The 144,179-nt window shown below is 38.1% G+C and overlaps 1 protein-coding gene across 2 annotated transcripts; it reads left to right on the top strand.

Annotated features, from left to right (window-relative positions):
- The first annotated feature begins 44,358 nt into the window (after positions 1–44,358).
- On the top strand, positions 44,359–142,678 carry LOC120515563 (solute carrier family 45 member 4). 2 transcript variants are annotated; one of them, XM_039736651.1, is made up of 8 exons: positions 44,359–44,609; positions 92,958–93,662; positions 125,570–125,758; positions 135,909–136,088; positions 136,317–137,428; positions 137,633–137,732; positions 140,685–140,896; positions 141,592–142,678. In XM_039736651.1, exons 2-8 carry the CDS (start codon positions 93,410–93,412, stop codon positions 141,958–141,960), a joined length of 2,415 nt encoding a protein of 804 aa, XP_039592585.1. In that variant the 5' UTR covers positions 44,359–44,609; positions 92,958–93,409; the 3' UTR covers positions 141,961–142,678. The 2 variants fall into 2 exon arrangements, with proteins under 2 accessions (XP_039592585.1, XP_039592586.1); XM_039736652.1 differs by lacking the exon at positions 44,359–44,609 and adding an exon at positions 45,518–45,600.
- Positions 142,679–144,179: the final 1,501 nt, after the last annotated feature.

Genomic DNA, 144,179 nt, shown 5'->3' with positions numbered 1-144,179 from the left:
CTATAAATTTGCTTGTTTTACACCCCTCTCTCTCTTACCAAATGATGAAGGAGCATCTCACACACCATGAACTGAAAAGAACAACACCATGAAGAGCACAGCTCAGCAGACATATTGAGACAGGCATGCGGCCTGTTCTGAAGAAAGCTGACCAAAAATGAGGAATTAACTAGCAAACCAGAGAACATCCATAAGCAAACTCAACACTGTGTTCAGGCCAGCAACTGAGTTGTGAGGCAGTGGTGTTAACCACTGCTTCACCTTGGTGCCAATTTTATCTAACTGACCTGCTAAATCTGTCCATCTATGTTTTGGCTATTTGTCTAATTCAGGATGGTGGTAGAGCCAGAGCCTGTGCTGGAAGAAGTTGAAAAAACACAGAATCCAACTCTGAATGGGCCATAATGTATGGCTTATTGGCCATAGTTGGTATTTCATTTTTAAATCTGTATGACATCAGCAATCATTACTTAAAGATTTGATGGAGCAGAGACAAGATCGATGACGCCAACATGAAAAGTGTCAGAAGAAACAGTGGAGTAGTAGCAAGGAGTTCATCAGAGATGTCAGCGACAGAAGGCTGTACTCAGTCAAGCACACCTGCAATGAAGGCTAATGAGGGTTCTGTTTGACACTTATCGAATTCATTACATGCTTAACGTATATAAAGCAAAATTTGTAACTCTAGTTTACACATTAATGTTAGTTCATTCCAATTTTGGAACATATAGAGAAGATAGAAGTATCACTGGCTGAACATACCAAGAAACACAAAAATTATGCATCAGAAAAAAGTCAAAATAAATAAATTTTCAAACTTATGGTGCATGCCAAATATCTTGTAGCAAAAGAAGACATCAAATAATGTAATAGAGGGAGAAAACTAGTCTCCATCACTTCTCTATGTTGAAGTTTTTACTGGACATTCTTGAGTGCAGCAGCATTTAAAGAACCTGGGGCCTCATGTATAAACGGTGCGTACGCACAGAAATATTGCGTAAGAACTTTTCCACGTTCAAATCGCGATGTATAAAACCTACACTTGGCGTAAAGCCACACAATTTCCAACGGTACCTCATACCTTGTCGTAAGCAAGTTCTCCGCTCGGTTTTGCAGACTGGCGGCACCCAGCATCAAAGCAGTGCTACTGTTCCTGTGTGGTCACTCCTTATTTTCCTGACGCGGCTTTATAAATACACTGAAACTAACTGCATATTGTTTATTAGTGTAACGCATCTGATTGTAATCAACTCGTAACAATATAATGGTCCAGGGAATAGCCATAGTATACCAAATACCATAACTGCTTTAGAGTTGTTACTTTCACTGCACCTTCTTCTTCTTTCAGCTGCTCCCGTTAGGAGTTGCCACAGCGGATCATCTTTTTCCATATTACTCTCACTGCAGCACTCGGAGTATTTATATCACTGTATCTGAGTGTGAATCACAGCAGCAGCTGATCGGAAAGAAAATTATCGGTATACAGCTTCAAGAACATGCTACTTCAGCCACGGCAAAACGTTTCAAAGCCTTTCCTGTACGGACCTCGCGGTTCAGAAACAATTTCATCCCAAGAAATATAAACGCACTCAATCATTGCTCCTTGTAGAACTGTTTGTACTTATAAGTACAATTACCTCACTGTAAACTTATACTACAGTTATAATATCACACAACCTGAGCCGCTTTATAAAGCATGTATTTACATATGATGATGATATCATTTTTAAGATGAAATGCAGCAAAATATGTTTATTATATTATACAGGTAAAACTTTAACTTCATTTAAATAATCTATATTCTTCACTGGGACTGGCGTGAAGTATAGAATAATTAAACATGTAATACGAAGATAGTTCAATGTTCCTTAAACTTTTTGAAGAATTGGCACTCTAAGCTTACAGATGGCTTAACATCTATTACAGAGCTGATTGTGTGGCAATCGGTTACTTGGAGAAAGAAAAGCAAGAACTGCAGGGGCAGCCACGTCAATATATATTGAATATAAAACAGAAAGAGAAAATAACGACACAGCTAAAAACACAGCGACAAATTTCGGCAAAAGTTAAATGCTTGTGTCATGAGCACAAGGCGGCTATGCAGTGTCCTCAACGGACGTGGCCATCCACCGTGCATAAGCTTCCTTATTGACATTGGCGGGCGAAGGAGCCACCGATTCTTCCTCTGCCCAGTGCCATCACAAGCCTAGAACCGCCCCTGAGTACTGCTGCAATAAATTATTTCATCGAAGGTCGCACACAATCACTGTGCCATGAAACCCATGTTTAATAACGTGCTTTAACTCCTATCATCATTAAAATGATATCACGTATACATCTCAGTATTTTAGTTATTCAGAGAGCTGTAATATCACAAATGTAATGGACTCTGTGTCCAGTTGGAGGAAGAGAGCCGGTTTAAGAAGCAAGTAGTGATTCACACACATAGAGCACATAGAAGATCATATACAAAACAAAGCATTTAACGTGCTACTTTAATTACGATGTGATTTGAGAAATTGGTTAATTAAATGATTTTAAGATGAAGTTTATGATGTTCTACTTTAATGACAAAATAAACTACGTGATTAAAGTGGAAATTTTGAGATTGAAGTTGACATTTCGTGCTTTTTCCCCACTGTGTGCCTGTTTTTTCTCTGTACCCTAATAAGCTTTCATATGACACTCAGACAGTGGGCTACAACTCGCCTTTTCACGGCAACTTTGATATGTGACTTTTTTTTTATTTCCGGCACTGTGCGATTTTGTGAACGTGAGCTTTCAAGTTTCTCCAACACGCTCTGTCACTCGATCAACTTCCTTTTGTTGATTATACCACGGTTTAATTAAACAAATAGTATGTTTTTCCTTTGCCTCCACATATTTTCCCCCCGTGCTTTTCTCATTGTCTTATTACAGAAGGCTGTGCTTAAGGGCGATTTATATTGATTTGCATATTCAAAGAGGCATAATTCTGGGAGGAGTTGGGGCGTTACATAAAGCGTGCACGAGCGTTAGTTTTCACGCTGATCGGGATTTATGTAGCGAAAGAACGTGGAAGTTGGAGTACACACAGATTTCTGCATCTGAATTTTTCTGTGCATAAGCACATTTCGGCTTTTGTGCTTTACGCCATGTTATAGTGCGAGTTCTACGCACGACGTTATACATGAGGCCCCTGATCTGTGCTTGAACTAAATAGTACATTTTTAGCAGACTGATTCTTTATTTTATATAGCACTTTTAATAGTGAGTATTATTATAAACAAGTCATTATATTTCCAAGCTTGCCTAGATTAAATTCAGGGTCATAAGGAGCAATGGGCAAATTCAACGTTATCAATCAACTCCACATACCTTATTACACCTAGTCTACCTGGAAAATGTTCTCAGGATCCCATATTCCCCTGTGCCACATATGTGAAGGACTAATCCAATGCAAATGCTGATGCAGATGCAATTTCCCTTCAATAGTGCCTTCACCCTGTGACCGTAAATTGAATTTACGAGTTTTGAAATGGATAACTGGGTATTTCCATGACATCAATTTAAAAGTGTTTTTAAATGTGGCTTTCATATTTGGTTCGACTTGTGGATTTTAATGTACTCTGTCTAATGACTTAAAAGGGAGCACATGAGCTGTTAAAAGGATGCTGTCTGTTGAGCATTTATTTGACAAATAGGATACCATCAGTGAGGGATTTTTGTTTTCTTCATCTCAGTCCAGTCTGAATTCTTGGATTCAGCTCATCATTGTGCAGATTTCAGTTGATCTTTAACTAGTGTTTCCACCAAATGGCACAAACCTTTCCTATTTCCATCACTTTGACTAACCAGAAAATAACTATTATATATTTCAAATGTCACTATAAATGGGACTGCAGTGGGCTGGCGCCCTGCCCGGGATTTGTTCCTGCTTTGCGCCATGTGCTGGCTGGGATTAGCTCCAGCAGACCCCCGTGACCCTGTGTTAGGATATAGCAGGTTGGAAAATGACTGACTGAATGATTATAAATGGGAACAAATATATAACTACTTATATTTGTGCACATTGCTCTATTCTTGTTATGCAAGGATAATTGGTCCAATAAAGCTTTTACATTTCAGCTTATCTGTTTTTCTATTTAACCAGCAGTTTTGTGGATCATTCTTCTTGTTTTGAGGACCTCATTTGTTTGGATTTTGTGTTGTAAACTTGTATCTTTCTGCGGTGGGGTGGCACCCTGCCCAGGGTTTGTTACCTGCCTTGCGCCCTGTGTTGGCTGGGATTGGCTCCAGCAGACCCCCGTGACTCTGTAGTTAGGATATTGCGGGTTGGATAAAGGATGGATGGATGGAACTTGTATCTTCTGTAACCACCAGGGGGAGCCACTGAGCCTCAAACTGCAGACACTATAAAGCCCCACCACATTTTATTCTGAAATAAAGGGTGTTTATGGAGCCCCAAAACCTTCTCCACAAGAAAAACAATCAAAATTACACAGTAAGCACAGTTCTCCTTCCTTCTCCAAGAGTGTAGTTCACTGCCTCCCGACTCTGATTCGCCTAAAATGAAGCAGCAGGTTTTCTTTTAATCTCAACTCAGGAATTGCTTTTCATCTCTAGTCCTCTCCTGGCAGCAAACTCTGGTGGTCCCCAAAGACCCTGACAGGGTTGCATTTCTAGACTCCATTTCTCATGTAACCCTGCGTGTCCTAATTGGGTTTAGCCCTGAGGCACAAAGCCACCTGCTGTGTGGGTGAATAACCTGCTCCTGGTAAGGCCATTCTTCTGGCCCTTCCATTATGGCCTCCTGGCAGAGTATGAAACCTGTTAACCTGGAAAGGTTGCATTTCCTTGCTTTTGGGCACCCAAACTTCTAATTAAGACTCAATGTGTTCTGAATATGTAAGTTATGAGCACTGCAAAGTCTAAAACTTCTTTAACTTACACCTGTTGAAGGTCATATGTCACCAGGCTGGCAGAAGGACTCCAGATACTTCAACAAGTAGCTAACATGTAGTTAAACACTGCTGGAACAATAAGTGGTGACACTCTGGAAAGGAATAGTAGCTTGAGTATGACAAGGAGGTTGCAGATATGAGATGGTTCTATCATACAGAGACAAAAGGTAAAGAAAAGAGGAGTACCAGTGTGTGAAAAGGTTGAAAAAAGCTGGCTATCTCTGGCCAACCATACATCTGAAACAAGTGTACTGTATTTGCAACCATACTCAGAGTGACTTCTGTGAAACTATCATCAGGGGATTGCAACCTCTGTGCATGGGATGTAAAGAAGATTTTCATTTTTTCAGTTACCCTTCATTTTCCCTTTGATGGATTGGTGTTCCTTCAAATGTAAACTCCAACCATACACTCAGTTGTATGTAATGCTCAATGCTATTGGGGTAGACTATCACTCTCTGAGGTTAATTTGTGGTGTATTTGAATTTTTCTACCAAACAGAGATGATTTCATAAATATTGAATGCTAATCTATTTAAAAAAATAAACAGATGAACTCTTTTTATTATCCTTAATGAACAGATTTACCAAAATATTGCATTTAATGGTCCAGCAAAGAACAGCTCATAAAGACCCTCATGACAGTACAGAAGGCAGTGTGGTGCAGTGGCTGAGGCTGTGGACTTTAGACTCTAAGGTTAAGAGGTTAAATCCCACTACTGACACTGTGTGACCATGAGCAAGTCACTTCACCTGCCTGTACTCCAGTTGGATAAACAAAAGAAATCTAATTAACTGTACCAGTCACCATGGATAAACCAGTTTATATAATTATAAAAACAAATTAAAAAACAATGTACCAAAATCATAGGGTTACTAGGACCCACCCCTGGAGCTAGACCTGGGGATGCTGTTTGCCAGAAAGCACCTGGTAAGTCGGGCAACCCACATAACCCAGCAGGGTACGGCTGGAAAAAGCTATGTGGAGATGTCTTGTGAGCTCACCATTTGTAAGACGAAGGATGAGGGTTAGGTGTGATGACAGTTTATTGGCAGGCAAAAGCAGGAAAGACATAGACAGATTAGACCTTGGCAATAGAATCTGGCTTTGGGAACTTACAAAATTATCTCTGAAAGTGAAGGTGCCTAAGCTGGTGCAGGAGGTACAATTGGTATCACCTCCACTGATAAAATGGGTGCTAGAACAAAACTCTCCTACTCTGGAGTTGCAATATGGGAAAGGCAGTGATGTGTGGGGATACTCATAAACCACTGACTGAGGGCTGTACAACTGGAGTTTTCGCCGGTGGATAAGAGGATTGCCTCAATATGGCTACAAGTTGCAGTGAGGAAAATTCTGACTGTCGTTTGTGTATCTGCAGCAAGTAGTTGTTTGGGGTATTCAGCCTTCTTAAGGTGCTTGAAAGGGTACTGGCCATCAACTCTTTAGTCTTACTGGGCAACATCAATGCTGACATTGGGAATAATGGAGATACCTGAAGGACTGTGACTGGGAATAACAGCATCCTGAATCTGAACCAGGACACCATGTTTGATCACAAGGAAGTTCATAAGTGTACCTGGTACCACAGCACCTTAGGTGGAAGGTTGATGATTGATGATGTAGTTGTGTCATCTGACCTGAAAACATATGTTTTGGACACCTGGGTAAAGGGAGAGAGCAAGAGATGTCAACTGCTTACCACTTGGTATTGAGTTTGATTTGAAGTGAGGAGCATAGGCCACATAGACCGAGAAAGCCTACATGAGCAATAAGGGTGTCTTGGGAACATCTGCCTAAGGCTTCCATTCATTATGAGTTTAACGGCTAGCTCTAAGAAATCTTTTTCATGTGCAGAATGATGTCAGGGATATTGAGTCTGAATGGACTCTTTTTAAGACCTCAATTGTGGAAGTGGCAGCTAAATGCTTAAGTCTTAAGTCTTAGGACCTGATGGTGAACCCCAGAGGTGAGGGAAGCAGCCAGACTGAATAAGGAGGTATTTGGGGAAAAACTCACTGTAAGATGTCTTGACTTGATTGAGGATAGGAGGAGTTTGAAGAGGCCATCAAGAAAGACAATCAGAGGGCCTTGAGGATGTTCTGGAAAACTGTTTGATATCTCACAAGGGGAATGTGTGACTTTGCCCAGACTTTGTAGGGAAATTTTTGAGTAGTAGAAGCAGCATTTAGAAGAACTCCTCAACCTGGTGAACATGCTATTCTATAAGAAGGTATTATTGGACACTTCCAGTGGGTTGATCCTATCGTTGTTCACTTTGGTGGTCTGAGTACTATAAGGTGGTAAGGCTGCAGGGATGCATGAGATCCAACCAGAAATATTGAAAGCATTAGACATCATTGGGATAGTTTAGTTAAAACATCTAAATGTCACATGAAAGGCAGGTAAAGTAACCTTGAGCTGGCAGAGTCAAGAAAGGTGACTAGAGTGTGTGTTCTACCTATAGAGGGATCATGCTCCTTAGCCTGCTGGAAGGGAGCCTCCATCTGAGGGTTGAGCAGAAAATTCAGGAGGAACAATGTGGGACCCATTCTAGTCATGGAACAGATGACCAGCTCTTCTCCCTGGTGCATTTGCAGGAGGGTATGTGGGAGAATGATTACCCTGTCTACATGTGTTTTGTGTACCTGTAAAAGGCATATAACCATGTCCCTGTGGAAAGTACTGCAGGACTATGGGGTGACAGGGCTGCTCTTGTATGCTATTCATTACATATAGGAACACAGTTGGTATTCGGGCTCCATCAAGGCTGTGTTTTGTCACTGCTCCTGTTTATGCATTTTATGGACAGGATATCAAGGTGTAGCCGAGAATGTGAAGATGTCCCGTTGGGAAGTCTAAGGGTAGCATCATTGCTTTATGAAGATGATGTTGAACGTTTTGCCTCATCTGACTGGGATGTCTGACATGCATTTTGTTGCCAAGTGTGAAGAGCCAGGAATGAGAACCAGGTTGTGACATTGTCCTATCAACATTTCAACCCAAACACCTTATGAAAATTCAGTATAGGAATGAAAGACAAGTTTCATGGAAGCAAAATACTCTTTATTTTATAAATTAGATTTTTTAAATCATTCTAAAACTACTTTCATTTACCTTTAGCTATTCACCAAAATGCACTTTAGCATGTACACTGTGTAAAATCTGAACTTTTGATATTAATAAGTGTTAGAGTTGTTATCACATGTTAAATTACTTATAATAAACCTCCTAAGCTTTCCATAATGCTCAGTAGATACCTGCTAGCCCACATATATCACATGTATATAAGAGAATGATAAAACATAGACTAGGTAAAAGAAGGCAAGAATAATCCCACTATCAAAACAAAAAATTAGCAGGTCGTAAAAACTAGGCTGCCCTGTCCAAGTTTAACAACTGCAGGTGCCTGGCCTAAATATTCTCTTATGCAGAGAAGTGTCAGAAAACAGCCGAATAAGTTCAGGGCTGAGCAGTAGGCCCCTGTTTGGACCATGAAAGTATTGAAACAGACTCTTCCATCTTGAAATAGATACTCATTATTCATGAAGGGGTTATGACATACATTGAAATAGAATAGAGGAGTCCTCCCTCAAAATATAATTTATAAATTATTTTTAATCTTGCTCTAGTGTCTTGGATTTCTTTTACAGAATAAAGAATTTAATTTGGTAGACATATTTGTCTTTTTGATTTTTTTTTAAAGAGCCATGAGTTTAATTTAAAGCCCTGCAAAAAAGCTAAATGCTTGCATCATGGCGCGCGCGGCTTGAAACAACTACAAAACACCTTTCATCATATCTTTGGCAGCCAATCAAAAATGTCTCTCAAAAATGCTTAGCCAACCACGTGGTGAGCCAGAAGAATGGAGAAGGAAACAAAAAATGCAATTTAAGAAAGCAAGATTAAAGTATTAACAATAAGATTTGTTTGGTGCAATGTGTCCTTGGTAACTTGAAGCTCAGTGTCAAATACTTGGTGCAAAGCTTCCAAATTCCTAATCGCATCGTTCATCCTTCTTTCTTTATAAGGAAATGAGCCTGCCCTGGGAAAAGTACAAAGTTATGTAATGTCAAACTAGCAATCATAAAAATACACATATAAGAGTGAAATGAGAGTAAATTTAAGAATATTTGCCACATTAAATGGTGCCATGTCTCTCTCTCTCATCCAATGAATCAGAGTTAGAAATTACATTAAACACTAAACAGTATCAAAATATGAAAGAAAAAACAATCAAAGCAGAGGTTTATGGACAACACTTTTATCTCCTTCTCTATCAGTTGAGACAGTGACATGGTATCAGAATAACTGTTGGATCATCCAAGCACATCTTTCAAATATGTTGTCACTTCTTTTCCCTAATGACTTTTGTCGGCCAAAATAAAGTCCCCTGAATCACCTAACATTTATCCGGTTTGAAAAAAACGGAGTTCAATGGACTGCATGATATTTAGAACATAAGATGTTTAAATAATTTGCAATTTTATCATAAAATCAATGGCCACATTTAAATTGGATTAAGTGGAGGTAATAGTGAATGGAAATAAATGGTAATAATAACCAATAATAATAAGTGATTGTCCTGAGTAAGCATCTTTCAGAATCTTTACACAGTCAGTTGACATTCCATGTAAAACTTCACAAATTAGGTTACAAAGTGTACTCTTTATATTCTCGATGACTTTGATCTTCATAATTGTTTAGACCTCTAAAGCTTTTTGAAGAATCCACCCATCTGTCCATTTGAACCTGCCTCTCCCAGTAAAGGATCTCAGGAAGCTGGAGCATGATTAATACAATTTCCAAGGAAATAATTCAGCATGCAATAACATGTACATAATCTTGAACATGAACATAGATGCTATCCAATTCATAAATGTTATCCAATCTATGAAAATATCTATGAGAGGAAATTCTCCAGAGCATTTGGAGTAAATGTAAACTCCACAGACACATCACCTCAACCAACAATTTAAAAGTTGTGCAATGGCAACACCTTGTGAAAAACAAATGTTTTTTTAAAATATTATTTGGCCAGTTTGAATTATGCCTAAAATCAATATCCATCAGCTGATTCTTGTCACCTTAATGCATACTACATAAATCCACAAAAACAATCTCTGAGGCTAACACACTTGGTCCTGATAGTAAGATTTCAATATTATCAAAATTAATTTACGTATATGAAAGAACACTGCGGTGGGCTGGCACCCTGCCCAGGGTTTGTTTCCTGCCTTGCGCCCTGTGTTGGCTGGGATTGGCTCCAGCAGACCCCCATGACCCTGTAGTTAGGATATAGCGGGTTGGATAATGGATGGATGGATGGATATCATAATCATCTAAATCAGGGGTCCCCAACTTCTGTCCTGGAGGGCCCCTTCCTAATCTGTTCAATTTTGCCTCTTTTATGAAAGTCCTAGGCTCAATCAACATATTATACAGTAATGCCAAACTGCACGTAACACCTGGCTCTGGCAGATAGATGGTCATTTCCAGAGGATGGGACTGGACGGTGTGTCTGCCTGGGGGATTGCTAACCAGGATCCTGAGCTATTTTGTCGTGTGGTGTGTGCGAGATGTGCTGTATCAGTGCATGCTCCCCAACCTGACCTGACAGAGGTGTGCAAAATACAACAAAGTACAGTAGTGGGTTGTTTTTTTCCACTCTTTATCATTTTTACTTACTCTAAATTAAAGAGTAAGGATGAAAATGCTTGCTCTGCATCAAACTACCAGTCATATGAAATATTCTTGCACCTTCTCATTACACAAAGCCTTATTATGTGCAGTGAATAGTCTTTTAGGTTTGTGGTTGCCTTTTGAGGAACAATTTCTGAATGAATGTGAGGCTGCATTATAATTAACATTTAATCTTACTTAGAACTCAACTTTTCTTTCTTGTATTTTGTGTGGAAAATCAAGCACAGTAAAGGACACTAGGGAATCTAATATACAGCTCGTCTGCTGAATATAAAGCTGGAAATGTCTCTGTGCAGTTTCCTGGATATTTAAAAATAAATTGGGTTTCAGGAATGTAAGGATACCTGAGGCCACCAGGAGGAGTGCTAGGAAGACAACCCTAAGAGGGCTACATGGCTTTCCAAACCCTGGAAGTTGTCCAGTGGTTTAACAAGCAGTGGTTGCTAGAGGAGGCTTAAAGATATCTCTTTTTCGATCCTAGTTCTGGTGAGCTTGTGGTCGAAAGTGGTAGGTCTTAACAAAGAATTTAACTGGAGAGAAGAAGAGAACCCAGAGGTGGTGAGAAAAGTATTGGAGGATGTTAGAAGAATTGTCATAGGAAGTGGGAGGAAGTGCATTAGTGGTTGGGGAAATCCTTTATGGTAGGCCCATTATGGCTGGCAGCATGATTTTCTTTACCTCATTGTGTTCCCTCATTGGTTCCTTATTGTAAATCTTTCCTTATGTGTTTTGTTTTGCAAAGAAACTACCTAATTTTATACTTTTCTACTTTATACTGGTCTCTTTGTTCCTAATTTGGTTTCAGAGAATGGTCAACAGCATCCCCTATAGGTAGGCCACAACATGACTATTTTATTTTCTAACGCACCTTTCTGTATCTGTTGACATGAGGATGACTCTGTTGTACAGTTTATCCTCTCTTACTAGAAGTCTGTTCTAATGTACTTCTGTTAATTTTTACTTTCATAGACTCTTCATAGTGCTTATACTCCTGTGATGTATCATATATTTGAATTACAGTATGTTCTATGGGCTTTATCAAGTGCCTTGTGATGATGTGCTCTGTAAAAGGTACTTTATCAAATCAAGAGGGACTGAAAAACTGATTAAGAAAAATGTTACTACAAATAAACTTGTGAACATCCAATCAGCTTTTAAAGTTTAGAATAAATTTGAATACCTTTTCTCGCACATCATTTCCTTGAGACCAATAATTTTTAAATCATGGTGGAAATTGCTCAGAAAACTTTGAACTGACATTCTTTATAGAGTATAATAACTGGTGGTAAAGCATGATATGTGCTCATGCTAAAAAAAATGCAGTATAGCTGAATTGTCCTAAAATAATGAATTTGAAAAGATTTGGCGTTACAACAGAATACTTCTACCTTTAAAGCCCTTGTGTTTGATGATACATTAGAGTGAAGGTATTAAAGAAAGTGAGTGAGCAGGGATTAGAGCAGGATTCTGTCAGATCACACTTGGATAGCACTGCCAATCCACACAAACAATGTCTTGTCTTTTCTACGCAGAAAATCATTTTCTGTAAGTGCTAAGGATAGCCAAGAAAGCAAGACGCTGTTGCATTTTTGACATTTTGTAACTTACATAAAACATAATAATAATCAAAAACAAGCAAGAACAAAGAGCAACACAGAGCATCATCTTAATATTTACAATTTTTTTTAGCGATTATTAATCCTACATTTGCTGTATACAATTTCTTGTATTAAGAATATGGCATTTTTCGCATACCCCAACTTATTCTCCAGAGACACACACAAGTGTTTGGGGTCAGAGCACAGGGTCAGCTATTTGTACAGCACCCCTGGAGCAATTGCAGGTGAAGGGCCTTGCTCAACGGCCCAACCGAGTAGCATTCCTTCTCTCACTGCCAGGATTCAAACTGGCAACCTTCAAGTTGCCAGCCCAGATCCTTTATCCCATACCTTTATCTAGCAATTCCTTAATTCATACAATTAGAGGAAAGATGTACTCATCTACTGGCTATTAATGTTTGAAATAAAATATTTTTTCTTAACCTGTACCTATTGCCTGTATTTAGAGACACATCACTGGTGAAAAGGCAGGCTTCATTTAGCACACTTCTTCCATAAGACGTCCAAACAAGCCTGAAGGCTACCTGATGCCTGGGAATCAGAAAGAGAGAAAGGGGAAAAATATTTCTTTTGTTTAATTTTGAAGGTAATACTGTTTTAATAGCCATATGGTGACTCTATGAAGTTTAATTTTGAAATAGGGAACTCAACAGCCCAAATGTCTTTTTACTTTTGTGCCAAGTGTTTAGCATAACAGAATCCAGTAATACTATTTTATCAAGCAGTTAAATTATTGCAGTGTTAAGATATGCCCAATAAACCCATACAATCAAATACAATATTTACAAATACAACTGAATGTTGGCAAAATTATTAACTACAATAAACATTATGTCCCAAGATATCTTAAATGCTAATATCCATATAGCATTCAAGCAGAACAACATTTAAGCTTACAGATTTACATTTATACCTTTAAACAGTCTATCACTTATCATCTACTAGAAGTTTATGTTTGACAATTTTGTAGTATATTAAACCTTCAAGGACACAGAGTGCCACCTTAAACATTTGCTTACTCATGTACACAATGCAAGGAGTGGCATACTTTGATTTATGTGACATTGATGCTGTTAATTAAAAGTCAAAGGTACATTTCTTGAGAAGTTTTCCTTAGCTGGTCTGGAGCCATTACTCTGTTACACAAGAGTGATTCCATGAACTCCACACCTAAGCAAAAAATAGGAGATGAATATGATCTGGCCAGTAATTCTTTTGATAGATATGTACTGTCTGTGACTGGTTTCAAACAACATTCGCATATAGACATTTTTTGGCACATTTGTTTTTGTTTCAGGTCTCATATACTGCTCCTACATGCTAGATAAGTGATACACAAGAAGAGTTTTTGTTATTATCTGCACCAAGACAGGAATTCAGTCTGTTCAAAGTTGAATTGGAAGTTGCATAATGAGAATTTCAAAATGCAATCCTGCTCCAGGCATAAGTGACAATCAGGCTGTTCATTAACCAAAGAAAATCACTGTACTGTATAAATGCATCTTGTTACACTGCTTCTTCATGGCATCATTTATTTAAGCCTGAAAACAAGAATGCAGGTATATTAGCATGAAAATTAATTGAAAAATAAAACACATAAACAAATAAGCTAAGAAAATGCTGTGTCTGTTTCACTCATAATTCAGTCTGTTCATTCATCTGCTGACTTGTTTGTTTGTTTGTACTTTCTGGATTCTTAATGTTCCTTATGGCTCATCTATAAACACAAAGCTTAGGCCTTCAGTAGAGTATAGCTTTTGAGATTTGATTTGATTCCTGCTAGTATTTGCTGGTATTATTTAGTACTTAGTAACTGACAGTCTAGATAATAGCCACTTACATGCTGTATCACCATCAACATTGCACTAACTGTATATGTATGCCCGTCAGTTTAATTTAGCTTTTTGCAACAGCCACAAAAAGGTCACTATAATGACTACAGTTAAGGTCTTGTACAAGAAAGGTTGCATATAACCTTGAAGTTTACCAATGTTCAGGTCAATAGCTTAGAAAGACCATTTTGCACTTTATTCTGTGGCAGAGTAGTAGCTGGGTTAAAGTGCAATTTTTATTTACATCATCCAGTGCTTTAAAAAGTTGTGACTGATGCATTTGATTTTTTTCAAGTTATGTACTTTGAACTTATAATCATGAATTATAATTTTCATAACCAAGTGTTTACTATTGTAAAATATCCACTGGGATATTGAGAATAATAACATATGCATCACCCTTGTTTATTTACCTCCACATATTATGCCTTTCTCACAGATGTTAGGTTGACTGCTGAATATAATTTGGCCAGGAATGCCTGAGTGAACCATGTGAAATGCTGTCCCAGTGATGTACCTGATGCTTCCAGGACTGGCTACTTGTGACTCCTTTACTGGATTAAATGGATTTCAAAATGGATCTGTAAATCTTTAATAGTATAAAAACTTTCTCATAATTATGGATATTTGGTTTTGATTTCAAAGTATGTGTGTGCACTTTGTATATTCACCTCATGATTTCAGTTTCATTCCACATGTGCAAGTTAAATTAAAGCACAACACATTTACAGATGATTAGAGGCCATTAAATCTACAGTATTTAGCTTACTTAGTTAATTGGACATTCTAAAATGACCTGTTAATAAAGTATCTATCTATCTATCTATCTATCTATCTATCTATCTATCTATCTATCTATCTATCTATCTATCTATCTATCGGTAAGCTTAGAACACTGTGTGGATATGCTATGTAAGGGGTTGGCATCTTGCCAGTGCCAATGCTGCCTGAATAAGCTCTGGCGTTTCACAACCCTATAATGTAAAAGAAGGTTTATAAAATGAATGGTCATTGTGATAGAACTGGGTGTTACAATTGTACAGTAGATGTTATTGCTTCCTCCAAGAGAACAGATCATTTCCTTTATGTGGCTCTTTATTATTTTATTAATTTTTATTTTATCCAAATCTAATCCTTACAGAAGATGTTTAATAATATGATAAGCAATCATAAGTTTCAGTATAACATTATTTCAAGATTTAAAGTCTGTTCCACCAGAAATACACCTAGCCTCATGTATCATAGAAACAACTGTAATGGGTAGCCGGGATGCTTACCCGGCCGGGAACGACGGAGGACAACCCTCTTGGTTTGCTACACTGCAACAGAGCAGGGAAGCTCAACCCTGCTGTGGCTCAAGGACACCGCCAGGGGGCGTGTGGAGAATGGCTGAGCCCTTCTGTGCAGGGCTGCCGTCTCACCAAGAAGTGCAGCCGGAAGCTGATCATGGAACAGCTGCAGCACTTCCGGGTCCTGTATAAAAGGAGACAGCTGCCACAACTCACCAAGCCAAAGTCGGGTGGCAGAGGACAAAGCTTGGAGGAGAGCAGAGGAGTGGAAACTGTTAGAAAAGAGGAAGAAAGGACTCTGTACTGTGGGGATTGGTGCACTGTGTGTGCTGTGCAGAACTACAAATAAAGGTGTGTTGTGTGAATAAAGCATGGTGTCTGTCTGTGGTCTGGTGAGAGAAAGAGAGAGCAATAGATGTAGTCTGCATGGGACAATGTAATCTTCTCCTGAACACGAGAGGTAATGCAGCACAGTAGGAGCCAGATAAGACTGACCTTTTGGTCTCAGAGAGAGAACACCAAACAGGGCTGGGATGTTGGAACACCGCTTGGCTGATAGAAGGAACCACATGGTCTCAAATAAACAGAAGTAGGGCATGTTACTCTTTAAACTGAGGACAGGCAAGAAGAACCAAAGGAGGAACTGGGCATGTTTTGTCTTTTTAAGGAAAAAAGCATTAAGGCTGCCTGAGGAAACTGAATATTCAACAGTGTATAAATGCAGGGACACCAGGAGCCGCTAGCTGGAATTTTATATGTCACACCACTGATGGCACAATCTCAAAAAAGGAGAGTAAGAAAAGCATGTGCCATTGAGGTCTTAGTTGCTGTGATGGCATGATTACAAAAAGCAACAAGGCACGGTGCCTAAAAGAACCTACCATAGTACTACCTAGGAGCTGAATGACAGCCTGTAAGCACTTAATTCCCTTACCAAGCTCTTTGCAGCCAGGCAAGCTACTGCCTCGTTAACTTGCTACTAGTGAACATAGTGAGTATTAGTAAATAATCAGTATGTCACTGTGATTTATGTCTTAAAAGGCTGTTCATAGATATCCATATTTACAAATAGATTTAATTTGCACTTATATACACACACATAGATCTATTACTTTTTGTACTAAAATGTTTTAAGCATAATACAGATACAATATGAGAACTTGTTAAAACATGATCTTCAAACGAATAAACACCAATTCCAAGTTTACAAATCAAACAAGATAACTATGAAGGTCAAGCACAAGATTGTTCTTAAATACTACGTACTTACTAATATGTTGTACTTACAAAGAGAAGCAGGCCCAAGAGTTAATAACAAATACAGTACATGATGATGAAGATGATGATGATGATGATAGATACTTTATTAATCCCAAGGGGAAATTCTCAAAAAAAATGGCATCTCATTTTTTTAAACAACATTTGAAGACAATGACAAAACTCTGAAGCTAGCACTGCCTACTGTAGTTTGATTGTGTAATAGAATGGTTTAAACTCGGAGAGATCTCTTCTTGGAATTTGAGTCATCCGGCTTTTAAATCTTTTTTCTTAATCAAGTTTGGTTTGGTTTAGGTTTATTTGTCATATATAGGTTAACACAGGGTCAACATACAATGAAATGTGTATGACGAGAAAAACAAGTCACTCAGCCTAGATCCAATAAAGCTAAAAAATAATTAAAAATAATTAAAAAAAAAAATTCCAAGTTAAAAATAGACTAGCTATATAAAATAAAATGTGTACATTTTTAAAAGAAGTTATAGAGCAATATGAATTGAATGAGCAGCAAGTACAAATGACAGTTATTGCACAGATAATGTTTTATAAGTACAAATGCATATTCCATAAAGTGCAGATGCATGTTCCAGTCAGTATTCAGAGTGTACTACAGGTACAGTTTGTGTGTGAGTAGTGCAATGTAGATGTAATGCGATGTACTGTAGGTGTAATGTAAGTGTATGTAAGTGTTCAGGTGTTGCTGTTGAGGAGTCGAATGGCCTGGTGGTAATAACTGTTCTTAAGTCTTGTGGCCCAAGCAGCCAGACTCCTGTATCGTCTGACAGACGGTAACAAGGAGAACAGCTGGCGTGCTGGATGGCTGTGGTCCTTTATAATGCTGCTTGTCTTACGCACGCACCGATGGATGTAAATATCTTCAATGGTAGGGAGACTCTTGCCTGTGATGTGCTCTGCTGTCTTCATCACTCTCTGTAGTGATTTCCGGCTGCTGGCGGAGCAGCTCCCATACCAGGCGGTAATGCAGCCCGTCAGCAGACTCTCAACCACACTCCTGTAAAAGTTTGAGGTGATGTTGGCATTCATGCCAAACTTCCTCAGCCTCCTCAGGAAGTAGAGCCGCTGGCGAGCTTTCTTAACCACAGTGTCTATGTGAAGGGTCCACGAGAGATCCTCGGTGATGTTTACTCCGAGGAACTTGAAGCTGTTAACCCTTTCAACTTCTACACCGCTGATGTAGATGGCCTGGTGTTCTCCGCCTTGCTGTTTCCGATAGTCCACAATCATCTCCTTGGTTTTGCTGATGTTAAGAGAAAAGTTGTTATCCAGGCACCAATTACTCAGTTCCAGCACCTCCTCTCTGTAGGCCGTCTCATCCTTGTCAGTGATAAGGCCTATGATGGTTGTGTCGTCTGGAAACTTGATGATGATGTTTGTGCCGTGTTTTGTAACACAGTCGTGGGTGAACAAGGAATACAAGAGGGGGCTAAGCACACAGCCCTGCGGCGCTCCTGTGTTTAAAATGAGTGATGAGGACGTGTGTTTGCCAACTCTCACCACCTGGGGCCTGTTTGTGAGGAAAGAGAATATCCATCTGCAGATGGTTGTCCCCAACCCAAGGCCGTCAGGCTTCAAGACGAGTCTTGAGGGGATGATGGTGTTGAATGCCGAGCTGTAATCTATGAACAGCATTCTTACATATGTATTTCTTCTTTCCAGGTGGGTGAGGGCAGTGTTTATTGTTAGCGCAATGGCATCCTCTGTAGATCTGTTTGCTCTGTAAGCAAATTGGAGAGGATCCAGCGTGTCGGGGAGGGAGGAGCAGATGTAACCTTTGACCAGTTGCTCGAAGCACTTCATAATGACCGATGTCAGTGCAACCGGGCGATAGTCATTCAGACAGGAGACCACCGGTTTCTTTGGGACAGGAATGATGGTGGATGCCTTGAAGGAAGTGGGGACCACCGACTGCCTCAGAGAAAGATTGAAGATGTTGGTGAACACACCTGCTAGCTGGTCAGCACACACCCTGAGGGCACGGTTTGGGATGCCATTTGGTCCTGGAGCTTTGCGAGGATTGACCTTTTTGAAGGACCTTCTCACGTCAGACGTTTCAAGGATCAGAGTGACAGACTCACTGCCCCCTTGAGGATATAGCACCTGTTCTTTGTTGGCTGCATCAAAACGAGCATAGAAGGTGTTGAGCTCGTCTGCAAGAGATGCAGTAGGTTAAACACTGACTGTGTTCTTCTTTTTATAGTCAGTGATGCAGCACAGTCCATTCCACAGGCGCTTGGTGTCAGAGCTGTGGTAGCTTAACTCCACTTTGTCCCTATAGTCCCATTTGGCCTACTTGATGGACCTCCATAGGTCGTATCTGGCTGCTTTGTATGCATCAGAGTCCCCTGAGCCAAAGGCAGAGGTCCGTGCCTTGAGCTTAGCCCGAATCTCCCCATTTACCCAGGGTTTCTGGTTAGGATATATGCAAATGGAGGTTTTAGTGACAACATCGTCAATGCACTTGCTGATATATCCTGTGACAGAGTCTGTGAATTCATTGATGTTGCTATCAGCTGCATCCTCAAACATCTGCCAATCAGTTGTTTCAAAGCAGTCCTGTAAGACCCCCTCACTGTCCCATTTGTAGATGTCCCTGTAAATGGGTTTTTCCTGTTTGTCTTTGTTTATATGCGGGCAGCAGCAATATAGAGCAGTGGTCTGCTTTTCCACAAAGCTGGTCGAGGGAGGGGTTTGTAGGAGTCCTTGAATAAGGTGTAACAATGATCCAGTGTTTGATCACCTCTTGTGGGTGGAGAGATGTGCTGATAGTATTTAGGGAGAACTTTCTTCATGTTTGCTCTGTTAAAGTCTCCCAACACAATAAATGTTGCTTCTGAGTTAGCGTTCTCTAGTTCACTGATAACATCATACAGGTCATCCATAGCCGAAGCTTTATCAGCTTGTGGGGGGATGTAAACAACTGAAAAGAGAACTGAACTCCCTCGGGAGGTAAAAAGGTCTAACTTTAATGGACAGCAGCTCGAGAACCGGTGAGCAGTGCTATTTTAAGACACACACATCCGTAGCCCACAAAGAGTTAACCATAAAGCACAAACTCCCTCCCCTCGACTTGCCTGAGTCCTTCGTTCTGTCTCCCCGATAAACTGTGAACCCGTCTGGTGTGACTGCGCAGTCGGCTACGCTGGGTTCCAACCACGTCTCTGTGAATGCCAAAACGCAGCAGTTCATGATGTCTTTTTGGTGCTTTATCCGTGAGCGCAGCTCATCTAATTTGTTGTCCAGAGACTGAACGTTAGCGAGCAGGATGCTGGGCAGAGGAGGCTTGTTGTTTCTCTGTCGGGTTCGGCATCTAGGCACAGCTCAAAACCCAAGAAGTAAAACTCACACATTTTTCAACTATGGATCAGAGACTCCTGATCTGATGACATGCTGTATTCATGAGTCTTAACAGCTATTTGTTCAAAGTTAAACTTTCAAACAAAGAGCTATTCATTCTAATTTTGATTTTTTATCTTTCAGGTGTCTGTTCTGAGGTGTGTATGCGTGTGTGGAGGGGTTAGGCAATAAGGCAGAGCTGCAAGGTTAAAAAACATTTCTCTATATACATAAAAAATTCCAGTTTCTAAGGAAGCCAACTAAATAATACCAATCTGGAGCAAACAGTAACAAAAATACATGAGCATAAAATGAAGAATAAAATACATAAACCTGAAAAGTCTTAGCAAATCGATGAGAGAAAAAAAAAAAAAAAACAGCAGTTAGCTATGCAATAAAGATCAGAAAACCGGATGACATGCCTGGAGCCATCCTCCTCTTTTCCTGTGAAAATAACCACATGCCAACACATGCATGCTGAAAACAACTAAGTACATGTGTATTCAAGCCTCACAGCGTGCAAGGGCATGACAAACATTACAGTGGCATGTCAGTACTGTAGCAATCAAGAGAATACATAAAGTAGTGCTAGTCTGCAAAACAGAGTAATAATCACTGACTCTGATACTACAACTAATACTTATAAATAAAGATAACCTGATAATCATCTCATTCAGCCAAATGTGAAATCTCATACTAGTCTGATGTCCCAACAGTACCTTAAGGTAGACCCTGACCTCTGAAGGAGTTGTGGGTATCAATCTGAAATTATCCCTTGCCTCACACACAAAATGAGTCAGGAGCTGAGCTGAGTCAATGGGATCAATGCAGGGAAAAAGTCAGTTGAAGACTGAAAGAGAGAATGGGTCTGAGACAGTGTAAGAGTGACAGCGACACAGAGGGACAGAGGGAGAGAGGCAAGTGTTTTGTGGTACTTTGTGGTGAGAAGGTGGGCAGCCACCTTGGATAAACACCTGTTAAAGGTACTCCTGAGAAGGTAGGAATGTTTTGTTTTTCTGACAGTTGTACTTTGTGAGTATCTCTCTCTTATGGATTTATTGGAAAACACACAATATTTGTAGATATTTAGCCTTATTGGTTTTATATAAAGAAGTCAGCAGAGACCTCCATTAAAGTATGTTTCTGATTATTTTTTTTCGAGCAATACCCATTTGTTTATGGGCTGGTGCTAAACGTGTTTGTATATAATCAATGATAGACAGGCTTTTAATTTTTTTCATGCTTCTTTTTCTTTTTTTGCATCCCTGCTCAGTCAGGCTATTTCCATATGATGCAGATCAAGGTGAGCTGTCTTAGAAAAGAAAACAGATTCATAGTTTGGCATGTGCCACATTATGTATTGAAATTGACAACAAATCATTAAAATGAGTGTTATTCAAAAAGCAAACACCTGTTTCTATGTAAATAATGCACTTAATCATCTAATTTTAAATGTGAATGCTTCCTTTTAATTAGTGCAAGTGCAAGCATAAGAAATATGCAACTCTAAAAAACAGACCTTAAATTAATCCTGTATTGGACATGTACTGGAATGGATCAAGGATTAGGGGGAAGTGTAAGTAGAACAAATCTACTTTTATATGAGACTTAACCAAAGCAAAGCAAAGCAAACAGTTCCTGAGAGTCAGAGAAACGAGGCTCAGATTTCAGACTTTTGTTATTGTTCTGGAGGAACAAGTAGGCCAATCTCAGGGGACCTCAGCAGGCCTGGCTGCACACAGTGGGTCAGATGCAGAGATTACTCGTCCAGCTAATAAACACTGGATGAGAATTGTTTCAGTGAGAAATTAAAAATCAAACAAGCCAAAACAGGAACTTAAAGAGGATTAGAAATGTTAAGAAAAATAAAATGATTTAAACTGCAAACAGCAGTGCTCTCTATTATTATGTGCAACATTTGCATGTATTCGGAGGTTCATATTTTAAAATTTAACCTTACACATGCAATCAAAAGTTTTGCCGTGAGTACATAAGTATATCTGAAAATCAAAATATTGCCCCTGATGCATAATTTTCACTGGCTATACAAACAAATTTAGTTATTGACAAATATTTTTCAGTTTTTCCTTGGTTGGTCAGTATTAAAATAAAATACAGTGTGATAGCCAACACAATTAACTGAATAATTCACAATATTAAAATTATATTAATGTAGACTCATGCACTGAAAGGAATTACTTACAAACTTAATGTACAAAAAGAGTCACATCAGAACTCAGTGGTCCAGTTTGCATCATGACTTGGATAAAAAAAATATACTTGGTATTTTAGTAAAAATAATATCAAAGTAAAGCAAAGAAATATCTTTTTACTCCATATATGGATTGTTAGTAATAGGTAAAGACCCCATAGTTAATGATACAAGGGCTATGAATCATGTCATGGCATCATACAGTTGTTAGACTCTACAAAATATTACACAGCTGCAAAAATGGTCAGCAGAGGGTTTTGTTATTTAATGTAACTTATTTTCCAGAATGCTCCATATATGAGACAGGTTGGGGGTTACTGATTGCCATTGAAGGATTCTGACATCAAAGAGATGCTAAAAGGAGATGGAAACTGTTTGGAGGTGTACATTGTTATGAAGAATGCCATTTAGGTCTGGCATGAAAGATCACACAATAGGTGACAGGTTATTTCATCCTATCATCGCACAGTGAAAATGCCCCTAACAGGCAGTAAGGGCAACCAACTTTCTGATGCCTACTGCTCTAAATGTAATCAATTGGGAATATTGTATTAATTATAGTATAATCCCATTTATCTCAAAATTAGAATCTAGTGGTCATTAGCCATTGAGAGAGTAGTAAATTTTGCCTCTGCAGATTACCTTGATGCTAGTCCAGGGCAGTTAAGTTTAGCTTAATAACAGACAACTGTCTCTGTTAACTTAGCACTACAGATGACCTAATTTTGCTCAGTAACCAAACCTCACATTGTGCGAGATATTCTTTTTGACAGGTATAATCGATACAGTTGTTCAAAGAGTAATTCAGTGGTACTGAGTGAACCTGCCACCTTGTGAACTGCATGTCAGCTTCTTAGTGACACAGGCATTTGCGTGCCAGTAAGGATGCATTACTAGTTTGGTCTTGTGATCCACCTGTCACTTACCTACTGTGGTCTTTCTTTTGTTCTTCCCAACATTACTCTTAACTAGGGCTGCAACTAATGATTATTTTGGTAGTTGACTAATTGTTCATTTTTTTCCCCGATTAGTCACGATTATTACATGCCTGACTATTTTGATGCCTGCGACCTGTGGTTGCACATCCTGTTCTGGGCTCCAGTACATGTCTTACCTCATCTGCTCATGTCTGTCCAGCTGTGAATGTCAACATGATGTCTCTGCATTAACACGATTAAAATTAATAATAATCAAATTAAAATAACAGCCAGTGAAACATATGAATGTAAAAATAATCAGGTGTTTTATATTAGCATGACCATCACAATAAAAACGAAATACATTAAACAATACAAACTAAAGTGCACATAATCTTTAAACAAAAAAATGCATTTAACTTAACCAAAACATACATCGTTAAACCAGAATTGTTTTTCATATTTTAGTAATAAATGACAAAATGTAGACATAAACTATATAATGTGTAAAGCCTGAAGTGCAAAGATCAAATAGACACTTTCACAAAAAGTTCAAGGATGGCACAATAGCTTCCGTGGTGCAGCGGTAGGAATTGCTGACTTATAATCAAGAGTCCCCTGGTTCAATCCTGAATGCTTTGTATATTTATCGTTTTGAGTAGTGAGTTGCTCTTATTGTTAATATTATACAATAAACACATACATTTGATTTGCGTCTATAACAGCCGGTGTAAATGTATAGTACTTGTAAAAGTTACTGGATTTTTTTTTTACTTTTATTCTCCCAGTCATGATCACAATACATACTACCGCCAACCCCCCCCAGGGATCTGATGCTGTTACTTTTTATCTGAAACTGGGAATAACTGTATATGTGAGTGGTGTTTTGAGACAATCGAACTGGAAATTCTCTGATCTGGATGGATAAAAGCTGACACACAAACGCTGGCGAATCTGCCTTATTCGTATCTCATTGTCACTTGATTTTTTTTTATTCAATTTTATTGAGTGTTCCTGCTTACGCTGAATTAGTATGCACCTTATGGTCCGTGATGTCAAAGCCGCACTGAAAAAAAACAGAGACATAGGTATATATGATATTTAGAATTATTCATTTTATGACCTTATAGTACATTTCAGAAAACAAAGTGGCACGGATGCAACATTATTCATATTATTTATATTCATTCACGTACCTTCTTGCGGTTGTAATCAGCGACTGCGTTTTTTTTCTTCCCGATCTTGCCCAGTCTGCACAGGACTCCAGGACATGCAGAGGAAAGAATGTTCCTCTGCAAGGTGTGCCATGAATGCTCTTCTTTTCTCAGTGGACCCCGTACAGTACATGTGCTTTGATCGCTGCCAGGTCAAGCTTGTTATAGTACAACCAACCGCCAACCTGCGTGCTCCAGCTAGCACTGAATAAGCTCACGCCTTCTGGTCTCAGCGTGTAGCACCAGGGAAAAAAAAAAAAGAAACAGACAAATATATGTGACATTTTGAAGAAATCATTGTATGACCTGAATAGTACCAATCAGAAAACATCATTGCACTAATGCAATATTATTTGAAAACAAACAGATCGGGTGTAAATTTGTTACTTGTAAAAGTTAGCATTTTTTACTTTTATTTTCTCAGTCTCGTTCACTCTTTCCCTCCCCTCCTGATCTGACCCTAACTAACTAACTAACAGCGCCAGCATAAATTCTCAAGAGACGGTGGCATTACAGCTTCAGGATGCTTGCGTTTCAGATGCTCATGCATCGCGGTGGTGCTGCCGTGAAAAGAAAGCTCCGCTTTGCATAGTCTGCATTCAACTTTTTTTTTCTTTTCGGTGAAGTGCTCCCTCACTTCAGAAGGTTTCTGTCTCAATTTTTTCCATCTCCTTCCCCTTCCTCTATCCAACTCACCATTGCAACCACGTTTATTTTCCTTTACATTCTTCTTCTCCTCAGATGTTCTTCTTCGTTGGTAGGACTGTGTGCAGTCTTGACAAACAATAACAAACAATACTGCCCCCAGATGGTCATGTAGTGCATTGCAGTTACAAAAACCAATGTCGTTCTTTGTGACTTGAGCCTCTATTGAAGGTTCTGTTTATGACGCGTCGACAATTTTTTGTAGTCGACTTCGTCGATTACGTCGACTAATCATTGCAGCCCTACTCTTAACCTTACCATGAAGGTAGAATACTCACACTCTTGTGCTTCCTCAACTTACATAAAGCAGAAAAGTGGCTTAAACAAGAATACAGAACATACTGTACAGACAGGTTTTTGGGCTGTGAAATATATACAGTGGAATACAGGTATATTTTTGGAAATGTGAATAGATGTACTGTATAATGTTATTGACACTAAGACAAAGATCAAAAGTGACACATCAAGACATTCTTCATTTATCTTGGAATTGAATACATTGTGTAGTTATATGCTTTCTTCAAGCTTATGTTATACTAGTTGTGGTTTAGATGCAATAACATTTGAAAAGAAAATAAATGCAGTAACTCTATAAAGTTGTCTAATTATGGCACAATTTATCAAATTTCCCCTCTCCACAACAGAAGACCTTTGTAAACTGTCTCTAGGCAGCACTGTTTCAGAGTTTTTCTTAGCATGAAGCCAATGTAGAAGCACTAGTGAAAGCTGTTTGTCGAAGACCATACAGAGATGTTTCCTATCAAGCACAAGTGGTACTATCAGCCTTTAAACTACAGATATGCATACTCATTTAAGGTATTGTTTAAAAGGTGTGTCCTAAACCAAATCACAATCATCCTTTTACTTTCTTTTTACAGGCACAAATTGAATGTCTTCAGAATAAGTATTATCATATAAGTATAACAATGTGGAGCCTGTATAAGTGAAAGATTAAGATATCTGTTAAAGAAAGTGAAAACATTTATAGGCGCTAAACAAATAAACAGTTGAAAAACTGATAAAGAGGCTTGATTGAATTCTTACATTCAACATTATACACAATGAAGAATAATAAAATTATGTTATAGTGTACATATGTGCTTTCAGGTGAAGTTAAGGAAAGTAATTCTTGTTAAATCTAAAAATGAAATTTGTATAGTTTACACAGGAAGATATGTCTTGGCGGTGTCTTAAAGAAGATGCATTATATGCATTACTGAAACAAAACTGTTTAATTCTTCTGATAATCATGCAGAGTTCTGTAAAGAGTACACTCAGCACTGGTCAAAATCTCAGTCACGAATATTGGTATGACTAGTAGAAATTTCAGTTTCATTTCCTTGATTTACAATCCTTTAACACGTTCACTTATTTTACGTATTTCTTTCAGCCCTTTTACATTTACATAAAATATCTTTACTTGTTATCAGTCAATCCATCCATTATTAGCACTACTTAACGCAGTTCAGTATTGCTAGATTTAGAAGATCTCCCAGCAGCATCAGGCATACAATAGGAGCCAGCCCTGAACAAAGTGCTTGTGCAGCTTAGCATGTGCAAAAAATCCACTGTACTTAGTACAAACACATTTAAGGTCAAATGGTTTGTTTCAGTGGGCCCTAAGCAGTGCTTTAAAGGATGTTGAATTGTTATTTTTACATATAGGATTATGATTCAAACTTAGTATTATATGGTTTACACTACTGAATCAGTCTGAAAGAGTCTCACAGAGAGGGAAGTTCATGGTTATTGAATATAGGAAGGTATTCCAGATACTTATGAAGAAGAGCATCCCTAAAATTCAAGACTACTTCTACCTTGCTTGAAAGTTTGTGTGAGGTTCTTACTGAAGAATGCAGTGTTAGCATTCATTTATAGCACTGTACAGACAACTTGTAAAACTACCTAAATGTGTACTTTGTGGTCATCAGACATCTGCCAGATTCAGCACAAAAATCACTATGTGAATATGAAATGAATAGGCTTTACTGGACCAAAAATTCTTTATTTAAGATTTTCTAACATAAAATGCAATATGTGAAAACCAGACATTCATTTTATAGTTATTGTTCATATTTACCCAGCTATTCATTTCCAAATTCAATTCACTTTTCAGGTATTCGTTGTGATGTACGGTGCACTTGGGTGAGCATCCTGGCCAGGATGAAGCATGGTTCCTTAACTGGATGGGAGGCCAGACCTATGATGCCACAAGAAACAGGGAGAAAACTGTCCTGTCTCACCCCAAAGAAAGGCTAAAGATTCCAATGTGAGACTGGGTACACTGGCATCCCGGCTGAGCTGGAACCAGGAACAATACCCGGCCAGGAGGTCAGCATAATAGAAGGACGGGGGAGACAACCTGACCGGACTTACGGGCTCCCCTGAGACAATATGAGGCAGCTTCCTTGGCTGATGTTAATTGGGGGCATACCCACATGACACTCTGGATATTGTAGTCCTGTAGAACAGCCTTGTTGGGTTCCATGAGGGCTGCTTATTCTGTTTGGCCTGTAAGTACTTCCATCAGGCTATGCCTTAGCACCGGACGTACTCCCAGGTTCTAGATAAAAGAAGCCACTCAACCTCATCTAGGCAAGTTAAAGTTGGGTGAAAGTGGACACAGCTCACCTGGGAGCTGTACAGGAGGAGAATAGAAAGAAGGTAGGTGTAGAGAATTGTGTTTATTGCACTACTGGAAGCTTTATGGAACATTGCTGTATAAATAAATTGTCTTTTTAATCGGAATTTGTGTGTGTTTAGTTGTGCCTGGGGCTCTCTGACGCCCTCTAGTAGCCACAGCAGTAAGCCATTACTGTACCTATCCTAGCATGTTAAAAAAAATGCTACCTACAGGGATAAGGGAATAAGGCTCAGTACTGGGACCTTTACTGTTTTCACTTTACATGCTTCCACTGGGATCTATCATTATAAAACAAAACATTAATTTTAACTCATACACAGATGACACCCAGTGCTACCTTTCTTTTAGACCAAATGAAGTCCTTAATTATATGTGCTAGTGTCCTTAATTATATGTGCTAGTGAATTAAATGAGTGAATGGATGAGAACTACTTGTCTTTAAAGACAGATAAAACAGAGATATTAATTATAAGAGGGAACATTGCTGATCGCAACAATATTTTATCATTTAACTCAGTTGGAATCACCATTAGTTTTATTGAATCAGCCCACAATCTAGGCATTATCTTTGACTCTAACATGTCATTTAAAGAGCACATCACAAAATAAACTTAAAACTGCTGGGAAAGTAAGGTGTTTAGATTCTAAAAATGTGGGAAACTGAGAAATTAATTCATGCATTTATTTCTAGTAGGATTGACTAGTGCAATGCTGTGTTCAATGGCTGGTGAAATTGTTCTTTATGCAGCTTTCAGTTAATCTAAAATGCTGCTGCAAGAATTATTACAACAACATAAAGCCTTAAATGGCCAAGGTCCGGCTCACTTATCTGAACTTATCATTACTTACAAACCTGAGCGGACTTTAAGATCTCAAGATGCTGGTCTGCTTATGATTTCAACATTAATAAAATAACAGTGAGAGGTTGAGCTTTTAGTTACAGGCCCCAAAGCTGTGGAATGGTCTGCCCTGCTACTGTAAGAGATGTCCCTTCAGTCTCAGCTTTTAAATCCAGACTGAAAATTTAATACTTCAGTTTCGTATGCCTTGACGAGAGCTGCTGTGTTGTGCTGTGTTATTTTTTTTTTACTTTTTAAAAATATTTTGGTTTTCATTCTGCTTTTTTAGGTGTTCTGGTTATTCAGTCCATTATTTACTAAATAATAGCATTGATGCTGAAGCAGTCTTTCATCTTTATTCAGTGCTGTTTGCCTGGGTGTCTGATCTGCTTGGTTTTAATTGTCATTATTAGGATACAATGAAGGGAGCAAATTACACAAAAAAGGCAAAATAATAGGAAAAAAAAACTAAATCGAGTTAAGCATTCAAAGCTATAGCAAAACCAGAAATTTCTAAATGTCTTATAAATGTAGAAATCATACTGCTGTGCTTTCCTGAATGCAGAAAAAGAGCAGAGAGAAAAAAAGACCAGATAAATAAAATACAGTAGATCAATTATCATGACTGATTGTGAATCTGGTTGGAACAAAACCCACAGCTATAGTGGGTCCCCAGGACTGAGTCTGGGAGTTACTGCCCTATTAAGCAAACTGCTATTTCCCAATGTTATGTTTTGGCATCAAAGCAGTAACTTCAAAATTGCCATTTAAATTTTATTTGAATGTAAAAAAACATTTAGGTATGTTACATGGAGACAATAGCCTATTTTATATAGATTTTTAAGATTTTCTTAAAATCATCATAAAGCTTTTTATTCCATTTTTTAGCAGTTAATTAATAATTGGCACTCTAGTGGTTATAACATTGAATACTGAAATCTTGCAGCTACTTCAATGTTGTTGGGTCTGGAGTTTGGCCTTGTCATCATTAACTGCCATTATAGGGTACACTAGTGTAAAAGGCAGACCTATGGTATATGGTTTAGTCCTAAACTAAAATGTATTACTACCTAATTTTTTTAATATCCAGAATATGTCAGGCCATAAACATTCAATTAAGACCATAATCAAGGTGCTAGTCGCATTAGCTTTGGAGTCATTGCATGACAGACAGACAATAGCATTTTATATATATATATATATATATATATATATATATATATATATATATATATATATATATATTCTGAAGGACAGCCGGGTCCCATGCCCGGCAGGGACGCCCCTGCTGCTTATGTTCCGGGGGAGCCGCCATGGACAGTCCAGTACCTCCCCCGGGACGCTTGGTGGCAGCCTCCCTGGCCGACTGTGATTCCCCAATCACCCGCAGGGCTCCATGGGAGATGGAGTCCTCCACAGCTTGGTTGGGGCCCAGGGTGGCTGCTAGGGGGGGCTGTCTGCTTCCCACAGCCCAGCTGGACGAGTCTTCAGCGCCACCCGGAAGTGCAATTAGGACCAGATGGTTAATCACCTAGAACGGTTCCGGGTGGGCTATAAAAGGGCCCAGCCACCACCACTCGGGGAGCCTGAGGAAGGAGACGAAGCTTGAGGAGGAGTGGTGGTAAAGGAAGGAAGAGAACTGTTTTGTGCTTGTGTTTTGGGGACTGTGTTTGGGCTGTGTGGCACGGGGAAGACATGTCCCACAGCCGAAGAAAAAATAAAGTCTTTGTGTTTTTTATACATGCCTCTGTGTCCATCTGTGTCGGGTCAGGCGCCTATATAGCACCTTTGTTACTACAGTATATATATATATATATATATATATATATATATATATATATATATATATATATATATATATATATATATATATATCTATATATATATATATCAGGGCTCTAGACTAACTTTTTGCACTGGTTGCACTGGTGCACCTAACTTTTTCTTAGGTGCACCAGCACAAAAGTTAGGTGCACTCAAATTTTCATCCGCATCACATTTAACAACACAGTTTTACACGTTCACTTTATTTATTTATTTGTTTTTTTTAAATCGCTGTCCATATAGGCAATATTGACTTGTAAATGATTAACTAACAATCTGGTCAATATAAAGTTCTTTATTTGAAGGCAAGCACAATTCTACAAGAAAGGTAACTTACTGAAAAAGTGTTGGTGCTTAAAGTGCTTTACTGAGCTGAAATTTAAACTTAAAAATCTCAAGATAAATTAACTAAAAAGAAAATCTAAATTAAGTGTTTTAAGGGCTTCAAACTGAACATCTCATGGCTCAATGTCTTATGGACTATCCTCCATTGCAGTCACATGCCCTCGGATGGCCAACTCCTGTAGTTTGGCCTTCTTGATCTTTGGCCTTGACTAAACCAGCTGGCCACACTCTCTCTAGCATCAAAATCTTCCAGACTTGGGCATGAGCATGCTCGACCTCAATGTGTCCAATAAGTATATTCACCGGTCTTCCTCTCTGCAAGATACGACCATTACACAATGACGCATTCCTTTGTGGCGATATCTGTGTCTCCGTCGATCAGGAATGCCATGTACGCACTGTTCGCAATTTGCACAGACGTCTTTTTTTTCAATGTATCTGCGATGACTCCTATAAATTGGGCGCACGACATCATTGCTGTATCGTCGGGTTTACGTTCAAGCCATTTTTCTTCATAAGAATTATTTCGGACTTGAATTTAGTGAAGGGAAGTTCTTCTTTGCAATATTGTAGGCAAGCGTTAAACTTAATTATCATCTCGGCCTCGTCTGATGATCTGTTTGCTGCTGCCTGCGCTGAAAGGCAGCGGGAGAGGGACACTTGAGCAGTGCATTTATCGCGGCATGTAATATGTTTTATAGATGCATTGTGCTTTTCAGCGTTTCAATTCTAAATGTATTAGAACCAGTCACAAATGCACTACTGCCGGCCATGGTCTTCCCACACTCTTTACAGTAAATACAGTGCATTATATTATCGGCTTTACTGTATCTTAGCCAGGAAACTGGTCAAGCCACTCTTTTCAAATGTATACACTTTACCCTTTTAATTTCAGTGGGCTCGGACTCGATCGTATGTGGCTCATTATCTAATGCCGTCTCGGACCAGGGCTTGCTATAACTTGGGAGGTTGATGGCTCCGTGTCAGAGCATTGGTTATGATTTTGGACGGATCAGGCCCTAACTTAACATTCTTAACGAAAAAGCTGTCAATCGTTCTTTTCATCTTCTCTCATAATCCGGCTACATCCACTGTTTACCTGATGGGCTACTCACCTCTCTCTGTCTGACTGCATCACATGCATTTTCAAATGTACACACACGTACAGGAATATCTGGACCACGGCCAATCAGAGGGGGGGCGGGATCCGCCCTTCACTATCTCTGATTGGTTTAGACCACGATATGGGCCTAATGTGTGTCTGTTGTTGAACAACAGGGAGACTTTAAGAGTCACGGAGTTTCATTTTTTTTTCCCCTCGAACGGCTGGTCGCACCGGTGCAACCATTGATTTTTTAGTCGCACCATTGAGAAATTAGGTCGCACTCTAGAGCCCTGTATATATATATATATATATATAGTCATAAAACGACTCCAAGACATTATAAAGGTTTGGGGCAGCCACCAGTATATTGTTTTTCCCAGCTGCAAATGAGTTTTCTTATTAAAGAAACGATGTGCATCTTACAGAGTCCAAAACAGAACTGACTATAGCAGGCCAAGATGGAGGCTTTAAAGGTCTTGAGAGGAAGTGACATCAAAGGGACCGGAACCAGAAGTGACGTCATCAAAGGGGCGGCTTCAGAAGTGACGTCTTCAGAGGTGCGGAATCTTGCAGGATTTCCGGAAAGGTCTGTAGGGAACTGAGAAAGGCAGTCAGTGCCCTCCGCGCCCTTGTCGGATGTTTTATTACCATTACTCGAGCCCTTTAACTGCCTCCTACTCGCGTGTGTGACATATATATATATATATATATATATATATATATATATATATATATATATATATAAATATATGCCACGGCATGTGCTTCGCTTATTTGACAGTATGTAGATCGGGTAATTAGATTCAAGGCATTCGTAGTCTGCATCACAATCTGATTGTATGGGTGGTTACCTAGGATATATGTGTATATATACTGTATATGTGTTGTGGTAGATAGGGCTTCTCGGCCTCCCTTAAACCCCTGTCCACTACTCTACACATCAGTCCAAAATATGACTTTATTTAATCTCCACAGTGCACAAAGCACACTCTTCACCACTAAACTCATATAATAACAATAACTAATCACAATAATACAATAAACCAATCCTACAGCTCCCAGATGCGTTGCCACCCCTTCCACCCAGCTCAGCTCGCCATCTGGGAGCTCCCACAGTCCTTTTATATCTCCTGACAATGAAGTGTTGCTAATCCCCAGTCCATGTGACTCTCAATCACTTCGGTCAGGTACAAGTTCTTTCTTCACCCGGAAGCACGCCATTCCTCTTGTCCATGTGTGCTTCGGGGCATTGGGAAAATATCCATTGCGCCCCTGCAGCGTCCCCTAGTGGCCCCCATGGCATCCAGCAGGGCTGTGCATAAAAACTCCATTGTCCATGATGCCCTGCTGGTCTTCTGGGGACCTCCATACTGCAAGGAGGGCTCCACCTGGCGGCTTGGGGGTATTGGCCGGGATAAACGGCCGGCCATCCCCACAGTGTGTATTTACTGTATATACTGTATATAGAGGTGCCGGTCATAAAATTAGAATATCATGACAAAGTTGATTTATTTCATTAATTCCATTCAAAAAGTGAAACTTGTATATTAGATTCATTCATTACACATTCAGACTTTGATGTATTTTAAATGTTTATTTCTTTTAATTTTGATGATAATAACTGACAACTAATGAAAGTCCCAAATTCAGTATCTTGGAAAATTACAATATTGTGAAAAGGTTCAATATTGAAGACACCTGGTGCCACACTCTAATCAGCTAATTAACTCAAAACACCTGCAAAAGCCTTTAAATGGTCCTCAGTTTAGTTCTGTAGGCTACACAATCATGGCGAAGACTGCTGACTTGACAGTTGTCCAAAAGACGACCATTGACACCTTGCACAAGGAGGGCAAGACTCAAAAGGTCATTGCTAGAGAGGCAAAGGAAGGACAAGATGTCATAGAAAAAATTTTACAAGCAATAGGGATAACTGCACCCTGGAGAGGATTGTGAAACAAAACCCATTCAAAACTGTGGGGGAGATTCACAAAAAGTGGACTGCAGCTGGAGTCAGTGCTTCAAGAAACACCAGGCACAGACGTACGCAAGACATGGGTTTCAGCTGTCGCATTCCTTGTGTCAAGCCACTCTTGAACAAGAGACAGCGTCAGAAGCGTCTCGCCTGGGCTAAAGACAAAACTGCTGCTGAGTGGTCCAAAGTTATGTTCTCTGATGAAAGTAAATTTTGCATTTCCTTTGGAAATAAAGGTCCGAGACTCTGGAGGAAGAGAGGAGAGGCACAGAATCCACGTTGCTTGAGGTCCAGTGTAAAGTTTCCACAGTCAGTGATGGTTTGGGGTGCCATGTCATCTGCTGGTGTTGGTTCATTGTGTTTTCTGAGGTCTAAGGTCAATGCAGCCATGTACCAGGAAGTTTTAGAGCACTTCATGCTTCCTGCTGCTGATGACCTTTATGGAGATGCAGATTTAATTTTCCAACAGGACCTAGCACCTGCACAAAGTGCCAAAGCTACCAGTACCTGGTTTATGGACCATGGTATCCCTGTTCTTGATTGGCCAGCAAACTCGCCTGACCTTAACCCCATAGAAAATCTATGGGGTATTGTGAAGAGGAAGATACAATATGCCAGACCCAACAATTCAGAAGAGCTGAAGGCCACTATCAGAGCAACATGGGCTCTCATAACACCTGAGCAGTGCCACAGACTGATCGACTCCATGCCACGCCGCATTGCTGCAGTAATCCAGGCCAAAGGAGCCCCAACTAAATATCGAGTGCTGTACATGCTCATACTTTTCATGTTCATACCTTTCAGTTGGCCAACATTTCTAAAAATCCTTTTTTTGCATTGGTCTTAATTGATATTCTAATTTTCCGAAATACTGAATTTGGGACTATCATTAGTTGTCAGTTATAATCATCAAAATTAAAAGAAATAAACATTTAAAATACATCAGTCTGTGTGTAATGAATGAATGTAATATACAATTTTTATTTTTTTAATGGAATTACTGAAATAAATCAACTTAGTCATGATATTCTAATTTTATGACCGGCATCTGTATATTATATTATATTATATTATATTATATATATATTATATATATATATATATATATATATATATATATATATATATATATATATATATATAAATATATAAATATATATATATATATAAATATATATATAAATATATATATATATATATAAATATATATATATATATATAAATATATATATATATATAAATATATATATATATATATATATATATATATATATATATATATAAATATATATATACAGTGGTGTGAAAACTATTTGCCCCTTCCTGATTTCTTATTCTTTTGCATGTTTGTCACACAAAATGTTTCTGATCATCAAACACATTTAACCATTAGTCAAATATAACACAAGTAAACACAAAATGCAGTTTTTAAATGATGGTTTTATTATTTAGGGAGAAAAAATCCAAACCTACATGGCCCTGTGTGAAAAGTAATTGCCCCCTTGTTAAAAAATAACCTAACTGTGGTGTATCACACCTGAGTTCAATTTCCATAGCCACCCCCAGGCCTGATTACTGCCACACCTGTTTCAATCAAGAAATCACTTAAATAGGAGCTGCCTGACACAGAGAAGTAGACCAAAAGCACCTCAAAAGCTAGACATCATGCCAAGATCCAAAGAAATTCAGGAACAAATGAGAACAGAAGTAATTGAGATCTATCAGTCTGGTAAAGGTTATAAAGCCATTTCTAAAGCTTTGGGACTCCAGCGAACCACAGTGAGAGCCATTATCCACAAATGGCAAAAACATGGAACAGTGGTGAACCTTCCCAGGAGTGGCCGGCCGACCAAAATTACCCCAAGAGCGCAGAGACGACTCATCCGAGAGGTCACAAAGACCCCAGGACAACGTCTAAAGAACTGCAGGCCTCACTTGCCTCAATTAAGGTCAGTGTTCACGACTCCACCATAAGAAAGAGACTGGGCAAAACGGCCTGCATGGCAGATTTCCAAGACGCAAACCACTGTTAAGCAAAAGAACATTAGGGCTCGTCTCAATTTTGCTAAGAAACATCTCAATGATTGCCAAGACTTTTGGGAAAATACCTTGTGGACTGATGAGACAAAAGTTGAACTTTTGGAAGGCAAATGTCCCGCTACATCTGGCGAAAAGGAACACAGCATTTCAGAAAAGAACATCATACCAACAGTAAAATATGGTGGTGGTAGTGTGATGGTCTGGGGTTGTTTTGCTGCTTCAGGACCTGAAGGCTTGCTGTGATAGATGGAACCATGAATTCTACTGTCTACCAAAAATCCTGAAGGAGAATGTCCGCCATCTGTTCGTCAACTCAAGCTGAAGCGATCTTGGGTGCTGCAACAGGACAATGACCCAAAACACACCAGCAAATCCACCTCTGAATGGCTGAAGAAAAACAAAATGAAGACTTTGGAGTGGCCTAGTCAAAGTCCTGACCTGAATCCAATTGAGATGCTATGGCATGACCTTAAAAAGGCGGTTCATGCTAGAAAACCCTCAAATAAAGCTGAATTACAACAATTCTGCAAAGATGAGTGGGCCAAAATTCCTCCAGAGCGCTGTAAAAGACTCATTGCAAGTTATCGCAAACGCTTGATTGCAGTTATTGCTGCTAAGGGTGGCCCAACCAGTTATTAGGTTCAGGGGCAATTACTTTTTCACACAGGGCCATGTAGGTTTGGATTTTTTTCTCCCTAAATAATAAAACCATCATTTAAAAACTGCATTTTGTGTTTACTTGTGTTATATTTGACTAATGGTTAAATGTGTTTGATGATCAGAAACATTTTGTGTGACAAACATGCAAAAGAATAAGAAATCAGGAAGGGGGCAAATAGTTTTTCACACCACTGTATATATAAATATATATATATATATATATATTAATAAACAACAACAACAACAACATTTATTTATATAGCACATTTTCATACAAACAGTAGCTCAAAGTGCTTTACATATTAAAGAATAGAAAAATGAAAGACATAATTATAAAAAATAAATCAACATTAACATCGAATAAGAGTAAGGTTCAATGGCCAGGGGACAGAAAACAAAAACTCCAGGACGGCTGGAGAAAAATAAAATCTGTAGGATTCCAGACCATGATACCGCCCAGTCCCTCTGGGCATTCTACCCAACATAAATGAAACAGTCCTCTTTGGATTTAGGGTTCTCAATGGAAGGGCTTGATGATGATGATGGTCACGTAGACTTCTTCCTTTTAATCCGTCCATCATTGTTGGAGCATCATGAAGCTTTTGAGTAGGTGGAGGTATGCAGGCCACCACCACAAAGAAACCGGAAAAAGAAACAGAAAAGAGAGTAGGTGTCAGTACCGATTTTAGAGCCACCATGAATAGTTGTTATGATGAATTGAACATACAGAGTATCAGGATTAAGTTAAATTATGATTAAAATGAAGTTATAAAAAGGCCATGTTAAAGTAATGTGTTTTCAGCAGTGTTTTAAAGTGCTCTACTGTATCAGCCTGGCGAATTCCTATTGGCAGGCTATTCCAGATTTTAGGTGCATAACAGCAGAAGGTCAGCCTCACCACTTCTTTTAAGTTTTGTTCTTGGAATTCTAAGGAGACACTCATTTGAGGATCTGAGGTTACGATTTGGAATATAAGGTGTCAGACATTCCGATATATAAGATGGGGGAGATTATTTAAGGCTTTATAAACCATAAGCAGAATTTTAAAGTCAATTCTGAATGACACAGGTAACCAGTGTAGTGACGCTAAGACTGGTGTGATGTGTTCTGATTTTTTCCTAGTTAGGATTCTAGCAGCTGCATTCTGCACTAGTTGCAAACGATTTATATCTTTTTGGGTAGTCCTGAGAGGAGTCACGCACAGTAATCTAGTCGACTGAAAACAAACGCGTGAACTAATTTCTCAGCATCTTTCAGTGATAAAAGAGGTCTAACTTTACTTATGTTTTAAGTGAAAAAATGCTGTCCTAATGATCTGATTAATATGTGATTTAAAATTCAGATTACAGTCAACAATCACCCCTAAGCTTTTTACCTCCTCTTGACTTTTTAATCCTAATGTATCCAGTTTATTTCTAATAGCCTCATTGTATCCATTATTGCTGATCACTAAAATTTCAGTTTTCTTTATTTAACTTGAGAAAATTACTATTCATCCATTCTGAGATACTAGTCAGACATTGTGTTAGTGAATCAATAGAATCGGGTCATCAGGTGCTATTGATAAGTACAGCTGTGTGTCATCAGCATAGCTGTGGTAGCTCACGTTGTGTATATATATATATATATATATATATATATATATATATATATATATATATATATATATATATTGTGAACGGTACCCGGGCACAGACAGGCGGACATGTTGTTTTGACACCACCACACGTTTATTTACACACTATTTACAATTATGTCGGTCACCAAGACCCCAGTTCAATGGTCACAAAGACCTGATCACGTGCACAAAAACCCCCAAATACCCAATGTCCTGGCCACAATGCCTTCTTCGGGCCGCTCCACTCTCCACTGCTTCGCCCTCCTTCCACCCGACTCCAGCCCTGAATGACGGGAGACGGCCCCTTTTATGAAGGACCCGGATGAGCCCCAGGTGTTCCCGGCCATCTTCTGGCCACGCCCAGCGTGGCGGAAGTGTCGGCTGTCCTCCCGCTGCCCCGGCACCGCCTCAGCCTTCCCCCAGCACTTCCTGGTGTGGCAGGAGTGCTGGGGAAACAAATCCCAAGGCATTGGGCGCCTCCTGGCGGTGGCCACGGGCCCCTACAGGGAAGAGCTTCCAAGCCCTTGACCCGTGGCTCCCAAAACAACCCGGAAGGCTTAACCCCACGTGATCCAGGCCGGGCTCTGACCTCTTCCGGTCCCTCCTGGCGTCCCGGCCGGGTCATAGCCCCTGGCATCCCTGACAGTGCCCCACAGCCAGCGAAGACCACTCGTGGGTAAGAGCGACCCGTCCCGCGAGGGCAGCAGAGCTCCGAAACGGGCCCCACTCGAGGACAGCCGGGGTCCGGCCCCGCACTCCTAGCAGGGACAGGGCGGAGACACAATCCAGACACCAACCCATGGTGCATCCCTGTGCCTCGCACAGGTTGTGCTCCCCTTTACCGCACCCTGGGGCCTCCTCGGTAGGCACCGGGACCTCCACGCCTTTGTTCTGAGCCACTCGCTCCCCGCTGGCTCCTCCAGCTGCGAGCGCACCTGCGCACCGACAGAGAGATCCTTCTGCAGACGGCCCGACATCAGAGGGCTGTTCCGCCACGAAGGGGTTCCTTCAACTCGCCCGGGGTCCGTCCCTACAAAAGAGAACACAGGGGCAGAACCGCTGCCAAAGCACCCAGCTCGTGCCACGCACGGGCAGCGCTCCTCCAACCGCACCCCGCACTTGCCTGATCGGCACCCTCTCCGCGCTTCCGTGTCCCTCTCGACGATGGAGTCGCCGGCACCGCCCGCTCTCTCTCCGCCGCCTCAGGGATTCCCTCTGCTCTCCCAGAGGGCAGCCAGCCACACGCTGCACCCAGCAACGCTGCTTCACCTTATCGGAGGAATCGCACCCAGCCTCTTAATCCTCCCTTTACTTTCGGACGCTTGACGATATGCGGCCGTATTACTCAACACGAGCCCCTTTCCCGCTCTGCGCCCAGAATATATCGGAGGAATCGCACCCAGCCTCTTATTCCTCCCTTCACTCTGGGACGCCATGACGGTTTGAGACTCCTTATGGAATAAAAGGCGCTCTGTCCCGCTGCGCCCCTATAGTGCGGAGCAAGACCGCAGCCGACTCGGGCGGAGGGCGCTAGGACCCGGGCACTTAGCAGCCCGTGTCCTTCAGCGCCCTCTCGACTCCCCTCGCCCAAGCATGCAGTCCGCTGGCGCCGCACTCCTGTCGGAGGGCTGCTTACTCGGAACTGCTCATTGTCTTCACAGCCTTTTTCAGCAGACCCTCCCATATGCTTTACGGAGTCGGCTGTACTCACCGTCTCCGCTGTACCTCTCCGGCTGGAGATTCCAGCGCGCGCCGCCCCGCCGTCGATAGAACGTTTCAGCGCCGCAGCGCCTTCCTCTCCAGTACCAGCACCTCAGCCCGGAGGGCACATAGCACCTGTAACACACGCTGCCCGGCGGGCTGAAGGGACGCCCAGCTCCGCCAAAGCAGCCGGCAAAGACAGGAAGTTAACCGACGCTGAGCCTACCTGACTGTCGGCCTCCGACGCCGCCACTTCCTGTGGGCCTTCTCCTCCGCCCAATCGGGTCTCCCCTGCCCGTGATGGACATTCCCTGGTCCCGCCTCTCTACAGTCATCGGCGGGCACGCAAGACACACCGGCCCAATCGCGTGCCTGTCAGGGGGAGGGACTTCCGGTCCGCGGCCATCTTGGCTCCCTTTCTGCGGCGGCGACGCGTTTGCCGGCAGCCTTGCTGTTGCCAGCGCTCTCGAGCTGCAGCGCCTCCTCCTCGCAGCCCTCGCGGCTGCCGCTGTGCTGCCGGAGCCCGCGAAACCAGCATGCGCCCGCCACTGACGCTGGATCCTGGAGGTCCCTGCCTGGAAAACAAATACACGCCCGCCCCTAAGGCCGGGCTGCCGATAGGCAGGGAACTCACCTCCCAGGTCCCGCCAAACCGAGGAAACGCCCTCGGCGTGGCCTCTCCGGACGCCATGCCGCCCCGGCGCCTCCAGCAACGCGCGCCATTGGAGACCGCTGCACTCTTCCAATGCACGCCGCCCGCTTCAGGGAATAACGGCCCTCCTGCGGACTTCTGGCGGTCCGTGGGTTCCTTTACCGCTGGGCTGTGTGCACGCAGCACCCGCGTATGCGTGGGGGTCCCCTGCTGCACCGGGCCGTCCACAACAAAATTTTTATGAACAGGTCTCCGCCTTGAAACAGGCGGAGCATCCTGCCGACTACGCCAGATGTGAACGGTACCCGGGCACAGACAGGCGGACATGTTGTTTTGACACCAACACACGTTTATTTACACACTATTTACAATTATGTCGGTCACCAAGACCCCAGTTCAATGGTCACAAAGACCTGATCACGTGCACAAAAACCCCCAAATACCCAATGTCCTGGCCACAATGCCTTTCTTCGGGCCGCCTCCACTCTCCACAGCTTCGTCCCTCCTTCCACCCACTCCAGCCCTGAATGACGGAGACGGCCCCTTTATGAAGGACCCGGATGAGCCCCAGGTGTTCCCGGCATCTTCTGGCCACGCCCAGCGGCGGAAGTGTCGGCTGTCCTCCGGCTGCTCCCGGCACCGCCTCAGTCTTCCCCCAGCACTTCCTGGTGTGGCAGGAGTGCTGGGGAAACAAATCCCAAGGCATTGGGGCCTCCTGGCGGTGGCCACGGGCCCTACAGGGAAGAGCTTCCAAGCCCTTGACCCGTGGCTCCCAAAACAACCCGAAGGCGCACCCCACGTGATCCAGGCCGGGCTCTGACCCTCTTCCGTCCCTCCTGGCGCCCCGGCCGGGTCATAGCCCCTGGCATCCCTGACAATATATATATATATATATATGTGTGTGTATATATGTCTTAGTTGAATGTTTATGACCTGACATGTTCTGAATATTAAAAAAATTAGGCAGTAATACATTGTAGTTTAGGACCATAGGTCAGCCTTTTACACAAGAGATGTGAAGTGGCTGACGCATAGCACTAGCTGTTGGTGAGCGAAACGAGCAGGGGGTGATACCCCAAGTATATATATATAAATTTGTAGTAGTATATATATATTACTACTATTGTTTTCATATGAAGAACTGATGAAAAAAAAATACCAAGTAGTTAAATGACAAGATCAGTTAAAGATAAAAAAATGACACACTGATTGTGAAACTGTTTGGAACAAACACGGCAGACCATGTGATTAAACCTGGGAAGCATAGGTTAATTCAATAATTCAGTCCCTTCCTATTACTTTGGGTTTTTCCCTAGCCATTTTGTTCTTTTACTTTGACTTGTATGTTGATTAACCAAGCATTTACTTAGTTTAGTTTTTTGGTATCAATCCAGAAATTGTGCTATTTTTTGTAAATGACATAGGAATGCAGACACATGATAATTGTTTTTGCTGTTCAGTATTTTGTTATTTTCATGTTCTTATCATTTATTTTTCATATACTAATAATCACAAAAGTGGGTAAACTTAAATAGCTGCCCTTTAGCAATGTGTGTCACTTGCTCTGGTATATGCTATGCTTGTCATTAACTATCAGAATTCAGATATAACTGAGAAAATACTCCAAAGAAAAAGTGAATTAACAATAAAATGATGAGAATTAATCATCAAAAGATATGTAATATATTATATATATATATATATATATATATATATATATATATATATATATATATATCTGTTAAGTTATTATATATTTATATATTATATTATATACTTATTAAAATATAAGCCTTACACCAAGGAAGAATTCTGAATGCAAAATAAAAGAAGAAATAAAAAGGACAGCTAATTGAACTATTAGATCAATTACAGGTAAAATGACTGGAGCCCTTCCCAAGAATTGTTCCTGCCTGGCACATCATGCTTGCTGGATAAGCTCCAGCTTTTCTGTTGCCCTACTTTGTACAAAGCAGGTTTAGAGGATAGATGGATGGATTGGATGGATGGATGGATGAATGACTCACGACTCACTGATTACAAGACTGCTTGGGACAAAACCTGAAGTCACAGGTTTGCATATAGTGTTTATTGATTTGAAGAAGCCCTATCTATGATACAGTGACACATCAAAAGGTCTGGAAATGCACAAAAAGGAATAAAAGTACCAGTGATGTATGTGAGGATTATCCAGAATATGTATGAGGAATTGAGGACCCAGGTTAAAAGCAATGTTGGGGTAAAAGGCAAGATCCCAGTTAGAGTAGGTCTGCATCAGGGATCTTGAAATTCTTACCTTTTTGATCTGGTTATGGATGTGTTGAGTCATGGGATAAAAGACCAATTTCCCTGGTGCATGCTTTTTGTTGATGACATTGTGTTTTGTAGCAAAAATGAGGAAGTGGAGAGGAAGTTTGGGCTTTGGAAGACATAGGATTTAAGATAAATAGGAAGAACAGAATATACAGTATGAGGTTTAATAATGATCAAAACTTAGACGTTAGCCTGCAAGAAGTGCTTTTGAAAAGAGTGAATACATTTAAATATCTAGGATCAGTGGTAGCCCAAGATGGAAAATCAGATGCAGAGATAACCCACAGAGTGCACTATGGATGAAACAATTGGAAGAATGTATCAGGAGTATTGTGTGATCAAAGAATTAAGGTGAGGTAAGGTTTTTAAGGCAGTGGTAAGAACAGCAATGATTTTTGGAGCTGAGACATGGGCAGTAAAGGGAGCGCAGGAGAAGTTAGATGAGGTGGGAATGAGAATGCTGACGTGGATGTATGGAGTTACAAAAAAGGACAGATTAAGAAATGAGACAATCAGAAGTACAACAAAAGTGGGAGAGATATCTAAGAAAGTATAGGAAAGTAGGTTTATGTGGTACGGACGATGAGGACAGACTATGAATATGTGGACAAAAGAGTGATGGAAATGGAAGTACTGGGGATAAGAAAACAATGAAGGCCAAAGTGGAGGTGGATGGATAAAGTAAAGGAGGATCTGAAGAAAAAAGGTTTTGACTGAGGAAAAGGTGAAGGACCAAGCTGTATGGAGAAGGATGATCATGCACCTCAATCCCATATAAAAGTGGGAAAAGATAAAACAGAAAGGTGATTGAGATGTAACCTCAATCTACATCATAGGATTGTCAAGATACAATTGATAACATACTCCACATAAAAAGTGAACTAAAAGGAAAATGAACATTAAAAATCTAAACATATAGCAAAAAATACAAATATTTTAACTTCTCATAATTGTAGCACCAAGGCAGATTTAAAGTAAGAGACGAAATGAAAAGGACAGCTAATTAAACTATGAAATCATTTAGAGGTAACTGGTTGGAACTAAAACCGGCAGCAACAGGGGGGACCCAGGACTTAACCTGAGATCTACAGGTTAATGGCTCTGCAACTCACCTGCTCAGATCATCCATTGTTTACTATGCCATAGCCTCATTACATCCACCCTTTATGCAGATTAAAAAATTGAAAAGAGACCACTGGAAATGAAAATAACGTTCCTCTAGCTTTAGGAAGCAACGGTGCGCTTGTTCTTTAGCCTGCAGGTTGTCACCTATACTTTGTCCAATGCTGTATTCATTAACTGCAGGCTAAACACGTGTATACTTTTCGAGCCAATGATATTCTCCCTGATTTGAATTTGAAAACTTTGGTTTAGAATGCTGTATTACGAAGGCCTATCAGGCGTTACTCCACCGCGGAAAGGCGCGCCCCCCACGCGCGAGCCCTGCGCCACGCCACCTTCAGCTAGCCCGCGCGCGCTCGCTCGCCCACATCGGAACGCGCTTCACGCCTCAACCTCTTACTCACGTCTCTCGCGGCAATAAGGCCGCCCCTTTAAAAAAAAAGAACCAAACACCGCCTCTCGTCTCCGCTGGAATAATTAACCAGCCCTTTGACGGAAGCGGTACGTTTTTATTTCCGACAGAAATTTCTTTTTAAAGGAGCTTTAAAAACGGCGAAGTGACAGCGGACGGGCTGCTCCTTTAATGTGAAAGGAGGCATCAGTTCGAAGGGCACTAAGGAAAACAAAAACGCCCGCTAGCCTAAACACCGAAGTGGAGAGAAAAAAAGAAGCGCTGTCATCATTCCACTGAAGATTAGAAACCAGGTAAGACATAAACATTCCGTTTCATTCGATCTCCCAGCTTTGATACAGTAATGCTCCAGTATTGGAATAGATCGCTTTGTGCAAGTGGTTTACTGACCGTATAATAAAGGGCTGAATGGCATTGTGTGGGTATGTGACAAGGAAGGCTGTCTTTTAGGGAAAAAAGCTGTAGAGCGTCACCTGTATTTTAATCGGTATATTACTACCATAAGCCTAGGCAAATTGGTTTCAAACGGGGGCGCCCCAGCTTGTTTTCTGCATGAGACTGTCCGTCGATGACTGTGAGACTCAACTACGGTGACAGGTGCATCTGCAGCGTAAGAAACGGTGAACGTGACTGAGATACTGCACTGCTTCTTAAAAATGCTGGGAAAAGGGTGCGTTGGGCAAAAAAAAAAGCCTGTGTAACTGGGAACCGCTATTAGTCACACTTCAGACTGGCGACAAGGGCACAAGGGGAGGGGATTCCCCTAAAGGGATAAAGATAAGTTACAATTCTTATCTCCCGCAGTAGGGCTACATTGAAAGGACAGCCCCAAGACCTTTCTGTCAGTACCCATTATGTCTGGAAGCACATTCGTTTTTATACAGCACTATGTCTTGCGTGTAATGTATATTTTTATAAACAGTTCTTTTCGCCTTGACCTACAAATGACTTAAATTGAGAGGCCAAATGAGCGTGCCTTCAAAAGAGTTTTTGCCGTTTCTGCATTAAATGGGCATCGCTTCAAAATGCAAACGCTTACAGCATTGCATCTAATCGAGAAACAGCATCGGCAAACCTTGCAAAGTGGAATCGAAGCAATAAGCTAATGATGCATACTTTTTGGAGGAGCTCTGTTCGCCCTCTGTGTGTCCCCGCGTGAGTCTGTTATGTAATGTGAAGCCCTTTCAGCAGTGCGGTAGCCGCTGTTTCAGTATGATTTATGGGATTCAAGGCGATTTCCTACTTAACCGAAGAATCGGAGCAGTTGTTTTCAGCTGTGCAAAGGTAAGCTTGGAGTCTTTTGTAAAAGCTATCACACCCCACGGTATATGGAGTATTGTCAACGTTTGCTGTAAAATTATTATTTTGGTTTACATATCTCATTTTTTAATAGGATGATCATGGCGGCGGAAGAGGTGTTATGAGAATGTTGTTTATTATTATTTTATACATCTGGTGAAGAATGGAAATGCATTAATGCAAATGCGCTGCACTTGGGTTGCAGTCTTCATTATATACCTCTGCAAGATATTCCCTCACATTTCAGAAGCCACCATGTTCTGTAAGCATTTCCCATCAACATCAGACTCAAGGCTCAACAAATATAAGTATTACAGTATAAATCAGATTTTGAATAGACGTAGTCTGTAACAGAAATGGACATAGAACTGATGCAGGGGCAGCCGTCTTTTCAGGCAACTTGCATGTACAGTGCCTTCAGAAAATATTCAGACCTCTTCACTCGTTTTTTAGGTTGCAGCTTTATGATAAAATCGTTTAAATTAATTTTCCCCCCATCAAGTAACACTCAGTACGCCAGAATGACAAAGCAAAACCAAGTTTTTGTAAATTTATTAAAAGTATAAAGTGAAATCTTACATACTTCTTACATACATACAATCTTACACATTGACATTGGCAAATATTCAGACTGTTTACTCAGTACTTCTTTGAAGCACCTTTGGCACTGAGCACTCAGGACCACAGATTGGTTCAAAGGTCCACCTTCCAACAGAACTATAACCCTAAGCATAAAGCAAAAGCAACACAAGAGTGACATAAGGACAACCCCGAATGTCCTTGAGTGGCACAGCTGGAACCCAGACCTGGACCCAATCAAACATCTCTTCAGCAGCCTGAAAACCGCTATCCACTGACAATCTCCATCCATCCGGACAGAGTTTGAGCGGATCTGCAGAGAAGAATGGCAGACGGTCCCAAATCCAGGTGTGTGAAGCTTACTGTGTTGTAGCCAAGAAGACTCCAGGCTGTAATCATGACTACAAACAAGATGTAGAAGCATCTCAATGATGATCAATAGAATGGGATGAACTTGAGCCAGATTTCAAGTGTCTGACTACTTGTATCAATTTAAGATTTTAAGTATTTATATTTTTATTACATTTTCCAAGAGTTCCTAAAATCCTGCTTTCACTTTGTCATTCTGTGATGCAGAGTATTTTTTGATAAAGGGAAAATAATTTAAACAATTTGTAACAATTTGTAGAAAAGTGAATGGGTCTAAATAATTTCTGATGGGACTGCATTTGCTGGGATGCTAGTCCATCATAACAGACACCTGGCTGTACAGGTTTTATTTGCAATTGATCCGTAATCATTAGTGAATTTGTACAGTTTGAGCAGTAGCTGGGCAAATGAGTTACTCAGGGTCAAATAGTGAATTTGGGGTGATGTGTATACTAGCATATTACATTGTACAGTTCAGCATTTCATCTACTATACTTAAAACAACGAAAACACCTGAGAAGGGGAAAAAAGGAAGCTAGCAGAACATAATAGCTACCTCAGTTTCTTTAATAGGAAAAATCTCTTGTTATGTGGCTTTTTTGTTTGTTTTTTTTTTTCTCCTATATATTTTTACATTGATTCATAGTACTGAACCTAACTTTTTACAGTATTATCTCCCTAGTGTTGTTTTTTTTAAACATACTTAACATAAAACCAAAACATTTTGCAAAAAATCTTTAAAGTGGATTTTGGAAAATGGTTAGGCATTTTAAAAACAGATATCAGTTTAGCATATCCCAAATCTTTGCAACGTTAGCTATTCATCCATCTGTTTATGGAACCTTATTTTCTAGTACAGGGTGATTGGGAACCAGTGTCTGACATGTCAGCAACAGGTACATTGTAGGACAAGAAATGTCGTAGATGGACAATAGCATTATCAGACTTTTACTGGGCCAATTCAGAATTACTAATCAACCTAACCGCTTGTAAGAATAAAGAGGGAAATGAGAGGAAACCTTGAACATGTAAACCCTGTTTAGATGGTTATTTCGCCAAGGAATGAAACTGGTTATGCCATTTTATAACATAGGTTTACCTTTTTGTTTTTTCGCCCCAGTGTTCACAGTTTGTGTTTATATTTTATTTAAAAAGCTTAGTGCTACTGTTCAGAGTAATGAATAACGTAACAAATCTGGGGGAAGCAGGTCCTTGTTTCTCCATTAAACATTTTTGAGATTAAGAACGCTCTACTGACTTAAAACATTCTGTCCAGTAAGTGTAGTAGTTCTGTAACACTAGAAAAGTGACAACTACTCTTAATATAATTTATTTTGGACTTACAATTTAAAGTATTTTACTTCTTGCATTTGTACTGATTATTGCGTGCATGTAGAAATGTTTAAACGCATGTATTTTTAATTTAGCTATTTTTCTGTTTATATCATTTGGATTATTTTGAATTTGTCTTTGTTTGTCCAGCTGGCTTCCTATACTTTCTTTGGCCATAGTTTTTGTATTTTTTTTATCTGAATAAAAGCTATCTGCATTTAACTGTGGATATAATTTTAAGTAGTGCTTGTATTTTTTTAAGATAATTAAATTGTTAAAAGTCACATGAGTGCAATGGTTTGCTTCCCAATTAACACTGTTCCTCTTTTATCCAACAGTAAAACTGCTTCAGTAAGCCAAATTAACTTACTTTTTCCACAGTAGGGTCAGTATACTGTACTAAGTCACATGTCACCACAACTTAGTCAGCAATGTATTCCTGAATGTTAAAGATTCAGACACTGTGTGTATTTGCGTTTATGTCCTTTTAAGTAATATTATGCATAATGCCACTGTATTAAGCTTTTTTGTTTTTGTAAATAATAATTTTAAAACAAATGCACATATCTGTTCAATTAATGCAATGGAGAAAATCAGTAAAACTGAAGAATAAAACCTAACAAAACTATGCATGCTACTCCAGGAGTATTCAGCTATGCAGTGTTTTAGACAAAATTGTCTTAAGGAATTCATAATTGTAGTATCTCAAATTTTTAGTTTTAAACCTCAAATTAATTGGCAGGCAATATTTTTGTTTTGTGTAGTTTTTAAAATCATCTTACCTTTTTTGCATTGTGTTTAACTGCTAAATATATATGACTGGAATGTTAAATATGTATGAACGTCTCCATGACATGTCATCTTCTCATTTATATTCTCAATAAACAGGCTACACAGCAAGTCATCAAAGCTAAAAGATGAGATTCATAAGTATTGGCACAGTTTGATTGCTGAGTCATGTTTGGCAGATGTTACAGTGACAAAAGTCCGAATGTTGATGTGAGCTAAGACTACGTATCAAAGCTGTTTTACAGTTAAATGAGGAAAGACCTTAGCATTGAAGTGCAGAGATGGGTATCAATTCGTTCTAAAACTTTCTGAGATCAGTATTAAGTTTGTTTTTATAGTGGGACGTAGCCAGAATTTAACTTTGTATGGCCTTTCAAAAGTCACTCGCCAAATGTGACAATTTAGGTGATCGTAGGTCTTCTTGGCTTCTGGACTATATCATATACAGTATCTGTAACATGTTTCTGTTTAATCTGTGGTGGCTGCTATTTCTGCATTATATGTATCTGTTGTATATAGCTGGATAGAACTTTATCTGTCCCCAGGGTGAAGTTTGGCTTTTTATGAAAACTCATTAGACAAATAAATATATATACACACACACACTATGGTTTGAACTAACAAAGAAAGAAAACATCTGACTTGGCAGTTACAGTGAAGCATGATGCAGGCATATTGCCATTTGTTTAAAGCAGCCCCAGTAGCGTTTTTTGACATGTTTCTGCTGAATAATTGTGTTCAGTGTTAGTTAGAAGTTTCACTACTGTCTTCATAGTGTCTAGACCGTGCTCTTTTAATTAGTTTGTTGATTTGATGGGCCTCGCTTGAAGTGATGTTACCAGTCCCGCCCGGCACACCACAGTGTAGAAAGATGTCACTACCCACATTAAAGAAACGTAGCCTTCTAAGAGAAAACACATTCTTATACAGTTCTTCTGTGTTACAAGCTCAGTCCAACCTGACATTGATGTGGACCCCTACGTAGTTTTAGGAGTGGACCATCTCTGCATCATCCACAGAATAGTGACTGGACATGGAGGCGCTTTGGTGCTGCGAAAGTCAATAACCGGTTCTTTGGTTTTCCGGATGCAAACAATTCTTTCTGCACCAAGAAACTCCTATACTCTGTCTCACCCCCTTATTGATACACCCCACAAGTGCAATATAATCTGAGAAACTCTGCAAGTAGCATGACCTGATGTTATACAGCATTTATAGTCTGAGGTGTACAGAGTAAAGAGAAAAGGAGACAGGACTTTTCCTTGTGTTGCACGCATCCATATCAGAAACATAGTCCTTGAGTCTGACAGACTGCAGCCAGCCTGACAGATGATCCATTATCCAGAACACCACGGACTCATCCACCTGCATATCTCTGAGCATAACAGGGATAGCTAATTAGTACTGAAGACACTGGAGAAATCAAAAAACATAATCCTTACAGTGCTACCAGCTTTGTCCAGGTGAGAAAAAACCTTGTGGAACAGATAGATGATTGTATCCTCCACTCCGGTCTTGGCCCGATTGTCAAACTGCAGTGTGCCAAGAGTGTTTACCATACCAGGACTTGTATATTCCAGGACCAGCCTCTCAAACGTCTTCATGATGTGAGATGCAAGTGCCATTGGTGTCTAGTCATTAGGTGAAGGGGCACCTGAAAAATGCAGATTTTTTTTCCAAAGCAGCACACTTTCTTGGAGTGTTAAGGACAAACTGAACAGGTTATAGCGAGTTGGATAATGGATGGATGGATGGATTGATTAACATGTTATAGAGGATACCATAAAGTTGGTCAGCACAGACCTTAAGAGTGCAATCTGATCCTGTGATTGTTCTTGTGTGTAGCTTCCTCAGTTGTCTCCCCACTTGCTCTTCAGCTATGGACAGCCTATACTAATGATTAGAGTTGGACTCATCATTGGCTATTCAAGTTAAAGTGGTAGGAGTTGTTAATGTAGTAGGGATGGTGTGGTGGGACTGGTCATTGGAAGATGGTAGCAGTGGCAGGAAAATCTATTAAAAAACTGGTTCAGGATGTTAGCCTTGTGCACACACACAAGCACTTTTATAATTAATACTCAAGTACCCCCTTAGAAGGCAGTGTTAATGTGGTGGAGCAACTTTTAACAAGAACTGTTTGCCTCCCTGGTGCAACAGTTTATCCTTACTGAGTAAAAGTATCTTTCATAAATAATAAATTATCACATAGTTTGAATTTTGTACATTGGGAAATATGCACAATTTCTGTGGCCTTCTTCAAGACATCAGCCAAATGGACCATTTGGAAAAGTGAGTGAAATAGTTAATGTTGATTATAGTTCCAGTCTTTTTCAGACTAGTGCTGCTTTTTGAGATATAAGAATTTTTCAGGTCTTCTGGAACAGTTGCATACCAATGTTGTAGCTAGGTTAGTTTGCATGTTGTAGCGGAAAGTATTTCTCATGGAAGTATGCTTCAGGTAATTAATTTTAGATTGGCAATCTGATTAGAGCATCACTAATCTACTATATAATAAAATGCTAAGGTTTGTGTCTGTGTCTGGTTCCTCTAAGCAACCTTACTGGCTTTATTGACACCATTGAAAGAGGAATTATGAGACGCCCAAGGAGGAGTAAAGGTATAGAAGGCATGTAGAGAGTCACCTTTAAAGACAGGTAACATACAAGCAGATAGTATGTGAGCAAGATGTCTCAAAAATGACAGAGTCTGAGAAATAGAATGTATGGGAACATGGTTGACAGAGGAAATGCATGTCAAAATAGGTTCAGACACACAAGGATATCAAGGAAAGGTACTGAAGGTACACATAGGGCTAAAGACATTAAGTATTTTAAAAAGTATCCTATTAGCTGTTTTTGACAGTTAACATGGTTAGCTCTTTTACAAAACTGAATAAATGCATTACAAAATTTTGTTAATAGAAAATACTGACTTGTCAGATGTCTTTTCAAAGCAGTGTAGGTGCCTTTGTGCTGTGCTTTATATTGCATACGCATTTGTGTGGGATTTGTATGTTATCCTTTTTATCACAGACATCTGCCTCAGGTACTTAACTTTACTTGCACAGCTTAAAGAATTATAATCAATGCCCCCTTTTAAAGTATTTATTTATGCTTTTTAACTGGAATGGGCAAGTTTGAAAGTTGAGGGTGTGGAGGAAAATGGTTACCCTTTTTGGAGGTTTAACATTGAATTGGCATGTCTAGTTTGCATAGTGGTATAGGTTTTACTACTATAGGCTCACTACTTCAGGTATCCACCTCTGATTTCCAGTTGCTATCATTGTGGTGTTGGCGTACATACATTATTAGCTTAGGTGGAATCCTAGCTTGAAATTGTGGAATTATTAGCTCTCATAGACGTGGATTGAAGCCTTCAAATATTTATTTTTGTTATTCTAGCAGATATTGAATAGAATAATATGAAAGTAATTAACTACTTAAGTTGCTTCATAATAAAACTGAAACATGTTTTGGGTAAAAAAGTATACTGTTTAATGAAATTTAAACAGTAAATAAACTTCACTTCAGCCAGAGAAGTTTGTTCTATTTCTTAAAAATAAGTAATGGAGTTTTTAAAAAATACAGTTAAATAAAACAAAGAAAATAGTTACATTTGTCTCAAATGGGAGTTGAATTCTGTTTTGTTAGGTTTTATCTCTTTTTGTTGCTGCTTTCTTTTTTTTAACTAATTTTTTTCTTCTTTTTTTTCTTAAATTTACTATGAAATCATTTGTTGTACAAGTTCTGCTTGATTGTACGTAATTGCTATTTTTTTCAAATAAAAGTTAATTGACAGTGTATGTCTCTGCTTTTTATAGTATTACAGTAGGTGTTTGTCTTGGGTTAGGGATGTATTCCAAGGCACAATTTTATATTGGGAAATCTTGAAATGTCTTTAGACCACCCCTTTTATTGCTCCTAAAGTACAGTAAATTTATTTAAGCCAATATCCATTAATACATGTTGTTAGTATACAAGTCAATTGCTCCAAATACAAAGGAAAATCAATAGCTTTGAGTGTATCCTACCATATTTAGAAAAAAAGTGTGTATTCCCTCGTAATCGGATCAGACCACATGCAAAGGTGGTGAGAAACAAATAGTAATGATCTATACTCCGCCTCAGCCAATAAATATAACCAATGATCAAATGCCCTAATTATACAATACAAGTGTAATACTTGCATATAGAGCATCTGCTCAATGCAGTCTGTCTCTGAACTCCATTCAGACATTGGGGATGCATTTTAATGTGTATATGCATATAAAATTCAGACAAAAAATGTACTGTATAATAGTGCTAGGTGTAAAAACAGTGCCAATGTTTTCAAAGCATTCTTTTATATGAATATGTCTACTGCATTTTTTTGTACCACATGTCCCAGAGTGTTTACAATGAGTGAGAAAGAATTAGTAAAACACATTAATAATAGAGGGGCATTTATGTCAAGTTACTGTATTTCTCCTGTTGATTCTGCACAAAGGTGGAAAATATAGTGAAACATGATGCACCCTTGAGTAACAGTTTCATTTGTTATTGCATTGCATTAATAAAAATGGAATTAAATTCAGGATATTATATTTCATGGTGACAAATAGCATGTGTTCTTAAAGAAGCAAGTGGTAAAATCAAGATGCATCAAAACACCTCAAGAAAAAGTTTTTATAATCAATTTGCTTTTCTCTGAAGTTTTCTCTCTAATTCCATTGAATAATGAGGTGCCTAGTGAATCCTTTCCCTAGACCATTTTAAAGTACATGGTGTTTTTTCAGTTTTTCTTCAAATGTAATCAATTTTCTTGAAATGCAATCAAAGACCTAAAATGGTGAAAAGGTAAGCTTAACTGAAAGAGGTTTAAATTTAAAGTTTAGGTTAGCAAAAACTGAAACAAGGAAATTATAGAATACTAGACATTAAGCCCGTTACAATAACGGACGCTACAACAATAGTGCATAAACATTAGTAGGAACAGTCTATATTATTATTATATTTTCTCGATTGGTTTGGCTCATTTCTTGAAACCGAGATGACATTCTCAAAATAACATGGACAGATCTCCAAACCACCTTGCAAATGTTCACAACAGAATGGCATTTCTCATTGATTTCATCAAATTGCAAATGCCTTAGTACATGTCTCAAGTGTCTCAGTGCATCTTTGCAAATGGTTAAGTACAAGTAGCCTGCAGTTAGCACAATAAGCCCACATTTAGCACATTTTCCAAATAAATAGATCTTGCTGATCTAAACTGATTAGTTGATTCTCAGTCTAATGGTTGTTCTCTCCAAAACATGTCAGCATGATTTCATCGTGTAAGTCATCATATGCACAATAGTCTGTTCAATTGTCAAAATTAGTCAAGAACATAATACCATGAACACCATATATGAATTTCTTGGAACATTTGATAAATTCATGACAGTAATTGACAATCAGGTGAAATTAGAACTTGACCAACGAAGGAGGAGTTTCCCACATCTCAGATGACCAACCAAACAGTTTGTTTAGTTACCTGACAGGTGCTGTCTATTGTTGTGAATGCTGCCAAACGTGTATATATAGAGCTTGGCTAGGGCCAGTACCATTTGAACATGGAGGTACCTCACCAAGTAAATCAAGAAGGGCAACCTCCTGCTCGAGGAAGAAGAAGAGGAGGAGGAGGAGGAGGAAGAGGAAGAAGAAGAAGAGGCGGAGGAGGAGGAGTGAGGATGCGTGGTGGTGGAATAGGGGGAAGAGGCCGAGGAGCACGAAGACACCATGCTGTCCTGGATGAGATTCGGGCCACAATTGTAGACCATGTGGTTAACCATCGCCTGACAATGGCAGAGGCTGGGCCGAGTGCAGCCTAATGTGCCTCGCTCTACTGTCTCCTCCATCATCCAAACCTTTCGCAGGGAAAACAAGTATGTACTCAGTCAATGATGCAGTCATTACAGTATACAGTACTGTGCATACTGTAAAGCAAGACATGTAACAAGTAATTTCTGTTTCAAGAAATGAGCCAAACCAATCGAGAAAAACTGTAAATGGCAAGGGACCTTGACCTCATTCTGTTTCTTGTCTTAATTTTTTTTTGTCAAAAATATTTTTGCAAGAAGCCTAAAGTAAAATAATAATAAAAATAAAATAGAAACGTATATGACAACACAGTAAGTATAATTAATATTGCCTTAGTGTAAAACTTTGTAACAATCTGTAAGACACAATATCTGAAGAAGATATTTAGGTAAAATTTTCTATTTTTTTACCTCATGAAATTTTTCTATACTGTTTCATTATAGACAACATTTCTTGTAAATATTCTGTCTGAGTTTGGCAACAGTTTGCCTTGTTCAGGACCATCTACAACCTTGAGATCAACATCTGGAAAACTTCTAACTCTTGATAATGCAACATATAACTGACCGTGGCTGAATACTGGTTCTGGCAAATAAATGCCAACTATTTCTAAGGTTTGCTCTTCTGAGTCTTTCTCTTTTAGCGTTTTTCTGACGGTCATTTTCTTTTTCTTCAATCGATCTATTTGCTCGTATTTGTTTTTGTCATTCAGCCTTTCTTTTGTTGATGTTTACTTGTGGAGCTGACTGTTCTTCCAGGAGATGTTGCTTATATAGGATTTGATTGTCTGTGTCTTTTGTCCATTTTTTTGGGTGGCATGTTGTTAGTAGATACGTCCGTAATATTTTCTCTTACAGTAATACTGGCTTGTATGTGGCTGTAATATGCGTCACTGTATTGTGTGTCTTTAATTTTCTCTCGCAGTAATACTGGTTTGTATTTCCGTAAATGCCTGTAATTTTCTCTGACAGTAGTACTGGCTTTGTTGTCCGTAATATGACTGTAATTTTCTGTCACAGCATTGGGCAATCAGCAGAGTGTCCCCAGCAACTGATTTAATGTGTGGCGTGTAGCTGATAATCGTGCCCGTGGCGTCTCCCCAGTAAGTATTTTAATCTGTGCTGGCATGCAGCTGATTATTGTATGTGTGGCGTCCCCCCAGCAATGGATTTTATGTGCGCAGCTGCTACTATCCAATCAGCACTCTCCCCAGCAATGTTGTCCTTTATTTTTTATCATGCGTGGCCATGACAAGGCCATTCACTGTGTGCCCAGCTTCCAGTGTGTGTGCGTCGGCGGTGCCGTGCGCATGGGCAGGGCACGGTGCGATGCGTGGTGCGGCCCGCGCATGCGCACTTCACCATAAGACACACACACACGGACACCTGGACACACAGAGGGATTTATTAAAGAGGATTACAAATGGGCCTTCTTCAGGGAACAACTAATAGGTTACAAACTACATATGTTCTGTAACAATTACAGTAAATTAAGCCTTTCAAGTTGAAACAAACAATTTGCACAGGTGTCCCAACTTCTGTTGCTTACTTAAAACACCTCTGTCTGTTTTAAAACAATATTGGAACATATTGTGTTACTATACCCTCTGAAGTACTACTTGGACAATATTACACTGTAGAAAGTTGTACATGCGAGTGATAATGGCAAAATAATGGCAATTAACAAATGAAATGAGACATAACATTCTTATCCTTAAAAGTGTAGGCTTTTCACGTAGAGAAACTGTAAAAAAAAAAAAAAAAATGAAAGCGTCAGTGAGTAAATTGGTGTCCTTTGCAGTCCAAAGGCAATTTCAAACTGGAAGAAACTCTAATAGGAAGAGATCTGGCAGACCCAAAGTCACAATCCAATCAGAAGACCTATTTATGAGGATTACGAACTTCTGTGACAGGCATCTCGCAGCACAACAGCTTCAAGCACAGCTTAACAGTGGTCGAAAAAAAGCAAATCTCAGTTTCTATTGTGAAGAGGAGACTTTATGCTGCTGGTTTGACAAGTCGAGAGGCAGTCCACAGCCCATATTTCATGGCCTAGGCAAGCCTTGCTTTTTATTTTGTCCTATAATGAATGGCTTTCTTGAGAACACTGGCATTGGTCCACATTTTCTTGGATAATTGGTATTGTAATGTATTACATTTTCAATTGGAGAAACTTGATCAAAATAATCTCTAATCTTTTAACATTTTTATTTGGAGTAACACTTTGAGAAATAATGTTGCTTAACAAACATTATTGTGTAATAACTGCACTTCTAAATTGTCATGTTATTTTGGAAGTTAGAAGAAATCCTGATCTATCCACCAAAGCACAATGAGAAAGTTATGTTGTGTTTATTTTGTTTTTTAAAAAGAAAAATCACCTCATGAGCAACTACTCAAATTCTGGATTCTGATGAGCCTTTACACCTAATTTAATGAACAAACCCTGCTAACCTTCTGCCAGTGTCAATAGCTTTGAATGTTACAGTACTTCATATTAAGACTTTCCTGCTTTTTGTCCATCACTACCTATCAAAGGAGATTGGGATTTTGACTGTGTAAGTGCTAGAGTGTTTGTTATTTATTGTACGTAAAATTACAAGTATTAAACCTTCAGTGCCTTCCTCACCTTGAGGAATTTTACAATGTACTACTGTGTATTATAACTGCTTGTTTTGGTCAAATACAACAGTAGTTTAATTTTAGATCTGTTTTATGGGAATGAAATATCCACTTTGAGGTCATAAAAAGTAAACCGTGTTAAAAGAAAGGGAATCACACTGTTCTCTTGGCCATGTGGTAATGAATAAATATGACGGTGGGAGAATACATCTGCACCTTAAGGTAAATATATTTGATTCTTTTCCTCTGCACCCAAGGAACATGGATTTGCAGCAAGGATTACAATAAATATGATGTAACTGTGAAATGTTTCAGTAGTACAAAGGAACTAAGATTGTCTCTATAAATACTTGTGTGAAGTTGTTGAGTGTACTTATGCTGTAATAAATAATGAGTATTATAATGGACTAGCGGGTTCCTAGAAACTATTGAAATCGTCAGAAAAAAAACCTGAAATGTGGAAATGTCCAGTAATTGAAAGGACCTACTCTGGGCATCTCTCTTCTAGGAGATTTTGTGTTGCTGACATGCTTGCATTGTTTGTGCATTACTGGCTCAGCAACTTTTTCTTCGGAGATTTCCTTTTTCCTGCATGCTCGCCTCGCTTGTGTATTAAAGGCAGGAGGAAAGTAAAAGGGATACCGTTTTGCTGATGTGCTCGCCTCGCTTCTGTATCAGCTGCTAAGCGAGTGACTCTTTCTTCGGAGGTTTTGCTTTGGCGGCGTGCTGGCCTTGCTTGTGTATCTTTGGAGGTAAAGCCCTTACCCCGACTCACCTCTCACTTCCGGGCCGGACAGACACACACACTTCTACGTGTAGACGTTAATATATAAGATATGTCTAGGTACAGGTTGTTTGAGGTTGTCAAATTACTGTTTATTTTTTGTTAGTTACGGTTTGGGTATATTTTAATGTTGCAGGTAAGGGTGAATCATGTTTTTGTGAATGAGACTGGTGCAGAAGTCTATTTTACCACTAAATCTGCTAACTTTCATTGAGATTCAGACAAGCTTTCACTTCAGGTGTTCATGTAGTGCTGCTCTTATTTTTTAGGCTCTTCACAGTTTAGTTACCAAACTGCATTATTATTGGAAAGGTTGTATGAATGTATTTATTTAAAATGGTGTGAGCATGATGGAGCATGATGGAGAACTGAATGGTATGGGGATAATGGAATGTTAACATTATAAAAATGATTGGGGCCGCCTTAAATTGGGAGAAAAAAGTCCAATATAAAACTTTTCGAATATTCATACCCTTTACTGTTTTTTAGATTGCTATAAACAGATTTTAAATAAAATGCCTTTGCATTTTGCAAAGTAAAAACAACATGATTTCATAATGCCTCAGAGGGATGGTACTTCAGTTTGAAACCTTATCCTCCTGCTGCAAGTGACAGTTTAACACCAACCCTGAGAGCGATAAGACAGCCAGTAATTTTCCATTCCTAACACACACACATGTGAGAGTGGAAGCAGACAATACAGAAACCACTTCACAAATGTTACTGTAATTTACTGTTATCGTTCTGCATTTACTTAGCCCTTGAGAAAAAACTAATATTTTCTCATTTACCTGTTCATTTTCCCCATTAATATTCATAGTGCATGAGTATGCATTTATCTGCTACCTAATGTGTTATGGTGTAGTACATATTTTTTGGCATTTCCTGCACTTACCAGAAGCATATATTGCTTCAAAATGATTGTGGTGTGTTTGTGTGTGTATGTATGTATATGTATGTATATGTATGTGTGTATATGTATGTATGTATGTATGTATGTATGTATGTGTATATATATATATATATATATATATATATATATATATATATATATATATATATATATATATATATATATATATATATATATATGGCTTAAGTCAGGATTTTTCCCACCTTCAGTCCACCTTTAGCTACTTGACATATAACATGACGTTAAAATTTATGACTCCTTTAATTTTGTGGAGTCCGGAGGAGGATAAACAGTGCCAAAGCTGACATTCATTACCACCCTACTTGACTGTTGAGCTAGTTATTTTTGTGGTAGGCAGAATCTGGCTTTCTCTAAATATAGCTGTTTGGATTATGACCCAAAAGATCGATTATGGACTCGCCTGTCAAGATAATTAAAATTCAGAAACTGTTGTTTTTTTCCAGGTGCTATCTGGAAAATGTAAGATGGGTGCTTTTTGGTTTTTTTTACTGCAAAGGCTGCTTCTTGGCAAAACTCACTTAATGCTATTTCAATTCATTGTATTCTTATTGTTGAAACATGTAAAGTTAACAGGGATGCAGCAAAGGAGGTCTGTAATTATCTAATGTTATGGCTGAATTTACTTTACCTGAATTTTCTTTTTTTTTTTTGGATCTTGGTGATTATTTTGGAATGTGTATTCACTTCTCAGTTGGGTTGCTGTACAGTAATATTAAATATTTCCCTTTTGTAACTTGTTTGCCATACAGTAGATTTATCCAGCAGAAATCTTTTGATTTGATTTTATAGCCTTCCCTGGACTAATGTGCTCTCACTCCCCTCTTTCTTATGTCTCATGAGATCTCTTTTCCTCTTGGCATTGTGTGTTTGCATTCCCCTATGTAGGTAACACTAAATTGAACTGTTTTCTTATTGCTGTTTACAAGAGTGTGACTTGTATTTATATTTATTTGTTTGCAGACGCTTTTATCCAAAGCAACTTACAAAAGAGGTAAACAATTGAGTAACATTAGGCTAGGGCCTGTTTGTTCAGCAAGTGTAATAGGAGTTATTTGAACCTTTTACTTAAAAGCATTTTCTTTTATAAGTTAATTTGGTTTCCAGTGATTTAGTTCCCAATTACTCAGATGATTCTACTTAACTGCTTAGTTTAACCAATGCAACTTGGAGTTCTCTTATTTTCCTTTTTAATTACACTTTTTTAAGACACACATGATTTCCTCTAAAACAACATATGGGATTGGTAATTATACACCTATTATGTCACTTGAGAAAGCTGCTTCAGATTAAATAATTATTTTGTGGTAAAACTAAGTGAATCTATAATTAATTGCACAAGGGGTTCAAATACTTTCAAACTGATATCTGTTTACAACATGTTCTGTTGGGTATTGTCCTGAGTGACTTCTTTCAGTAGAACATAAATACTAACTGGAGGTTTTTGAATTGTGCTTCATGAACTCTACCCTGCAGAAAGTGAAAAATGTTTTCCATCCCACTGTTGAAATGTGTAGTGGTATATTCCTCCCTCTGGTTTTACAGCACAATGAGTTGAATCTGAGAGGTTTAGGCATAATAAAGATGATTATATCTTGTTAAACCATCTCTCTGTCTTACCCTCTCCAGAGTTGAGCTGTTATATGATCTACCCCCTCTCACCCCCATTCATGTTTAAGCATATTGCACCACCGGGTACTCGTACAGAGAAACTTGGCCATCGTTTCCAGTCTGGGGAACGTCTGTCTTTTGATTAATTAAAAAGAAGCACATTTGCTTATGGCAGTCAATGTGAATACAGATTTTTCATTACCTTCCTTTTTGCATATAACTATGTAAACAAATTCTGGAATGTGAATTACTGTTTTCTTTGACGAAAAAAGAAGACATCCCCTTTCATATGATTGCAACACACAAGCAGCTTCTGCAGGTTATTCTACAGCAAACCTACTGCGCATCATCAAATAGTTACATTGCCTTTACAGACTATTATTTGTTGCAACGCTGACCTCAAAATACTGCTTTCATAAGTGTAAATACAGGGAGGAATGCCTGTTTTTAAAAAAAAAAAAAAAACTGTGTTTTGCAGTAATTGCCTGTTATACACTGCCAATGTATTTTGGCTCTTTTTAGTTTTTTTTCTTATTCACTCTGTGCCTTTTCCTGATTTTTATTTTATTTTTTTTTTTGTGCGAACTCTGAAGATTTCTTCTCTGCAACTTTAAGTAAAAGTGAAATTAAAATGTACTAATTCGAGGCAGTTGATTCTACTTGAAAAGCATCTAGTGCCCCCACCTGAATCAATCACAGAACATTAGACATTTTAAAAGTATATTTTACACGATGACTAGACATTTTAAATGTATATTTTACATTATGGCATAATATTTTAATAATATTTCCAGCAATAAATGTCATATAAATATCTAGAGGATATTGAACACTGGTGTTAAGGTTTTAAGTATTTTTTTTTTCTCCCTAAATTAATTTAATTGTGTTCACAATGCTACTGTTACAATAGTGGCACTTAGGGAGGTCATGATGAAAGATTTTTTGGAGTTAATATCAATACCAGTTGATACCACGGCAAAAACAGAAATCCTATTGAATTGCTCCTTTATTAAAACTACCTGCATTATTCAAGTGAACAAAATTGTGCTGTTTCTGTAATAGAAAATAAAATATAAAAATACTAACTGTAACAGCAGCTTTAAAATAGGAGTATATCCTTCAAGTAGCTGCCCAACAATCAATTGCAGTATGTAAGTTAGTGTTGTTATTCTTAAATATCAAAATATAATGCAGATCTTTAATTTGAGACACACTAAGAGAACTCCAATGTATCTTCAACAATGGTGATCAGCATAGGGTTTGTAGAGAATATCACCATCGTGGCCTACCTGCTGTATCTTACCATGTGCACTTACTACATTTATTCTCTGACATTTTCTATGAAATAACTGAAACATACTGCTTAAAATCTACACTAAAAACACAAATTCAAGCATTATTGTATGTGATGTTGAATTAGTGAATACCAACATAATTCAGGATATTTTCATTTAAACAATCTCTTTAAAGCTGTTTTGTTAACAACATGCTTTTAAAATATAGTTTTAAAGTCACTGTATGATTTCATATTATAAGACGTATGCCTGCATCATTAACTGCTTAAAAAATGCTAAAGAGTAATTCTTAATGGATGTGTCAAATTATTTCATATTCCAAATGTTACAAACACCTAATACTTTAATTTTTCAAATCTCTCTCTTCTTTTTCAAGGATTCCTGTGTGAAATCAAACTTTGTTTCACATTAATCCATTATTTCAGAACTCCTGGGAAACTCCTTTTGTGCCGTTTTCAAGGTGTTTTAAATGAGTGATCTCGCTTAGTTATTGCTTATGCCTATGTACTAATCCAGATTTAGAAGATTAATTGGACTGATCAAGTGGTCAAGTGGCTTTATTGTCATACCATCCATAAACAGTGCTGCAGCATACGGTGGCACAAAATAATGTTTCCAAGAACAGCGGTACAAAACGTACATTAACACAAAACAAGTGCAATGCAGTTAATAAACAGTACTAAACAATAAATTAATAATAATAAATAATAAGTAAGTACATAAATAGTAATCATTTGAAATAGATAGTAATAAATAAATAACAGTTGTAACAAGCATAACAAAAGTAGTACTTATAATTAACAAGGAGCAAATCCAAAGGCAGCACAGAGTTCAGATTTCAGACAGCTAAGGTATAGAAGTTGCTGCAGAACTGGTTTGTATGCTATAGTACCGCCTGCCAGATGGAAGTAGGACAAAGAGACCATGGGAGGGGTGGGAGTGGTCCTTCAAATTGCTATATGCTTTGTGGATGCACCAGTTTATAAAGATATATTTAATGGAGGGCAGAGAGATCCCAATGACCTTTTCTGCTGTGTGCACTGTTATAGGACCAAGTAGTTAGAGTCACCGCAGTTCCTAAATCGAACAGTGATGCAGCTGGTCAGAACGCCGTCAGTGGTGCCACCATAGAGTGGGGCAATGATGGAGGGGAGGTAGGATTGCCTTCTTCACCTGCTGAAAGAAGTGGAGACACTTGTGTGCCTTCTTTGCTGTGGAGGTGGTGTTAATTGACTAGCCGTTCAAAGTACTTTATGATGACAGGATTGAGAGCAATAATGAGATAGTCCTTGTGGCAAGAGACAGAAGACTTCTTTGGCATGGGTTTGATGGTGATGGTTTTAAAGCATTTGGAGATGACTACTTGCCTAAGGGAAATGTTGAAGATATCTGTTAAAAATATCTGTCAGCTAGTCTGCATGTTACCTTAGCACTTGACCGGGTATGTTGACTGGTCCAGCAGCTTTGCATGGATTTAAATTCGACAAAGTTCTTCTTACATCAGCAATAGACAAAGTACCTGTTCCTTCTAAGGAGGGATGGACTTCCTCACAGGTATGCCGTTCAGGGCATCATATAATGTGTAAAAGTTATTTAGAACATGTAGAAGAATAAGAAGGGAGGTTACTGATGTTGCTTGTAATCAATTACTTGTAACTGAGACACTACATCTATTTCACCAGTATGTATACCTTTCAGATTTATGAACACGTGTTATGATATTTAGCTATTTTATCAATGAACAATAGTTTGGTTTCAAAATCAAACAAATTCAACAAATGTAGCTTCAGCAGATTAGTATTGAGCACTGAAGTAAATCCTGATTTGGCCATCCTAATAACTGCATATCTCTACAATTATGCATTTCTGTTACCTCTGTACCTGTCATAGTAATAAGAAGTTGTGTCTTGTACTTTTAAGCAATAAAACACTTAATAAATCTGATTTTAGAATTAGTAAATGTACTAGCCCATTTCCTTGCCAGTATAGGTAGCTAAAGGTACAGAGATAACCAGTATGTCCTGATACTTGCTACAGTTTTTGTTAGCACAGCCATTGTGCAGACCTCCCACATCCTTCAAGACATGCAGGTAAAATTTTATGAGAGCTTGAGATGATTACCCAGAACATGTGAACAGAAAGATCTATATCTAGTATAAAAAGTATAACATTCCCCACCAACCCACCAGCTTGTTTTACCCCAGGAGTAACTTGAGTGCTATAGTATAGAGTAGACTTTAAAACTATGACATATGTTAGTAGAGTCACCTAGTGTTGTTACACATATTACGAACATTATGAGTTCTGTGGTGCTTAAAAGACCCTCTCACAGCTTCACTCACACACAACCCAATAAGATGGTCTTTCTTAAGCAAAACAGTAAAGCGGTTTTATGATCAAGTGAGCATCTAATCCATCTATGTATCCACTGTAAAGTTTTATTTCTCACATGAAACTAGGGATTCAGAAATAGAACATTTCTGGCAAGTTTCAGTGAGTTGTTTTGTTTCTGTTTGTAGAGTTTCTGGCTACTTTCATCCCGCCTGAGGAGAATTTCATAATTTTATTAGCAGAATCTGTGTGAACAAAACTGCTAGGAATGGCAGAGGGACAATGCAAGCAACACACCCCTGTATACAGTATTTCAAATTATTACCACTCTGCGCCGCCTTTTAAGGCAAGAAACTTGGAGCAGGCTCAATATATGATGCAGTGGCAACACTACCATTAATTCCTGAATTATGCAATGATTTTAGCCACATCCTTGCTGTGTGTGTGTTTTGTATATTAAAGATTAGCAATGTTATTTAGACATTGACCCACTTCAAAAGGAGTGACTGTTAGTTTCATTTTTTGAATTTCAATCTAAGACACAAACCCTTCATGAAAATATTAAAATCTTGCCTTGATAGCTTATATTGACTCTGTGCAGCTTAAAAGAATAGGATGACTTATGAGTCAGTGTGATAAAATAATCTATAAATAAGATAGTATTGATAAAATCATGAAGAAGGACATTTTCTAATATGTTTATTTAAAATCTAACTTTTTAATGCAAAGATGAAGCACTACTTGTTGTGATATATATAGAATGATTTACTATATTTTGCGGTATTATATATTGCTTTAGAAAAATCATACACTTTACTTGGTTCCTGACAATTTTTCTATGATTGAGGATATATTGCAGCTACTTCTTATAACACTTAAGCAAAAATGGTGCTGTTATACTAGCTGACATGGTAAAAAAAAAAAAAAAATAGCCTGGCATTTCCCTTTTTCTTTCTTGCTCTCTCTGGGATAGCATTATTGATTTACGTAATGTTAACTGAGCTTCTGCATGAAGAGCAGAAAATATTAAGCAATTATGTGCGTTGTCATATGATCTTACAATGCTGTTCTTGTTCATCTTGAAAGTGCAGACAACTAAAATGGTCTGTATGAACTGACAGTTGACAAGGCGTTTTTTTTTTTTTTTAAGGTTTTTACACATGCCAAGTTGTAGTAAAAACATCAAACTAGGGAAGTGAGAAACAAATATTTTGATAATTGTTTATTTGGCAGATATTCGAATGATTAGTCGATGAAACAAGTAAGCTGAAAATTATAACTCGTAAAAGAGAAAGGGTGTGACAAATAATATTTGTTGTAATTCACAGATGGATACCTTTATCTTATGAAGTTAATGAGAAGCACAAAGCATTTTGTAACTGATCAAGTTCAATTTAGAGCAGCAAGTCATTTTCCTAGATATAGTTAAATGCAATGCTAATGATACCAACCTCTAACTCATTAGTAGTGATGAGTGAAACAGGTACTAAAATTTGATTCAAAAAGAATATCATAATTGCAAAACTCACAGAAAATGTGTGTGTTTGTACTGGAGCATTATGGAATTTTGCTTCCTAAAGCCTAGAAGTTTGCTAACTCTACTGTGTTTACCAGTCTATTTTTTTTTCTTTAGCTGCATAATTCAGGTAATCGGATAATTAAGAGTAAATTATTATTTTCTGTTTAGATGTATTGTCACTTTTAAAAAGATCTTTTTGATTATACTTGAAGTCAAAGACAGGCCCACGTGAGTAAATTGCAGTGCATTGTTGTTATTTTTTTATGGTAATGTCTTGTAATTAGGTAAGATTGTCTTACTTTTACGTTGAAATTGTAAGATCTCGTCTTAATCATATGATTCTTCCTATTGAACTTTCTAGTCTCTTTATTGTCCAGTTCATTCTCTTGGGTCAGTAGGCATTTCTAAAATGCTATTTTCTAGCTATGTACATATATTATGCCTTTCAATGTTTCACCATTCAGTCTAAAAATCAGTGTCACCCTATCTTGCCTCTGAATCGGCCACCCGTTTCTGGATAGGCTGCTGTGTAAAATGTGAATTGGTTTATAGTATTTGCAGATTTTCTTTTTTGTTTTCTATAGTGACACTTGCATGTCATTTAATTGTTGTTTTTTTTCTATTTTGTATAACATTTTAATCCTCCAAATAGACACCAAAACTACATTTAGTGAAACCATATTGAAGGAATAATTATAACTTTGAAATCATTTTAGACAGTGAGCAAAAAAACATTTTGATTCTAGAGTACGTGCAGTATATACATGGCAATCTAAGTAAACTAGGCACATGCACTTGTTTAATTTTTAAAAGTAATTCTAAACTCTGTCTACTTTTTGTTTGTGTTTATCCTGTAGAGGTAACAAGATACACTTGAGTGCACCGTTGTAGGTTGTCATTCTGTCAGTCTGTGGGGCCCAGAGTAACGGGAGAGCAGAGAAAACCACGTCACGGAATTAGAAGTCTTCAATTCTGCTAAATATAAAGTGAGGGTGATAGCCTTATAATTGTCCTGTAAGCGCTTCTCAGGGTTACTGTGGTTCATGTCTACCAGTGAGCTGTGTTGGCAGCATTCATTCATGTCAGCTAATAATATTTGTCACTGATTCAAGGGCAGAAGCCAAGAGGGAGCTTAACAATAGAGTTGCCTTTTTCTTAAGTAAGCAGTGCACTTGTGGCTTAATGCTCGTGAGAAAGCAGATTGTACAAGTGAAGCAAGATTTTCTTTATCCACTGTAATTAGTCCTCTCTTTACAGGATTTTGTCATCTTCAGTCTTGGGGACTTGTGTATTAAGCCATTATCCATCCATCTATCAGTTTTTATATGATTATCAACTGCTTTGTTTTCTTCACTTCAGGATATAAATCTATTTCTTTTGTCCTCCCAACTTTGAGTGGATTAAAAATTTTGAAAGACAAGTTTAGAGGTTTTCAGACCATTTTCTGTTAACTTGCTTTTTAGTCACAGTTTAAATACTACTTTACTCTGTTCTTTAGACTCAAAGAAGAAAGAAGGATAGGCCTTTCAACAATGTTCTTTCAAATTGGAATCTGGATGAAACATTTCTGATCTTAACAGAGTTAGTGTCTTCTTTCAGTACAGTATTGTTTGCATTTTTATGGAAAACGTTTTGACTCTTAACCATGGTATTAACATGACCCTTGACAATGTAACAAATATTCCTAATAAGATCATTTACTGTATGTTGGTGTGATAGCTCTAGAGCTACAGTAAGTTATGTCAAATATGGCTGTGTGTGCTACACATGTAATATGTGAAATAATAAAATTATTTCCAAAGTATTTATTTGAAAAATAAATATTGTTTACACAGATAGATATACATAAGATAATGTATATGAAAATTTTATACAAAGTATAAATTGAAAATTCCAAACTTTTTCATTTTTATCAATGTCATGGTTAGCATACCAAAAATATTTGTACAATATGAATGCATTAATTCCCATGTTCTGCTGCAGGACAAATAGGGATGCTTTAAACTTTTGCCATATTTTTAAGGGAATCTGTATATACTGTGTGTTTGTATCATATGTTCAAATATATAGAGGGGAGCATAGTAACATCTTCATATCATTTTGTGGGCATATCAATATGAAAATATTTATTCAAGTATTAAAGTTCCTGAAAACATGGGGTGAATCATAACCTTTATAAACCTTTTTAAAATAACATTCTACACCCTACCTACTCTATTTCATGGTTGTGGAAGTCTGTTACTAGACAACCCTGGAGACAGTCAAAAGGCAATCAATCTTAGGACCCACTCATGCACACAACCACATTCACAATGAACTGGCAAAAGGTCCCATTTAGAATTCATAGTGAACCTAACTGGCTCACAGGTCTGTGGAAGCCTCAACCGCAAATCCTAAAATTTGTGGTACCACCAACTCAGACTCTTACTTCTTTATTTATGGTACCTCTAACTTCTAAATTCTTAATTAGACTAATATGTTTGCTATGTTGATTGAAAGCCCACAAAATATAATGGATTTCATCACTGCCAAGTACAGCTTTTAACACTTTTGAATGAAAACACTGCAAGTGTCTTTTTAAATTTGATGCTCTTGTAGGTGCATTCTTTTCAGAACTAGAGAAATTACTGACTTCTGCATCACATACTTTTTCATCATCAACTTCTGCAATGCACCAACATATATAATATTTCCCATTTGTTGGGGTATGTAATGTGTTTAAAAACTGCCGACTTTGCTAAAACTGTTTTTGCCATTTTGAATTTGTGAATGGGGTTTAAACTACCATAAATATGTAATAGTTTGAAATCTGCAAAAAACAAGAGGTCGGTCTTCAAGGTAAAGTTAAAATTGTATCCTGAAAAAAAAAACTTGAACTTAGTATTTGTGAAACTAGAAATTTTACACATTATTTTACAATTTATATTTGGTCAGAGTCTGACTTGGTACATTTTTACCAACTCAAGACACCCAGTAATTACTCCCGACTCCACAGCCTTGCCTGTACTTGCCTGGGATGTTGCTGAAGAACCCCTGGAGATATGTAGGTAATATGCAAACTTGACACAAAGTGTCTAGTGTACAGGAATCAGACCCCAGGGTGCTGGATCACTGAGGTGACAATAGTATCCATTGCATCACTATTCTAATATCTTTTAATTTTCTTACAAACAAAAAAAGAGCTGTTGATCTGTACATGTTAATCTGTCATATAAAACTGTTCATTTTAATAGTAACGTCAATTTGTTTTTGACAGTCTTAAAGAGTCAAGCAGTAATCATATTAGCTGCACCGTCTATGTGTAGTACACTCACCAGCCACTTTATTAGGTACTCCTGTTCATTGTCAGCAACTCAGTGCATGTAGGCATGTAGACATTGTCAAGATGACCTGTGGAACTTTAAATTGAGAATCAGAATGGGGAAGAAAGGTGATTTAAGTGACTTTGAAAGTGGCATGATGGGCTAGTCTGAGTATTTCAGAAACTGATGATCTACTGGAATTTTCATTCACAGCCATCTCTAGGATTTACAGAGAATGGTCCAAAAAAGGAAATATCCAGTGAGCATCAGTTGTCTGGGTGAAAATGCCTTGTTGATGGCAGAGGTCACGGGGGAATGGCCAGACTGGTTCAAGCTGATAGAACGGCAACAGTAACTCAAATAACCACTTGTTACCACCAAGGTATGCAGAAGAGCATCTCTGACCACGTAACATGTCAAACCTTGAAGCAGATGGGCTACAGCAGCAGGTAACCATGTCGGGTGCCACTCCTGTCAGCTAAGAACAAGCAATTGAGGCATGTATCCATCCTGCCTTCTATCAATGGTTTAGGCTGGTGGTGGTGTAATGGTGTGGGGGATATTTTCTTGGCACAATTTGGGCCCCTTACTACTGACTGAGCATTATTTAAATGCCTTCCTGAGTATTTTTGCTGACCATCTCCATCTGTTTATGACTGCAGTGAACCCATCTTCTGATGGCTCCTTCCAGCCATGTCAAAGCGAAGATAATCTGAAAGTTTTTTCTTGAACATGACAGTGAGTTCACTGTACTCAAATGGTCTCCACAGTCACCAGATCTCAATCTAATAGAGCACCTTTGGCATGTGATATAATTAGAGATTCACAACATGGATGTGCAGCTGACAAATCTGCAGCAACTGCATGATGCTATCGTGTCAATATAGACCAAAATCCATGAGGAATGTTTCCAGCACCTTGTTGAATCTATGCCATGCCATTATGGCAGTTTAGAAGGGAAAAGGGGGTCCGACATACATAACTAGCAAGGTGTAGTTAATAAAGTGGCCAGTAAGTGTATTTGTCAGCATTATGCTGTAATCAGATTTTATAATTAAAAGTAAGAACAAAATGTATAGTAGCAATTAAAAGATCCAGATGTGACCGAACAAATGCCACTGAAAAATTAAACACATCTACAGAATTTATCAAGTATTCAACGGTTTTATTAAACTAAATTGGATTGCTTTATTTTTCTTAGATGGTTATTTTTATTTGTTATTTAGAGAATCATTTTGATTTAATCTATAATAATAGATGAAATAAAAATTAGTTTTGATTTCTTTGTGTGTTTTATTTGTCTGTATAAGCAAAATATTACTAATTTGCTTACCACCTGTACATGCACATGATTTTTATTCAGCAGCTTAACTCTATTTAGCATCACATGGTGCCAGAGCTCATTCTTACATTATTGAATGCAGGGCAAGAATTGGGTGAATTACTAGTCTATCATAAGGAAAATTCAGACATGCATAAATGCTTAGTGCATATTTAACCTGTTAAGAGTTGATGGTCAATTTATTGATAATGTCATCAAAATGTAGAAGGGAAAATTGTAATTCTGGGTAAAAAAACCCACAGAGGTACATAAAAAATATTCAGACAATATTCTGGAAGTTGCTATACTGAGATTGCAGTCCATTTTCCTAGACTTGAGATTCTGCACCATGTTCTCTTATTCATCCAAAGAATAAAGAATTTATCTCTTGAATAGAAGCTGCCTTGTCTGTGGGCATGAGCAACACATATTTCAAAAGAACTTTGCAAGCACATAGGACATTTTATGCTGGAGTAATGCATTTTCTCTCGACCTATATGTACACTGTGCAGTATCAAGTGTACATAGTGTTTGGTCATGTGACTTATATCAGTGTTCTTTCTCTTAGTTCTTTTGGGAGTAGTCCTTACTAATCAAATAGTCATGAAGCACTCAATTCTGTCTTTCTCCTAACATGAATGGTTTTTCTGAAATAGTCTGGACTATGGAATAATTTTCCAGGATTTAATCCTACTTTATCCTAAATCAAAAACCATGATATAGTTTTAAATGAGTTATCAATTATGAAAACATTAAAGATTAGTAAGGTCAAAACCTTAATAACAGATTTTAAAGTCTAGTAGTATTGAAATCAGTTACTGATGACCTAATCATTTTTTCTTTCATTTAATTTTGTTTCCATCTAGCCAACAGCATTATTATAGTTAACCTTTATAGGGGGATGTGTGCATTAAGTGTCACTTTACCTAGGGCTTGATTCCTGCATTGTGCCTCTTTTTAGTCCAGCTTCAGCTAATGCTCCCTATAAATAAGAAACCTGCAAACAGTGCTACAGTGTGTACACACTTGAGTATGGAACACCTTTTAAAACCAGAGTCAGTGCATGTTTATATTTTTAATGTGCTTTTTATTTTTAACCTTTTTGATTTATATCTTGTATCTGGCGTTAAGCGTCAATTTAAATTTACATCTGACTTTTAGCACTTAAAAATTGTAAACTTTTAAGGTAAAACTTTTAACATCTTATACTCACCCATTATATATGGTACATGCCTTACATGGCCAGTATTTTCCATAAAAGTTGGCTTAAACTGTAAGTGTGCAAAACATGACAGTAAAAAAAAAAAGATTGAACCACTTTTTAAATGGCATACCCTAGATACACAGTTTATTTTATCATAATCGTAGGCAAATTTAACAGTGATTAAATGCTAAAGTGTGTGCTTTATGGGTGGCTGGTTAGCAGTGACCACTTCAATTGTGTGACGCATCCACGTCCAACCCTTGTCTCTCTGCTTTCACACACAGATCCATTTGAAATAATGGCAGCACAAAATACACTGCCAAAAGTCTCATGACCAGGCATATTTTACAATATATTATGTGCACCTGCAGATTGCGTCAATATGCTTGCAAAATGTTGTGTTTAAACACAAAATATGCTGCGGCACTTGAAAGATTTGTCATGCACGTGCACACTGACTTTAGACCGTTTTTATAAATGATGTGTCTCTTGAAACTAATAGCCCATAAAGACTTTTTAATAAAACCCTTAATGTTTCATTATTTCCTTTGACTACTGCACCCAAAGAAATGTGAAAGGAACTTAATGGAGCAAGTTTCCATTTAGAGTGAGGATGAGTACCCAAATACCTAAGAGATAGTGACGCAAAAGCCAAAGAGTGTTTTCAGGGAATAGACACCAGTATATTGTATTTGCTCACCAACATTGGAGTTACATGTTATTTTTCTCTCTAAGGTACTACAATTGCATTTTCATATCCTATTTAACTGCTGGATGTTTTACATATCAAAATGGTAGATTTTAACTCCTCCTCAAGACATGGTTAAGTAATGACTGTACAAAAAGGTGCACATTTTGAAAGCCATTTTAATCACATTTAAAGGAATCTATCTATACTAATAAAAGGCAAAGCCCTCACTGACTCACTCACTTATCACTAATTCTCCAAGTTCCCGTGTAGGTAGAAGGCTGAAATTTGGCAGGCTCATTCCTTACAGCTTACTTACAAAAGTTAAGCAGGTTTCATTTCGAAATTCTACACGTAACGGTCATAACGGTCGACAACGTCTGCCATGTTGAACTTTCTTATTTATGGCCCCATCTTCACGAAATTTGGTAGGTGACTTCCCTGCGCTAACCAAAACCGATGTACGTACTTATTTCGGTGGTATGACGCCATTGTCGGCTGCCATATTGAATTTTCCAACGTCACCAATTTTCAAACTTCCCGTGTAGGTAGAAGGCTGACCCCATCTTCACGAAATTTGGTAGGTGGCTTCCCGGCGCTAGCCAAAACCGATGTACGTACTTATTTCGGTGGTATGACGCCATTGTTGGCTGCCATATTGAATTTTCCACACGTCACTAATTCTCCAACTTCCCGTGTAGGTAGAAGGCTGAAATTTGGCAGGCCCATTCCTTACAGCTTACTTACAACAATTAAGCAGGTTTCATTTCGAAATTCTACGCGTAATGGTCATAACGGTCAACAACGTCCGCCATGTTGAACTTTCTTATTTATGGCCCCATCTTCTCGAAATTTGGTAGGCGGCTTCCCTCCACTAACTGAAACCAATGTACATACTTATTTCGGTAGTATGATGCCACTGTCGGCCGTCATATTGAACTTTTCAACAGTCTTTGTTACTTATGGGCCTATCTTCAAGAAATTCTATCGATCAAAGAACTGTCACTTACCGAGTGGTTTCCATGCCCGGAGATACCACCTACCTTTCCCATTCTCTTTGTTAGATATTGCACGGCCATATCAGGCTCACTCTTGATATCTGGAGGAACATTCTGTGTTATGTATTGAATGACTGGGACAGGTTCAAGGTGTGGACTGATGACGGTACAGGAGATAATTATACTACACAGGAGCACTAGAAGAGTGAAATGCTTAAGCCCTTCACCTATGGTTCTGCATGTGAGTTGATGGCTGCCGCTGAATTGTTTGGTTGTCGCTTTCAAGTGTACCGAAATGGCCAAATATTTTACACCTTTCGACAACCGCCAATGCCTCTTAAACAATTTGAATGCAGTACTTCACCGCTGCGAAGCGCGGGTATTTTGCTAGTATATATATATAATTCACTAAGGCAAGACAACCATGGAGATTCACTAAGCCGGCGACAAGTGAGACACCTATGGCGCACGCAGGAAGGAGCCACACCCACCAACTCCAAGACCATTGGATACGACAACTCGCAGAGCCACGCCCACCAACTCAGACGTGACAATACAGAAAAAATGGCGACATTTATATTCGTCTGTCGTAGAGGCAACATGCAGCTCCGACCCACGCTGACTGTTCATAGAGGCATGTTTCTTGCGGAGGTGAATCGCCCTATGCAGTGTGTAAAACGGTTTGCGAGGGGTATCCCATGGGATCCTTAAAACATTCCTTTACAACTGAGGTTAGAACAATTAAGCAGTCTTTAAAAAACGAGTTTTCGGTTATGACGCACGACCGCGTGACCATAGCAAACTGTTTTACATGCTACATACAGCAATTCGCATCCGCGACAAACATGCGTCTTCTTAGATGCTCCTGCACTTTGTACACACCCCCCTCCCACCTCGCTACTACCGTGGTCGGGTGTCTTGGTGGATTATATATAGAAAGGCAGCCAAAACAGCACAGAGCAATGAAAAGTCTACGTGAGTCACAGGTGCATCTGAACTGTAGAAAGACAACAACGACTCGAGTGACGAGTTGAAGGTGGCCACATCAGCAAGCAGTGCATACTGCACAAGAAATCAGCAGACTAGCATGACGGAGGGAGTGGAGTGGATGTCCTTCTCCTCTCCTCCCGTTCCACCCTCCGCGCCACATGTACGATTGTGTGTTGGTTCGTTCCGTGCATTGGTTAAAACACAATGAAGGAAGCAGTCTTTACAAACCAATAAGCCCTGTGCCTCTGTTTCATTACCGTCTCACCTGCTTCACCAATGCAGGCCCTGCAACAGGGCAGCCAACCGGGTAACCAAAGTCTTTGGGTTCAGGGGGGAGTATGGTTACAAAGCTGAAACTTGAATTGACGGAAGGGCACCACCACGTGTGAAGCCTTTCGCTTCATTTGACTCAACACAGGAAACCTCACCCGGACACGGAGAGGATTGACAGATTGATAGCTCTTTCTCGATTCTGTGGGTGGTGGTGCATAGCAGTTCTTCGTTGGTGGAGCGATTTGGCTGGTTATTTCCGAAAACGAACGAGACTCCCGCCAGCCAAATAGTTACACAACCCAACAGCGGTCGGCATCCAAATTCTTAAGAGGGACAAGTGGCTTTCAGCCACGTGAGATTGAGCATTAACAGGTCTGTGATGCACTTGTATGTCCGGTACTGGAAGCGCGCTACACTGAATGGATCAACGTGTGTCTACCCGGCGCGGGGAGGCGTAGGTAAGCCGTTGAACCCCATTCGTGATGGAGACCGTGGCTTGCAATTGTTCCCCACGAACGAGAAATTCCCAGTACGTGCGAGTCATACGCTCGCACTGATTACGTCCCTACCCTTTGTAACCCCCCCCAAAATGTGTGTGACTTGGTGGATTATATATAAAAATGCAGCAGGAAGGGCAAAGAACAATGAAAATTCAACGTGGAAACCGACTGAGGCGGTGTTTGGAAAATTAACAGTCAACGTGACTCACAGGTGCGTGTGGACTCCACACAGACGAAAGCGACTCAGGTAGGGTGTTAAAAAAATAATGTGATTATTTTTTTAGTGTTAGATGTTATCGCCCCTGTAGCTGAAGACCTTTCCAGGTCTGAATTTAAAACACAATTAAAGTCTCTGGCCATTATAATTTTATGACTGGTTCAAGTTAGGAATGGATGCAAATATGTTTTGAATGAGGTCTTCATGATCCACATTGGTGCATAGATATTTATCAGAATCACTTTACAATTAATTAAATTACCCATCACCATCACATATCGCCCTTCAGGATCAGATACTACATCTGATACTGCAAATGAGATTATTCTATGAGTTAAGATTCCCACACCTCTAGCTTTCTTTGTATAGCTGGAGTGGAATATTTGGCCAGTCCAATCTCTTTGCAACTGAAGCTGATCTTTGCTGATTTAAGCGAGTCTCCTGTAAAAATACTGTCTTGCTGTTTAGACCTGTTAGGAGAGAGAATATTTTCTTCCTCTTTAATATGTGATTGAGACCTTTGATATTCTAGCTGTCAAATTTCACTGTTTGGTCATAGACAGATTGTTTCTGAACTTTTCTTGTCATTTTATAGTCTTAAATCAAGTTACTACATTACTACATATGATAGCTTTAACCTTAATTTCCAATATTGCCAGGAGTTATGGTTATGAAACCTTTTGTTCTTTTTGTTACTTATAATTGTGGGGAAAAAAAGGACAGATCAGAAATAGCTTTCTCTCTTTGTCACCTCCCTTAAATCCCCCAGCCCCCCCTATTTTCAGTATCTGAAGTGTATATAAGCTACATTAGATCACTAAAATAGTTTCATTCATCCCATAGAAACAAGTAAGATATTTTGATATAACTGTTCGTAAAGTTGACTGTGTCGACCTTGATGTGCATCCCTATGAGCACTTTTTGCTGGCTGGGCAATCTGTCTGTGTTTGCATGTATGAGTTTCAGAAAGATGGAGAGCGAGTTTGTTGAAAATTTTAGTAAAGATTTTTATAATTATTCCTGGACATTTATCTGGGCCAGCGTGTGTGTGTGAGTGCAGTTTAGAGAAGTGGGGGGTAGCACTGAGCCGTCTTAACCCTCGAAACCAATTAGAATGAAAGCATAGACATATCCAGTGCATTTTTTTATGATTTATAGCTGGGCCCTGAACAGAATTTTATATATTCTGTAAAGTACTCCTAAAACATGGCCTCACTCCTTTTTATATCACCTTTCTTTGACCTGTCTTCCTCTTCACCACTGAACCTTCTTTGAATTCTTCTTACTAACTGTACATTCTCTGTACTGCAGAGATAAGCTGTAGCACAGCCAGAAAATATTTTTTTGAATGTCATCATGGGTTACTTCCAGGTCAAGCCTCAGAACCACTTCTAGGAATGCTCTGTACAACTTCAGGAAGAAAAGGAAGTTATTAAGATTTAATTACAATATCTTTGAATGCATAGCAGATATCCTGAAATAAAATGAGTTTTAGGTGCACAAAAATACATCTAACATACCTTAAATTTCCAGATACCATGAAATTCACTTTATTTTCCCACACAAGGTTATCTTGTTGTGCTGAAAATTTAAATCTTTAAGAAGCAAATTGGGATGGCATCTTAATTCTGTTTGCATTGTCTGGTGGCATTGTGTTAATGTATGTATTAAAGTGTTACTAATACTAACTTCAATAGCATTTTCATCTACTACCCTGAAGTAAACATATATTTAGCTAACGTAGAGTTACATTTATTATTAGTTATATTTTTCATTTCTAAGTATCCAATCAATTAGTAAATACAGATTTGAATAGGAAATCTCAGGCTATAAAGATAAATAGCACTGGGATGTGTTCCAGGCTATTACTTTGGTGATGAAGATTATAGCATGATTTGAAACATGATTTTATTTTTGCAGTGTGTACTTGCACATTTCTTTGACTTTCTTTATTAGTATAGTTCCATTAATTTCTTTGTGTAATAACTATTCCATGCAGTATTTTTAAACTCTTTGTTATGTATTAATACTGTGGCCAGGTGCGATAATGACAGTTCAGAAACTGTGTGGAAATTTTGGACCACCCAACCAGGCCAACCTGTTTATTGTCTGGAGATAGAAGTACAAATCAAAGAAAACAATAAAGATGCTTGCAAGCGTTTTTCCCTAAAGTATAAAGAATGAGGCTTTCTCGCTTCTTGCCAAGCTCCATTTGACGGGTTGTTCTGGCCAGTAAATGACGCTTCCTTTGGGGGTGCCCGGGGTTTTAATAAGGCTGGACTGGAAGGGGCCGAGGTTAAGTGCCTACCTCAGGCAATTTCTTGGTGCTGTGGTGAAAGAAAAAGCCATCGTTGTTAGCGGTAGCGCCCAGTCTTGTCCCTGCGGGTTATTACATACCTTGACTGAGCCTGTGAAGAGGTCCTCTGACACGCATGAATGACAATATTTAAATCTAAATTTTATATATAAACCTTAATTTTGTTCTCGGTCGAGAGCTTAGGCCGTGAAACGCATAATGAGTCCCATGAGTTGAATATGCAAGCTAAGCTACCTTGGCTACAAAACTGGGCTTCAGGTCCTTTTTACAACAAGCAGCAATGTGGTTGTGCACTGTGACTGACAGGAAAATAACCATGGTTAGCTGTGCAGACAGTGAAACACATTGCACAACCTGATTGATCATTTCTATTGCAATTACTAGTCACAACTCATAGCACAACAGAAAGTCATATACTGTATGACCAAATAATTGGCGGTGCAGGCTTCTTCTGCTGTGTTGTTGGTCATTGTAGCAACCTTGGCAGAGTGAACTTAAGGTTGCTGTGTTTCATGAAGAGCACATGGCACCATATTTCTTTGAGGACTGCGAGTCCAATAAGGGCATGAAATGGGTGATGGATACCCACTGTTATAACATGTATATAGTTCAGACACCTCTTCAATTCTGAAGCTCCATCAAGCTTTATGAAATGATTTATGCCAGACTCTTAGACATCTTATTTGGCGCTCTTCTAAATTTTAAAGTAAAGGGACTTAAAGCTATTGCTGATTCTCACCCTATCAAGTGTAATGGTAGCCAAATGTATGAAACAATGTGGAGAAGTGCTAAGGGGAGGCGGGTTAAAGGTTATTCTTTAAAGAATATTTTAAATAATTTACATTTTGCATCTTTTTCAGCATGAAGCAACTTGAAAAACTGATGCTTTCTTTCCTTTTAAATGGCATCCACAAATTCAGCCAATTAGAACACTAAGTAATTGCTTTTCTCATGAATATGATTTCATACAGAGACTAACTGATACAACCAAACCTAACATTAGTAGGTTGAGAACAATTATTATGCCCTAAATTAATATCTCTTGAAGTATCAGCGAGAAGTTGTGTATTGCATGTTTTACTCTCGGACAACTTGATATGTATCCACTGTCACTGACATGCATTCTCCTCCAAAAAGGAGAGGGGAATTCAACAGCAGTAACAGTTAACATTTTGTACTAAAGCTCTTAAATTGCATTATGTAGAATTTAAGCAGAACAAACTACAAAGTTCAAGGTCACACATATATTTACTTGATGGCATGTATTGCATATGTTAGCATTGACTCAGTATAATAGCATATTTTACGTACTGTTGTACTGCAAAAAACAGCAAGGCAGGAAAGCAAACAGAAATCATATAATTCATAGCTAATCTCCAGAGGCAGGGGCAAGGCTTAAGTAATGACTTTAATGTGGCATGCATTTGTCTCATCACACATGCAATCATAGCACTAGCAAATACCAAAATGCTGTATTTTCTGGAGCTGAGTGACATGCTCAGAAAATTATATCTGAATATTTTTGGGCATTTGTGCAGTACAGACTTAATATCCCTTCTCCATTTTCTCGTATACTGTACAACAGCAATTAATCAAATGTTCCATATGTTTTAATTCATTATTTTCTTTTCAAACACCACAAAATAAAATGCAACAGAAGGATGTCCTAAAACCAAAAGAGCAACCAAAATGCCTTAAGTCGTCTTTCTCACTCAATACAATTTTAATATGAAAATCACTTCTGATTTTTATATATGCTTTCTATATTATATGTTGTTGTAAATCTACCTTGAGCAGTAGTTTATGGCAGCATCTTTATATTTTTAATATGAGTGTCCTAATGAGATCTTTATCACCCTCAGTCATTTATAAATTATTGTTGTTTTAAAGATTTACAATAAAAGAGCTATGAGGTAAAACACACTCAATAGTCCTTACCTGGTACTGCATATGAAGGCATAATCCCTATATTATGCCATTTTCACAGATCTCAAACTGAAATCCCTCTTAGTATGTGCTTCCTTTTTCTGTCAAGTCTAAAACTCAGACAGTTCTCTTCTTTGGCTCAAATATGTTTTACACCATTTTTCTGTCTTGATACCTACCTTGTGTATACTACTGTGTGTAAGCAGCCAAAGTTCTACCTATCAAATAATTTCCTCTTTTTCGGTACATAAATCATAAGTTACTGAACATTTTTTTTGCATTTAGCAATATCCTGATCAGTGTGAGAATATGTTACTGATAAAAGTCTAATGAGGATGGCAGACATAAGTACATTAATTAATATCAAAGGTCATATGCTAGATTTGCATTTGTTAAATATTTTAAGATAATACATAATGCAGCCTTGCCAAAATCTTTAAGCATGACCTCCTACTAAGCACAAAATAATACAGGAATACAATTTTGTAGGGATGCACCGAAATAAAATTCTTGGCCGAAGCCGAATAATAATGAAATGCTTGGCCGAAGGCCGAATACCGAACGCGGTGTTTCGCATTTTTTTCCATTTATTTTGCCAATTTTTTCACCATTGCAATAATTAAATAGTAAAAATTTCATCCATCCATCCATCCATTTTCTAACCCGCTGAATCCGAATACAGGGTCACGGGGGTCTGCTGGAGCCAATCCCAGCCAACACAGGGCACAAGGCAGGAACCAATCCCGGGCAGGGTGCCAACCCACCGCAGGACACACACAAACACACCCACACACCAAGCACACAGTAGGGCCAATTTAGAATCGCCAATCCACCTAACCTGCATGTCTTTGGATTGTGGGAGGAAACCGGAGCACCCGGAGGAAACCCACGCAGACACGGGGAGAACATGCAAACTCCACGCAGGGAGGACCCGGGAAGCGAACCCGGGTCTCCTAACTGCGAGGCAGCAGCGCTACCACTGCGCCACCGTGCCGCCCCTAGTAAAAATTTGCTTTTTACTATTTTGTGTTGCTTTTCAGAGAAATAAATCAAATAACAAAAATACAATTTCAAAATATTTATTTAACACTGAACATTTTTTTTAACATTCCAGCAGATATTATACAAACAAAGCACAATATAACTTAAAATAAATAAATTCGTAAAATAAAAAAATATTTTTATTTGGCCATCTTTGAAGCCCCTTCTTGAATAGCCTATGTTAGGCCTATAACTGACTGCTGAAAGAATGTAACTCTGTATGTCTACAACAACAAATGTGCATTGAATAGTGCAAAAATGTGGATGAACCCACAACAAATGAATAACTGTCCTAGACATAAGCCTACTTAGCCTACTTCTTCAGGAAAAGTGGCAGGTTCTTCTTTATGAAAAGTAGCTTCTCTGCTTTCTCACATGAAAGTCGGTTCCTCTTCTCATCGATGACATGAGATGCAGCACTAAACAGTCTCTCGCTGTCGGTGCTTGTGCATGGAGCAGACAAGTACCTGCAGAATAGTTGAAATTTTATTGCAGTTTTCTGACAGTTGCTCATTTCAAAACGAACAATGTCTTCAAGATAATGAAATGGTTGAAACCCAGTGTAGGCCTACTATTTTACTACACTGAAAATAGTTAAATTTTCACAAAATACATAATATAAAATATAGGTAGTAACACTTTACAATGTTTCCTTTTGTTAACATTATTGCATTAACTAACAATGAGCAATACATTTGTTATGGTATTTATTAATCTTCGTTAATGTAAGATAATAAAAAATATTTAGTTCATGTTAGTATAAGTGCATTAACAATTTTAACAAATAGGCCTACCACTTTTGATACTTTTAATTCAAAAATTAAAAATGTGATACTTAGTTTTAATACTGTATTAGTAAATGTTAACATTAAGATTAATAAATGCTTTTAATAAGGGTTTTTCATTGTTAGTTAATGTTAAAAATAGAAACTACTTATAAAGTGTTACCATAATCCAAAATATAAATAAAATCTTAAATTAATTTCCCATAGAAGTAGCCTACCTGAATGCCATCTGCCAGGTCGGAAAGCGCCTTGATTGGTCCTCCAAAATTCGAGAGGGTTATTGCTCCTGGGGATGGGGACTTCTGAGAGATAACCATCTAACTGTTGAGCGGTTGAGCTTGTCCTCTGTCTTGCAAATGGGTTATTCTCTTGGAGGATCTCATCGAACATGTCAGACAGCGAGACTGTGCGCGGCTCATCTGTAGTACGAGCCCGTTTACTCTCTGCGCTGTTTTCATCTCCTGCGCTGTGCATCACCTGACCGTCTCCATCACCTAGCGGCTTTCCCAAATCCAACTCGGCCTGGATCATTTCTCGTGTGCAGCTTTTCCCCACATCCAAGTAATGATCTTTATATCGTGGATCAAGCACAGTCGCGATGCAGTACAGGGGTTCTGAGTCCGCCTGACTAAATCGTGTGCTGACAGCTTCCAAGAGCGCACTTTTAGTTGTTTTAACTCCGTGGTCTGTTTCAGCCTCTTTGTTTAAAAGACACTTTAGTGCTGCAAGTAAAGGTATGACGTCTGCCACAGATGCATCAGATGAGCTTATCTCTTTTGTTATCTGCTCAAAGGGGGCGAGAAGAGAGAGAACGTTCTCGATTAACACCCACTGGTATGCGTTGAATGTCGCGGGCAGGTCATGATCTGCTATGTATGTAGCCAAGACTCGCTTTTGCAAAAGGCTTTCCAGCATATAATATGTACTGTTCCACCTTGTGCTCACATCTTGTTGGAAACGTTTTGTGGCGTTCGAACTGTTCTTGGATAGATTGTAGCGCGCATAGGCAAGCGGTGAATGTTTAAAATGGCCAACAATTTTCCTGCCTATCGATATCACAACTGCTATACTGTGCTGACTCAACAATCCCTCGTTGACCGCCAGTTGAATTGTGTGTGCCATACACGTATGCCTTTCAGATCACTATCTTCCATGGCTTTAGCCATATTTCTTGCGTTGTCACTACCGCATGCACTTTAGATCGGTCGATACGCCAAGTGTCAAACATGTTGGCGAACGCCGGATATGGCTACAGCTGTATGGGACCCTCTAAACTCTTGTGAGTGAAGCACAATCTTTTGTAGCTTGAAATCTGCGTCGATCCACTGCGCAGTTAAACTCCGCATACTGGTGGGGCTCACATCCGAGCTCCAAATATCAGTCGTGAAGCTGAGGGCTGCAATATCTGTAGCCAAGAACTCATGGACCTGAGTTGAAACGACGTTGTACATCTCAGGTAAGCACACGTCTGAGAAATGCCGTCTACTAGGCAGGGTGTAACGGGGCTCAATATGGTCTATAAGCCTGTGAAATCCAACATCCTCTACAACAGAGAATGGTTGATCATCCAATGCGATGAATTCCATTATCCTTTTAGTAATACCTTTAGCTTTGGCACTGTCATTGGCAAACTTTTTTGCCTTTTCTAAGAAGTCAGCCACAGATGGAGTGGGTGTCCTAGGACTGGGAGGAGCTACTTTCCTTTTCGCTGCTGCTGTTGCCGTAGCCCGCCGTGTCTTCTCGTACTCTGCATGATGTTCGGGGTGTCTTGATTTTAAGTGATAAATTAAACTTGAAGTGCTGTACGTTTTTGCAGATGCACCCCCTCTGGACAATTCAGCAGAACAGTGTCCGCAAACGGCCGTTTTTGCCTCTTTCTCTGATGCTTTAAAGTGCTTCCACACTGCTGACATTTTTGCTGCATAAAGCGCGCTCCTCTCACTCTACGCGGGTTACTATTTGATCGCGTCATTAAAAACATCATTGTTCGGCAAAATTTATTCGGTCTTTTTACTTATTATAGTATATTATTATAATAATTTCGGTTGCCGAACATTCGGTGCATCCCTACAATTTTGAGATCTGTAAGTCTACATTTGGTTTGTACTACCTTGTGCAATCTATACTTTCAACTTTTAAGTATTGTAGGCAAATTAAGTTGTGTTGCTCAAGTCCTGCAGAATTACTAGTCCCTTTTCACACATGTAAAATGGAAATTATCGAACTAAGCATACTTCACACATATCAGAACAACCCAGGAGTGTACTGGGCCGTAGCATTCATGCATACTTTGATCCCATGTAAGGATCCAAAAGGGTGTGCAAAATGTTGCTAATTGCTGCTGTTTACTTCTATAAGTGAAAATGCAGTAATTTAGTGGTAGGTTTGTAATAATTTTTGTTATGTTAAAGAACACTATTGAATAGAAATTGAAAAATGACATTATATATATATATATATATATATATATATATATATATATATATATAATATAATATATAATATATATATATATATATATATATTATATTATATTATATTATATTATATTATATTATATAATATATATAAACACACACACACCGATGAAATTGAATGAAAAGATATTATTGAAGTGTCCAATTTGCTGGAAAAAAATTCACACTGGTATAAAAACAGAAATTTACTTAGTTAAAGCATAGTCACTTGACTTTGCACCTCAGAATTTTACTCTGATAATGTGATCATTTCAGTTACTTCCCTATGTTTTACACAGTTTGTAGGTTGAACTCAAAGCCTTCTTTTTGCAATCTTTTTGCTTTTTTGTTGTTTCTGGTATTTTTACTTTTCATTCCTTGAATTTAAAATTTTCTAAGGAATCAAGGTTATCGGTATATAACATTGTCACCTCAGACCCTGGTTTGCATTTTGATTACAAGTTCATCTGCTTTGGTGTGCATGTTGTTCCTTTGTGCACTTGGGATTACTTGAAATAACGTATTATTTTTAGGGGGATATGACTTTTGTCAAAGTTGTTTAATTAAGTTAGAAACTCTTTTATTCACATGGGTTTTCTATAGTATAAAGGGCAAAGAAAAAGCTTGTAAGAAATGAAAAGTGATTTTCAGGAGATGTATAAAGTTAACAGGAAGAAGAAATTAAAATTGAGTAACAGAGATGCTGAAAATGAAGTTAAAGGTAATCAATAAAATGGAATAAATAAGCTTTTTGTTGTTGCTCATTACAGCAGCTTGTTTCCCACACAGAACAAAAGGCTTAACTGTTCTCTTTATCCATTTATTGTTTGCACCCACTTCATCCAATTTATAGTTGTGGGATACAGTTGTGCTTTCGCCCCCACTCCCTTCACTCCAAGCCAAGTTAGAGTTCCCAGCTGATTTATCATGCATGTCACTGAGATGTGGGGAGATGTGGGGTTGTTGGGGGGCGACAGAGTACCTGGAGAAAAAGTCGCATCGACAGTAGCATAATGTGCAAATAGCATGCTAGAGTTTATTTTACCCTTATGTTAAAAATCACCATGTTTGGTGAGTACTGGGTATTGCATCTGTGTGAAAATTAAAGTACAGTGCTTGCTCCTAAAAATCCTTGTTTTCAGAATTGTGAAATACTTTTTACAGGGTTTCTTTTTCCCCCCATAAGGTTTTTTTTTTATTTGGCTGGGTTATTTATCAGTTGCACAGAAACAACAAGGCTGTGAGTTTGAAGGGACTAAAAAGGGACTTGTGTTCTACCTTACTGTGTGTGCCAAGTTAGGAGCACAAGGGGCAGTACAAGCCAGCAGGGCTCTGTGTAAATCACCAGAATCCTAGCTGCTAATAGTAAAGAAGTAAAAGGTTATTCCTAGAGAGAAGGAATTAACATGTAACAGTGTTAGTTAATAAATAAGGTAATTCATGGTCAAGCTGGGGAATGTTCACACTAGTAGAATAGTGAAGGCAGAAGAAACTGCAGACCATTAAAGGACAACATTGGCAGCAGGGAAGGGGCTAATGAAAACCATACAGCTGCTCACAGGAGGCCAGCAAGTTGTTAAATAACCATTGTAGTTGCGTTAAACATGTATTTTATTTTTTAATTAGAAAAAAAAGTAAAGTAGTTCATTCACACTCCACAAACAGTTACAAAGACACTGGATAACAGCAAAGGACATTACATCAACCTTAGTGGAATGACTTAAAGGTGCTGTGTTTCTCCAACTGTCCGACCATTTTCAAGACCTTACAGAAATGAACAGTTGACTTGGATAACTCTGAGATGGTCAGCAGGAAGGCTGGGTTCATCACTGATTTGATTCAATTCCGATTCACAATGACCTGATTCAATCCAATATCAATTTTATCTTAAAGAGTTAGGTGCTAAGCTGAGAAGCAGAACTAATAAGGATGTCTGTAGCCGCTTTTGCGTAAGGTGAAGTCAGGCACGGGTAAGACGCGTGTCGAAGAAATCTCTCAGTCCAAAAGTTCATTTTAAAAATATTTAGTGAAAGTTAAAGGCAAATAATCCATACAAGAATAAAAAGAAAAATGGTTACACACAAAGAATAAAGGCAAAAAAAGGGAAAAATTTATCTTCTATAAACTTATAAGCTTTGGTTACTTCTGTACTTAAAGGTTATTTATTTCTTCTTCTGTATGCTTTAAACATACGGTTCAAAACTTAGATCTTTTAATTTACGAGTTACTTTACACTCAAAAGACCCTTAGGCCGTTGGCACTTAGATATGCGCCAGGCTCAGTACCGTGCATAAGCACGAACGCGAGCATAAAAAGAATTCTTTCAAGGGCACGGTTAAAAAACCGTATGCCTCTATACCTTACACAAGGCAAGGCAAAACACTTACTAAAGAACATTGTTTACTCAAAAACTGTTAAGAAATGACAGGAAAATACCAACTCAATTCTATTCACGGGAGTTTTAGGAACCTCCCATATTTTATGCATGATCATCTAGTAAATATTCATACATTTTATAGAACTAGGAAAATGGCTCTTACAATGTCTTTTGTGAAGTTCTGCCTGTGCCATGCACCAGACTAGGTAAGACTGACAAATTTAGAAGTTTTAACATGTAGCTCAAATCTTGATTTAAGATTGAAAGGCATAAGTTTATAGAGTGGGTTAAAGTGGCACACCAATATATTTGGGAGTAATATGAGCAAATAATTAGGCTGGAACTATTTAACCTATGAAACAGGTTTGTACAGTTTAGGACTGGACAGTTTTCAAAATTCACATAACAGTTATCCATCCATGCATCCATTATTCAACCCACTATATCCTAACTACAGGGTCACGGGGGTCTGCTGGAGCCAATCCCAGCCAACACAGGGCGCAAGGCAGGAAACAAACCCTGGGTAGGGTGCCAGCCCACCGCAGACAAACAGTTATATTAATAAATATTCAAATGAAAGTTGTGGCCCAGAGTTAATTAGCCAGAATAAGATACGTTTTACAATAAAATTTGCTTACGTTGAAGCTAAAATATGAAAAATAAGCAAACAAGTTGGAGTAGAATGTAGCTGTATGTAATTATGATAATACAACTATTTAAGAAATCTGGATATACAGTATAGCCAAGGATGGGAAATGAGTTTAACATACAGTGCATCCGGAAAATATTCACAGCGCATCACTTTTTCCACATTTTGTTATGTTACAGCCTTATTCCAAAATGGATTAAATTAATTTTTTTCCCCACAGTTCTACACACAACACCCCATATTGACAATGTGAAAAAAGGTTACTTGAGGTTTTTGCAAATTTATTAAAAATAAAAAAAATTGAGAAAGCACATGTACATAAGTATTCATAGCCTTTGCCAAAATTGAGCTCAGGTGCATCCTGTTTTCCCTGATCATCCTTGAGATGTTTCTGCAGCTTAATTGGAGTCCACCTGTGGTAAATTCAGTTGATTGGACATGATTTGGAAAGGCACACACCTGTCTATATAAGGTCCCATACTTGACAGTTCATGTCAGAGCACAAACCAAGCATGAAGGCAAAGGAATTGTCTGTAGACCTCCGAGACAGGATTGTCTCGAGGCACAAATCTGGGGAAGGTTACAGAAAAATTTCTGCTGCTTTGAAGGTCCCAATGAGCACAGTGGCCTCCATCATCCGTAAGTGGAAGAAGTTCAAAACCACCAGGACTCTTCCTAGAGCTGGCCGGCCATCTAAACTGAGCGATCGGGGGAGTAGGGCCTTAGTCAGGGAGGTGACCAAGAACCCGATGGTCACTCTGTCAGAGCTCCAGAGGTCCTCTGTGGAGAGAGGAGAACCTTCCAGAAGGTCAACCATCTCTGTGGCAATCCACCAATCAGGCCTGTATGGTAGAATGGCCAGACTGAAGCCACTCCTTAGTAAAAGGCACATGGCAGCCCACCTGGAGTTTGCCAAAAGGCACCTGAAGGACTCTCAGACCGTGAGAAACAAAATTTTCTAGTCTGATGAGACAAAGATTGAATTCTTTGGTGTGAGTGCCAGGTGTCACGTTTGGAGGAAACCAGGCACTGCTCATTACCAGGCCAATACCATCCCTACAGTGAAGGATGGTGGTGGCAGCATCATTCTGTGGGGATGTTTTTCAGCAGCATGAACTGGGAGACTAGTCTGGATAAAGAGAAAGATGACTGCAGCAATGTACAGAGACATCCTGGATGAAAACCTGCTCCAGAGCGCTCTTGACCTCAGACTGGGACGACGGTTCATCTTTCAGCAGGACAACGACCCTATGCACACAGCCAAGATATCAAAGAAGTGACTTCAGGACAACTCTGTGAATGTCCTTGAGTGGCCCAGCCAGAGCCCAGACTTGAATCCGATTGAACATATCTTGAGAGAGCTTAAAATGGCTGTGCACCGACGCTTCCCATTCAACCTGATGAAGCTTGAGTGGTGCTGCAAAGAGGAATGGACGAAACTGGCCAAGGATAGGTGTGCCAAGCTTGTGGCATCATATTCAAAAAGACTTGAGGTTGTAATTGCTGCCAAAGGTGCATTGACAAAGTATTGAGCAAAGGCTGTGAATACTTATGTACCTGTGATTTCTCAGTTTTTTTATTTTTAACAAATTTGCAAAAACCTCAAGTAAACTTTTTTCAGATTGTCATTATGGGGTGTTGTGTGTAGAATTCTGAGGAAAAAAATGAATTTAATCCATTTTGGAAAAAGGCTGTAACATAACAAAATGTGGAAAAAGTGAGGCGTTGTGAATACTTTCTGGATGCCTGTAGATCTACAGTTTACACAGCATTTAGGAAAAACTGAAAAGGTTTTAAATTGCACTTTTTTGTTAATATTAAAAATGATTTTCACATCCAGGTAATGTACAGAAGCAGTTATGAAGACGAAATGGAGGATGTTACATTGTATAGCTTGATATGTGGAGTACCATTCAAGGGAAGATGCACGTAAGCTGTATCACCTCATCTAGAATACCAAGTGCAGTTTTGGTCTTCATATCATACAAAAGACATAGCACTGCTAGAGAAGGTCCACAGAAAAAGGACTTGGCTGATTTAAGAATTGCAAGTTAAGATCTGAAAGAAAAGTCTGAAGGAGTTGATCCTTTTTAGATCAGGAGATGACGTTACTGAACTGTTTAAAATTAAGGAAATCAGTATGGTGGATCTCAGCTATTAGTTTCAGCTGGATTATTCAACAAGAACATGGGGACAAGAAAACTTGTTAAAGGATTAAGTTTTTCAAATCAAAACTATTTCTTCACAATCATGGTATATGTTAGTTTGCTACATTAAAATGCTCTCTAAACTGAACCATATATGGTAAGTTCTTAAAAATAACTAGCTTGCTCTTTTACTTTATAGTGGAGTTAAAGGGTGCTGGAGTTCCCAATATGATGAAAAACCTTAAAACTTCTCAAATACGTACATTTTTCAATCCACATCTTGAGATTACACTCTTATTGTAAAACAATGTATCCATGCTGTTTTAAGAAACAAAAAATAGAAAACAATTGTTGCAAGATTCAGCTATTTTAAAAGGAGACTATTTACAATAGGGGTCCAGAGGAGTTAATATGTTATTGACTGCCTTTCTCATTTTTTTTTTGTTTTGTTTTGTTAAAGATCATGTGTATGTAAAACAAGCCACTGAAAAAGTAGCTTGGTTCTTTCAAAAATATAAGACTAAACCTTTTATTCTACTGGAATCCAGGCACTTCCAGGGAGGTGGCGCAAATGCATTGAGAAGGATGAGAGACTACATTGAGAAATGACATTATCAGTTTTGCTAAGGTTCATTCCATTTTCTAATAAATCACATTTTCTAACTTTAGCTTGGCTCCCTCTCGGATTTAAAATGAAATGCAGTATAATCGGTTCAGGTCAGATGTAATGTTATGCATACAAATTGCAATGAAACTCATTTGTACCCTATTCACCATACACCCACTCGGTGTGCATCTTGCTCCGTAGCCTTTGTAAAATAGCAGCATAGAATGTTATGAGCTATAGGTCATTATGGGGTTATCATAACTCCATCCAAGCAGATAAACAATTAAGAAACATATACTTACCTTGAAAAAAATAGAACCAAGAATCTGAGATAAAATAATTATTTATTGTTTCCTTCCATTATCACAAGGATACCTCATAAACACCAAAGGCATGTTTGCCACTTGAAGGCTTTTTTATTATTTTATTTTTATAAATATATAAAGCTTTCCCTTTCACCTTTGGACCCCAGCACCCTAAAGCCCCATTGTAAACATCAAGAACAGACAAGATATTTTTCACAAAGGGAACTATTGACACTTGAAATAAGTTAGCTTGTAATGTGGTATATAGTAGTGTAGTGTATAGTAGTATGTTTTTACATTCAGAACTTCATATCATTTGAAAATATTGTGTAGAGGATTGAAGTTATTTGATTCACTTAATGGTCTGTATTCCTCAAAGCTTTTCTGATGTTCTATACTCCACATCAGAAATATTTGGAATATAAGAAATTTGACAAATGAACAGTCCATCAAGCTTGTTTTGTTTAGCTAATAGCTAAGCTGTCCCATTATGTCATCCAGATTTTTGTTAAAGGTTGTAATGGATTCTGCTTCAACTACATGTCCCGGATGTTTGTTCCAGAGTCCTACATCTCTTTGCATAAAGAAGTGCTTCCTGGCTTCAGTTTTAAATACACTTCCCCTAAATTTCCACTGATGTCCTTAACTATGTGGTTCACCCTTAAGCTGAAAGAAAGCACAAAGGCCTACAGAATTTAAACAAGAAATGGGTCATTTGCTTTTACTGGGGGCTACAAACCCCACCAACTAGTGTTCAGGTGTGTGCAGGAAGCTCCACGAGACACAGAAGTATAATATCAGCCTTTTGCCACAAACAGCCAAGCAAAGTAAACCCCCCCCAAAAAAAATACAATTGCAATAATAAAACCCAAAACAAACAATTTTTTTTTAAATGACTACAAATGAAATGGTATTGCATAATTATTGTATTACATTCTTTTTTGTAAACTGGCATTTTGACTATACAATGACTTAGAAAATGACGTTTAAATTATACAAAACGTGAAGGAGAGTATTGCAAGGAGGATGAAGTTTAAAAAAAAAAAAAGTGAGCTCAAGGTTAAGAATAAATTGTTGTAAACCCACTGTATAGCACCACCAATCTCGCCATGTCACAAACTGAGGAACTGAGTATGGCTGAAAATTTTCTCCCCCGATACACTAGATGGCAGTATCCCTGGGTTAGGATTCCCACATAATCATCCGTAGGGCCTGCTGGGATCTGTAGTCCCACGGTGGAAAACCTGATCGGTTCTGTGGGAGCTGCCATGGGTGAGGGTGAAGGATAACAAGTGAGTGTGAGAATTGAAAAAGCCTTTGAAAAGTATTTGAATGGAAATAAACCATTTTATTACATCAGGACTTATGGTGCAGTTGTGTTTGAGGTGCTGCAACATCCCTGTTGGTCACAATGTGTATGACCATGAAGGAGATTTCTTACTTGGAAATTGTGAAAAAACAATTCTGCCACGAGTTTTATCTTTTACTGTTATTTTTAATGACATAAAACTGTTGTATGTGTATATCTAATCATCTTTATACTGTGCTTGTGGAAGAACCCAATTTATCAATATCCCAGTACAGAGTTTAATGCCCAATTTAATTTTAGGTTTTAAACTACTGCACTTTAGCTGTTTTAGCACTGTGTAGATAATGGCCCACACAGGAGATAACGCTAAGAGATTTTTTCAGCCTATTTTAATCCATTTTAATGTTAGAATCTTAACCCTAAGCCTAATTTTATTTGACTAAAGGTGAAGTTAAAATCATACCTCTATAGGCAAAAATTTGTCACACTTAATATAATTTGATTAGTACTGACTAATATAAAATATATGTGGGATAAATATAACTTAGGGCGGCACGGTGGTGCCTTGCAGTTAGGAGACCCGGGTTCACTTCCCGGGTCCTCCCTGCGTGGAGTTTGCATGTTCTCCCCGTGTCTGCGTGGGTTTCCTCTGGGCGCTCTGGTTTCCTCCCACAGTCCAAAGACATGCAGGTTAGGTGGATTGGCAATTCTAAATTGGCCCTAGTGTGTGCTTGGTGTGTGGGTGTGTTTGTGTGTGTCCTGCGGAGGGTTGGCACCCTGCCTGGGATTAGTTCCTGCCTTGTGCCCTGTGTTGGCTGGGATTGGCTCCAGCAGACCCCCGTGACCCTATGTTCGGATTCAGCGGGTTGGATAATGGATGGATGGATAAATATAACTTAGTATGAATTTCAAGACTGGAAATACTTACATTGTTACATCGTTGAAATTTAAAATGAGTCCTTATGAAGTAAACCCTTATAGTTAGTATAGCTGTCAGCCAGTAGTTGAGCATAGAAAATTTCGTATTTAAAATATTGTTTGAAAATGTACAAATGTGCATTTAAAATTCTTAGGGCTACATAAATGTGTATTGCCACAGGTGTATAGATTCTTGAACTTGCTGCTATCTCTATGATGTGCTGAACTTTCCGTACACAAGCAAAATGACTGAACACTATTCAGTTTTGCAAAACAGATCAACATTCCACAATATTAATATTGGGAAGAAAAAAAATCCAATTATGCCTTATGTCAGCTTGCATTTTTTTCTTTCTTATTCTTGTGGATTTTTATTTCAGCTCATGTAGAAGTGGACCTTTGGCCAGTTAGGACAGTAGCAAATAAAAAAAAATAAGTATTTTGCAAACACTGTAGCCAAATGTGATGTGCAATTTCATTTGAGGTTTCTTGCAATTTTCATGTCTTATGTTTAAGCTCTTTCTTCATTGCACCATTGTAAAAACTTAAAATTAACTGAAATATTTAACTTTTAAAGTGAATACAAAATATTTACAGTAATCTGTATCAGCACTAATGATTTTGGTGTACATTTTTTTAATGCATTTTGATATGCATGCCCCAGTAAAATTTGTTGCTTTTGTTTTCCCATTTATGTTGGACCACAAGTGTTATTTCCTATACCTGTTTACTTGTATGTTGAACTAAGTAGATATGAACGTTTAAACTTTAGCCTCTTTTGCCTTTTTGTATTTAATGTTAGAATGTAGATTTAAAAATAGATCTCAAACTGTACCATTTTAAACTATTTTCCTTAGTTTTGCTTGACATTGATATTTAATAGAAAGCTTGATTTGAACTGTTTCTTGTGGTTTTCAGTTTAGTAATATTTTTTTTTTCTCTCTCTCTGTCTCTCTCTCTTTTATTTTTTTTTTCCCCTCACCCTTTTATTTCTGGATGACAAATCCACAGAACAATCGGCTGCTCGATGGGGATTAAAAGAAGAGCTCCCACTTGCGTCTCCTTAAGACCTGCTTGTTGCCAGTATTCTCTCTTCAGCTTCTCTTCCTTAGAAATTATGAAACTTGTATTAACTGAATGGCAATTATTATGGATTTTTAATTGTAGTAGACAGTAAAACCCATGTTTAAAAGCCATATGTGTTCATTTATCACTACCAAATTCTTCATGTTTCAACACAATTTTATAAAAATCTCTACTGACATCAAGGAGTACAATCACAAAGTTTTTCAAATAGTTTCTTGGGAGAAAGACGAGATACATGAAGACTAAATACATAAAGGCACACGAAGAAAACTACAAGGCCACACTGTGCAATCTTTAAAAAATTATCTCAAGAGAATATTCATAAATTATATATGTATATAGAATAAAAGTTATTTTAAAAGAGCTCTATATTTTGTATGCGGAAAACAATGGCTCCACAGAATACTGATCAGGATGCTATACAAGTGAATGATTTATCACTTACCCAGCTGAAAAAGCAAAAGCCAAGTGATGGAAAAGAGATTGATAGCCAAGATGAAACTGTGAGTGAAGGCTCCATTGACCGGATACCACTGCAGAGGTGGGTGATGCACGGAGCAGTGATGTTTGGACGAGAGTTCTGCTACGCTATGGAGACTGCCCTTGTCACACCTGTGTTATTGCAAATTGGTAAGTCTTTTCCTTCTGTTACAAAATAAAAAATATCTGACTTTTAAGGGAAATGAAGGTATTGATGAGTGGTGTCAACATGCAGTATGACCTGCCACTGTATTTGTTTAGTAACTGAATATAAAGGTTAATGTCTATATTAATTAAAAAAGAAAAAAAAAAACCTTGTATGGAACTTCTGTCAGTGACACTGGGTATAGGATAGTCACCTACCCTGGACAGCATGAAAGTCCATTGCAGAGCACACTCAAATGCACATACCTATGATAACTGGCAATGGGTCAGTGTTAACACACACACATTTGGGAGAATAACGTGGGTACCCATATAAAAACTCTTGCATCCATTGCAAACTTTACACAGATATTAACTAGGACTGAACTGATGGTTGATAATATTGTCCAGTGATTGGCTGGACACATCGTTGGTATAAGTAAACATCATCAATTGGCTCCAAGCATTTTTAGAAATTCCCTCAAAGCACCAAACTGCAGCCAACCCCCTTTTTTTTTTTTTTTTTTTTCTCTTTCTCCCCCCCCCTTCACATGCCTCACAAGAATGCTGTCAGGCATTTATATTCACAACAGGAGGTGCATGAGACTCCTGAGTTTAGCAGGAGTGCACTGAAGGAAAGGCTGAGGGAAGGCAGCCTGGTCAGACAGTTTGAATGGGAGGAACATGGGTATATTTAGCACCATGCCACTGCGGTGCTTGCAGCCTCTGAGTACCCTTGGATTCTCTCTATTCACATTGTTCTTTTTTTTTTTTTTTTTTTTAAATGATCGCTCACTGTGGCCTCACAAGCTGGAATCCTTTTGAGACTTTGGCTGGTTTCTCTGATTGAAAGGGTCCTCTGAAGTCACTTGTTTGCTTGTTGGAAAATCAGTTCATACGGTGGGAGACTGATCCCCAGGCTAATGCAACTTGTCAGCAACATTGCAATATGTTTTTATTCACTATATGTTTATAAACCCACTTATCTTGGGCATGGTTTAAGGGCAGCTGAAACCTATGTATTGTACAGAACATATGCAATGAGATTCAGGTGACAGACAAGGAAAGTGGCCACATGGTGGTGCTTGTTTAGTCTTGCTGGCAATGCTTGTAGTGGGCCGGTACCAGCGGCTCTTTATGCTTCATGGTGATCACTTTCCCTTTGATATCCTATACTAATGCACACACACACTCTGATCTTGACACACCCCGTCATGTAAAAGTAATAACTAATTAGTAGGTGGAATAAGACGCTGACTATACAGAATACTTCTAGTAATTTGGATCCACTTCAAGCACTGCTTGCAGGCAAACAGGAATGTAATTCTACCTTGTACACAAGATAATAAACCTGAAATAAACTGATTAAATTATACTGTATATCAAAGCAGTATAATAATAATGATAATAATAATAAATATTATTTATATAGCACCTTTCTCCTGCTCAGTGCATTGTCCTTCTTCTGCATGTACATTGTATATTGCAAGCTCGCAATACCAATCAACACTCAGGGTTATGCGCTTTTTGCATTATGTCATTTGTATGTTAATAAGAAAAGGGAAATTATGCTCTATAGCCAAGCCATGATAAATCAACATTTTCTTCTGGAACACATACCAAGTCGCTTTTTTGGTTCAGAAGATGGTTGAATGTGAGGGTGCCATGTTTGAGTAAGAGTAATTGGTTAATTCTGGTTTCCTGTTGGTAGACATTTTTTAGATCCATTTTAACATGAGGCAGATCTAATTTTAAAGTTCCATGCCAATACAGCATCGTTGATTTGTAGCAGTATTAAAAGAACAAATCACCTTTTGATTATCATAACGACATTACTGAATACCTCTGTGTGTGCGAAGTTGCAGCAATCTGTGAGACAACAAATATACTATGGCTTGAGCTGAAATGTCCGCACCATTCTCCCACCACACTCCCAAGACACAAAGTGTAGACAGTTTCAGCAGTATACAGTATGTGTAGAGCAGCTAATTATTCATAATCTGAGGGCATCTCTCAAAAACCCCTGACAATAGTATCGCTCTGGTTTCCTCCCACAGTCCAAAGACATGCGGGTTAGGTGGATTGGCAAATCTAAATTGACCCTAGTGTGTGCTTGGTGTGTGGGTGTGTTTGTGTGTGTCCTGCGGTGGGTTGGCACCCTGCCCAGATTGGTTCCTGCCTTGTGCCCTGTGTTGGCTGGGATTGGCTCCAGCAGAGCCCCGTGACCCTATTCGGATTCAGCGGGTTAGAAAATGGATGGATGGGATGTTTATTATTCTCACTATAACAGATGAAAATAAACAAGTGAGATGGGAAAATTTTCATTTTTCCTTTAGTTGCATAATAAATCTGCACACTAATAGTTGCCTAATAATTGTGCGCACATATGTATTCCCCTGATGATGTTCACACTCACATTTCCGTTGTGAAACACTTAGGTTTTAAGGTTTATTAACATTTTGGATTGACTGATAGCACTGTGTTTGTTCCATATTAAAATTAATCCTCAAAAATACAACTTGCCTAATAATTGTGCACAAAGTGTATATATATATATATATATATATATTTATATATACACTAGCAGAATACCCGCGCTTCGCAGCGGAGAAGTAGTGTGTTAAAGAAGTTATGAAAAGAAAAGCAAACATTTTAAAAATAACGTAAGATGATTGTTAATGTAATTGTTTTGTCATTGATATGAGTGTTGTTGTCATATCTATCTATTTATATATATATATATATATATATATATATATATATATATATATATATATATATATATATATATATATATATATATATATATAGCAAAATACCTGCAATTGGCAGCGGAGAAGTAAAAAGAAAAGGAAACATTTTAATAACGTAACATGATTGACAATGTAATTGTTTTGTCATTGTCATGAGTGTTGCTGGCATATATATATATATATATACACACACACACACAGACACATATATAAACATATATATACATATAAACATATATATATATATATATATACACATACTGTATATATACACACACACATATATACATACTGTATATACAACATATACATATCTACATATATACTGTATATACACATATATATACAAATCTACATATATATATCACATATATATATATATATATATATATATTAGGGTGGGACTCGATTAAAAAATTAATCCAATTAATTAGAGGCTGTGTAAGAATTAATCTTGATTAATCGTATGTAATCGCACACGTAAATTTGCACCAAATCGCAAATGTTTTTTTTTTAATTTAAAACGGTTTTAGTGGGCGACAGAATCAAATAATAGACATGGACATGAATATTGTAAACTGAAGCTGTTTTAATTTCTGAAAAAAAGCTTTTAAACTGCATTTGAATTCAAAACAGAAACAAAAATATCATCCCTGGTTAAAATTGGGCAGACTTAAAAATAAAGTGGTAGTTTAAGTACTTTAAGTACATTTTCAGAATAGTATTGTCTTTAAATAATAATAACCAAAATTTCAACATAAAGTGCAGTTTTCTTCTTAAAAAATAAGTCAGAAACATAAAAGGTAATTTGACCAGCTTACTCTTTAAACTCTGAGTAACATTAGCCAAAATTATTTTGTACATTAGGCTAAAACAGTGTGATCATTGAACATTTTGTAATTAGATGTATTTAGAATTACTAACGGTCACGGAAGTCCAATGATCCCCAGTAAGAGCCACAAAGTCCGCTTTCTGTAATGCATCTAATTTTGCTTGCTTTTCAGTGTGCACAAAACCATGCTTTTATCAAGGGCTCGGGTAGTCGAAATGATCAGTCGTAGGAACGCGCTTTATTCCGACTCTAACATTTTTGTAGCTGTGATGTGTGCATCAGTGTAATGGATGTACCAGGAAATCATGCATTGACAAAAGTTCCGTTTGCTTGGAATTGAAAGTGTGATTAAATGTTATTTTTAACGTTATGGAGTACATGCATCGAAGCTTCTCAGCTGTGCTTGTGCTAAGAAAGGGAAAATTTTAAAAATAACGTAACATGATTCTCGTTAACCTAATATTTTTCATACGTCCCAAACCAAGGAGATGCGAAGGTAAAATGAATCGGGTAGCGCATACATAGTCAGTACACCCCTCTGGGAATCGAACCTCGAATGTCGGCGTTAGAGGCTTAAGACTCTACAATTAGCCACAGCGTGTGGCTTGTCTATGCTAAAGTATGTATTGTAGATCGGGTATATATATACATTTATATATATACCCGTGTACCAGTGGAGAAGTAGAAGTTATGAAAAGAAAAGGGAACATTTTAAAAATAACGTAACATGATTGTCAATATACAGTAATTGTTTTGTGAGTGTTATTGAATGTTGCTGTCATCAAGGATTTGATTATCATTATTTCTTTCAATCAGGCTCGTATTTGTAGGATGTGTTCAAGTTACATTCCGTGTTTGTCAATCGTTGTAAAGATAAGAGGTTTCATTCATCGATTAGTTCCTTACTGCATCAATAAACAGCTCGTCTTCCTTTTATCTGTGATGTGACAAACTGCATGCACGGTTTTTTTTTTTACACTGTCTTCCTTTAGCAGGACATTCACTTTTTCCACCGTGTGCTTTGTTTCCGCAGTAGCTGCACTTATGAATATGATTGTATGTATAAGGCGCTTCATATTTTTTGCTGCCTTCTCAATTGTGTAATTCGGTTTTGTTCAGCACTCTTTGGAACTGTTGCTTTTGTCTGCGCATTCGTCAGTTCACGTGAGCCGCTTGGTGTTCTTGCATCGAAGGTTCCCAGCTGTACTGGTGCCATCTCGTGTAATGTCAGCTAAGACCCGGCACTTAAAAGTTTCTCTCGCAGTTTCAATGAGTTTGTGCCAAACACCACCCTGACCATCTCATCTTCCTCTGCATAAGCACAGTCCTTCACCCGTGAACATTTACCGCAGTGTTTGTATTGGATTGCCGCTGATGGGCGGCCTTATATGGGCAGGCACTAAATTACAAGCGCTAGTGGCAGCCTGTCTATGAACTTAATTTAATATAAACTTACGGTTCACGCGTGCTTTGTTTCAGTAGCTGTACTTATGAATATGCTTGTATGCATCATTTGCTTCATAATGTTTTTCTGCCTTCTCAATTGTGAAATGGCGTTTTGTGCTCATCGCTGTTTGGAGTTCTTCCTTGTTCTCTACGTACTTACGTAGGAGGCTGATGATGTCACACGAAACTCCCCCCACGCCATCTCCAACTCAAGACTCCATTACATTATATGGGGAAAAATAGCTTCCAGTTATGACCCTTATGCGTAGAATTTCGAAATGAAACCTGCCCAACTTTTGTAAGTAAGCTGTAAGGAATAAGCCTGCCAAATTTCAGCCTTCTACCTACACGGGAAGTTGGAGAATTAGTGATGAGTCAGTGAGTGAGTGAGTGAGGGCTTTGCCTTTTATTAGTATAGATATATATATATATATATATATATATATATATATAGTGGACTATGGCCGGCCAATACCCCCAGGCCGCCAGGTGGAGCCCTCCCTGCAGCATGGAGGTGCCCCGAATGCCAGCAGGGAATTATGAACAATGGAGTTTACATCCACAGCCCTGCTGGATACTACAGGGACCAGCAGAGGACGCTGCGGGGAGGCACAAAGACTCTTACGTGCACTATAACCTGGAAGTACGTCTTAGTCACAGCGATAGAAGGAATGATGTACTTCCGGGATAAAAAGAAGAGTTTTCATCTCACCCGGAAGTGCTAGGATGTCACATGGACAAGGGTTCGGAAGCACTTCCGGGTCACAGACTATATAAAGGACTGTGAGAGATCCCAGAGTTGCGCTGAACTGGGTGGCAGTGTGGCAACGCGTCTGGGAGGGGAGGATTATATTGATTAGTGATTTATTATTGTTGAGTATTGTATTTATGAGTATTGTGGAGATGAGGGTGCTTGTGCCCTGTACTATTGTCCGAATAAATAATTATTGGACCTTTACCTGGTGTCTGGCGACTGATCGGAGGGTTCAAGGGGATGACAGCGCCCCCTATCTGTCACAATATATATATGTGTTTTTTTTTTTCATCTCTTCCCAGCATAATTTCCATCTTTCTTTGTTTGTACTCAATTCTGCCTGTGTATATGTGTCTTGCTTTTAGTTTTGCTGTAAAAAGACACATGAATAAGCATGGCTCACATTAGCAGTGTAATTAGTTAATACAGAATTATATACCAGCTGGTACCAACACAAGGATGTTAAGGACGGAGCTTCCAGGCAATAGGAAAAGAGGAAGGCCTAAGAGAAGGTTTATTGATGTGATGAGAGAGGACATGCAGGTGTTGGGGTGACAGAGCAAGGTGTAGAGGACAGGAAGGTATGGAAGAAGATGATCCACTGTGGCAACCCCTACTGGGAGCAACTGAAAGAAGAAGAAGAATTCATTGTTAATATGAAATCTAAGTACTCTTACTAGATATTGGTCCATTATTTTAAGTTTTATGGTGACCCCTCAAAGCTTTCATGTTGAGAACTATCAGATGGCAGAGTTTCAGTTTTAGTCTGTAAGTCTTAGTCTTAAGCTGTAAGGAAAATTATTTGACTGTGGTCAAAAGAAAATCATTTTTAAATGAGATGCTGTTGTTCTTTGCACATTATGCACCTCTATAATAAAATATAATAATGTGTTACATATAGTAACCCGATAGGAATATGGTAAAATTTTTAAACTGTTAAAAGTGGACACTCCATCATCCAGAAAGTCCAATTTCATCTTAAAATCAGAAACTTCAGGACCCGTGAGGCTTTTTACCTGCTAGATTTACATAGTTCGGAATTGTAACGTTTTTTGCACTTGCTGCTGAGTATTGATTCTGGGTCCAAGTTAGTGACCTGGTTGCTGATGAACTAAATTTTGAATTTTCCCATCTCACTGTTACTCATTAACAGTTGGGCCTGTAGAAGCTAAAGCCAGGTCAGAAAATACTGAATTATAAAACTGAATCAGTCCAGTTTTTGGTTAGCCTGAAAATATGTACCTTAGTGTTCTGTGAATTTAATAGAGGCTGTATTAGAAATTAATTAGTTTTGTTTTTATTTTGTTATTTGTTTTTTTTTTTTTTTAGATTCTGTCAAATAAGATTTCAGTTAAGCATATTTTCACAAATAAATACCATGCCTTAAGGCAGATTATTTCTTGTCTGTTCTAGTTTTATTTTTTGCACTTAACAACATTAAGATGTGTCATTCGGTAATGTATGTGTTTCTTCTCATTTTGTAATCAAGGAGCAAGATATTTTTGAAATATTGAGTATAATCTGCAAAAAAAAAAAAAACTGTCAAAAATTTGTATTCTCAAATGACAATAAATACCTTACTTTGCTGTCATTCCATATCCCAAAATCACAGAAACAAACTTAACTGAGTGTTGTTTTTTTTTTTTTCTCTTTAAACCAACTTGGAATTGATCGCACATGTCTGCACTTCCTGACTCTCATTCAACTGAAATGTGTAATACGAGTGAGGGTATATAGTCTCTTCTGCAGTATATTTCTGTATCTTCCATTCATAGTCTTCTCACATTCTGTGTTTTTTTATTCCAGTAAATCTCCTGAAGCTGACTAGAGCTAAGTTTTCTCCTGCACTTACAAAAATACTCGCTTACAGTGCCAAGCACCTATGGAATTAAAAGCAAACAGTGTCCTGTAATACTGTGGTACAGCTTATACCATGTAGGTTAAAAAAATTCCTAAGCATCCCTGTGCACACAGTGCAGTGAAAATTCAGTAGAACAGGGGTGCCCAATGTGTTGATCGCGATCAACCGGTAGATCGCAAAGGTAGTTCAGGTAGATCGCGTTGCATTAAAAAAAAATTTTTAAGCGTTAGTCTATCATATATCCTCCCATTTGCCACTTGATTGACATACAGGGTGGCCAGTCTGAGATCTCTTCTCTTCTAACACACTGGTCATCCCGCACGCATGATGAAACGCGCGAGCTACTGCAAAACTCCGGCTGTGATCTAGTTAGCCTTCCAATTTATATCGACTAAAGAAGAGATTTTTAAAAAAATTGTTTGGAGAGAGTATGGGCTGGATGTGGAATTGGAAGAGGAATATTTTCTCACGATGTCACAATCGAAGTGCGTTTGTCTGATCTGTCAATCTATCATTGCTATTCCAAAGAAGGAAAATGTGGAAAGGCATTTTCGAACTGTTCATAAAAACTACGAAACTGACGTCTTTCCAAAAAGCGATCTGAGAAAGAGAAAGGAGAGGGAACTAAAATCGCAGTTAATCGGACAGCCGTCATTTTTCACTCGGCTGAATTCAAAAGCTCCTTTACTGCATTATTCAGCTCTACTTATTTATGCGAGTTAGCCTTTTCCCACATGACGATTATTAAATCCAAATACAGTAGTGACCATAGATGTATTGAATTGTTATTGTGCCATAAAGGTTATTCAGTTATGCAAGGTACGACAAATACTCATTTTTAATGTAGGTAGATCATTTCAACCTGGTCATTTTAGAAATAGCTCGCAAGCCGAAAAAGTGTGGGCACCCCTGCAGTAGAATATAAGCAAGCATCTCCTAATTGTGTAGAATCTAAAGTGCAGTAAGAAGTTTTACTTTCTAATGAGAAACCATATTCAGCAAAACCTGCTGAAGCATTTTCTGGATAAATAGATTATGACATCAGCGTTCACTGCAGTGTTTAGTGATCATTAGAGGAAAAAAAGTCTTGTAAAGAGCTCAGTTTAAATTAGTCCCTTACTCAGAACAGAAGTGGCCAATGATCACAAACTCTGCCAATATGAAAGGTAGCAGAAAAATCAATCATTGGTGATTCAGTTCTGGAAAAATTTAAAATAGGAACATTTTTAAATTAGGGCAGCGCAGTGGTAGCGCTTCTGCCTCGCAGTTAGGAGACCCGGGTTCGCTTCCTGGGTCCCCTCTGCGTGGAGTTTGCATGTTCTCCCCGTGTCTGCGTGGGTTTCCTCCCACAGTCCAAAGACATGCAGATTAGGTGCATTGGCGATCCTAAAAATTGTCCCTAGTGGGTGTGTGTGTGCCCTGCAGTGGGCTGGCGCCCTGTCCGGGATTTGTTTCCTGCCTTGTGCCCTGTATTGGCTGGGATTGGCTCCAGCAGACCCCGTGACCCTGTAGTTAGCATATAGCAAGTTGGATAATGGATTGATGGATGGACATTTTTAAATTAGTATTTTGCTAACTTTTCTACAAACACAAATGCTGTATTAGTAACCTTGTATGTGCATGCTTGTTCAACCTTGGCAATAATCTAAATATTTTTAATGGTTTGCCTTCTGTAGCAGTTTCCCAGTTGTTGTGAGAAGGAACCATTTAATATGTACAGGCTCACTGGAACTAGCAGTGAAATGCACTGAGCCATAGTTCTTTCCTTTCCTTTCCTTTCCTTAAACATTTGTATATTATTTTACTCTTTGCACATTGCTGTTCAATGCGAGAGAATGATGAAAAGTGTGAAAATGATCATAAATGCAAACAAATTTTTTGTTGTCTTAATATTTACACTTAACCTGTTGAAATAATACTACCAAACTGAATTGATTATGGGACTTCGCAAAGTTGAAGTGTTCTAAAACAAGACTGGGGTGAACATTCAGTTAGATGACATAGGTTACAGATCAAGCAAAACAACAAGAATAGTATTAGTATTACCTGTTTCATCATTTAATGTAGTTGCCATACTTTAGGACACTCAGGAATGACAAAGCATGAAATACAGAGCAAAACAAAGTGTGATGTTGTTGGGGGGCTAGTTATTAAAATATCAAGAAAAGACCATCATAGTATGGACTTATACAGTGGATGGGTTGTTTTTTAATTTGAAATAATACTGTACATTCATAAAATGTTGCAATTGTGTTTGTGGAGTGTTTTAAGTAATCAATTCATTGAGTCATTTTCTAACCCGGCTTAGTCTTGAACAGTCTTAGTCTTAGTCTTAGTCTTTGGGGGTGCTAGAACCTATCCTAGCTCGCAAAGGGTGCAAGCCAGTAACAAACCCTGGACAGGGCGCCAATCCATCGCAGGGCAAACACACACACGCCCCAACACACGAGGGCCAATTTAGTATCATCAATCCACCCAACTTGCCAGTCTTTCAACTGTAGGAGAACCCTGAGGAAACCCACGTAGACATGGAGAGAATGTGCAAACTCCACACATTGGGGACCCAGGATGCAAAACCAGGTCTTCTTACTTTGAGGTAGCAGTGCTACCCATGTGTCACTATGCCGCCATAGGAATTAAAGTGAGATAGGATTGGATGTATAACTGAGAAAGGAAATAAAATAATCTGCATTGAAGAAAGCTTTCCTAAATGGCATTGTCATACAAATGCTGAAAACAAATGTTGATATTTAACTTTACCTAATATCCGAGTTTCTAATGAACTAAAAATGTAGAACATCATTTTCTTTTATCTAGTAATATTTGCTTTTGAACTGCATTGTACCAGTAGTTAAGAAGAAAAAGTAATGGTTATAAAGATTTAAAATTGTTACTATATAGATCACATCTGAGACGGCATATCTTCATCTGAGTTTATTCTAGATCATCCAAAGGAAGTTTTCTGCTAGCTAAGCTTAGAAGTAAAGATGCTGTAATCAGGTTTTTAAGGCCAATACCGATCATCGATTTTCATATTACTTAGAATTTTTTTTCTCTTTATCCCTTTAAAAAACTTTTTACACTAAGCTCCTGCATAACCAGATAAATAGAAGTCTTATGTCCTATATTATAGTGTACTTGTATAATTAAACTATAGGCCACAGGTATTAACTGTTCATTTTTATTAATAAAATTTAATTATGTAGGTTTATTGTTCAGTGACCATAAAATACTAAAATAAATACAATTTCCTTAAATTACATACTTTCACTAATAAAATATGTACAAAAATATTTATCCATAACACATACAATTGTGCTTGAAAATTTGTGAACCCTTTAGAATTTTTTATATTTCTGCATAAAAACCTAAAACATCATCAGATTCAAATCATCAGAAGTCCTAAAAGTAGATAAAGAAAAACCAGTAAATGAGACAAAAATATTATACTTGGACATTTATTTTTTGAGGAAGATGATTGAATATTACATATTTGTGAGTGGCAAAAGTATGTGAACCTCAAGAATTAGCAGTTAGTTTGAAGGTGAAATTCAAGTCGGGTATTTTCAATCAATGGGATGACAATCTGGTGTGAGTGGGCACCCTGTGTTATTTAAAGAACAGGGATCTATCAAAGTCTGCTCTTCACAACACGTTTGTGGAAGTGTATCATGGCACGAACAGAGGAGATTTCTGAGGACCTCAGAAAAAGAGTTGTTGATGCTCATCAGGCTGGAAAAGGTTACAAAACTATCTCTAAAGAGTTTGGACTCCACCAATCCACAGTCAGACAGATTGTGTACAAATGGAGGAAATTCAAGACCATTGTTGCCCTCCCCAGGAGTGGTTGACCAACAAAGATCACTCCAAGAGCAAGGCGTGTAATAGTCGGCGAGGTCACAAAGGTAACTTCTAAGCAACTGAAGGCCTCTCTCACATTGGCTAATGTCCATGTTCATGAGTCCACCATCAGGAGAACACTGAACAACAATGGTGTGCATGGCAGGGTTGCAAGGAGAAAGCCACTGCTCTCCAAAAAAAACATTGCTGCTCGTCTGCAGTTTGCTAAAGATCACGTGAACTGAAAGATCATCATGAACTGAATCTTAAGACAAGGTGGGTCATGCAGCAAGTCAATGACCCTAAGTACACAAGTCGTTCTACCAAAGAATGGTAAAAACATCAAGATCCGTCAAAAATTGGAGAAATTTTTTGAGGAATCTAAAACTTTTGCTCCTCCCACATAAGTTAGGGTGGGGGGTAGGGCACAAAGCAAAAGAGATGCCCGCTGGCTCGACTACCGTATTACCTTGCGTAAAGGAGCACAACAACTAAATTACCCTAATGCTTAGAAAAGCAGGGACTGAAAATATCAGTTTTGGTGACTGATCAAGTCTTTTTTTTTTTGTGAAAATCTGCCAATTACAATTGGTGGCTGATTGATCGTAGCATCCCTACAAGATGTTGAAGTTTTATGTTCCAGAGGAATTTGGTTTTAGAAGATTAATTTACTTAATATATACTAATATCACAGCAGTAGAGTGTTGTACCATGTTAGCCATAGATTGATACAGGAGAAAGTAGGGTGAAATGACACCTTTATTGGCTAACTAAATAAGTAAATTGGTTACACCTTGCCTGATGAAGGGGTCTTAGCTGCCTCGAAAGCTTGCGTTTGTAATCTATTTAGTTAGCCAATAAAAGGTGTCATTTCACCTTACATTCTCCTATACTAATATCAGAAATATATAAGGTGTCTGATCAATTTACCCCTCTATAGTGATTATAGTGAAAGGTGATGTCAGCTCTTTCATAATTGCAAAGAGTTTTTTTTTTTTGCAGCAAGGAGTGTTTATTTTACATGTAATTTGTCATGATTAGAACTTAAAATATGAGGCTGTTTTTTTTTTTCTTTTTCTTTGTGTTTAAATTCCAGGTCCAAGTAATACAGAATGTCTGTAGCCTGTTATGCCACTAACAACATGTGAAAATCTGCTGTTTTCTCTGCATTATATATTTATTATTTTCATGAAAAAAACAGACTGCTGATTTTCAATGGAAAGACATATTTTGTTATCCCAAGAACACTTTCTGAGCACTTTTGGAAAGTTACACATCCATGTTTTTGTGTGTCCATACTAAACATTTTGTGAACAAAGTAACTTGAATGAGTGGTCTGATTTCTGTGAAATTTTGTAGATAACTTGCACAAAATGTGAAGTGGATAGAGTACAACAGCAGAAGATGTTGCTGAGTTCAACTTTTGTCAGTTAAGAGCAGGAAGATAAGGTTATAGTGGGCACATGTTCATCAAAACTAGACAACTGAAGATTAGAAAAACATCACCTGGCCTTACAAATAGCATGCAAATGATAGAATAAGAATTTGGTATAAATGGCATGAATCAAAAAGGATCCATCCTGCCTTCAGCACATGTTTTATAAGTGTAGTAAGTGTACTTTCCATTGCTGTTTTTATTTTGTGCCTTGCTAAGGTTAGGCATGGGTAATGGGTATATGGGTACCAGACTCATTATGTACTGTAAGCCCAGAATCATAAACATATAACATCAACCAAAACAAGGTGGGAATCATTTGTATTAATCAACTGATAACACAAATAAGCAGTAAAGGGTATATCTGTCCATATTCAAACATGCATATTCATGACCTCGTGGGCTAGAGGCCTATACTGGCGATGCCAGGCACTACTGTGAAATAAAGCATGGAGGTAATTTATTTACACTTAAAATATTAGGAGTTTGATATAGATTGCCCAGTTATATTATGGTAACAAACACCTTGACATAATTTAAGGAGCACTGAAACAAAACTGCCATCTAATAATTGACTAGTTAGTTTGTTTTTAGGTGGCCTTAGTCCTTAGGATGTTTCTTGTATGTCTTGTATTATTAAACATGGCTATAAGTGGCGGAGTTCCTTATTTCATTTGTCAATAAGTTGAGTTTTGTTTATTTAAATGAAACTTTATTACAGCTGCTTGGACATACAATTCATAACTCAGTATCTTTCTTTTTCCATCTCTCTGTTATGGAAAATTACTTTGTTTGGGCCACCATCCAATAAATAATAAGCTGTAACAGAGCTAAACTACAACCAAGATATTGTGCTGGAATCATGATTTGGTCTTGAAAAATGGTTATGATCCAAATCTAAGGAAAATAAAACAATGAGTACATCACATCAGTAGAGACATCATTTTAAATAGATAAGAAATGGCCCACATGACCAAATACATTAAATTCACTGTTTTAGTCCATTTTTAATCTTCACTTTGCTTGAACATTTATGTACAACATGCATTAAAATTTGAGTTATTGGTGATCTTTGAATGCATAGCTGTGTGATTTTTATGCCAAATTTCTTGGTACAAATTTAGATGCTGTCAGACATGGTCCTTGAGAACTAGTGTAGAATTTATTTTTAGTTTCAAATTGTTTTACGCTTGTTTTGTCTTAGTAATATTTTACTCTGCTTTCCCCTTTTGTATCATTAATATGTAACCTTTGTCAGAATGCCTCAAATCTCACAGACTTACCACTGTTTATAAGGTATTGTACCATATAACTTCTCCCCACCTTCCATTCTACATTTATAACCTCAATTAGGTGTAGTAAAACACAAGCAGGAATTAAGTTACACTTTAAATAATGTATTATTGATTATATTCATAAATAATAACAATATGGAAAGTACAAGTGAATATTGGCAACCATACAACCTGATAAATGGTGATGTGTAGTTTCAGGCAGCACACAGACTTGTTAGTTACTTAAAATGTCTCTAGTTAAGTCCTCATTTGTGGTCAGCTTTCTTCAGAACAGGCCGCATGCCTGTCTCAGTATGGCTGCCAGCTGTGTTCTTCATTGTGTTGTCCTTTTCAGTTCATGGTGTGTGAGATGCTCTTTCATCAGTTTGGTAAGAGAGAGAGATGGAGAGAGAGAGTTGGGAAAAGCAAGCAGATTTATAGGTTTTCTGCCCAACCCCTAGAGCCAATAGGGCATTATGGTACTTAAAGGCTTTTGATACAAGCCAATTCCAAACAGCCGTAGTTCAGACCAATGGGACAGAGAACACCTTCACACCTGCCCCCAAAACCATATGTTGAGTTGGAGTTTGCCAGTTAGGCAGTCTGGCTTTCCTGTGGGAGTTGAATAAGAGAGTCATGCAGAGAAACATTTGCCACTCCCCAACCCTGTAGTAAAATTCAAAGAGACTCAGTCCTAAAAGGGGTGGAAGGGTTTCTTAACCATCTAACCATCGTTGTTCTTATCAATGATAGGCATTAGTGTTACAAGTTACCAATAAAAACATACAAAATATTTATCAACTTATATACAAAAATTCACGCAACGCTATAGTAAATGGGTGTTGAAAATTAGTCTGCCACTTGTTTCTTTTCTGATTGTACCAAGTATGAGTCATTGCTATAGAAACTTTAGCAAAGATGTTTTTTGTCCTGCTTGTATGTTCATTTACAGTAGATAAATCTTCATTTTAAATCTGTTCCTAGATAAAAGCTTTCTCTATAAATTCTCCAAGCTTAAAAGGGGCAAACAACATCTTTAAATAGTAAGGTGTGCTAACATATGAAATGATCATTCAGTGACACATAGACGTGTTCAGCAATAAGCATAAAGAATACTTAGGGCTGCATTAAATTTTCATATACAGCTTAATGTCTGCTTCTTTTTAAAAGAAAACCCATTATACTGTTTCTTATCTGAGTACACCTATCAAATTTAGCAAAGGAAATTAAAAGCAGAACTTGTAAATGTATAGAGAAATGGAAAAAGGTGAATAAGTGATGGGGAAAAAAGCTTTAAGAGTAGACCCCAACAACCAGGACTGAGAGCTGATTTTCTTTTCCTAATTGAAAATTAAAAACAAAAATGCAAATAGATTGGAATTTTTAGTATTAGTATTAAGAATAAATTAACTTTTCAAAATATTTTCAGTATTTGTTGGCAGGCTTGTGTGTCAAAAACTTCATTAGGGAATTTAGCACCAAGCCAAGCTCTGTTTTCCTTTAACTGGCAGGGTAGTGAAACTCTACCACTTTTCAAATACATTCTGTCTGGATTTCTCCAATTTCCCATTTTTTCTTTTATGAATGAGAAAGTGTGTTTGGGTGTGTGTGTGTGCGTATTCTTTATTTATAAATGGGAGAATTTTTTTTCAAAGGAATGTGGCTATCAATCCAATAACCTATAAAAACTCCACATGATGGATTAGTTTTTACAAGTGCCTTGAAAATGTATTAGTATTATTTTCATAGATGTCTTTGATATTTTTATAGATATATTATGTCTTTAAAATAAAAATCATAAAGAAAAAAATCATGTTTAGTCAGGTTTCTTATCTGCCAACTGCTACTGCCATTGGCTGTGGATCACTGGAGCCCTGCGTAGAGGTACTGTATGCATTTTGTAAAGATAATGGGGTGGAAACCTGCTAATACTGCAGTTGGTTTTACAAAAACAGGCATCATAGCTTACCACTGAAGATTCTATATGTTTCATGCAACAAGTGCTGACATTAGTTTCAGAAGGCATTTGTTAACGTAATGCTTTTACATTTTGTCGACTATTGTTGTGGCAATAACGGCAATTAATGAGTTGTGCAGTTTTACTTCTGCATTGTTGTCCTCTGAAAGACATACATATTTCCTGAAATGGCCATGAATTTAATTTTAATTTAGGTGTATCCACTAGCATGTTTACTTGCAGGAACTTAAGTTGCTCTACATGCAGAAACAAGTTATTTTGAACTTTGTGTTTGTGTGTGTACTTTTTTTTCCTGTAACAGTGAGGATATATTTTCCAGGAATGTTTACCTCTTACAAAAAGAAAAAAGTGTGAAAACATTAAAAACAATGGATTGCAGATTGGAGAGCATGATAGGAATGTCTAGATCTGCACATTCTTGTTTTCCTGTTTTCAGTCATGAAGGATTTAAATAGAGGTACACTAAAGCAATAATCTGAACTGTGTTGTTCTAATTAAATGTACAGAGCAGTATTTTATTGATTTCAAGTCTAAAACATTGTGTGCTTTTGCCATTCTTGTTCACTGTGTCCTAGAAGCTCAGGTTTATTAGGGCTCTTGTTATATTTTATCCTTCTGCATCCTTCTTATTATATTATTAAGGATGTAGTGCCTATTTGATAAAGTGCAGTATAATTATTGTAAACCATGGATATTACAATTCCTATTAATTGATGGTATCAAACACAGATAGATGTCTTAAGCCTATGCAGCCATTGCTGAATTTCATAGTTTGCATATCGTAAAAGTAGTGTTTTACATATTTACGTATTGTGACCACAGGGAAGTTGAAACACTTTCTTGGGGTGACAGTGAGTCACAGGTGTAGTTCTTTTGGTTTATAATTTGGAGGCAAAGCCACAGATACTGTACTTGCGCTGTAATTTCTCAGTGTTTCTCACCTGGCATTACTACTAAGATGACACCATCTAGCTGTAGAGATTGCTTTTTGTACAGGACAGGAGTATTTTGATTCACTGTGTTAGCAATTTCTACTAGTACTGCAGGGTAATATAACCATGATACATCTGAACACCATTTGAGAACTTGTTTACTGCTACACATGCAGGTTCTCTGTAACCAATTAATTCTCTCTACCTCCTGTTGGATATATTGTATAGTATAGCACAGCAGTTCTATATCTATTGTTATGACAAATCCTATCTGGTCCTAGTTCGTAAGCCCTGCTACAGCTTTTCAAAAGGACTGCAGATCTGACAGCTGAAAACTCTTCATGCTTCCTCTGTTGGAAGTTATTCATGTCTACTGTTGGTTTTTGTATTCAACATTTAAATACATCATTTATCAAGCAGAAATATAGGCATGATCGTGGTACTTGTATAAACTGAACATGTCTAAAATTCAGCATTGGTACATACACCCCTGGGTTAGATTGCGGTAGGAAAAAAAAATCTTGTGGATTTTTTTTCTTTCAAAGATGAGTGTGTCACTGTTCATTTTCATTTTTTTAGATCACAGTTAGTTTTTTGAAGCAAATTAGGGAGCCCAATCCATTATCAAACTGCATTTCTGTGACTATGTAATTTCTGCCCAAACCCAGATCTTGAGAACTGCTACTATTCGTAACACAATTTTCTGTTTTTGTCAGACATGAGTGTAGATATTAATTAATTCATGTACATTTATATAGCACTATTCTACTCAAAGTGCTATAAGTAGACAGTGGGGAGCCACTCCAGCTATCATCAATAGCAGCCATTCTTGCACCAGCACACTCACCACACATTAGCTATTAGGTGGTGATGGGATTAGAGAGAATGACTGGGCTGTGTTGGGAAGTTTAACCAAGACATTCAAGTATATCCTAATCTTTTTGAAGGATGTCCTGGGATCGTTTATAACCACAGAGAGTCAGAACCTTCATTTTACATCTCAGCCAAAGAATGGTGCCAATTTTTATAGTATAGTGTCACTGCATTGGAGCATTGGGACCCTCATACAGACTTCTGGGTAAGCATCCCCTGATGGCCTCCATTAGCAACCCAAGCCTTTTTTAGACAGTCTCCCATTCCAGTGGTTGCCAACAGGTCAGTTGCAGAAGATTTTTTGGTAGATGGCTCCCACACTAGGATTTTTTTTTTAATTACTTTTGAAAATAATATTTTTTTATGAGAGGGTCACTCTTTCTTCATATATGGGTGCAATCAAAAACTTTGTGATTAGTTTGGTTTAAAAACAGAAATAGAGGGGATTTGCAGTGGATGAACGAAGTGCCACATCTTATGACAACATACTAATAACAATTTGAGTTTCTTCACGTGTCCCTTCACTGCCACTGCCCTTCAAGGAATGGCAATTTTACAACACTGCCATTCAGGTAAGACCCGAACTCTCTCTCAGCCATTAGATGGTTAGACCTGCTAATTGAATTTGTGGTGTTTTCATATCAGTATTGTTTCTGAATCACTGTGTACTTGTTTAACTGGAACTGAAATGTTTTATTTCTTTCATTGGTAAATACAACTTTATTTACATTTTTATTTACATTTATTTAAAATTTTGAATATGAATTTTAGTGCTGCAGCACTAAAGAGATCCTTCATTCAGCTTGTTTCAAATAGGAATTAAATAGTAAAATTAAATATCATAATGTTTCTCACGAGTGAGTAAATCATTACTTTTATGTATTGTGCTAACCTGCTTACAGTTTTTATCTGAGATAAATCAAAGAACCCAATCTCGATTAGAGGTTATCGAGTGTCAGTCATCTTGGCTCTTACTTTAAATGAAATATATTCATGATCATCTAGTTGTAGTAGTCATTATATTATGTCACCAATTTTGAAGAGACACATTTATGCACTTATAGATGCTGCAATAGCACGGAATACTTCATGGAATTTGAACTGTATTTCTTCTAACCCTAAAATGAGTGCTTTAAAAAAATTAAAATGTATCGCTTTTATGAAGAATGTGAGCTCGTGTAACTTCTTTACTATTGTAAAAGGGAGGTGCTTCAAATATGGAAAGACTCTTTATATCTCTCCATAGCAAGTATCACTGCAATTTTTCCCTACGAACCAAAGTGAGGAAAATCAAAATCAAAAACCTGAAAGTCTCTGTTATCAGTATAGCAAAAACAGGTAGTGAAATTTGGCACAAAATCAAAATGAGTCACTGTCTCATCATTCATTTAGCAAAAACAGCATTTTCAGATGGTGAATTCCTGAAAGATGTCTTCCTGGAAATTTCTGATTTTTTTTGAAGACTTTATAGACAAAAATGAAATAAAATTTGCTATTGATTTTTTTTTTTGGATTTTATTGATTTTAATAACAAATTAAATACAAATAAGTCAAGTTTTACAAGACTTTGTTCAAAACAAATCAACCCCCACCCCCACCCTTGAAAGAGAGAGCTATGCCAGCAGAGTAAAACTTAGCTATTAAAAATAAGTAAATAGATACATTAATAAATAACTAAAAATAAATAGATTAAAAAAGAGGGAAGAGAATCTACTTCAATTAAAATGTTTATTCTAAAATGTTATTGCTTAGTTCCTGCCAGGTTTTTAAAAAGTTTTGAACAAATCCTCTTAGTGAAAAATCATTCAAAACTGGAAATCTTTGGTTCATCACGCAGGGTGTTTGTATGCCATCGAGTTGGTAAAAGGATGGTTCCTTAGTGCGACACCAACTGTCAAACATGGAGGAGGAAGTGTGATGGTCTGGAGTTCTTTTGCTGGTGCAGAGTTGGTGACTTGCACAGAGTGGCTGGCATTCTGAATCAAAAGGGTTACCACAGTTTGGCTGTTGTATCAGCAAAAGGTGGCTACTTTGATAAGTCAAAAAATTGGAACGCAATTTTGTACAGTTAATGATTCCTTGGCTTGTTTTTTGTTTGCCATTGTTTATGAAATATTAAGACATTAAACTGTGTGCATTTCCATAAAAACTGGGGTGTTAAAACTATTGACCAGTTGTGTGCATGACATAATACTTTTTCCTTTGTTTTTGTAAAGCACTTTCAGCTATATATTTTTTATGAAAAACAAAATGGATAGTGGTTTCATAGTTCCCATATTTAAAATTGCTGTGTTAGACGATAGATAGACGATAATATTTGTAGCCTATATGCAACAATCTGTCCTTCCATTTTTTAGTTTGCCTACTCTGGCAACAGTGGGCACAAGGTAATAAAAGGCTCTGGACAGGGCTCCAACCCATCTCAGGGTCCATTCACACAGGGCCAGGTTGGAACTGCCAGTTCACCTATCATGCATGTCTTTGGGAATGCACCCTTATTGAAGCAGCAATATGTAAACATGTTATTTTGCTCCTATTTTATTTTCCAGTTTCTTATTTAAATTGGAGAATCTCTGAATGACTTCCTTTTTTTGTAGACTGTATTATGTTGTTTAATTTCTTTAAATGACCCGAGATAAACCCCTTAGCCCGCCTTTTAAACTTCATGTGGTACAATAAGCATTTCCTGGAGAGTATGACTTATGCTGCTCTCACTATTGTTACTAATTTTTGCCTTGATGGAAAAACAGCTTTATTTACTATAATTCTATGTCCTGTTTGGATGTTTACAAGGTTTGCTTGAAAAAGTGCCATACTGATTAAATCTTTGCCATTTTCTTTTGAAAGATAGGTTTGCAAGAAAATACCTACTTTTTCCCATATTTTAGCAGTGTAAAAATAGGAAAAGGAAATTTAATAGTCGACAAGAAATCCAGGAGATCTGTCACTACACCCGGAAAAAGGTTCAGCATAAAATATAATAAAAAACCAAGTTCCCAAGCAAGCTCTATAGTAATGCTGATTGTTATTTCAAGTGAACACAAAGCAAGACTGTAATTCTGATATCTGGTGTCCATATAGGATACATATATTGTTCACAGTGAAGCTGATAAACGCTTCCCACAGAAAAACTTGGTGATGAATTAGAACCACGTGCCAGTGTTTTAAGAATCTGCAAGATGTACCAGATTGAATTGCTTCTGAGCAATACTTTTATTGTGTTCTGACTTGTCAAAAGAATTTTCTCCTGTCAGTCTTGATTGTTTTCAAGTTGTGAAAACAAGGTGCCCGTTGCAGAGACTGCTGGGATCTTTCTTGGGATATTGCTATTAATATCTTCAGTTTTAGCAAGTTAACTATACGCTTCTATATTAAGATACCAATTTTTCTTTAATACCAAACTATTTATCAGTTCTTTAACTTACAATTTTATATGACTGATCTGTACAAAGCAGTCATTTCAATTTAAAAATCACACTGCACTACTTATACAGTATAAGATAATGAGAGATAAATAAGATAATGAGTGAAGCAATGAGCTCATTCTGCCATAAACTACTCACCTTAGAGCTTGTAGTGTGTGCTTAAGTTTAAAATTAGGGATGTAAGTTGTTAACTGTTTAACTAGTTTACATTAATAGTTTAAACTCAATTATGTCAATTTTAGTATTAATTGTATTTGCTTTGGGAAATTACCGTGTTATCCTTCTGATATATGATAATGTATACTCATACTTTGAAACATGTTATTCATTTCTGTAGAAACATCGGGGCAGTATTTATGTTACTTTATGAGATCGTTTTTCGGTCAGACCACAGAAATCTACTATATCAGTAGTGTAATGGATTACTTTTAAATAAACGCTAAGAAGTCACTTTGCAAAGAGTTCAGTGTATGTATTTATTTATTTATTCGTTCAATAGATCTGTTGGAGAACAGAAAATGAACTTTTCAGAAAATGAACTTTTCCTTTGAACACTCAAAGAGATTATTAGGCATATGCAGTTAGAGATAAGAAAGGCAAGTAACAAGTAGTAAATCATCATATAGACTGGAAAGTTAAAGATTTAATATGTGCCATGTTTTAGGGGAGGCTAAAGGAAATCCTTTGTCATGTAGCAATATGTATGAGTTTATATACTGTTATATACTGTTCTAGCTGTCCCCCTTGGCTCTGCACGCATAGTAGTGAAACAGAATAAGCTTTAAAAGTCAATAAAAAAAATGTAATTTGTATTGAAGAATTTCTATTTATAGTTTTCTTATCCGAGGGTCTCTTCATATACAATATTTTTGGTTTTGCTATCGGGAACAAGAATGTATCTGTGATCTCTTTGCCAAAAACATAAAAACTTATTTTTAAAAGAAGGTATATCTGGCCAAGCGGAAGCCAACGTCAAATGTTGGTACTGTATCTGATCGTGTTGATCTCTGATGTGACAGCATACCCTGCGTTTGGAGATGAGCATGTGACCGTGATGTCTCTGACAATCGGCAGCTACCCTGTAAAACACACATAGCTGACATCTCTCTCTCTCTCTCTCAAAACATGAAACGTTACTCCTTAACAATCTCTAGATGATAATGTCCGCTATACAAACTGGTATCGCTAGTTAAACAGAGGCAGGGTGTGCCAAAACACGTGGCGAGGCATACAAGGACAGAGGCTGGTGCATGAGTGAGGATGGCCTTGTCTGGCTCCTTACTCCTGATGTCACATTTAACCCCTCATATATATATATATATATATATATATATATATATATATATATATATATATATATATATAATAAAAGCCCAGCGCGGTGTCCGGGTTCGCGTTCGTTTTGGCAGTATAGCCGCCCGTAGAAAAGCCCCAGTCTGTCTCCTCTCAGAATTCCTGCTTACCCCCCTCCGTTCTTTCCCCTTTGCTTTTATTTTTCCTTTCCCGAAAATCTTTTCAAAACAAAAGTAAAGAAATAGACAGAGCGTCACATTAACGTCTTCTCCCCTCTGCCTATTAAATAATCAATAAAATCAAATAAAAAAATCACGAAAGAAACAGAAACCACAACCTACCCTTACAGCGTCCACCATGCTTCACAGCCAAACACGTGGTGTATGCAGGTTATGAGGTGTGACGCTAATTAACACCCGTACTACAACAGATTATATTGTTCATATACTATTAACTATTTACAGGGATCAACTCTTTTGGGGAAGTTCTTAACAAAAAAAAAATTAAATTATAAACAACATGTGCACTTGAGTATTTCGAGCCCCGCGTCTGAGTCGGATGCTTCCCCTGGTCACCAATTCATGTGTTTCACTATGCCCACTATGCCTTTCCGTCTTCAGCTACCCATGTGCACTTGTACGGAGGAGACTTTACGGAACAATGCCGAAACGAAACGCAACTAAACCTGCTGCTGCGAATGAGGACACATTACAGCGTGATCACAAAGCAAAGAGGCAAAGCCGTGACAGTCGCTCGCAAGAAACAGACACTCGGCATTCACACAGATTAGCTCAACGACGCGTCTCTGCCGCACAACGGAAGGCAACTGAAACCCCTACACAGAGAGAAGACAGATTACGCCGTGATCACGAAAGAAAGAGGCAAAAGCGTGCCAATGAGACACCCGACGAGAGGTCCTTACGATTGAGTCCTTCAACTGTGGTCATCCAACGCGCAGCATAGCGCGTATATAAGTTGCTATATATATATATATATATATATATATATATATATATATATATATATATATGATATAATATAATATAAGGCAAAAATGCTTCTTCACAGTAGTACTAGTAAAGGAAAAACAGTAATAAACAATGGTTAGAGGAAATCACAGCCACTGTGTACAGTGTTGGAGTACGACATGTTAACAATAAATATATTTGAGAGTAAATGCTTTTTTCATTTACTCAAATTAATTCAAATCTTCAGCCAGGCTACTACCTTGTGTTTTGGTGCACTGTCACTATCCATAAAGGAAACCATTTTTACCAAGAACAAGGTTGTCAACCCAGCTGACTATAGCCAGTCAGTTTCCACTTAGAACAATCCCAAAGTCAGTTGTAACAGCCAAGAGTTGTTTCACAAATAATGTAGAAGTATATTGCTGAGGACAGATGGAATTGGTGCTACAACAGAACCAAAATATTTCAGCCAGACATACGGTGCAGGTGTCAGCCTGGCCAAAGAAACTGACTGCTTCTTTGTAGAAATAGGACTCTTGGGAATACTGGTTGCATGTGTTCGTGATAATGCACTAAACATGGTGGTGGCTAATTCACTCACCTCTGTGAACTGCACCTTAGTTGGATGCTTTGTTACTCTCAAAAGCACCTTTGTAAACCTTACTTGGCCTGAATTATAATAACAGCTGCAATCCATGTGATCTGTAATGATTTAGGTGGGACCTTAGCAATGTAATAAGAACAATAACAGTTTCATCATATATCATCATGATATTTTTCCTACCCTTGATGAACAGATGTACTTTATATAAAAAAAGGTTGATACTGGGCACCAGTGAATGGCAGTAAAGTCCAGAAGGAGGGAGAGAGCATACTTTGTGCTAAAATGGTTGTGATGCTTGTTGTCATGTCAGGGAAAAACAAACAGCATTGCTGCAGGGTGGCATGTCTTTTAGGTGAAATGGATGCTGATGTTAAAAAAAAAAAAACAAACAAAAGGTCTAGCCAGGAGAAATGTGTGATTCTAGAGCCTAGAGGAGCCAGCTGCTGCTCTTAAGGCCTGATCCTTTAGGGAAGAAGGATGAAAAATTGGGTAGAAAGCCTACTGGAAAACATAGCACAGTACATCATCCCAGACTGAAAGAACAGGGACTGGTTCGATTTTTAGAAGGACTAGTAGGAGTTCATTTGTTACCCTTCAATCTAGCGTTTTTGGAAATTAAGAAGTGGTACTGTCTTGCTCCTATTGGTTAACCGCTTGTCCCTTTAATGGCCCTTTTAACTGTAATAAGAGCTGCATATTTAATCAGCAACTTGTTGCATCAAAATGCAGCCCTCAAACAGCCACAATATCCTGCCATTGGTCACTGACATGGTGTTTAGATGGCATCACCTTTGTTTGTCTAGGACCTTACCATTTATTAAAGATAAAGTCCCAGTTACATATACCAATATGCAGTGTAATTTCAAAGTGCTTAATAATGATATACGGTACGCCTCTTACTTAGTATGTAACAGACTACAAAAAAATTCAGAACTATTAACCACAGTAACAACTGTGATAGTGATGTGCTTTCCTTATAATAAATGTTGATTCTCCTGAACATGAAAAATACTGTTGTAAAATCAGTCTTGTGCTAGAGCAGCTTAATGGATGACATGCAGAAGGTGTGGGGCATTGTTCATGACAGCCAGCAGCTTAATCAGCATTCATCTGCCTACTGATGTCTCTTGAGAGTCCAGCTTGTCCTGAGAACAGAGACAGCTTTGTTGATTAAGTTATAAAATCAATATACTGTGTAGCCTTTAATTTAACAGCTGAGACCTGGAGGATGACACTACAATTGTGGCATACACTATCTGTTTTAGAATATCCGTTTCATTAAAAAACAAAAAATCAGATGCCGTTTTTATATAAAATACATCATGTAAAATTAAAAGGTGAAAGGACGAAGCTTAAATAAACTCAATATAAAATCTAGGAAAGGCTAGACACAATTTAACTCGTAACACTTTTTTTGTTATACATTACCTGTCAAAATTAACAAATGAAATGAGACAGAGCGTTATTACCCTTAGAAGTATAGACCCTTCATTTAGGGAAATTGCAAAAAAAAAAACACAAAGTGTCAGTGAGTACAGTGGTGTCCTACACAATCCAAAGGCAATTAATTGGACACAGGAATAAACTCTGATAGGAAGAGATCTGGCAGACCCAAATTCACAACCCAATCAGAAGCCAAGTTTCTGAGGGTCTCCAGCTTGCATGATATACACCTCACAGCACAACAGCTTCAAGTATAACTTAGCAGTGACCGAAAAAAGAAAACATTTACTTTTTGTGAGATGTGTCCGAATTCTTTTTTTATAATTTAAAATGTGTAAAAACATACAACCAACAAATGTCTGAAAATGTATATACACCATACATAACAATTTTAAACAGTATGATTCTGTTGAAGATGAACATTTGCTTGTAGTGGTAAGTCCAACTGTTTGCTAGACATGTTGTACCTGTGATGCTCTTTTTTTTTTTTTTATTGACTGCCTTTTGTGGGTGTGCTGGACCTAACTCAAGGGTCTGCTGATTTAGACCTAGGAGTTTGCATGTTCTCCCCGTGTCTGGGTACTCCGGTTTCCTCCCACAGTCCAAAGACATGCAGGTTAGGTGGATTGGCGATTCTAAATTGTCCCTAGTGTGTGCTTGGTGTGTGGGTGTGGATGTGTGTGTCCTGCGGTGGGTTGGCGCCATGCCCGGGATTGGTTCCTGCCTTGCGCCCTGTGTTGGCTGGGATTGGCTCCAGCAGACCCCTGTGACCCTGTGTTCGAATTCAACGGGTTGGAAAATGGATGGATGGATGGATGGATCCATAATCACAGTCCTGGAGGGCATCAGTGGCTGCTGGTTTTTCTTCCAGCTAATTTCCTAATTAGAAGACAGTTGTTGCTGAAGTTGAAATCTTGGGATTTAATTATTTGGCTTCTTAGTGCTTTCATTCATCCAAGAGAAATTTAAATTGCACTGTAGACTTTTCTTCTCTGAGAACATTATCCACGTCTTTTGTGGACCAGAGAAGATTTAAACGTAACGGACCTTTCAATTCCCCACTCATTTATTTCTAAACATTTTTTACACAGTAACTTCATGGTGCAAATGCACAGGTTTAAAAAGGACGATGGCTGGATAATTGTTGTTTTATTGATTATCTGCTTTTCATTATTAACTAATGTCTGGTTAAGAAAACGGGCAACAATTAAAACTTAAATGCAGCTGCTAAAAACTAAAATAGGCAATTTAGGGTTCTGAATTTTAACAGGCAAGATAACTAAAGTTAAGCCCTTTTTGTAGTAAATAAATGGGTTCTAATTAAGAAATTGGTTGGAGTGAAAATTTGCAGCCGCTGCGGACATCCAGGAAAATAATTGAGGACCTCTGATCTACAATGTAACTAAACTTTGTCTTTGATGAATGGAAGCACTAATAAGGCATATTGTTAAATACCAAGTTTGATTATCCGCAAGAACTGAGTTCTAATTAGGAAACTGGCTGGAATCAAAACCTGTAGCCACTGTGAGCCCTCCAGAACTGTGATTGAGGACCTCTGATTTAGGGCAACCAGAGCAATTCCACATCAAATCATCACACTTTTGGACCTCATCGTCACAGATTGTAACAAAACTTGACATGCTAATTTGGTTGTATGAGTAACCCATGGCACTGAAATTGCCTGTGATTTAAGCTAACAAAGTTTGAACTTGTTTTGGTTGCTTGAGTTTACCTGGCTATATCTCCCTAAATATAATTTGTAAAGAAATTGCTTTCATATCATTTTCAAAATGAAAAATTATCATGTTGTGAGTGATTATTTATATTAAAAACTGAATAGCGATTGGTTATTTTTTATTTTTTTTTTTTTACAAAAGCTAGCTTATAATGTCATAGACATCTCCAGAAAATTTTTATCTTTGGTTTTTGAGTCATTGCAGAGCTATCATTACTTCTAGGTGGTATCACATGGTTTCATATCACTAATGGGCCTTTTTCATAGCAGTCATATTGACATCAAATAGTATTGCAAGCACAGGTGTAAGTAATGACATTAATTAAGGTTCCCGTTATGCTACACTGAAATTGAACAGAAGCTTTATTAATGTCGTTAGTGACACCTGGAGTTGCTCATACTAATTCACGTCAAAATGTCTGCTGTGAAAAGGTCCCATTCCAGTTTGGCTAGTAAATGCCAATGCTCCTCCCTGCATTAAACAGAGGGGAGAGAGGTGTGAAAATCAGTTAGGTGTAATCAATCAATTACCTGGAGGAGATAAAAGCATTTTTTTTTTTTTTTGCTACTGGAGCAGCATACATTTTCACAATGTCTTCGGTAGAGAAGTTGTTTAGACTCAATCTGAAATTTACTGTGACCCTTTCAAACATCCTCTCAGGATGTGCCGGAGACCACAAAACAACATCGCCTAAGTCTCAATTTAAGGTCAGGTCAGCGTATCTGCAAATACAGTATTGCTGTGTAACTTACACCCAAGATGAAGCAGATCTGTCAGTCTGACTCTTCCAGTGGTGACTTAGCAGACCCTCCCGATCCTGAACCTATGGCTGGTCTCTCAGCATCTGGAGATAAAGGTACATAGTTTCTTCAACAAACCGTAGCTATGTCCAGCACTGGAGAGTTGAGACTGAACTTTTTACATCCTCATAGACCATCTCCATCCTACTCATTCCCATACTGTCCTGATACACGTGTCATGGATCATCAGGATGTTCTTTTAGTAGTTGAACCTGTGATGGTAACAAGATGGGCATTCACAATTTCAAGCAAAGAACTATTGCTGCATTAGAGGCTCTGAAAGAGTATACATTGAGAGTGTAGCCATTGTTAATGTTCTTATGTTCCCAGCTTACAATTCAAACCGTGCAGCTTGTACTGTAAGTAACTTATTCATGATTCCACCAAAGTTGAATTTCTTTCCTCACTCTAGTGGTCTAAGAGCCCATTTAGTTTCAGTTTAGTTTTTGTGTTCGTTTTTCAGGTTTATGAGGAAAGCCTTGATCTATATGTTATTAAAACATGCAGTGAAATATTGCAATAATCCTCAAATATGATTTACTTAATTCAAGACCCTTTTTAGTAGACAGGTATCTCTCAAGAAGTCAAAAATGTGAACTGAAGAGAAAAACTAAAACAGTTCTGATTTTAACATTAATTCTGTTTTGTTTTAATATTATTATTATCATTTTTATTCATTTTTAACTGTAATTTTTATTTTTTATTTCAATTAAAATTATATTTTCACTGCTAGTTCTGGCTTTAGCCTTAGTTATCATGAACCCTAATAATCCTGTACCATTCTATGATTACTAACTATTCAACAGCCGTTGATGCACACTTCAGATGAGTAATAATATCACCTCAATGACTCAAAAACCAAAGACAAAATTTTCTAGAAATTTTCTTCATGTTTTTTTGCTGTTCAGTTTTTAATATTATACTCATTCATGACATGGTATTTTTTTATTTTGGGGATAGCGTAGTATTTATGCAAAATATAGAGCCAGAAAAGAGCTTTAAAACGATATGAGAACTATTTATTTGCAAGGAGATATAGCCAGTCAAATTCATATCCCCAAAATAAGTTCAAGCTTTGTTAGGTTAAATCTCCCTTAATATTGATCTAAGACACATGCAATCAGTATGGCAAGTTCTGTTAAAAGTGTGATGATTTAACATGGAATTACCCACCAGATTAACTGCTTGCTGTGCTTTTTGTCCAGCATATACAAAGCAATACTTTCTTTGAACCTCACCCCATGATTTTCATGGCACATGCACCTGTAAAAGAAGCAAAGCTGTTGCTTTTGTTTTTATTTTATGTGTACAGTGTAAATATTTTTAACCATTGTTCATACCCCCAAACAACTCTTGTTAAGAACATTTCCTGTTCCCTTATGTGTAGTGTGTGCTTATATGTGCACCCTGTGATAGACTTTTCCTTCCCTGGTTTAAATTCTGAAAGGTACCACTACCAAATGCCTCCAGGATATCTAAAATGGATACATTTTGCTCAGTAATCATTTTGGTACAGTACATTACAGAAGAAGTAACATGAATCACTAGATTATTTACGTCATCCCACTGTATGCTGAAGCCTGTCTGCCTTCACACCATCCATCCATCCATCATCCAACCCATCCATCCATCCATTATCCAACAAGCTATATCCTAACTACAGGGTCATGGGGTTCTGCTGGAGCCAGTCCCAGCCAACACAGGGCGCAAGGCAGGAAACAAACCCCGGGCAGGGTGCCAGCCCACCACAGGCCTTCAAGCCAGTTACTTGTAAGTGGAGTAAAGCAGTACCAGCTTAATACGCTTAGTTGCCTTTTTTTTTTATTTTTTACCTAAAAAAGGAGATAATCGTTAATCACTTTTTATGCTGAATGAGCAGTAAATCAACAGTAACTTTGTTTTTTGCATATAGTACATTCAAATATTGGGGAAAGGTTAGACATCACAAGTGGTAACAAATGGAAAAATCCAATAGGACCTGAAAGGAATAAGCCATCAGAGACTTTTTTAAAAAATAAAACACATGAAGGCAGAATGCATTTGAATCCATGTTGGCTTACTGTCTACTGGTAGAAAAGCATTTTGCATATAGTAAGAAAGCCCAGTATGTTACCTACAGTCAGCTGCAGGACATCCACAGATACCATGAGCCTTTTAAACTGGTGGGATTAGGTTGTGAATTTCTGCTTTTACTATTTAGAAATATGTACCATGAATGTATGCCAAAGCATTTTCATCCAGGTAATGATAATGTCAGTGGACAAATACTGTTAAAAAAATATGGATGTTTTGTTTTAATCACAATTGCTTTTGGTGCTGTATGTTAAGGCAGTAGTACCAAAAAGCAATGGTGACCATTACATTTGTACTTGCTCAATAACTGATTTAGCCAAGGTGACATTTTTGGATTTTTATGTAATAGCTCACTGTGTCTGCAGGAGTGTAAGACAGCAAAGCTACTTGACATCTGAGGGCTTTGATAATAGTCTTAAAAGCTGATGAAGAGATTAATTCCAATCCTATTATGTGTGGTTCAGTGAATTTAAATTGTGGTGCATTTATTCTCTTTGAGAGCTGTTCCTATTTTGACAACAACATTTCATTATTTGAACACATATATGTTCATTATTTGTATCTGTATATAATTATACTGTATATAGAAAACATACTATTAGAAAAATGAGTGGCGTAAATATTAGATATCTTCTGACTTTTATTGGTCTGTGCTTATAATAACCTCCTTAGCTCTGTGTAGTCACTATGTTAAAAATTTGGGTGTTAGGGCCACATGGCGCATTCCTTTCAGACAGGCACCACATGCTGCCATCAGATGGACAAGTAGCAACTATCTATTCCCAGACCTTAACTCTTCGAAGAGGATCAGGTACAATACTCATGTTACCAGATGCATCACCGGACTCATGGCATCCTTACAACACATTGCATTTTCTCCCAGGCTGCAACTCTCTTGCGAAAGGGTGTTCCTGCCCATTGCCTTTCAGGGATGTTAATATTCTGGCAGAGTCTGGTTATAACATTATGTTTGTTTTTTGCATTGACTGGATTGGTCAAAACAGAAAGATTAGCAAAGGGGTGTATTAAATAAAGAGAACATTCAGGAGATCCATGCTCAATAAATAAATTTGCCAACACCAATGTGTTACACAAAAACACACAAGAAAGATGATTCCTCTAAATGCATCTCCTCAAACCACGTCACATGCTCCGGCTCAACTTCTGTAGTCTTCAAGAGTCAAGGGTCACAATTGTCCTTTAATTGAAACTTGAGGCTTAGTACTGCAGTCGTAGTGGGATGGCTCAATGATTTTTAAAGGACAGAGCACCTCTCGTTTCTCTTAGGTTGTACCTGGTCTTCAAGATGCATAGCAGAGTCCCACTTTTTCTATGCAGAAGCTATTTTCTGACACCTAAAGATCTAGGGGAAATTGTCTCTCATTCTGTTAATCCTTGTGACTGCTTTCTTACTTGTATATCCTTTATATAATTACTTTGATGCCGATGTTTAAACAGATAAAAGTGATAAAAGAGTTTATTTTTGAAGCACTTTACTGTCATAGTTAAGGGTTCCTTTTTCAAGTTGTCAAAAATTATTTCTAAATTATGAATGTAATTTTCTTTTGTCTTATCTATTTTTTTTTTTTTCAGGTCTTCCAGAGCAGTACTACAGCCTGACATGGTTCCTTAGTCCTATTTTGGGTTTGATCTTCACTCCTGTCATTGGCTCAGCAAGCGACCGCTGTACCTTGCGATGGGGCCGCAGGCGGCCATTCATCCTTGCACTCTGTGTTGGAGTCCTTTTAGGAGTGGCACTTTTTCTGAATGGATCTGTTATAGGCAAGTAAAATATTAATTATTTGTGTTATTCTGAACTTTCGCGGACAGCATGCTAATACCATGATTATGAAAGTGGTAGTTTTTCATATCAATACATTTAGCACTGTGACGATTTTTTAGGTGTGTTTGCAGATAGTGCGAAAATCACCTATTATGACCATCTTGTCTGTCTGTCTGCATAAAATAGCTCAGCTGCCAGTGGACTGATTTTGTTGAAATTTGGCACAATTATTCTTCAAGCAAATGTGTGAGGAAAAGTTTAATTTTCCTTGAGATACCGTAAATACAGCATGCTGTACAAGTACTTGAAATTTCAAAATCTCCCACTGAAAAGTATTGGCAAATTTGAAAACCCTATTTTCTTAATGCAGACAATTATGAATTAGTTTACTCTTTAAAATTTACCTTGCGAGGGGTCACTTCATCTTGTATATTTTGTGTTTTCCTCTTGTACGCATCTGACAACCACTCCCAATGCTAAATGAATCCCCAGTACAAGTTACTGAAACTTTGGGAGAGGTGCGTCAGCGCAGATTACTTGTGTACCAGCTCTCTTCTTCTGTCACTTGAGGTAAGTTAACAGTAGACATTAAATTAAAAAATATTTAAAAAAAAAAATTAAAAAAGAAAAAATGTTGCTTACCTAGAAATTAAAGTGGTAAGGATTATGCAGCTTCCTGTCTGCATTTTGTGCACATTCTAATGATTCAGTTTTTCTGATGCTATAATTGGTGAAATACCAGACCACCTACTGTACATCATGGAACAAACCACTCAACAATTTCACCTTCCAAATTACATACCGGAATAGTTAAACATATTTTAAAAACATAAGGTTTAAAATGTTTAAGCTACAATTTGACATATACCCCCTACAACCAACTAATAACTAACCAGAAAATATCAATTAATGCCAGTTTTCCATTTTGTATAGGAATTTGCTCTCAATGGAAGCTATTGAGCCACCTTCAAGTCTATGTGTGCTGTGTTTTTAAATACCTGATATTGTAAAGTGATGTTTAAAAGCATGTAATTAGTGTAGTCTACTAACATATGCAATTGTATTCTACCATTACTGTTATTTTTAAATGTGACTCACTGTTACAACACACTAAACAAAAATGATAACTAACTCCTTGAAGTAACTAAAAATGCTCCAAATTCACATCTGTTAACGAAGTCCCTGAACACGCAGAAATGTTGCGCCATGTGTATGTACATTTTCTAAATTGTTCTCTTTCTGTGGTGCATTGATAGTCTTTTCAAAATGTCAAGTAAGCATGAGTCAGAGTGTTGTCTAAAAGCAATGACAGGCCAAGCAATGCAACATTTTTTTCTCATTGATGGCAAAGTGACAGAACCATTTCATTCAATTCAAGGCTTTCAGGGGACTAGAGCAGCAAGGCAGACACCAACTCTGAACCTAGAGATGAGTGCATTACCAGTAAAACTGTAGTATAAATGATGGTGTTACAGATTAAAATATTCATACTACTAAGCAGTCATAGTCCACCATTGTGGTGCTTTGGCATGTGACCAGATTCATATAGCACAGCAGAAGCTATCTAGTCATGAATGAGAATACCCTACATACTACCTAAAGTGGGTTCCTGTACTGAATTTGGCTTGGAGTGTAGATGCTGTGACTTCCACCACCTTACTGGCATCAAATCTTCTTTGACTCCAGTAAACTGCCAGTGGTGACAGCACTGGAAGTTATATGGTTCGTTTTTACCTTACAGTACATTAAATAAATAGAATGGGCACACTTATGGAGTTAAATTTCCCCTCTTAGAAAATTCTCAGGTTTAATCTAAAAATTGAGGCCATTGTTTTTTAAGTTTAAGAAAGATCTCTTGCTTTACATCATGTTACATTTTTTGGTTCCATGGGATCTGCTGTGTAGTTTGATGTCCTAGTGGCAAAAATAAGTTAGCTCTGCAATACTGAAGTGATTCTTAGCTTGTCTAGTGTGATAGGGAAAAATGATTATGGACAACAGAAAGCAGGAGAACATACATGTGTTTGAGGGAGTGCCTATTGGTACTTTTGAGGTACCAACATAGCCAGATAGACTGGGGTCCAAGACTCGTTTCAGTGAGGCCAAGAGCTGTCATAGGTATTTGGTTTCTTGCTACTTTTTCTATGTCCTTTCTATTCTTGCTTTCTTTTTCTTCTGTTTCCTCTAAACTGATAAGTTTGTCATTTAATCAGTCTGTTATAGTAATGTTTAACAGCATTTCTTTTTATCCATAAATTTTCTTTTTAATTGATCTTTGTTACTTGATTTTTTTCCGTTTGTTTTAATATTAAATTATTTAAGATATATAGAAAAGATTTAAAAAGGGTCTTTCTGATCATTGCTGCATTTTGTTCAAATTTTTAAGTGCATTTCAGAGCCATTGCTAAATCCCATTTTTCATCAAACTGCACAAATGTTATTAAACTAATACTGTTTGTGGGTACTGGTGCAATCATAATAGAAATAGCCATAAAGCTGACAGAATGATGCTTTGACAACAGTACTCATTTTTTGAAAAAAGATTCTTTAAATTAGATTTTACAAATGATCATACCTTGTCTTGGTATTTACTGATTTATTTGACATGGTAATATGTTTTTGTTTTTCATTTCATTAATTTCAGTTAAAAAATACTTGCTTTTCACTTGTTGAACAGAAAATAAAAATTAAAGGTACACTTTGAAAACACATAAGATCTCAATGAGAAAAAAACAATCATGCTGGATATCTATACTGATATAAACTGGGTAATGTGTTAGGAATGAAAGGATGCCACATTGTTTGATAGAAATGGAAATTGCCAACCTACAGAGGGTTGAATTCAGACACCCTGAAAATCAAAGTGAAAAAATGATGAGGCAGGCTAGTCTATTTTGCCAAAATTTCATTGCATCCACTCCAAATCATACTCAGTAGTTTGTATGGCCCCCACGTGCTTGTATGCATGCCTGACAATGCCGGGGCCTGCTCCTAATGAGAAGATGGATGGTGTCCTGGGGGATCTCCTCCCAGATCTGGACCAGGGCATCACTGAGCTCCTGGGGAATCTGAGGTGCAACTTGGCGGCGTCGGATGGTCCCAAACATAATGTCCCAAAGGTGTTCTGTTGGATTTAGGTCAGGCGAGTGAGCGTGGGGCCCAGTCAATAGTATCAATTCCTTCACCCTCCAGGAACTGCCTGCATACTCCCACCATTTGAGGCTGGGCATTGTTGTGCACCAGGAGGAGCCCAGGACCCACATCACCAGCATAGGGTCTAACAATGGGTCCAAGGATTTCATCCCGATACTCAATGGCAATCAAGGTGTTGTTGACTTACCTGTAGAGGTCTGTGCATCCCTCCAGGGTTATGCCTCCCCAGACCGTCCCTGACCCACCACCAAACCAGTCATGCTGAATGGTGTTACAGGCAGCATAACATGCTCCATGGTTTCTCCAAACCCTTTTACGTCTGTCACATGTGCTCAGGGTGAACCTGCTGTCATCTGTGAAAAGCACAGGGCTCTAGTGGTGAACCTGCCAATTCTGGCAGTCTATGGCAAATGCCATTCGAGCTTCATGGTGCCGGGCAGTGAGCACAGGGCCCACTAGAGGATGTCAGGCTTTCAGGCCACACTCATGAAGTCTGTTTCTGGTTGTTTGGTCAGAGACATTCACACCAGTGGCCTGCTGGAGGTCATTTTGTAGGGCTCTGGCAGTGCTCATCCTGTTCCTCCTTGCCCAACAGAACAGATAGCGGTCCTGCTGATGGGTTAAACACCTTCTATGGTCCTGTCCAGCTCTCCCAGAGTAACTGCCTGCCTCCTGGATTCTCTTCCATGCCCTTGAGACTGTGCTGGGAGACACAGCAAACCTTCTGGCAATGGCACTTATTGATGTGCCATCCTGGAGAAGTTGGACTACCTGTGCAACCAAACTCTGTAGGGTCCAGGTATCACCTCATGCTACCAGTAGTGACACTGACCGTAGCCAAATGGAAAAACTTGTGAAAAAAACAGTCAGAAAAGATGAGGAGGGAAAAATGTCAATGGCCTCCACCTGTTAAACCATTCCTGTTTTGGGGGTTGTCTTATTGTTGCCCCTCTAGTGCACATGTTGTTAATTTCATTAACACCAAAGCAGCTGAAACTGATTAATAACCCCCACTGCTACTTAACTGACCAAATCAATATCCCAGAAGTTTCATTGACTTAATGTTATACTCTGATTCAAAAGTGTTCCTTTAATTTTTTTGAGCAGTATATTTACTTGATCTTTATAATACTTAAGTTTAATTTCATGAAACGTTGCCTGACAAATATCTCCCGAGGAGAACCAGCCTGGTATATATCTAATAATTTTATAGAATCTCTAAAATTTCAGCTATAAATTACTCTGTGTTATCTACACACTTAACTGCCTTGTTAGTTACATCTTTGTCAAGACCATTTGCATAAATGAGACCCTGGCATTCATTCCTGAGGGACACAACTTTTAACAACAGATGCTCAAAGTTCATTGCATGTTACCCTGTTGCTAATTGTGTCTTGAGATGTTACACCCATTTTACCCACTGCATCTTGAACTCCAACTTTTTTTATTTAATTTGGTAACTAGCTTCTCATGTGATACCATTTCAGAAATTTTTGTTACTTTGTCATATGATTCAAGTATATTAGTGAAACATGATTTCCACCATCCATATTGACTACTTACTTTTACTTGATATGTGAAATACTCTGAAGGATAGTAACTGTTCACTAATAGCCCATAGTGGCACAATTGCTTTTTATAATGGTGGGGCAACATTTGCTACCTCCCATTCTTAGAAAGTCCCTGGTGTGCAATAAATTTAACAGTAAATAATACCTTTGTGTTTGTCAGCTAGCAAAGTGCTAATTCTGGAAGCTGAAACAAAGTGAAAAACAAACTACAAGTGTGTCTGTTGTTAAAAGCTATACCAGTAATTTGAAAAGTGAGCATCTAATTTCTTTATTGAAAATAAAGGCTAAAATTATGTGAGGACTACAGTGCTTTTTTTTAAAATGAAAAGTATTTAATCAAAACAGATCAATCTGATTGGGAATCAGGGTAAAGGAAGTAGGAGGTTTTGGATCCCCAAGTGTAAGGCGCACTCTTCAATTGAACATAAAAAAGCATCTTCTTGAATATGAAAAGACACAGACCAAGCAAACATTTTAGGCTGCATGTTGTTTCAGTTGTGCTCCCCTCTGTCCATCATCTCACCTAGAGGAACTGTGTTAACAGTCGGTGAGTAATGCAGACGTCAGCAGCTGTAGTAAATGAGCTGAGCTGGTCAAACTGAGTCAGTCCGTGGGACATGGGAAAAGAGTAGAGAACAGTTCACAGGAAAATATTTCCTGTTGTACCATTTTACCTTTCTTTGCCTATCAAGGAAACATTTCCTGTCTGTAGCCCGTTTTAAAATCAGCATCACCTAGGTCCACACAGCTTGTTGTCAGTCAGTTTGTGCTTCCATTCGTTGGTGCTTGGCAAGCAGGCAATCCATTTTTCTGTTTATTTAAAAAAAAAAAAAGCACAACGTCAGAGAAGATTATGAACGTGAACCAGAGTAAATTCTCCTTTATCAAAAGAGTCATATTCATCATTTTAATCAACGTTCTAATGAATATTAAACATGTTTGTTTTTAAACTAACTACATAATGCAGCCTGATGTTTTTTTTCCAAAACTGATTAAGAATGCCTGTTTCCTTGACATTAACTGTGACATGTTTTTTTTGCAGTTTCAGTGTTAGAAAAGCAATTTGACACATCTGCAAATAATGCATTATTCAAAGCACAGTTTTATTTTGCTTATTTTGTATTGGCATTGTTAAAACTTTCATCCCATAGAAAAATTATGTCTCGCTCTGTGGATTATTGAGACAGATTGCGAAAGCCTTGTGGGATTTCATCTGGGATATGGACATCCAAATGTCAATCACATGTTGCAGAAATTCAGTAAAATGCTTTGCCTAAAGCAGTTATAATTTCATGACACATTCAAAATAAATGTATGAATTTTATTTATGTTTAATTTACCTTACTTTTAGGGCTTATTGTAAATGTTAGCTTGTTTTGTTATTTTACAGTGGCTTACTTTCAGCTTATGGCATGCTAAAATCTAAACCTATCACACAAAGTAAATGGCAGCTGGTGTCTTCACTTATCAATGGCCCCTGGCAATTACTGTCACATCACTGATTGCAAGTGTTAATTTAATTTAGTTAAAATTGTCATTAAGGTGACTTTGACTTAAATGTTGCCAGTTTAAAAGATGTATTCATCAAGGTAGAAGAAATGTTTGAATTACCTTAATTCAAAAGTTTATTCAGCCTTCCACTATAACCATACTGCAAAGAATTAAGCTAAGTTCCATGAGAAGGCAGGTCTCTTAAGTTTACTTTCACAGACCTGGCTGACAGAGATTCTAGTGAAATACACCTTGTATGTCAAACTTAGTCATGTTTGCTAACTATCTAGCAACAGGGAAGAAGTGAAGGGTTAGTGCTAAAGGGTATCAGGTAATTAACAGTCCTACTCGTTTACATTGTGGTTTTTTGTCATGATGAGTCAATCACAAAATGGCAGTGGTTAAAAAGCAATGCAACATCCAAGTACATTTACAGTGTAGGATATTGTATTAATGGTGTTTTATAGATTTGTTTCATCACACCACTTTCAACTTATTTGCAGCAGCTTTGGCTAAATACCTCTAAATATAAAGAATACATTTCTCAGCTTATACATATCACATTACTTTTGTATTCAACTTTGTTTTTCATGTTTTGTATATGTGAATTCATTTATAACAGTTTGCTTAAAATAAAAGATCAGCCTTGGTGAATCCTTCTGATTTCTTTCTCTGGCCAAACAGTGCTGTGCCTTTCTATCCCCCAGCCCCAAAGCCACCCACCCCCAAGATATTTTAACCTGGGTTGAAAACTAACGTGAACTGATACAGAGCATCCCAAAGCCAGAAGGCAGTTGACAGGCTGGTATTTCTCGCCAAAAGCAATTAGGTTGGAAGAAAAACACGACTCCGCTGCAGGCCACACCCGTGTATTTTAGTATTGACCTTTCATTTTTTTTTTTTTTTTTTCCTTCCTGGCCCACTGCTTTTCACTTACTTGTCTTGATTGTTTCTCTCCTTCTCCTTTATTGGTCACTGTGCAAGATTCTCTTTTCAATTGACTTCGATGTCAGCCTGGAAAGTCTGTCTTTGGCCATTACAAATATTAGGTGAATGGTGATGTGTACCACTTAGTCAGTCTTCCTGATATTGTCTTGCCTTCATGACTAAGGGATTCTTAAGGATCACAACTGAAATCCCAGTTTTGAAACGAGAATCCAGCAACCATTACAAGTTTAGTGTTTTTCACATAAATAATTTTAGTTAGAAAAACAAATTGTAACATTTTGCTGGCAAGTGACCGTTTAGAGGTTAGCCACTGCATCTTTGACTTTAGCAAATTTGTCCACAGCTTGAAACACTTAATGAAAGAATACATACTTGAAGCCAGTGTTCTTTATATTGATTGCTACAGTATAATGATTATTGATAATGATCAACAAACCTTTTAACATATGGTCCCAAGTATTTAGAATTTGAACGTTAGCTTCTTAAGCAGAGTATTAATCAACTAAGAATAACTGAACAAAGAGAACTAAAAAGTTAGACCAAAGAGGAAGGCATCCAAGTGAGACAGACACCCTGGCAACCGACTTCTTTTGCCCAGAATTTTTCTTGTCAAATGCAGTTGCTAGATGATAAGCTAGACGACATCCAGGTAAGACTAACAACATGGAGAAACATCAAACTGCAGTGTTTTTGTTTCTCTGAAAGATGACCAACTGTTGAGACACCAGATGCTGCAATACAAAGATGAAATGGATTTACTGTCATTCATGGTGATTGGACTGAACTGTCAAGTAAAGCTGGGGTGGAGGCTTGCATTTTATGGTGAACAATGTTTGGTACATAAGTTCACCTGATCTGGAATATTTATTGATCAAGTGTCATTAGTGTTTGAGTGGGCTGGTGCTCACCATTACAGAGTACTGACACTTCTCAGCATTTAGCAGTTGCCTACTGGCAGTGTTTGCTCTGTACTGGAAGTGTTTTGAAGCCTACTGTTATGCATTTCAAATCTCTCAAACCCTTCCCCCAGTGCTACTTGATCAAAGTATAGCGTAGTATCCTCACATTTTGTCAGTCATGTTACAATACATCAGCTTTCTCAAAACTACAAGGGCCAACACAAAAGCTCAGCCCTCTAATGTTAACGTAACCCAATGCTCAAAACTCCAAAGGAAATCCGTCTACCCTTTGAATCTGTCTCAACCAGAGATTACTGACACTTAAGTATTTCTTTGTCAGGCACTGAGTCTTGTGCATTTTATCTTCTGAATGAGTTCTATAGCATTTCTCTGATTGCTGTATGTTTTCCTTTGCAAAGCCAACACGAACAACGTATTGAACTATCTGAGCAACATTACAGAATATTTTTATGTACTTTTTTTCATGGGATTTTAACAAAGCGTGAAATCAGCATGTCACACTAGTGGAGCTAATACACAGGATCACCTGCTATGCCTCAATAAAAAATATGTACCACAGAAAGAAAAGAAGCTTAGTTCAATGTTGGAGAAAAGAGGCTTAGGAAAAACTCTTTGTGTAAATTTGGATATGTTTAGAGACTCCTTATCATATCTGGATACATATGCAAATGTTGCTGCAGGATTCATCAAAAATAAAAAAGTGGACAACCTGTGTGACTACTAAAACAATCTGCAGATTTCCTAACAAGAAACCATGGAGCATCTGTGACATCAGGAATTTACTGAATGCACTCTGCAGATACAAAATCAGAAATAGGACCCGAAAGATGGTGAACTATGCCTGGGCAGGGCGAAGCCAGAGGAAACTCTGGTGGAGGTCCACAGCGGTCGTGACGTGCAAATCGGTCGTCCGACCTGGGTATGGGGCGAAAGACTAATCGAACCATCTAGTAGTTGGTTCCCTCCGAAGTTTCCCTCAGGATAGCTGGCACTCGTTGGCACGCAGTTTTATCTGGTAAAGCGAATGATAAGAGGCCTTGGGGCCAAAATGATCTCAACCTATTCTCAAACTTTAAATGGGAGTCCGCAGGGGACTGTACTTTCTCCGGTCCTGTTCAACCTATATACATCAGACTTCCAATATGACTCGGAGTCCTGCCATGTGCAAAAGTTCGCTGATGACACTGCTGTTGTGGGCTGCATCAGGTGTGGGCAGGAGGAGGAGTACAGAAAGTTAATCAAAGACTTTGTTAAATGGTGCGACTCAAACCACTTACACCTTAACACCAACAAGACCAACGAGCTGGTGGTGGATTTTAGGAGGCCTAGGCCCCTCATGGACCCTGTGATCATCAGAGGTGACTGTGTGCAGAGGGTGCAGACCCTTAAATATCTGGGAGTGCAGCTGGATGACAAATTGGACTGGACTGCCAATACTGATGCTCTATGTAAGAAAGGTCAGAGCAGACTATACTTTCTGAGAAGGTTGGCATCCTTCAACATCTGCAGTAAGATGCTGCAGATGTTCTACCAGACGGTTGTGGCGAGTGCCCTCTTCTACGCGGTGGTGTGCTGGGGTGGCAGCATAAAGATGAACGACGCCTCACGCCTGGACAAACTTGTTAAGAAGGCAGGCTCTATTGTAGGATTAAAGTTGGACAGTTTAACATCTGTGGCAGAGCGACGGGCACTAAGCAAACTCCTGTCAATCATGGAGAATCCACTGCATCCACTTAACAGTGTCATCTCCAGACAGAGGAGTAGCTTCAGTGACAGACTTTTGTCACTGTCCTGCTCCACTGACAGACTGAGGAGATCGTTCCTCCCCCACACTATGCGACTCTTCAATTCCACCCGGGGGAGTAAATGCTAACATTAATTTTATTTTAATTTTTTTTTTCATTTTTATTACTATTTAATTTAATATTGTTTCTTTGTATCAGTATACTGCTGCTGGATTATGTGAATTTCCCCTTGGGATTAATAAAGTATCTATCTATCTATCTATCTATATCTAATTAATGTGATGATTTTTTTCCCTTCTTGATTGATTGTTTTTATTGCAGGTTTAGCTATTGGAGATATTCCAAACAAGCAACCCATTGGAATTGTTCTTACAGTGTTGGGAGTGGTGGTGCTGGATTTTTGTGCAGATGCTACTGAAGGTCCTATTCGGGCCTATTTGCTGGATGTGGCAGACACTGAGGAGCAAGACATGGCCCTTAATATCCACGCTTTCTCAGCAGGTGAGCTCTTGGTTGTAAATTGGAGCATATGAGCTTATCAAGTGAAATTGCTAAACAGCATCTTCTTTATGTAATGAACTTCTAAGTTCTAAGTAGTCTATGAACTACATTTAGCATATCATTCATTAACCAAAACTTAGTTTTGTGTTTTACATTTTAAACTCTCTGTTGTTATGTGGATGATTGACAGTATATAGAAATGTATTATGTTCCTTTTCTTTTTTGTAGGTTTAGGAGGGGCTGTAGGATATATGCTGGGTGGTTTGGACTGGACTCAAACATTTCTAGGTCACATTTTCAAGTCTCAAGAGCAAGTACTGTTCTTCTTTGCTGCTATCCTGTTTACAGGGTCTGTGGGACTGCACCTTTTTAGTATTGAGGAGCAACAATACAGTCCACAACAGGACCGACTGGATGAAGAGGCAGACACTGTGTCTCCATCTCAGGCCAATGGAGGTATGGCTGTCCCTGCTTTGCCACGTTTGAACATTATAGGAGAGGAAGAGCCCTACAGATACTTTGAAGTGCGTTCAGAACACAATCTAGACTTGGATTTTCTTGAAGTGGAAATTGTCCGTAGCAAGAGTGATTCTGTACTTCATGTGGCAGATGCTACATTAGACATGGAGCCTGATCTGCAGTTCCTGTATGAGATTGAGCCATCTATCTTTCAGGATCACTTATCCTCTTACCACAGCACTCCACATCGTCGTAGTAGCAGCATTAGCAGTCGGGATCTACTACAGGCTAAATTCCACCGTTTGTCAGCTTTTCTCCATGAAAATGAAAAGGATGGAGAAGAAATGCTTCTAGATAATCAGCTCAATGAAGCCAAGGCTCCTATCAATGGCAAGGAAATTTCTGAAACAGCTAATGATAATGGCATTAATGGTGGACTGACCCACATTGGCATGAAACAGTCAAATACATCAGCATCTATGCGCCGACGTCGACACATGTTCTATCGCCAGCCATCATGCACTTTCTCCTACTATGGCAAAGTTGGCTCACACCGCTACCGCTTTCGCAGAGCTAATGCTGTTGTCCTTATAAAGTCTTCTCGCAGTATGAATGATATTTATGATATACAGAAGCGTCTGAAGAAGCAACGGCAAAGACAGCGCCACCAGAGTGGGAATACTAATTCTAGCGGAGACACAGAGAGTGAAGAAGGAGAGACTGAAACCACTGTGCGTCTACTTTGGCTTTCAATGCTCAAGATGCCGCGTGAATTAATGCGCTTGTGCCTTTGCCATCTTCTAACCTGGTTTTCAATCATTGCTGAAGCTGTTTTCTACACTGACTTCATGGGTCAAGTCATTTATGAAGGGGATCCAAAGGTATGTACATTTTTAGATATCAGCTTTAAAGATGATGTGTAGAAATTTTAATCTTTGTTTTAAACTGAATGATAGAACAGACATTCAACCTGTAAACATGGAAGAAAGTAGTATTGGAAGTAGTATGGTTGTACCCATTAATAAGAGGTTCTTTTTGCCAGATATAAAATTTAAATTATTTTTACTTGGTACTCTTTGTTACAGGCATCCACCAATTCCACAAAGCTGCAGAATTATCATACTGGTGTTCAGATGGGATGTTGGGGGCTGGTTATCTATGCTGCTACTGCTGCTATCTGTTCAGGTGAGAATATACCATGTTTATTATGACACCCTTGTTATATAGGGTGGTCCAGATCTAATTATACAATTTTTATTACGCTATAACATAAAAAGTTTATTACATAGAACCATCGAGAAGTGTGTGAGCTTCCGAACTGGAATCGTCCCCGCATAAATCAAAGTCATCCAGCTGATCTGGATCTGCATAATTAGATCTGGACTACCCTGTATGTTAAATGTGTAATAAACCACTGGTTTGGAGCCATCTTAGGTCTAAGCACAAAGCCAGTACATTGCATTTTGAAATGTAACCAAACAATGAAATAATCAAATTAGATTTTAAAAGGTCTTCTGGCTTGGTTCGAGACACATGGTTTCAAGTGTGATGCAGATGCAGAAGTGCATCTTAAGCAAGCAAAAGTGGGTAGTAACGAGTTACATTTACTCTGTTATATTTACTTGAGTAACTTTTTAAAAAATTGTACTTCTAAGAGTAGTTTTACTGCACCATACTTTTTACTTTTACTTGAGTACATTTGTGAAAAAGAAACGCTACTTTTACTCCGCTACATTGGGCAACACTCAAATCGTTACTTTTTTTCCATTAGATACGCTATATTTTTGCTAGAGAAGCCGCCAGTGTATCTACTGCATGACTGTTTCACCAATCAGATGAAGCAGTAATAATCACAAGACTCCACTTCACCAATCAGACGTAGCAACAATAATCACATGGCTCCGTTTCACAAATTAGACGTAGCCATGCAGTCACATGACCACACACAAACTGTGGTGGCATAGCGGCACAAACTCCTCAATGACAGTGGACAGGGAAAGAAAGAGAATACAAGTGGAACCTCGGTTTGCGAGCATAATGCATTCCCAAAACATGCTCGCAATCCAAAGCACCTGTATATCAAAGCGAATTTCCCCGTAAGAAATAATGGAATCTCAGATGATTCGTTCCACAACCCAAAACTATTCATGTAAAAATTATTAAGTAAAAATACATAAAACAAATTAACCTGCACTTTACCTTTGAAAAGAGTCATGGCTGGGGTGAGTGAGTTTCTAAACTCTTTTTGGATTTCACCCAATGGGACGACACGCGGAAGAGTGTCCCGAAGCAACCGCAGGCACCCAGCGCTGTAGCAGTTCGCCGTAAAAGCAAATCCAAAAAGATTGCGATCATGCTGTAAGCACCTGCCTTTGATAGGTGATACAAGGAACATTATAAATGTGCAGGGCACAGTATTATTTGACCACTAACCTGGGCATGACCCTGCCTGACTGCTGTGTCTGTGTATAGGAGAGTGGCAGGTCCTGCTACAATAAATAACCGCACTGTTCCTGTTTCAAGCTGAATAAAGATGGTGGCCCTAAAGTATTGAGACGGCTTCATTTTTTGGGGTGCAGACAGGAACTCGCACGTCACAGCACACACACGTGGTCACAATGCTGTAGTAAACAGTATACGCTCGTACGGATGTTGACTATATGAGTGTGGCACACCGACTGACGATTGCGCACAATCCCGCAACGAGAGAGAGAGAGAAGAACCATCAGCTCAGTTGTGATCACGTGACACACGGCAGACAAAGTATACACGGACTACTTGTATTGCAAGACCTCTCTCGTTATCAAGTCAAACTTTATTAAAAATTTTAGCTTGACTTGCAAAACACTCGCAAACCAAGTTACTTGCAATCCAAGTTTCCACTGTACATAAAAAATGAGAGCCAACTCCTGCTGAAGCTTAACCATCACTTAATTGAGTGAAGAACAAGCACTTTTTGACCAAACGTGCACAGACACAGACAGTCAAGGTAAAGTGAGACTTCTTGTACATGCACAAGCTGCCTTGTTCTAATGTTATTTTCTATCAGCTGTGCTATTTGGAGAGCAGGTGCATATGTAGTATTATACTATCAGTGTACAGTATATCTTGTCACTGAAAGTAGTTTGCACTTTTTGCAGTAGTTCAAACATACATGTTACCTACTGTAGGTATTGGCTTCAAAAACTTTGTTGTGAAAAACTGAGATTTGGAACTTTGTGTTATTTGTCCATCTTTATTTTGTAAAGAAGTTATTTATTTTTACTCATTTTTTATTTGGAAATAGCAGAATTTGCACATTATTTTATATTTTTGTCTGTCTTACTACAACAGTTCTAAATGCTGTGGAGAGGGTGACTGCTATTGTCAAAGATGGCCTGTACCTTCTTCCCCATATACCTTTCTTCCACAATTCCCAGTGAGCCCACAGTTTTACCCAACACTGAGCCAGCCTTCTTCACCAGCTTATCCAGCCATTTAGTTTTCTTATCTGTCATACTGCTTCCCCAGCCTACTACAGCTGTCTGATAGAACAAATACAACATTTTAATACATATGTTGAATGATCTGAGTCTTCTGAGGAAAAAGAGCCAGTTCTACCCTTTCCTGTAGAGGACATCTGGGTTCACAGACCAGTCCAGTCTGTCATCAGTGTGGACATCTAGATATTTTTAAGTCTGCACCACCTCATTTTCCTCCCCTCAGATGTTAACAGACCGAAGAGGGAACTCAGATCTGCAGAAATCCACAATCATCTCCTTGGTTTTCGTTGTGTTCAGAACCAGGCAGTTTTTATTGCTCCTGATACTGAAAGGAATTATATATATATAGATTCTTGAATTGGAGCGACTCTTGTCTCATAAGCCAGCATCTCAGCAAGAGTGAACAGGGACAAAGAAAGACAAATTATGCCTTCCTGATTATTTTCAGATTTTAACTTTAATTCTCGTAATCAATAGCTTGTAAAATGTTTATTTTGAAAAGAATGCACAGAAGACCATACTCAAGTGTATGACAATATAACACCTTGTGGTAAAAATGTGCCTGAATTTAACCTTGTATGTTCTGCTTTATTTGAAGTCATGGTGATGCTTTTACTATAAAGGAAATAATCTCATTACTTTTGTCATTCTACAGCTGTGTTACAAAAATACCTTGATAACTATGATCTTGGCATTAAAGTCATCTACATTCTGGGAACGCTGTGCTTCTCAGTTGGTACAGCAGTGATGGCCATTTTTCCCAATGTGTATGTTTCCATGGTGATGATTAGTACCATGGGCATCATCTCAATGAGCATCTCCTATTGCCCTTACGCACTCTTGGGACAGTACCATGAAATCAAAGAGGTAATATTTCAGTCTTTATTTGCTGTTAAAAATGTGTAAGATTAAAACTTGCGTAATTCAAAACATTTGCCACTTTTTCTTTTATAATAATGGGGAGGGTCTTTTAAATAAAAATGTACACATTAGTTGGTAAGTGTGTTTTTCGTGAAAAGCTGTATTTATATGGAGCATGTATAAGCTATAGCCAATGTAAGGCTAAATGCTGCAAAATGACATTGCATCATCCACACACACAGCTTGTCCAGTTTAGATTTGCCACATACAGTACTCCATTCAATAAATCGTAATTTTATATAGCACAAGGGATCGGACATTAAAGAGTCTGTTACTGTAAACCTATACTGATCGTTCAATGAGGTAAATCAAAAATTTGTAAGAACAAAATTGTTGAATTAGGATTAGTGCATTTGACATAGAAGATTCAAATTGGACATTGTACAGGTAGCTGTATAGCCAACTAAAATGTAAGTAAGAATAGGTGAACTTATAAATGCAAATTTAATATAATCATTAGTAGAACTTGAGAAATCGCGCATGTCCCTGTGGATGTGTAAAATACTGTAATTTTATCCAAAAAAACGGTAAAGTGGAATTACTATCATAAAACAAGTGAAAAAACAGTAAAGTTTTAAATGATTTATTCATTCTTTACCCGTGTTTTTTTTTTTTTTTTTCTTATTCTTTTTCTTTTTCAGTATATCCATCACAGTCCTGGTAACTCAAAGCGAGGCTTTGGAATTGATTGTGCCATCCTGTCCTGTCAAGTTTACATCTCCCAGATCTTGGTGGCATCAGCCCTGGGTGGTGTGGTGGAGGCGGTAAACAGTGTGAGAGTCATTCCAGTGGTGGCATCTATAGGCTCTTTCCTGGGTTTTCTCACCTCTGCCTTTTTAGTCATCTACCCTCAAGATATGGAGGACTCAAAGGAAGAATTGCAGAAAGCACTGACTCCGTCTGAAAGCAAAATGAATGACGGTGATTCTTTAGAGAAGCCTACAGTCCTGCAGCTCAGCTGCAAGGCATCTGCTGGGACTTCAGAAGTGCAGTGTGAATCAACACTGTGACATGTTACTAGGGCAGCAGACAAGGATAAAGATCATTCCAGTCTCGAAAGAAATTTGACAAAGTAAAAATCTATAGTATTTGGTGATTTACTACCTGAGAAAGAAACAATACAAATAATAATGGCATGATTTCCATTCTGGTGACTTTAATGTAGCTGCATCAGCTAATATTTCTGTAAGGCATGATGTGTCAGAAATATAATGTCAGTGATTAAGTAAGAGAACAGTGCATCCTACAGAGATTGATTGTATAATTACTTGCATTTCATACTGCTTTTTCAGTTTTTGTGATAGCATACCAAAAGAAAAAAGTTCTTCAATCTAAGATCTTTAAAAATAAACTGGAAAATAATATCTAATGCATGCATTTTAATCAAAAATAGTCTTCATTAACTAATAAATATGGCTGTCAATATTAAAAGTTTATATTTTACATTTAAAGTTTAAATGTATTTTGAAAATGATAAATATATATTCACATACGTATACAGTATAAATCTTTAGAATTGTACATAGCATGTATCTGGGTTTTGAAACCCTTTAGATTGAAGAATCACATCCTAACATGCTGCATGGGAGTTCTGACTCTTACCTGTAGTCTGACTCAGGTTGCCACATTTTACTTGGGGGTACTGGACAGTACAGAGCAGAACAACTGACTCAGCTCTGCACCCTTGGGCCTCCATTGTATTTTTAAATTGATTTCACTAAACTGTTTTGTTTTTCGTTTTTTTCCGATGGGGAGATTGGGGTAGGTTGAAGGTATTCAGACCTTAAATGGAGATTTCTTCTATCAAATTTCAATCTGAACTGTTTTCTGTCCTAAATATGACTACAGTGTGCACTTTTTCTTCAAATATTTGAATAAAATTTTTATGTATAGTTTATTCTGTTAGGTATAGATTGGTTGGTGCTTTTCTAAAAGCCACAATGAAATTGCAAAAAAAGAGAATATCTTGTTAAAAAGATCAATTGTAGACTGCTTCCATGTTTCTGAGAGCTGGTTATTTTGAATTTATCTCCTTTCCATGGAGAACCTAAAAAATTATAGTAAAGAATCAAGTGTTTTCTGCTTGAGCAAGAAAAGGGTCATTATGGCTTAATACTTTTTAAAGATCAATGCCAAATGTGGGCCTGATCATGAGTGTGAAGTGGCAGGAGCGGCAGTACTTACTGTCAATAATTGCACTTTCAGCCTTTTATAATAGGTCAGAGATGATAACATGTTGCACGGCATTGTCTATGTTCTTGTTAGAGAACAATACTGCTGATAAATAGGTTTTAACATTTGCATATATGTTTGTTAGTACATTGTAGCAGGTAGGGGCAATTTTGCTACTTCTGCACATTTGTACCTTACCTTTAGGAAATCCATTAAGCAGATATTAGAAAATTGTACACATTATTATCATAGTCTTTTTAGTTCTTGGTTTTTAAGTGGCAATTTCACATAGTCTTAAGGCAGCTGTTAAATAGATGGCATTTTATAATGGCTTCCAGTGACAATTCATGAGCGCCAGTAAGCCGTCACCTTTTTGGTTTGCTGTGGCTTTTTTTTATGGATTCAAAAAAGGTAACAATATGGATCAGTCTGAAATGCCTATAATGCTCAGCACTGGAAATGTCTGCTTTATTATACTGTAACACTGCAGTATTGTAATTTTTAAGGTGCACACCATTTTGCAATTTTAGCTAACCCACTCTTATTGTGGGTATTCAAAACAACTCTTGTTTAGGAGTTACTATTTATTTTTGTATTTTCTTTCTTCTAGTTATTTTGAAATTACCAGAAGAATTTTGACACTAGAAGTTTCCTGGTGTGCATAATAATGTTAAATGCCTTTTAAAATTTTGTTTTGTGAATAGAATTTCAAAAAATATTCCAGATCCTAAAATAAATGTTCTGTTTCTTTCCTACTTAATAAATATATATACACACACACAATATAAAATTTACACATTAACAGTATGTGTGAGAGCATGTTTAAGAATGCAATTTATAGAAATTAAAAATTAAAATTTAGATCCTGTATGTATATATATATATATATATATATATATATATATATATATATATATATATATATATAGGGCATCTAAACATAAAAATACCCTTGGAATTATTTAAGTTAAAGAAAGTGTAGTATAAAGCCTGCAATTTATTGAAGAGCAAAGGCAAGCGATTGAAAAGATCTGTGCAACTGTCCCATCAGATGCCT

Source organism: Polypterus senegalus, chromosome 15 (genome assembly GCF_016835505.1).
Source record: "Polypterus senegalus isolate Bchr_013 chromosome 15, ASM1683550v1, whole genome shotgun sequence".
NCBI classification, from domain to species: domain Eukaryota; kingdom Metazoa; phylum Chordata; class Cladistia; order Polypteriformes; family Polypteridae; genus Polypterus; species Polypterus senegalus.
This window is presented reverse-complemented; position numbering and strand designations above follow the sequence as displayed.

Excerpts from the sequence above, each read along its gene's own strand:
- LOC120515563 (XM_039736651.1), top strand. The coding sequence starts at position 93,410 with ATGCGGAAAACAATGGCTCCACAGAATACTGATCAGGATGCTATACAA. Across the intron at positions 137,429-137,632 it reads TTTATGAAGGGGATCCAAAG|GCATCCACCAATTCCACAAA; the intron begins GTATGTACATTT and ends TCTTTGTTACAG. Across the intron at positions 140,897-141,591 it reads AGTACCATGAAATCAAAGAG|TATATCCATCACAGTCCTGG; the intron begins GTAATATTTCAG and ends TTTCTTTTTCAG.